We start from the raw sequence: 144179 nt of genomic DNA, 5'->3' as shown, positions 1-144179 counted from the left end.
AATGGCTGATATGTTCTACGTCATTAGCAGCTTGGAAAGAGGTCACTAACAATTAGACATTGACTTTGTATTGCTTTGCCTCACTATTTATAAAGGCAAACAACTGAATAAACTGAGACTTGAACCCACAATTCTAAAATTGTATTACGCTGACTTACCAATTGAGCCAACGATGGGTTAATGAAAAGTGATTCTGCATGATTTCTATAACCCTATCACTCACCCTAACGGTTACGTCATTCCTAATGACGTAACATATCAGCCAATCAGAAAATATTGCACCGGAAATATTAGCATTGGCAAACCTTTTTGGGGAAAAAAATAGTTGCCCGGGCGGCCACCGCCAAGGCACCGAGCGTATTTTGGGCGGCAAGTGAAAGTGAGCATGCGCCGCCCGAATTTTAACTCCGCGCTAAAATTTCAGCAGCGACCGAGCGATGCCCTAAAAACAAGCGGTGCCCAAGCGGCCGCCGCTCAAAACTCACCGCCCGGCCACCGAACAGGCTACTTTTTTGTGGTTGTGATCATAGTTTTTGTTAATCTCTATAGTCTGGATTACATGGTGTATCTCCTTTGAAACTGTACGAACATTAAAATGACATAATCCGAATAGGATATTAATGGGCAATACAATTATGGTATTGAAACTTACCTCGAGTCTTTGCGATCATTTTTTTTTGTTAACGTTTTAGCCCTCTATAGGTTATTTTATCAAACAAACAATTTTTACAATTCAATGAAATTAAGTCTTTCCTTAACTCAAACAAAACAGAATACTTTCACTTTTTTCTCCTTGTTGTTCATACAAAGAAATGTTGAGGTGACTGTCATTTTGTTAAACAATTGTTATACATACCAGATATAGAATTTTTATATATCTCGTCTTCATAATATTGAATAATTTTCTTCTTCAAAGAACTAAAACTTGGAATTTTGTTATAAAGCTTTTGAACAAATAGTTGATGCTTAATCAAAGTCACCATGTAATTTAAAGCATCGTTTCTTTTGTCTTCAAAACTAAAAATTACATTTTCTAAATTAAAAACATTCATCATTACTCACTATTTTCATCTTATACAGTTGCTTGTTGAAATACAGAATCCTATTTACTATCTTATATTGAAAATATCTTAAACCAATATCTGGAGTAAAACGAAATATCATTCTATGATATTTCTGCATTCTTAGACATTCAATAGTATAATCTGGATGTCGTTCCCATTTCAGACATATTGAGTTAACACAATTTGCTTTTCCCAGAGTTTTTTTGTAAATATATTGACAACCTTTTATGTCATGTACTAATATTTCGATATGTGACGGAATTAGAGGATATACTACCTTTTCTCACATTTTTCAATATGCCTCTGATATCGACACTTTAAAGTTTTAGTTACAGAATAATAAGATAAATAATACAAGTTTCAAGCATAATTTTTTTTTTACATTGCTCACGGGTCAGAAGATTTCCCTTATTATCAATCAAATCATTTATACATCTGATGCCTTTTTCATACCAAGATTTTAAAAATACAGATTTGTGTCCAATTCTTATTGAGCTGTTTCTCCACAACGGATAAGTTAACCAATCATCTCCCTCTATACGTATAAACATTGACAGAGCGTGAAATACATGTCTCCAAAAAGGATTAGCAACTTCATCAAACAACGCCGAAAAAGTATTCATCATCAAACCCTATTACAAATGGTTTTGTTAAAAACGACTGCATTAAATTACTAACATCATTACATGTTCCTAAAACCATTCTTCGAAGCCATGTTAACTTTAGTGACATGTTAAAAAACTCAATACCTGGTATTTTTAGTCCCCTTCTTCATATGTGTCAACAACTTGTTTCCTATAAATTTTATCTGGCTTATTCTTCCATATAAAGTTAAAGAACTTTAACTGTTATGGTTTTCATTAACTTAGTTGAAGGATCTGGGATTGCCATAAAAAGATGATAAAACTGTGGTAACAGTAATGATTTAGCAACTATAACTCTTCCAAGAACCTTAATGTTCATTTTGATACAAGAAATCATCTGGCGTTTTACTTTGTCAAAAATTCTAGCATAGTTATAATCTGGTATTTTGTCAAAAGCAACATGAAAGTCAGCATCAAGATAACGAAAAAAAATTCATTATGTACACAATTCACTTGTCTTCCTTCAAATTCTATATCTTCATTACATTTTGAGGCCCCAATCCAAATTGCGTTTGTTTTTTGGATATTGATCTTCAGCCCACTACAATTTCCGAATAAGTCCAAAATATGTAGTGCATTACAGAAACTAGCAGCTGTGCCATCAAGAAACAATATTGTATCATCTGCATACTGAAGGATCGTTAATTCCTTTAAACCCACATAATTTCCTTTCACAAAGTGTGAATTTCGAATTAACATCCCAAGAATTTCGGCGCACAACAATAACAAGTATGGATAGTTTGAATCCCCTTGACTACATCCCTTTCCTACACGAAATCTGGATGTTATTTGCCCATTAACCATAACACTAGAGTATGCATCACTATACAATATCTTTATACACTTTATAAATGAACTAATAAACTTAAAAAAAGGGAAAGTGTTTTATACAAAAAGTGGTGAGAAACAGAATCGAATGCTTTTTCAAAATCAATTAACAAAATCATTTTCTTTTTCAGTATAAGCAATTATGTCACATCAAATTCTAATATTTTCACCAACAAATCGTCCAGTAATGCGAGGTAATATCTTTTGTAGTCTCGTATCAATACAGCTTGGTACTATTTTATAAACAACATTCAACAAAGAAATTAGTCTCCAAATTTTGATAAAGTGTCTCACTTTGTCACCTTTAGGAAGTAATGTTATCAAACCAATATTTTGCGAGATACATAATTTTCCAGAAGTGTAAGCACAATTCATATTACGCATCATATAAATGCCTAATTCTTCAAAGAAAAATTCCACAGTAAATCCATCCTGGCCAGGAGCTTTATTATTTTTCATATTCTGTAATGCATATTCAATTTCACTGTAAGAAATTTCTCCCTCTAAGGAAATACACTCTTCTTCTGTGAGACCTTGAAAATGTTCTTCACTTAAATGAGAAAAAAGATCTTCTGCATCACAATTTGGATGATATTTATACAAACATTCATAATATAACCTAAACTCTCACATTAATAAGTCCAAACCACGATGTACATCAAATAATTTCTCCTTTTAAGATATAATACATTTACTAAAGTTAATTATGCCATTGTTATGCAAAAATAACACAAATACATAATCATGTCTTTATCTTTATTATGAATTGTTGTTGTCCACTCTGCATTACAAAGAGCCATTGCAATATAAACAAATACGTCTTTACTATTACAACTAGTATCATACTTGTAATTATTACTACTGCTGCTGCTACTGATACTATGTCTACTACTTATACTTCACTTACTACATTACCTTGCTATTTTATTTATTAATCATTAATGCTACTATTTTTATTATCATGATCATTATCGTTATTTCTACAACAAAATATATACAATGCTCCCATGGAGTAAAGATTAGCAGCCAGGCCTAGACCAATATCACGTAGGCCTCTTCCCCTCTTTGAAAAGTACAATACATAAACATCAAACCTTAGCAACTATTGATCATATACATACATTTTTATCTGGCAGCTGAAAGAAGAAAAACAACAATTCATAACATTAAAACATGTACTATAAATACACACTTCTGCTATGCGCCAGACCCTTACGAAAAGGGAAACTGTTAATGTGTTTTACGAATAACTGTTACCTGTTATAACGCAATCCAAACAAAGCCACATGGTGATATTTGTTGTTTGTGTTGTTTCTGTTGTAGTTATTGCTGTTGTTGCGGCTCATGTTGGTGTTATTGGTGTTGTTATTTTTAGGCGCAGCTTAAAATATGGGGGGGGGGGCAAATATTTCGGTGGGCTCACCTTTCAGGGGAAGTGGCGTAACTAGCAAAATCGTTTTTTGGGGCAGAGGAAAAAGAGGAAATAAAATCCCAATACAATTTCAAGCTCTTGTTGAAAAGGAGAAACCAGATGTTATTTTTTTTGTGCTGAAACCTGGTTAGATAAAACTGTATTCAGTAATGAAATCCTACCCCCAACCTACCAACTGTTTATGACAGATAGGAAAACGAATACCACTGGTGGCGGTGTTCTTCTAGCTATTAGAGATGACTTAATTAGTAAAGAAGAATCAAATCTCTGCTCCCAGTCTTGTGAAACGCTATTTGCAAGTATCCACATGAAAGGTAGTCAAGCTACATATTTTGGGGTTGTTTACAGACCTAATAGCAGTAACACAAATAAAGACCAGCAATGTATTGAGGAACTCTAGCAGATCCTTCACAGAATCCCCCTTAACAGTCACATTTGGTTTTCAGGAGATTTTAATTTTCCAGATGTAGATTGGGCAAAAAAACTGCTTCGTACCGGGAGGCAGGTATCCGGCAGTTAGTAAGCAAATGCTAGAATTAGCAACAGAACTAAATCTCAGACAAATGGTAAATGAACCAACAAGGAATGAAAATATTTTCGACTTAGTATTTACGAACACATAAACTTTTGTTCAGAATATAGATATGTTGCCAGGACTGGGTGATCATGATATTGTTTTGATTGATGCACTACTCACTCCACAAAGGGTCAAAGCCCCCCCCCCCCCCCCGTAGGAAATGGTACTTGTATAACAAGGGAAAATTTGAACAGATCAACAATGATATTCAGGACTTTGCAAATTCCCTTTAATGGTGATATCATTACACGCTCTAGTGTAGATGACATATGGGATAACTTCAAAAACGTTCTTCTCTCCTCAATCGAAGAGAACATTCCGAATAAATTGTCTAAAAACAGCATTCAGTTACCATGGTTAAAGGGGTCTCATGTAAGAATGATTCGTCGGAAATAACGGATGTATGATGAAGCTAAGAAGACGAATCACCAACAACACTGGAATGAATATAAATCATTTCGTCGGGCAACTGATCGTAGTATCCGTAAAGCTTGGTCAACTTTCCTTTCATCTACAACGTCGGGGAGAGTCTGGAATCTGGTGATACCAAACCCTTTTGGCGCTTCATCAAGAACTCTAGACAAAACTTTTCAGGGGTAGCACCCTTAAACACAAGGGACGGGATAGCAGCACCATTTGTAAGTGAAAAAGCAAATGCATTAAAAGATCAATTTGAATGCGTCTTCACAAGGGAGGATCGTGAAAACATACCAAGTGTACTACCAGGATCTACATGTAAAGCCATGCCGGCCATTAATGTGACGGTTCAGGGTGTAGAGAAACTTCTGCGAGGACTTGATACACGGAAGGCGTCTGTTCCAAACATTCTTAAAGAATGTACCAGTAGCATTGCACCTATCTTAACCATTATTTATCACAAATCGATATCTACTGGTGAACTTTCAAGAGACTGGTTACGAGCAAATGTCACTCCCCTGTACAAGAAAGGTAATCGTTCGGAACTAGCTAACTACCGTTCTGTGTCGTTGACCTCGATCCCATGCAAGATTTTGGAACATAGCGTAATGCCCCACCTAGAGGAAATCGATTACCTGAACGACAAACAGCATGGCTTCCGTAGGGGTCACTCATGTGAGACCCAGCTAGCCTTGACCGTCAATGATCTTGCCAAGATGTTGAATGAATAAAGCCAAGTCGACATCATTATCATGGACATTTGATATGGTCCCACATGAGAAACTCCCCCTAAAACTTCATCATGCCGGAATCCAAGGATCGTTGCACGTATGGATTAAAAACTTCCTCACAAAAAGATCTCAACAAGTTGTTCTTGATGGTGCCTCCTCATCTTCCATACACGTCACGTCAGGAGTACCGCAGGGCACTGTATTATGCCCTTCGCTGTTTCTCATGTACATAAAGGACATATCTGACGGAATAACGTCCGACTTTTTGCCGACGATTGCATCATGTATAGGCAGATAAAGAGCAACCAAGATAGTGTAGATCTACAGAGAGACACCAATCGCCTGGTTGTTTGGGAACAACGCTGGAAAATGAATTTCAACAAAACAAAATGTTATGCATTGCATGGTACTCACAAAAACAAGATAATCGAAACACAGTATCGAATGGGGGATTCCGTTTTGGAAGTCGTACTAGAGCACGCATATTTTGGGGTAGAACTTGACAGTAAACTCAGCTGGGCACATCCAAAGCGTTACATCAAGGGAAAATCGGATGCTTGGATTATTTCGGAGAAACCTCTTTAGCTGCTCTCCCAAGGTAAAAGTAGTTTCCTATAAAACTCTCGTCAGGCCACGACTTGAGTACTGTGCCTCATTTTGGGACCCTTATCAGAAGAAATACATAAAACAACTCGACAGAGTTCAACAAAATTCGTCTTGAACCGTCATGAACGCCGGAGCAGCGTCTCTAAGATGATCTCCTATCTGAAATGACCACCATTGGAGCGCAGAAGAGCAGCACAGAGGTTGACTTTCCTCTACAAATCCATCCACAACTTAATTGCCGTTGATACTGACCACTACCAAAACAGATCATCTGGAGTAGGGGTATCTACAAGAATACGCTCTTCAGTATCATTCAAGAAGTTACCCGCTGTAAAAGGACTGCTATAAACACTCTCTATATCCTAGGAAATTCCCCGAATGGAACGTTCTCCCGACCCATGTTAGAAATACCCCCACCCTTGTAGCCTTTAAATAAACTTACCAAAGCTCAACATGGGGGCAATAATTGCTAGAGCCCAATTCAGAAATGAAGAATACTATGCTCAGTCAACTGCGTCTGCATGTTACATCCCAGCTGAGGTGTTTATGCAGTAGCCCACCAGAACAGAACCAGAACAAATTGATTTCGACGTTTTTTCAAAGAATTAATAAAATAATGTTCTCGTTTTGTCAATTATGTGATTTTTGGTTTGTGAAATGTGAAACAAATAAACTCTTGAAACTTGAAACTTGAATAAAAAAGGTCATCATCATGTAAAGTAGCTGAGCGAAGGTTTCAAAAGGCTTTTAACCTTAATACTGTTGGTATCATTGCAAAGTTAAAGATAAACTTGAGTTCTGGTAAAAAAATAAAATGAATTCTCACAGAATCTAACGAAACTTACACTGAATGTTCAAGATTACAAATATATGTCATGTGCCAAACAATTTTGGAAGAAAATGTATACTGGCTGAGTAATGAGCATAGAAAGATAAGGAAATCAGGGTAGTACTAGCCCCGATACCATGTGTGTTGTCCCATATACATCTATATGTGTATTAAGTGATTGTTACTTTACCAAGACTCTGCCAAATTTATGATGATTTTGATGACTCTAGATCCTTGCATTACACACCATTACTTACATGCTATATGATCAACTTTTCTGATCCATTCCACACCTTTTCTTTCATAATGCAATCGCATTACCTGTACTCAAGTTTATCTTTAATGTTACAATCTTTCTAATGGTTTATATTCAGTTTTCAAAAATTGTTACAGATATGACTTATCTGCTTTTAAAAGTGGTGAAATTACTACCCGATTATTCCGCCCTTGATCGGCCCGCTATTGTGGCGTACGATTTGTGACGTAGGAGGTTGGGCACATGAGCGAGAGTGCGATCCTCAAGCTCTCACACAACTCTCGCCTGCATGCATTATACGTATACAAACGCCACTCGAACGCTAAATATCTGATCAAAATGTCCGAGCTCGAAGAAGAGGTTTTACTCGATTTAGAATTCGAAGTTGATGAGCACAGCTCCAAAACAGTGTTACTGGTAGTGATAGTGATGATGATGATGATGGGGATGTAGGAGAGATGGAAGAAAGAGAACAATTCGGAGAAGACGGCGTCGATGCTGGTGCAGGTCAAGTGATAGCATATCAGCGCGAGCTGGCCGAGCTGCCAGCTGCCGCTCAGCTCCCCCGACCCCGCTCAACTGGCGATTGATCTGTCATGACCTGGCGAGACATTTTCTAATTTTTCGGGATGTGTGGGGCTTTTTGGCAAATTTCACGGATAGTAAAACAAAGATGATTAGATGTGAGATTATATTTGGCGAAAATCAATTACATATATGCACCATTAATAAAGAACTGCAGCTGCAGGACATCATACAAATGCAAGAGGACGCTCGCGATCATGGTCTCCGTATATAATCAACAGCAATCACTATCACGCCATGATGACCGAACAAATACAAAAGATCTCAGCAAATTACACAGAACGGAAGGGTATTTGGACAAATAGAATTACACCCCTCGTATTATATTACATAAACTTGCTTAATATCATTTAATTACATGATTTCTAGAGATTGTTATTCCACTTTCTGGTTAGGATATGAAGCATGCAAAGATAATGGATAATGGATAATGTATACGTATAGTTATGCAAAATACCGCACGCGAGCTGTGCGAGAGGCGAGCTTGAGGCCTAGAATTGCGATCGTGCCCAACCAGGGACGTCATAATCGGCCTACTGCGCGAACAAAATGTTCAAGCCAGGAATTGAAGTTCTGAGAAGGTTCTTGGAAAAAGCTTCTTACCGCATTTCATTTATATTTACAAGACTTTAGAGCAGAATGTGTGTCTTCATATTGGTCTACGCTATCCGGACATGTATAATTTGCCCATTTTGAGTGATTATGTGAAATTTCTTCGCCAAGCTACTTTAAAGAAAAGAATGGCATATCAGCTAACTCGGCCAATGAAGTACAGTCAAAATCTCAATATAACATTGCATTTTCGGTTTGTCGCAATAAGCAAACAATTGGGCGATAGAGGCGTCCTGCATGAATACACAGTAACAACAGTTTTACATGTGGACAAGTACAGATACAAAAACACGTAAATACTGAGAGAACAGAACACTGACACCAAACAACAGAGAAGGGGTTGATACGTTTACAAAGATAAATTGAAATATTACTGGTCGAGATAACACTTACTTAAACAGTCCCTTGTTCTGGGGGGGGGGGGGGGGGGGGTTATTCTGCTTATTATTTTATTTAAAAACTGTTCCTCAGAATTGAATTTACAATTAAACATTAAGTATACTTTCTCAAATAAGGTATATGAGAATCGAATGAGCCCACAGTCAACATAAGGGTTAATTACAAGTGGGAGAAATCAAGGAAAGTTTGATATCTGTATTGCTTTACACGATGAAACTCTTCTTGTACACAAAAAATGTGTCTCCGTTACAAGCTACAAGGTTGCCAGAAGGAGTTACGAGGAATGGGTTAATGCAGTCTCGACCTGATCCCTTGTATTCCACGATCCTCCTTGCCTGGATGATGCCATCACATGACACCTGATCAACCGCGTATATATCAAGCTCTATATCCGTGTATTTGACGTAGAGTGTGTCTGTCAGTTTGTCAACTCGATACCATGACCCACACCCCTCATCACAGTGTATGACAGCCTTCTGTTCCCCTGATCGTGAAATGACAGTGAATTCATCCTGCTCTGTCTCCACAACGATATCACCTGATGACAAGGCTTGTATCCCACCCCTCACCACCTTGCCCTGCATTGTAACAGTGTTTAGTATCTTACCATCATCAGGGTTGATGACGTAGATATTAGACGCATCGTACTGAGCAGCGAGGATCATCCCATCACTGTCAACATCAACGTCCACACAAGTAATATCAGTTACATCAGAGCGGTTATTCATCGGTATGCTGATGTCTCTAATCACCTTCCATTGTCTGTCATAGAGAGTGATGCATCCATCCAAGCTGTCACCCGTGCAGTCTCGTCTCTCCTTACCACATACTATCACCTCACTGTATATGGGGGCGCATGATGTAATGCTCACCTTACTATCTCCTTCAGTGAATTTCTCTGTGTGTTCAGTGCTAATAGTTGTTACATAAGTAGCATTGTTATCTACGTCCCGCACACATATCTCATTATCACTGATCAAACCACGCACTAAAGGTGATTTAACGATCGATGGAATGTGGATTGACTTGACAAGCTCCCATTTACCGATATAGCCATCGATTCTCCCGTAGTTTTCCCTACCTACTTTACCCTCGACAAACTTCACTTTCTGAACTTCACGCTGTATTTGGTCAAGACAATCGGAATCATCTTGATGCACACTTGAACTTGTATTATCATCTAGGGATGCAAGTACTTGAGGAGCTTCATTCACCAATGTTTTGTCATCTTTTTGTATTCGCTTGATCTTGGAATCAATATTATCCAATGTGCTGATTGCATGCTGATTCTTACTTGTGAGTTCTTTAATCTGTTTAGCAACCACCTCGCTGATTGCCTTTGTCTCTGATTCGACTTTTGCCTGGCTTTCTTTGATGGTTAGTTGTTGCTGTTCTGCTTCTTCGTGACATAATTTGATCCGTCTTTCCCTCTTTTCATTAATTATTTGTATTTCTTCATCCGCCTCCTCGTCGATCGAACGAATCGATCGTTTCTCCTTGTCTTTCACAATCTTTAATTTGTCGTCGAACGCCACCTTAATATCATCGTTGACTGATTGGAAATGGTTACTTGCAGAGGTTGCAGTGGACTCTAGTTTAGAGTCGAGCGTTTTCAGTTGTTTCTTCATTTCCTCTATCTCTTGCTGCTTGTCATCCAGTTCCCTCCTCCTCTCCAAGATGACATCCTCGATGTCGTCTAGCTCACATGGTTTGTGGCAATGCTCTTTGGTAGCGCATGGATGACAAACGGGTATGTTGTCTTCTTTGCAGTAGAATTTGATTGGCTCCCCGTGTTTGTCACATGACCATGTCATGTCATGACCTCTCCTAGGGCGTAGCTTGACCTTTTCATCTCCTTCTTCTGGGAACTTGGACGCCATGATGAAAAGCAGATGTTAGCAAGTAACCTGCATTGTTAACAATAATACAAATTTAATTAGAGAAATTACTTGAGGAGACATAGAAAACATAGAAGAAATAGAAAAGCGGATCAGGAAAAACAGAGATACAAAGATAATTATGTACGAGGGGTGGAGACAAAATAAATAGGAAGGCATAAACAAAGAATACAATATCAAGCATATCATATTATCTTTTCTTTATTATTCTGCTTTCTACTCATGTTGCTCGTGAGTATATTATGACTGATATATTCATATTGAGTAAGGCGATTAAGGATTAATTTAATTTATTTCGCTTATTTCCATTTTCAACAAAATGAGATGAAATATATGGAATTGCATTGTACATAGTAAACAAATAACACTTTAAAATGTATTTGTAATTGTAATTGGTCCCCAGTGTACAGCAGGCATATAAAACAAGTTAGCCGTGGAGGGGACTGCTAAAAAGATAGGCTAGTACATTGCAGCTCCCTATAAGTTATATGTGCAAAAATAGTATATCAATTATAAGCGAGCGGACAGATACATAAACTGGATAGACAGAATAAAATGAGTGAAAGTGACAGGGAAAGAAGGAAGATAAGGAACGAGAGAGGTTAGGGCTCTTGCTACACAAAACACGGACCGAACAGAATACGGATGGTAGTACAACATAAATGATGATCTAATAGAGTATATTATTGAGTAAAATATTTTGAATGAGGGAGAGATGACAATTGATACTTACGTATAAGAGATTTTTGAATTTAAATTTAAATAATTTAAACTAGGGGCATTCCTGATGCTATCATCAAGAATAGTCCAAAGCTTCAGGCCTGCGTAAGTGAATATGGATTTGGCGAGTATAGTTCTAATAAATGGCAGATGGAATTTATCAGATTGGGGTGTGGGGTATTTGTGTAGAGTTTAATTTTGATGAATATTACATTAAAGATTAGGGGGAGCGTATTATCATGTTACTGGTACATAAACTTACCGAGGTTCTAACGATATATATCTTTTATGTTAAATAAATTATTTTCGATGAATAAAACATCAGTATGGTATCTCCAGGACTTGTTACAGATAACACGCACTGCTTTGTCTTGTAGAATAATACGTACCATATGGGTACATTACATTTGTATTGTAGCGCGTCCTTTCTAAACTCAGCACTAAAGTCAACCAATATAGGAGACAGGCATGATAACTTCGCTAACGTTCGATGCCTGTTTATATATTTTAGAGGATTTCTTTTTCTTAATCGGTGGCTAACACTCGTAAATCTGAGGGGCGTCCTAAAACACGGCCTTTTTGATAAATAATAGTATTTGGTCAAGAACATTTTTATGGAAATCTTAAACTACCATGAGTTTTGTGTCATATGAAGACAACAAAAATGATACCAGTTTCAATGGAATCGGGATTAATTAACAAAATGATATTTCGAGAATACTCCCCCCCCCCCAACAACAACACAAAAAAACGTGTTTTTCACTTAAATTTTTGACGTCAAATAATCCCAATTCCGTTTAAATTGATACCAACATGTAGATAATCTAAATATCCTTCTTAAGTCATCAAACTCAAGGTAGTTTAAGGTTTCCATGAAATTTAATTAACCAAATACTAATACTCGTCAAGGGGCGTTTATTTTAGCCCTCTGTTTAATATAATAGAGTACACCATGCTTAGTTTTGTAGTTAGTTGCCGCTACCACACAAGCTAATTAGCACACTTTGTTAATTCGAAAGATTCTTTCATAATACACAATGTTTCAGATTTATTTTTCTTTTCATTTTAGCAAACACCTTTAAATCGCAGGGGCCTCCTAAAAATAATATTTAAAACAAGAAAAAAAAGATTGATATGTTTTGAGCAAGAAAGGTGTGTGTATATTTTTCATTTTGTTTGGTGTGTAATTAAATGGAATTAATTTGAAAATTAAGAGAATTGGTGAGGGGGCTCAGGGTGCACAATTCTAATTCGACAAACAAGTATAGTTTGCAGTGTAATTGCTAATACAAATAAAGACTTTAAACTTATAACTTCTCATCTGCCCGAATACATTTCCGTATGTCGTATCGAATCTATCAGTACCACAGCATGTCCCTAACCACTACGTCATACCTTCATAGCTTACCGAGTATTACAAAATGTTTAACCGTGTGAAAGCATGACATGTCAAAGGTCAAAGGTGATGATATTCTTTTCATCTACCCAATCCGATAATCTGTTCAGACCAGCAAGTATCATTGTTCGCTTTCAGGTAGGCACGCAACGGAATGTCATATGAACGAGTTTCCACATTTAGATTCAAGGGATGCACGTTAGTGCCTAGCCCATATTTAGACAATATGAGTGCACAAGTAGAAAGGAAGACAAATGCCAATCTCATTTTATTATCATAACTACTACATGATAACACATTGTATGTGCCTCTAAAACCGTAGTTATGAACGAAAATTAAATGCAGGTGATTTGCTAATGTGAAGAGCTATGTGGTGTATAGTAGATCTCTGCGCTCTTTAATATATTTTTGCTTCCATTTTATATACTAAAAAGCATGCTGATGCACAAATAAGAAACATTGTATTTCCAAAAACAAGGTGTGTACCTATAGTAACTAGCGGATGTCTATGCAAGGTTGACTTTTAGGTTAACCTCTATCCCTCCTTCTCGATACTGTTTTTTTGTCTATTAACTCATCAAACGGTTTACCTACCCCCTTTTCCCCAGAGAGGAAAAGAGAAAGAGAGAGAGAGAAAGAGAGAGAGAGAGATAGAAAGAGAGAGAGAGAGAGAGAGAGAGAGAGAGAGAAAGAAGGGGTGGAGAGATATATATATATATATATATAAATATATAGAGAAAAATGGAGAGCAAAAGAGAGTGAGATTTGGGGTTATAGCCCAACAGATGATACGCTCTCGTCCCGCCTACTGTCTCCCTGTGTCTCACTGTGTGTGTGTGTTTCTCTCTCTCTGTCTTTCTCTTGCTCTCTCTCATTATTTTTAAATCTCTTTTCTGAAGAGACTACCCCTTCTCTCATCCTCTCTCTCTCTCTCTCTCCCTCGTTTCATCCTGGCCTCTCTCTCTCTCTTTCTCTTTCACATACCCAGTGTCTTTGTCTGCTGGTTTTGCCATGTGACTTTCTTTCTCTCACTTAAAACATAAACACGCCTCAAAAAAAAAAAAAAAGAAGATAGTTTAGATAGTTTATTGGTTTCCACAATATCTCATTTTACAAAGAGTGTAACAACATAAAATGATTATTTTATACATGTACATACAATACCGGTACACACTATTCAGAATATTGTCCATTAAGTTTAACTTAAGAGATACAGTGGCGGAGCCTATGGAAAAGCAGAGCTTGTTGTGGATAGGCTCCTTAAACTAAACATGACACAATTAACTAAAGTAAAGTTTATAAAATACAAATACACGCTAAAACAGGGAAAGGGAGATTACAGGGATACATGAACCGATACTCACAGAAACTACAAAAGACAAGGAAAAGGGAAGGGAATATATCTGCAGCTTATTGAAACAATATTACAATATAGTTTGTTCTCCATATGAGTATATTATAAACATAGTTGGTATGGTCATACCGTTTATAGGTACTCATTGTAATGAACATAATAAGTATACAGTTTGGAGACAAGAATAGTCAAGAATCAGGAATGACAATATGTATTCAAATAATAACTTTTCAATTTTCTTCTGAATACATGAACACTTACAGACCTTTTAATCACAGAATCGAGAGAATTCCAGAACTTAGGACCTGTATAAATTAAGGTATTTTGAGCAAAGCTTGTTCTCGTTCTAGGAAGGTGATAGGAAAACGCCTGTCGGGTAGAATATTCGTGGACTTGATTTCTTTTCTTAAACAAATAAGATAGTGCCTGGGGCAGTTTGATGTTATTCAGCTGAAACATGAGGCAGCCTAATTGTAAATTAAAAATATCCCGAACTCTCAGTACTTTAGTATTAAAGAAAAGAGGGCTCGAGTGAGTACGAATAGGTACATTGCAAATTGTTCGTATTGCTCTTTTTTGAACAACCAGGATTTTGTCCAGTTGAAGTTTCAATGAACTACCCCAGGCAAGAATACCATAGTTCAAGTAGGGCAACATTAAAGTGGAGTACAACATTTGCAATACATATGTTGGGAACATAGGTTTCAGTTTGTATATAACACCAGCATTTCTTGATAGTAATGAACACAAATAATTTGTATGTATTTTCCAGGACATTTTATCATCGATAAACAGGCCAAGAAACTTGGTCGATTTTACTTTCTTAATTTTAACATTGTTAAAACAAATATCTCCAGGTAAATCGGAGATTGAATTGCTAAATAATATGAAATTAGTTTTGTCCAAGTTCAGTGACAGTCTATTCGCAAAAATCCATTGTGCAATATTCTCAAGTTCCGAATTTACAGTTTCAACAAGAATTTGAGGATTCTGATGAGAATAAAATATGCTTGAGTCATCTGCGTATAGTATAAATGACAATAGTGTGGATGAAAATTTGAAGTCATTTATATATGTTATGAATAGTAGAGGCCCTAAAAGAGATCCCTGAGGAACACCGCACGTGACAGGCTTGACACTCGATGCAATCCCATTTAATGAAACGAACTGTGTACGACTACTGAGGTAACTTTTGTACCACTCCAACGCCTTACCCCTGACACCATAATGCTGAAGTTTTTTAAACAAAATGTTATGATCAATCGTGTCAAATGCCTTGGAAAAATCCAAAAATAATCCTACAGTATGACAGCGGTCGTCAAGAGCAGACGCAATTTTATTAATAAAAAGTAGTATAGCATGAGAAGTAGAATGTTTCTTTCGAAATCCAAACTGAGAGTCCGCCAAAATTCCACAACGTGTGAAAAAATTAAATGTTCGAGTGTAGATCAGTTTTTCAAGAATCTTTGATAAAGTAGTGAGGAGAGAGATCGGTCTGTAATTACTACGTTCTAGAGGATCAGTACAACTTTTGCTATCTTCATTTGTCCAGGTACTATCCCATTTAACATTGACATATTCATAATATGAGTTACAGGTACGATTATGTCTTTAATGACACTTTTCAGTAACTTATTGGTAATATCGTCATAACCTGGGGTCTTTTTAATCTTTAAATTTTTCACAATTTCAGTTAATTCTTGTTCATTGGTTGGTACCATAAATAGTGTAGTGGGGTTGGGATTATTCAAAAAGCAATCAAATGATCTTGCCGACGTTGGTATAGATCGAGCCAAATCTGGCCCAATATTGGTAAAAAAGTCATTAAATATTTCGGCAATAGTTTGTTTGTTTTCAGTTGCTGCTCCATGGCTCTTAATTTTAGAGATATTTCGTGAATTTGGTGAACTATTAAGTACATTCTTTATGGTTCTCCATGTCCCTTTAATATCTCAGTTACAGGAAGTAAACTGTTTACAATAATACTCTTTTTTAGCATTCCGAAGCAGGTTTGTCAAAGTATTTTTTATAATTTGTGTACTTCATGCGATTTTTATTTGTGGGGATACATTTGTATTTGTAGAATAGCCTATTTTTCCTGTTAATTGATTTCAAAAGAGTAGAGTTAACCCAAGGCATTCGACGAGTCTTTTTATAACTAGAGAGTTTGCGATTCTGTATCGGGAAAGCTTCATTGTACAGTTGAATAAAGATATTCCAAAATTTCTCATAAGATATATTTACGTCCTCTTCATTTAAGACCATGGTCCAATCAACATTTCCAAGTTTAGCTTTAAAATTATTCACATTTCTTGGGGTAATTTTTCGCTGGTTCTTATTATGGTGTGGACCGGATTCTTGTTTCTGTGCCAATGAACAAAGTGCAAATATAGGATAGTGGTCTGAAATATCTGAGAGAATAATGCCTGCATCTGGAAAAGGCTGCATGTTGCAAAATATATTGTCAATGATGGTTTTAGAATTTTCTGCTGCCCTTGTAGGTTTTGTTATGAGCGGTAGTAATGAGAATGAAGCCATAGTGCTCACAAAATCCATTACAAATGCATTTGAGTCATATTTTAAAAGATCAGCATTAAAGTCGCCCATCAATAATCACGACTTAGATGTGAAAATAGGATGAGACAAGATATTTTGAATTCCAATAATAAATTCCTCAGTGTGAGATGCGGTGGTCTGTATACTATGCCAACAACAATATTCTTATCACCTATAACACATATTTCAATAAATAGGGTTTCCAAGGAATCGGTCATAACTGTAAGATCATGTTGTAAACCATTCATTGAACAGAGCATCGAATAACATACTGAATGAAAAATAACTTTCGATAATTGGGGATATAGGAATCAATATATTAATTGCGCAGTACATGATTATGGCTAGTTTTATTTGGAATTTATACAGTTATTGCATAGTCAATGAAAGTTCACAACGTTGAAAAAAAACTCTATAACAATCCACAGTTTAACACAAATATTATCGATTTGTGCTCTAGTATAAAGCGTTGGTCTGTATGTTGATATACATAAAATAGCATGCAAAGGCAATCCATTCCGTTAATGTTGCAGGACGCCATTTATAACATTACTTGACTTTTATTAATCGAAATGCATTATTAAAATATTAAGTTGACTGCAAAGAACCGCGAGGGTGACAAAGACATGAACGAGGAGTTGAGAAGAATTAGTTAAGATGGCAGGAACACGAATCTAGATAGAATATCAAGCATTGCCTTTAGTGTTTACTTTGTTATTTATTCTGCTTGTTTTCGATTGCTTGTCAGTTCATTACGATGTATAGAGTAGCGGTTAAATACAATGAAACAAATGCCAGGCGAATAATAAACGCTAATCAAAACAGTCAACCTGTATAGCGCGTCTCTGTAGTCGCCATATCGTTTGACTTTGGCGATCATGCTGTTCCGCAACCCTCGGCTCCTAGCCTTCTGTATATTAGTACCTCTCCCAGTTCATTCACTCTTCTCTCTTCCAACAATTTCTGCAGACTTTCCATCCAAATTATCCTCCTTCCTCCCCTACTTCTTCTTCACACAACTTTCCCCGTCAAAGCAAGATTCTCTAGGCCTTCTTTACGTGTGATGTGACCCATGAACTTCAAATGCCTAATCAACATCTCACGTATCATTTCTTTTGCACTCCATCTCGTGTAAGAACTTCCTCATTACTAACTTTGTCAGTCCAGGGGATTTTCATCATTCTTCTTAAAAAAATACATTTCGCGACTTTCCAAACGCCTTTTAGTATTAAAATTCTTAATTTTGTGTCATAATGATTACAAATATCATAATACATGTAAGATCAGTACTTACGAGTAGTTATCAAGATTATCCCGTTGTGATGAGGACCTCTGTACTATCAGCTCACTATGTATTATCAGTGTGTTCACTTTGATTGTATGCAACTGACATGAGAGATGCAGTACGTATTGTGAAATATCGGGTATTTTCCAGCTCCGCAATATCATGGATAGATGCACAAATCAAACAATATTTCAAAAGAGAAGGACTTGAATGTATGATCGCGCCACTGGTTCAAAGTTGACAGCGTTGTGTTTAATTGTTCTTCAGTACGGTGGTTAGTATGACTCTACCGTAAAACATGAAGTTATGATCATGATGTAAGCCGAACGACTCCCATGAAAATATTCTCACATCCATGTTCTTTATATAGAATTATAATCACAATAATGAAACACAAGTTTATTTTCTCATAAACAGTGTTACAGCGTCAATATTGATATTCATCTATGTTCTTGTTTCTGTGCCAATGAACAAAGTGCAAATATAGGATAGTGGTCTGAAATATCTGAGAGAATAATGCCTGCATCTGGAAAAGGCTGCATGTTGCAAAATATATTGTCAATGATGGTTTTAGAATTTTCTGCTGCCCTTGTAGGTTTTGTTATGAGCGGTAGTAATGAGAATGAAGCCATAGTGCTCACAAAATCCATTACAAATGCATTTGAGTCATATTTTAAAAGATCAGCATTAAAGTCGCCCATCAATAATCACGACTTAGATGTGAAAATAGGATGAGACAATATCCGCAATATCATGGATAGATGCACAAATCAAACAATATTTCAAAAGAGAAGGACTTGAATGTATGATCGCGCCACTGGTTCAAAGTTGACAGCGTTGTGTTTAATTGTTCTTCAGTACGGTGGTTAGTTCAAAGTTGACAGCGTTGTGTTTAATTGTTCTTCAGTACGGTGGTTAGTATGACTCTACCGTAAAACATGAAGTTATGATCATGATGTAAGCCGAACGACTCCCATGAAAATATTCTCACATCCATGTTCTTTATATAGAATTATAATCACAATAATGAAACACAAGTTTATTTTCTCATAAACAGTGTTACAGCGTCAATATTGATATTCATCTATGTTTATTAACGAATATATATATATATATAATCAGGAGCAGAAGGGATGCATTGCCGTCAGTACAAAATAGAAACTTATACAAATGGCTTGCGGGCAGAAGAACAAAACGACATGAAAAAAAGATGCATAATTGCTGTTATGAGCATGAAATCTGTCTTTGTACATGTAGTAAAGAGATGGAATTAATAAATGTTACTTTTGCAAATAATAAAAAGGAAGAGAAGAGTTTAAAAGCTAGAGAATGAGAGAGACAGTGTGATTCTTTCTCACTTTCTTTCTTTTCTTTTCCGTGCAAAATTTGAAGTACCGTGCGAATTCGAAAAACAATCAATTTTCTGGACCTCTAGGAAGAACAGAGCCATTTTAATAATGGCTCTGAATAGAGCTTTCCAGCCGTTGTTTAATTCTTGATTTGTATTATTTGTAAATTGTATTCTTGTATGTATTGAATTTTTATACGGAAAATAAAACCAAACCAAACCAAGTGTGCAGTGTGAACGCACATCTTAGTAAAGACTTCACTTTTTAAACTTCTTATCTGTCACAACGCGTTCCGGTATAGAGTGTCAAACCTACCATAGGCAAATATACACGACGCCTTTTTCTCTACCCAGTACCACAACATATTCCCTAACCACTACGTCATACCTTCATAGCTTACCCGAGTATAACAACATACTGATAGAGTGTAAAATCAAGTCATGCATTATGATATGGAGGTCAAAGGTGATGATATTCTTTTCATGATCTCGATCTGATAATATAATATTCAGACCAGAATGGTCCTTTGTTCGGATTTAGTCTAGGCACGCAATCCCTTCTCTCTCTCTCTCTCTCTCTCTCTCTCTCTCTCTCTCTCTCATTTGGAATTATAGTTCATTAATTTTGAACATGAAATGCATTGCTTTACCGTCCGTCCGAACCTTTTTTTAGTAACCAGTGACTCTTTGCATCAATGTTCATGTTTTTGGTTTTTATGGATGTAACTATGGATGTAAAAATAGTTGGTAGTGTATGTAGCTGTGTGTTTGTTATTGGATGTGTGGGTGTGTGTGAGTGTGGGTGTGTGTCTATTGAGAGCGTATTTCAATGAAAGAATGAAGAAGAGAGAAAAAATAGAGAGATGGGGAGAGAGAGAATGAGAGAGAATGGAGGACAGACAGAAATATAGAGAGTGGAAGGAGAATGAAAGAGAGAGAGAGGGAGAGAAAGAAAGATAGAGAGAGAGAGAGAGAGAGAGAGCTGGAGAGAGAAAATTAGGGAGAGGAAGAGAGGAATGAGAATAACAATTCTAGTGGAAAAAAGTGGAAAAGCGATTGTTGCGTTAAAGCCATTATGATTTGATACAATCCCTTTAATTATAACACTATTTCAGTTGTAATGTACAGCTATATCACATATTTCAGTCTTGAGCCAAAAGCATGGCTCCATACGTATGTATGTTGAAATGACTTCAATATCATTTAGTATTCAGCAGTATTACAAAGCATGGTTAATGAACCTTGAAGGTACTTTCAGTTCTACATTTAATTTCCATGCAGCGTGCGCTGTTCCGTAAACGGTGTTGTTCAAATTCTTTTAGGGGCGTACGTCGTGGGACCACCTTTGAGTTGAGGTGGCTATGAATTTACTTCACTTGTGTAATATCAGTAAGTAAAATATAACTCCAGCTCTGTGGTAAAGGGGCTGATATCACAATCCATATTTGCTCCATTAAAGAGCATTATAAAATGATTATCAATTTCAAACTAAACCAAAATAAAGTCCTGCGATTATGTTACAAGCAGTGTGAGATCGTCTGCTCGTGAGCTACTATGTCCGAGCGTTCGAGAGTGAAGCGCTCCAACTCCAACTCACTGTTACTATGCATACATTAGTCAACCTATCTACTCGACAACATAGCAGAGCGTCATCTCTTGGCAAGACTTTGTTTAACGATTACATCATCGTTGGTATGGATCAAGGGGGAATCCCCATTTTAGGACATATTCCTATGCACTGTGTCCTTTCCTCGGTTCGGCCCTTTTATGCTGTCTTTCCTAAATAGATCGACTGCAGTAAAGTCTATTTCTTCTTCAGCATGAGGACAACATGTGTCGTTATAATATAAGGAGTATGCTAACATAACATATTAAGCATTGCTGAAGGATAGAATAATCAAAGCTTATCATTGCCCATGTTCATTTATGATTTTCTCACATGAATAGTGAATGGTTATGCATATTATACCTAGCCTTATTTGCCTCCTAAACAGCTTTTGACTCGTCAGTTTTTAATTCAGGTTTACTAAAGTTTTGTTTCTTGTAAACGCAATTAAGGCCTGTTGTTTTGAGCGACCATTCCCTGAGCTACTAATAGCACTAGACCTGTAGCTAGAGAGCACAATATACATTTTCAATCCATTCGGAAAAAGCATGGTGATCCTTCTTATGCTAAGTTAACAGTTCCTAAAAATGAAATGGAGATATGGTGTCGTGGTCCAGGGGATATGTCACCGGACTGTGGATCTAAAGGTCCGTGGTTCGAGTCCCACCGCGGCACTAATGTCCTTCGGTAAGACATTAATCTACATTTGCCACACAAGACCCAGGTGAGGTAGATGGGTAACCGGTAGGATTAATCCTTCAAATGCACTGTGCGCCGATTACGGCTGCCGAAGCTAAAGCTAGGGTAATCATTTCCAAAGCTCTTTGGAAGTGCATAGAGACTTTATATCATAATGTGTTATACAGAATGCAAGAACGGACTATTATTATTGTTATTATTATTAAGCATTTGCCGATCGAGGAGGTGACAATGATGATGGCAAATATTATGATCACCATGGTATTTGATATAACCATTGTGATTAAACACTAACATCCTCATCATCCTAATCATCACCACCATCTTCATCCTCATCAACATCACAGTGATTATCAAAACAATCAACAGGGTTATGATGAATAATCATAATAATCATGTCTCATTGATGCATTATCTTATGAACAATATTCCTGGCCCAACCCTTGTGTTTTGTAGCTAGCGCGTTTTCAGGTCTAGTTTTTGTTTTTATTCCTGTTTCTTATAATTACTGGTGTCACCCCCACTCCTTCCACGCCCTTCTCCCTCTCTCTTTCTCTCTGTCTCTCTCTTCCTCTGTCTCTCTCTCTCTCTCTCTCTTCCCCTGTCTCTCTCTCTCCCTCCCTCCCCTGTCTTTCTCTTATTCTCTTTCTACATTATCCTATTCCTCTCGCTTATATCACTTAACACTTATCCAACTACGATTCATGCTTTTATTCATGCTGTTTATTGTTTTCTTTGTAAAAAACACTTTTTTAATTAATTCATTTTAGAGGTCACACCGAAAGAATGGCACATATTAGATATTCTTGACTAAGTTTCTATTTATTTAATTGGGCTGATAAAATGAAAACTCAGATTGACATGGTTTTCTTCGCAAAGGCCACATTTAATAGAACAATAATAGATACCAGAATTAAAATGAGAAAAATATATACTTGACTACCTTATTACTTTGAACAGTAAGGAGTGTTTCGCTTAGAACTAATTTTGGACTAATGAAATATATATTTAAATAAGATTAAATAATTCCTTTCAATTGAATAGCATTACAATTAACATATTCTCAAAAAATGTATAACTAGTTTCCTCTTTGTTAGCTAGAATGTTTAGCAAATGTTTGCAAAGTGTGTTTACAAGCCCGATGTTGTTTTGCTTACATTCTAAAGCCCATTTAGCCATATGTTACACTACTTGTATGACTAGGAATGAAAACTAAGCAAAGTAAAGATAAATGAATATAGGATTACTGTAAAGAATGTAAACTATTTATATCCCACGAATTCTAATTCTATTTAACTTAAAAGGTTTTTTTTTTTTGAACAACTTATATTGTATATCTTATTGAGAAATTAAAGAGATATATATAACGAAAAATATTTCTATACAAAATGATGAGATTTATATAGGGAATGTGATATGTTCAGTTGACTGATTTGAAATAGACGTATATCCGTTTGGACATATTTTGACAGTGGTATGCAAACAAATAACCTATACAATGTATACTTAGTTGTGATTCGATATATAGATGTAAAACCTTGTTATAGGATTCACTGAATCGTCCGAACCGTTTTTCTCTTTGTATTACACACAGCAACGAATCACCAATTCACATGCATTTACATATCGTATCGCAACAAAAGAATAAGTCATTAACATAATTCAATACTATAATTCAATACAAATGAATATGACGAATTAGATGTCTCGGTTCATGAAATTCTCCACACATTTCTACATAATTAGTTTATAGTCCTCCATGTTTGAGCTGCCTATACACATAACTGACATTTCATTGCTCAAACCTAAAATTTCCCCTGTGAAATCATGCGATGACTTTTGAAAGAAAGAAATTCGCCAAATCTATCAGTAAACTATTTCTTATAGATTTAAAGCTTTTCAATTTTTTTTTAAATAAAATTGGTTCGCAGTTTAAAAATGGCTAAGCCTATTAGGACCGCGTATTGATCTAAACATATTGTGTACCATCAAAAAGAAATAACTGTATTTCTTCCTTTTTCTTTTAGAATGAGAAGTCATTTCCCAATCCATGCTATATTTTAATTTCATCCAATTTAATATTAAATTATTAATCCGTGTGAAAACTTGAATAAGCAGTTTCATTATCTCTAAATCAATCGAAAATAAGGATTACCAGCATACATAAGATATTCAGGTTCATCCGGTTTGTACCCATGAAATACTTTCCAAAACGCTTTGTTCAATTATTACATACATTTTTCTCATAACTTAATGTGATTCTAATTTTCATTATCATATTAATAACTAAAATATAATAACATTATTGAAAGGTTAAACATTATTTAATTCAATGTATGCTGGTAACAAGTTCTTAAAAGTCACCTCGAGTTCGGAGTTACATAAATTAAAGATAATCCGTTAGTAATGTTTAAAAACCAACTTCTTATTAAAAAAAGACAGATGTTATAACTTCAAATGGGTTATACATACAATCAAATAAGTCTATATTCAATTTATGCACATTGTTATGCCTGCAACATGAGTAATTCCGTCTATTTCGTGTGATGAATTACACAATAAAACACTTCTTGTACACAAAAAGCTTGTCTCCGTCACACGCTACAAGGTTACCAGAAGGAGTTACAAGGCATGGGTTATTAGTGACAAAGCGTCGGTCTGATAACTCGTATTCCACGATCCTCCTTGCCTGGATGATACAATCACATGACACCTGATCAACTGTGGAGATATTACGCTCTGCATCCATTTAGTATGCGATGTAGAGTGTGTCTGTCAGTTTGTCAACGCGACACCGTGACCGCACCACTCATACGAGTGTATGACAGCCTTCTCTTCTCCTGATCGCGAGATGACAGTGAATTCATTATCTCCTGTCTGCACAACGATATCACCTGATGACAAGGCTTGTATCTCACTCCTCACCACCTTGTCCTGCATCGCAATAGTGTTTACTATCTTACCATCAGCAGGGTTGATGACGTAGATATTAGACTGACTGTACTGAGAAGCGAGGATCATCCCATCCCCGTCAACATCAATGTACATACTATCATTAAAGGTGCTAATCCTCGGTATGCTGATGTCTCTAATCACCGTCCATTGTCTGTCATAGAGAGTGATCAATCCATTCGTGCTGTCACTCCTTCCACATACTATTACGTTGCTGTCTATGGGGGCGCATGATGTAATATACACGTTGACATCTCTTTCTATGACTTTCTCTGTGTGTTCAGTTCTGATATTTGTAACATACGTGGCATAGCTATTTCCGTCCACCACACATATTTCATCATCACTGATCAAACCACGCACCCAAGGCTTCTTAACAATCGATGGAACGTCGATTGACTTGACATGCTCCCATTTACCGATACAGCAATCAATTCTCGAGTAATGTTTCCCCTCTGCATTACCCTCAACAAACTTCACTCTCTGAACTTAAAGCAGTATTTGGTCAACACAATCGCTGACATCTCGATGAACATTTGAACTTAAGTTGTCTTCTAGGGATGCAAGTACTTGAGGAGCTTCATTCACCAGTATTTTGTCATCTTGTTTGATTCGTTTGATCTTGGCGTCAACATTTTGCTTGGCTTTCTTTGATGGTAAGTTGTTGTTGTTCTGCTTCTTCGTGACATGATTTGATCCGTCTTTCCCTCTTTTCGTTAACGAAAATAAAATGCAATAAATGTTCAATAATTTATTGCATTTTACCCCGGTTCCCAACTAAAAAAAAAAAACCTGTGTGCCCATGCCTTGAGCCATAATGCATGGCCGTCCAGAGGATTTGTTATGTTGGGGACCGGGGTTAAATGCAATAAATTATTGACAATTTATTGCATTTTTTAATTTTTTTTATTCATGGAAACTGTCCCCTACCCTAGCTCCCGCTGCGTACAGTCATGGTTCAGTGACAAAGCAATGGCCTCGTAACTGTGAGGCCATAGGGTCAAAACCATGTCGATGTGCTATATTAGTGCCCTTTTGTGAAGCATTAATCCTCATTACTGTCATTTATGACTTAAGGGCGTAGGTCCTCTAGTTGATAAGCATATTAGCATATACATGCTTTAGCAGTCACGCAAAGCACACATTGGCAAATTATTATTCAATAAAATCTGAGAATGTATACTATTATCTAGATCTATTATTTTTAATTTTTTTTTTAAATGATTCCATAAATTGGGGTAAAACACAAATATTTAAGCTTTATGAGCGACAGTGTAAAATATAATGAGTATGTGCAAAGTAGAAAGGGTAATTGTCAGAGATGAAGATGGAGCACTTCTTACACCTTAAAAGAGGCACTCATCACATATGACAAAAGGCACTTATGACAATGATAAATGGGCATTTTTTCGATGGAAAAGGACACACATTACATTTAGACAAGGGAATTTAAACTAGTTGAAAAGGGGAATTTATAAAAGGGGATGGTTCCCTTATTAAAAGGGAGAAGGGGCACGTATCATTGTTAAAAGGGAAATAAACAGAGGTGAAAAGTGGCAATTATTATCGCACATGAAATGGGAACTGACCAGGTATGAAATGGGTCACTTGTTAAAACTAAAAATGTTCGTTTGTTGAAAAAAGGGGCACTGATCACATTTTGATAAGGGTATTTATCAGAGGTGAAAAGGGGTCTTTTTTAAGGAAAAAAACGAATCTAGCGTCCGGCACAGTCTAGGTTCAAAGTTGGCTTTGATATGAGCGCTGACAGAGATAGACATGAACGGGCCAATGTACGAATGTCCTTGTTCATACTTAGCCAAACAAAGTGTGATGTGATCAATGACTGGTTAGAGGGTATGCAAGGATGTGACATATCATGCAACGCTTCAAATACCATGCGGCGATGTTTCTTTGGAACAGATGCTACTGCATGAAGATGAAGATATCCAGAGATATAGAATGAGCGCTGGCAAGATAGGCATGAACGGGCCCATGGCTACCACAGCCTGGCCGGGGTCGTCAAGGCGCCCGTACAGTGCCCCACTGGCTGTCATGTGGCGCATTGGACCCTGTGTATTCGCAGTGACCTAGGTATAAGAGAGTTTCCAGAAAAGCTCAAATTATCTCTTAAACATCTGCACGGACACCACATGGCCTTTGAGTAATAACCCATCTCCTGGAAATTGAACCATGAGACTTTAATTTTAGTGGAATTTAATCAAAATAATTATTTCCATAACTCAATCATACGTGACAAAATGCTTAAATAAAATAAATATCAAATATTATTCGCAATATAACAGGGGGACTTATTTGTAATAATACAACTTTAAATTTTGATAAGGAATTAAAGCATTCTGAAACACAAAATATATAAACATATAATAAGTTAAGTCAAATTTTAAATTAAAAAAGAACCATTAAAAGATAAAGCTTGTATTTGTGTGGGTAGCTCAAAAGAGAAGGACAAAGGAAAAAGAACAAAGACAAGAAACAAAAGAAAGAAAAGACAAGAAAATCCGAAGGAAAATAAAAAAGCAAGAAAAAAAGGATAATTTTGATAAATAATTTAAATTAAAACAAATGTGTTTTTCTTCTTGAAATTCAGAAACCGTCCTAAAAATAACTTTTTGTTTTTAATCATTCTAGCGTGGAATATGCATCACATGAGTTGCATCAAATGAAAGAGGAGGATCTAAGCTTTACAAATATGTGTCATTTATTTACTATAATTGTGATTAAGCTATGATAAAACTTCGATAAGTTTTGGTTTCGTTTTTTTCCGGGACGCACTGTATATACACCGTTGGTCATAATGGTGGAATAATTATTTTTACCCCAGTTTAGGGAAGGATTTAAAAAAGTTATTTATTTCTAATAGATCTAGATAATGGCATACATTCTCATATTTTATTGAATATTAATTTGCGAGTGTTTGTTTTGCGTGACTGCTAAATCATATGTGTGCTACTATGCTAATCAGCTAGGGAACCTACGTCCTTAAGTCATAATTGACAGTAATGAGGATTAATGCCTCACAAAAGGGCACTAATATATAGCTGATCGACACGATTTTTATCCTGGGGCTTCACAGTAACAAGGCCATTGCTTAGCCCCTGAATCATGACTGTACGCAGTGTTTGCTAGGGTACGTGGCCCCTTCCACAAATCCCCCAAAACGAAGAAAATGCAATAAATTTTCAAAAATTCATTGCATTTCCCCCGGCCCCCAACAGGAAAAATTCCTCTGTATGGCCATGCCTTGAACCATAATGCATGGCCCTACAGACGAATTTTTCCTGTTGGGGGCCGGGGGAAAAAGCAATGAACTTTTGACAATTTATTGCATTTTCTTCGTTTTGGGGGATTTGTGGAAGGGGCCACGTACCCTAGCAAACACTACGTACAGTCATGATTCAGGGGCTAAGCAATGGCCTTGTTACTGTGAAGCCTCAGGATAAAAATCGTGTCGATCAGCTATATATTAGTGCCCTTTTGTGAGGCATTAATCCTCATTACTGTCAATTATGACTTAAGGACGTAGGTCCCTTAGCTGATTAGCATAGTAGCACAGATATGATTAAGCAGTCACGCAAAACAAACATTCGCAAATTAATATTCAATAAAATCTGAGAATGTATGCCATTATCTAGATCTATTAGAAATAAATAATTTTTAAAAATCCTTCCCTAAACTGGGGTAAAAATAAATATTCCACCATTATGACCAACAGTGTATATAAACATAAATAGCCAATATGACATATACGCATAGCATATAAGTGTATTTTAACTGTTATGATTGTTGATTTTTGTGTGTGTTTAACTCACTAGCAGAGGCTTTCCGAATGCTTGTAACGTAATCACAGGGCTCCGTTTTGTTTCAATTTCCAAATGATAATAACATTAACTACTCTGGAAGCTGAGGCATCGGAACAAACCTTCTGAGTTCTCATTCCCCCGGCCATGTCGGGTAAGGGTCGTTGCTTCAAGTTTACCATCCACTTTGCAGAGGGTATGGGTAGGGGACTGTCTATGAATTTACTTTTCTTGTGTATTGTCGAGAAATAAAATATAACCACTGTTGTATGGTAAAGGGGCTTATATCAGAATTCATATTTTGCCCATTTAAGGGGCAGATAAAGTGATTATCAATTTCAAATAAAACTAAAAGGAAGCCCTGCAAATACTTTACAAGCATAGTGAGATCGTCTGATAGTGAGCTAACTTATCAGAGCGTCCGAGAGTGAAGGGCGCCATCTCGAGCTCACTATTACTATGCATACATCAGTCAACCTGTCTATTTGTTAAACGATAACACTACGTATAGTTTTAGAGTTCAGTGGGTCTATTCGATAACATTGCAGAGCGTCTTCTCTTGGCGAGACGTCGTTTTAACGATTACATCATCGTTGGTATGGGTCCAGGGGGAATCCCCATTCTCTATGATTAGACAATAGTGTATCTTTCTGGGGTCCCCTCTCCCCCCCCCCCTCTCTCTCTCTCTCTCTCTCTGTTCTCTCTCTTTCTATCTCTGTTTTCTCTTATTCTATATCTGCATTACCCCATTTTTCTCACTTATATCACTTAACCTTATATCAAGTATGTTTAATGTTTACTTATTTTTCCTTGTAACAAACACATTTTATAAATTGATACATTTCAAAGGTCACACTGAAAGAATAAACATTCTTAATTCCGATTTCTAATTTAATGGACTGGACTGATAAAATGAAACGCTAGGTTGACATTGTTTACTTTGCATAAGTCACAGGTATTACAAATCATAATGATTATCAGAATGGAAATTAACAGAATAAGCATGACTACCAAACTTCTCTTCAGATAATAATAATTTACGTACATGATAACTGAATATAACGTAGATATGAAGAAGAAAACATTCAGTATTTCGATCAAATAGTCCTCACATTAATGATAATATGATTAAGGTTCAAATATACTTTCACAGGGACTGTGCAAATAATGTGGGTAATGATATAAGACAGACAGGTTTACTCGTATACACAACTTATTTTATTGTAGAAGAGAAAAGTACAAATCGCAGAAAGAGATTTTTAAAAAATTCTACAGAACTGGGATATTCATGAAAGGCATGTAATGTTTTTATTTTGACTGATTTTAGATATAGATGGATAACGGTTTGGAAAGATTGTTGTCAGCTGTACGCAAACAAATAACATAAATTTGTACGAGGGTGCGATTTGATATAGATACAAGAGATTATAAGTTTTAGTAAATTACCTGTATTGTGTTTAGCACATACATCAAAGTTTCATGAATCCGAATGCATTCACAATAATATGACACTTAAAAGCATAAGTCAATAATAATCAATATGGAGGATTCAATGCCTCAGTTAATGAAATTGTCAATATAACTTGAAAAGAGTGGGTTTTACAGTTTACCTGAAGGCTATTCGCAATACTAGCGCCGAACAAAGTATACATTAATAATACTCAATATGATGAATTCAATGTATCGGTTCATTAATTTGTCCCCAAGACTTCCAAAGATCGGGTTATAAACCCCCACGTTCTAGCTTATTTTACACATCACTGACAGAGTATTGATAGAACCTGCTTTTGAGCCTGAAACGATTTGAGGCAGAATATTGCCCTCTAAAACCTCAATTGTAATCTCGCGATAACTTATAGAGACTAATTTCATAACAATGTCAATTTACACTTTTTGCCTCACTATTTCAAAGAGGCTAAGTCTATTTAGTCCCCCGAATGGGAATAATTGTATTATTTCTTTTTATTTCAGAATGAGTACTCACTTCCGAATCCATATGCTTAATCAGGCGCGTACACAGGGGGGGGGGGGGGTTAAACCCCCCCCCCCTTGGTAATTTTTTGTGTGTAAACCCCCCTAAATTTCCCTAAACACCCCCCCCCCCCTTTTGGATTTTTTTTTTTTTTCATTACAAAAAAAAATATATATATATATATATATTCCCATGGTCGACCTTAAAAAGCTGACCTTACCCCCCCCCCCCCAACGGAGCAAAATGTCAAATTTTCAAATTTCGAGACAAAAAAAAAAAAAAAAAAGTGTCCTCTGACACCCCCCGCCCCCCCCCCCCCCCGCTTATTCAGCGGCTGGCTGAGTCGTTGCGAAATTTTGGGCCCGATTTATAAATGTTAACCCCCCCCCCCCCCCCCTTGAGCAAATCCTGCGTACGCGCCTGTGCTTAATTATAATCCAATCCATTTGAATTTTGGTCCACGTGAATGCTTCAAAAAACTATTCCATTTAACTCTAAATCAATAATTAAAAAAATGATTTAGAGCAATCTTTCGATATTTTTCAGGGGTATCCAGTTTCTTCCAAGAAATCCTTTCCAATCGCGTTGTTCAATTATTAAAGAAGTTTATAAATTACAGTGATTATAGTTTCAATTATCATATTAACAAATGAAATACCATCTATTGAAAGTTGATTAAAAAAAGATATACCGGGAATGGGGGTAAACACTTTTAAAAATTCACCAAGATTTGGAAGTAATAGAAATTAAAATAATCCGATAGTAATACAAATATTTAAAACAAATCCTTTATTAGAAATAGAGAAGCTATTACCTTAACTGCAGGCTTTATGAATTATCGGATATTAAGCCTACATTCCGTTGAGGATGATTAAACCTGTAATATGAGGAATTCCATTCATTTCTTCAAATGACTTATACACAGAACATCTTCCTGTACACACAGAAAAAATCTCCATCAAAGTTTACAAGACTACCCGAAGGAGTTACGAAGAATGGGCTTATGGTTCCGGCTCGGTTTGAGATCTCGTATTCTGCGACCCGCTTTGCCTGGATGATACCATCACATGATACTTCATCAACTGTGTAGATACGCCCTTTATCCCAGTATGTGATGTAGAGTTTGTCCGTTCGTTTGTCAACGTGACAAAATGACCAGCGCAAATCATCATAGTGTATGACAGCCTTTTCGTCTCCTAATCGTGAGATGACAGTGAATTCACCACGATCTGTCGTCACAACGATATCACCTGATGACAAGGCTTGAATCCTACCTCTCACCTCCTTATCCTGCATCGCAATAGTGTTAACTATCTTTCCATCAGCTGGGTTGATGACGTAGATATTAGACTGACTACCCTGAGCAGCAAGAATCATCCCATCCCTGTCAACATCAATGTACGCCTGGGGACCACCAATATTATACCATGTATTTCTCGGTATGGTGATGTCTCTTATCAACTTCCATTGCCTGTCATAGAAATAGATGCGTCTATTCGTGAGGTCCCAGAGGCCATCCAATGCGCTGTCATCTTTACCACATACTATTACGTTGCTGTCTAAGGGGGCGCATGATGTAAAACACACATTACGATCTCCTTCAATGACTTTCTCTGTGTGTTCTGTGCTGATATTTGTAACATACGTGTCACAGTTTTTAACGTCCTGCACACATATATCATCATCACTGATCAAACCTGTCATGCTAATACAACGTGAACCAACAATCGATGGAATGGGGATTGATTTGACAAGCTTCCATTTACCGATATAGCCATCTATTCTCCCGTAGTGGTCCCCACCTACTTCACCCTCGACAAACTTCACTCTCTGAACTTCACGCTGCATTCGGTCAAGACAGTCGCTAACATATTGATAAACAGTCAAACTTAAATTGTCATCTAGGGACGCAAGTACTTGAGGAGCTTCATTCACCAATGTTTTGTCATCTTGTTTGATTCGTTTGATCTTGGCGTCAATACTATTTATTGTGCTGATTGCATGCTGATTCTTACTTTTAAGATCTTGTATCTTCTTAGATACCACCTCGCTTATTTCATTTGTTTCTAAAAGGATTTTTGCTTGGCTTTCTTTGATGATTATTTGTTGCTGTTCTGCTTCTTCGTTAAATGATTTGATCCGTTTTTCTCTCTTCTCATTGATCTTCCGAATTTGCTCATCCGCCTCCTCGTTTATCAAACGAAGTTTCTCCCGTTTCTTGTCTTTCACGTTCTTTATTTTATTTTCGAACGTAGCGTTAACCACATCATCGATGGACTGAAGATGGTTTCTTGCATCAGCTGAACAAGTTTGTATTTTAGAGTCAATATTCTGTAAGTGTGGTTTCGTTTCCTCTATTTCAAGCTGTTTATCATCCAGTTTCCTGGCCAGCTCCCAGATGACATATCCGATATTGTCAAGGTTACACTGTTTCTGGTGATCTTTGATAGCACATCGGTCACAGACGGGTAATCCGTGTTCTTTACAGTAAAACGCGATTGGCTCACTGTGTATGTCACATGACCATGTCAAGTTATGACCTTGTCTATTGCGAAGCTTGTCCTTTTCTTCTCTCTCTGCGTGGAACTTGGACGCCATGATGAGAAGCAGATGGTAGCAAGTAACCTGCATTGTTAACAATTATACAAATGAAATTAGAGATATGACTGACAGAGAATCGGATCCGGAAAGAAAAAAGAGACAAAGACAAACACGAAAGGCTAAGGCGAAATAAAAAGGAAATCAGAAACCGAATCTTAAATAGAATATTAAACATTTTATCTATTGTTTTCTTTATTATTTGTAGTCTATGCCTATTACTTGTAAGAACATTATCAGTGATATATTCATACTGAGTCAGGCGAATAAGGTCATGTCTTATACACGTTGATCACATTCGTATTGTAGCGCTCCTTATCAAACCCATACATACATATCTTGTTTGAAATGCAACCAACAGAGAACAGAAGCTACAGAACCATTACCTATAATACGTCATATGCCTCAATACTTGTGTTAAGATAATAAGAAGTATTTATTATTATAAATGAAAACACATAACTTACGATCAATTTGCTGTATTATTCTGTTACGCTGTGGTCTTCTCTACCATATAGGAAAACGACGTAGTGTAGCAGTTTAAAGTTTGCATGTACGCAATTTAAAAGGAGGTGCAGTGCGTATTGCGAAATATCGATCGGATATTTCCAAATTTTACAGGAAGCGCATGATCCACTCATCGGAAATATAGTTCCGTTCAATGGTTTGGCATGATTGTGTTAACCTAATGTTTTAACCTACATGTGTAACCCCCTCATGATCACGTGGACATGAATTTATGTAAGCCGAAGGCCTCTCAATTTAGATTTGCACACCATCATCTTCATAATACAGCATTCAAATGCAAACGAAATGGTGAGGTATATAATGTCAATGTTTGCTCCTCCGTCTCTTTCTTCCTCTCCCTCTTTCTATGTTCTCTCACATTATGTATACAGACTTTTTCCATGTTAGACTCAACTCATAAAACCCTATCTACACTAACAACTTCAACATATGAAGGGAATACTGTATATAAGATCAAATATATATATATATGTTCAATTTGCTACCAGAGTCTTTTACTGGAGTAATAGTGATTTCCTTACCTTCCTCGTGTTCCTGATAATTATAAGTAAAGGTGCGATTTACATAATACACAAACGCTGACCTCTTACGAGAGTTCACGATGTTTATAGCTATACAGCTGAAATGCGAAGACACGCTGTATACGTGTTAAAAACTATTAGCGATGCCAATTTGATACTGTAAACGGACCAGCCCGTTACAGGTAGTTATCTTGTAGAAAACGTAGAGGGCAGTAAGCTTTTGGGGCGTAAGGGCTCAGAGCGCGATTACGGACGCACCTTGCGTAAAACAGCTCTCAGAGCGTCTCAGATGCAATAAATAGCGGTATTGAGCAGAGATTTCGTCTCTTCGACGCTGGCTCTCGTCTTGGTCAGATAGCGAACTCTCCGCTTTGCTCCAGCTGAGCTAAAGTAAGGAAAAGGACTGGAAGCGAGAAATAGAGTTCCTACAAAAGGCAATCCCTGCCTTTACTACTTGTTGAGATTAATACAGGTAATTGGTGTCGGTGTTAACTATGATAACAATGAAGGCAATACCACAACCTGCTTCCGCATTTTAACTACGGAGATGCAGACTGTACCCGCAGGACGAGAGAGTCTTAGTACAGGAAAGACGTCGCCACTGAGACGGAGGAAGAAAAAGATGGTGAACAACTGTTCGAAGCCGCTAGAAGCCTGCGTCAAGCTGGAGGCGGATGTAAGGTGACGCAGAAAACAAGACACATCATTCCGCCAGGGATGAAGATCACGTACCAATACGAGTCACTGCACCTGCCGGATGGAACAGTTTACTCTCGTATTACCAGAGAAGAGAGGAGAAAGAACAGTGATGCCTAGAAGGACAGGAAACGAACTAACTGTAAAAACAAAGATGAACTGTTAATAAGACAACAGCTTTCAGGAGGAAACAAAAAGCATCCTTATTGTTTATATCTATACATGTATATATTTTTTTATCATTTTTATGTCGTAGTGTAAGCTATTCATTTGTTTGTAAAACACCACACCATTATCTTTTTGGAAAAGTTCAAGGATGTGTCATAATGCACACAAATTCATGAAAATAATTGGCATAGAAAGCACTCGCTGTATTGGTTATATTCAGAGTTAATGTCCATTGAATGAACGTGTTTTTATATGAGAACTTCATAGAAAGAGATTATGAAAGATATAGAGGGCATTCGTTGTTATATGCATGTCAGTAGTCTTAAAGAGTAGAGGACCTAACTCTCAGTATGGTTAATACAGCGATGCATAATTCAATATGTTTTAGTGATTATAGATATTGTTTGGAAACCCCTCGTATTAATGTGAGGGTGACAATGTGAGGACACATTCCTTGAAGAGGGGTGCTGTGTAACGGACCAGCCCGTTACAGGTAGTTATCTTGCAGAAAACGTAGAGGGCAGTAAGCTTGTGGGGCGTAAGGGCTCAGAGCGCGATTACGGACGCACCTTGCGTAAATCAGCTCTCAGATGCAATACATAGCGGTAAATTTCAAATATTTCAAATAGCGCCTAAGGCGATTCCATGGTAGCTGCGACTATGATATTCTTAGAATTGATTGATCTACATTTGCAACACTCAACCCAGGTGATGTAAATGGAAACCTTGCAGGAATGTATTCCTTGAAATGCTGGAGCGCCGTAATGGACGCCTTGCTAAAGCCAGGGTAATAATCGGGACAGCGCCAGGAGCATCACGACGTTACGGACATATATTATGTATTATTATCATTAATAGAATATGCAGTTCTGATATATAGTTTCCAAACGGGAATAGCAAATCGGTCAATTGTAGTCAAGAAACAACGTTTTTATGCTAAAAAAACATCATTCTTGAGAGGGAGCTACACAACATAAAGAGTTTATTATTTACAATTTCATAACTTTAAACTTGATTTCAACCGCGACTACGATCATTTAATTTTTTTGAATCGTATACGGTTCCAATATGTCCATTTGAACCAATTTCCTGACCCCATACCAAAACTTTGCATTGTTCTTGAAATATAATGTTTTATTGTCAAATTTTGTATTGCTTTTGTACCATTATACTACATTTCGAACCTTTGTTTACATTAACAAAATCGACGTTCACTCCGGGATACAAGCAAACATCTAATATTTCCATCGTTATGAATGGAGTATATTGCTCCGATTGTCTCATTTTCGCTCGCGTGAACATTGCCAGCACAAACCACTGACCTCTACCTCCTGAACGGATCATCGCCCATTCCCATTCACTATACGTTACGTACTAAAAGGCTGTATTGTCTGACCGTTCATGAATATTCATGTTTTTGCTGAACTCGGCAAAATGTTTGCTTTTACTAAATGGAAAAATTACGGTGGGGGGTTGGATGAAATGGACATAATGAAATAGGCAGAAGTGATCTATGATAATTCATGCGTTTTATGTTTCGTGTGCTCGACCTATAATCTTCAAATCGCTTGGTAAACTGATTCCAAAGTTAGACTTGTTTCACATGTGTATTATAGGCAATGACGAGCTTGCAACCTATTTTGAAAAATGACGGTGGGTGAACTTTCAAAAGTCAATGAGACATGAGGGCTCAAATGAAAGAGCTAGTGATAACGTACGTTGGGGTGGATGTGCTTTTCGTTTAAACAAAAAATGAATTTTTAACGATTTAAAAAAAAAACGTCCATAGGCTAACATGTTAGGCTGCTGACGCTGACCATGCTCTGACGATAGGGGCGTCGTGAAATGAGACTAAACGGAGCCATATGTACCACAATGCATTTTCTTAGGTCCTTTACTGTTTTTATTTTTGTGAATGATATTCTTAATGCATCACGACCCCTAACTTACGTTTTGTTTGCAAATGATACGAACTTATTTCATTCACATACACTTTCTATAAATAAAACTCATATTTATTTAAAAACATATAATCTAGTTCATTATGATATTTTTTTTATAGATGACACGATCATAATTGCAAAACAAGTTATACAGTTCTAAGGTGTAATAATTGATTCGAATCACACACGGAATAGTCATATTAATATCATTGAGCGTTAGTCTCGAGAGGCATAGGTATTGTATATTAATTATAATGTGATCTGTCAAAAAAAAACTCATTATTTATGCTTATGCTTAACGATTCTTTTATTTTATCATATAGGGGGGTGTTTCATGAAGCTGTTCGTAAAGTTGCGCATTACTTTACGAACGACTTGTATATGAAAAGCCAAATGAGATGCTCAATCATTATTAAATACATCAACTAAAGTTGAACTGTGCAGATGTAGATTAACATTCTTATGATAACAAACATTTGTTATGCAAAGCATATTTTTTGCCATAATTTAACTGAGGTTATTGAAAATATCAGAACAAACTTTGGGCATCCTATCTGGCACTTCATATACAAGTCGTTCGTAAAGTCATGCGTAACTTTAGAAAACAGCTTTATGAAACACCCCCTGATCTTATTGTAAAATAGTATGGGGTAATAGTAATAACGGATGAAAATTATGCTAATATATTGTCTCAAAAAGAAAGCACTATCACACTATATAGCCCTTTGTTTCATGAACTATAAGCATTTACAATCGCTGACATTCACATTTTTCAAACTGCAATAAATATTTTATGTATAAAACGTGGATAAATACTATACTATTAGCACTTTGAAATAGTTTGTGTAGAATAGCAATGCACATTCTTATCCTACACAACAATGAACCGTCTGCAATTTATTAACTAACTCCTAAATATTATGACGCGTACTGATTATGTATTCTTAATTACGTTTCCATTTTAATGGATTGGGCTGATGAAATGAAAATTTAATATAACATTGTTGACAAAAAAAACTAATACTCATTAAAAAAACCTAAACAACCCCAAAAAAAACTTTTCTTCAGATAATTGGAGTTTACATACATGATATGTTACATGGCACACTATATATAGAATTGAAGAAAATATTAGGTACTTCGAGCCAATAGTCCTCATATTAATGGTAATATGATTTTGGTTCTAACATAATTTAACAGGCCTGGGATTGTGAAAATAATGCGGGTAATGATATTAACAAAAACAAGATTACTGGTAAATAAGATTACTCATTGAGGGAATAATGTAGGAGAGAAAAGTACAAATCTAATAACGGATGATGATGATAATAATATCAATAATAATAATTGTGATTTATATATCGCATGATAAACATCGCTGACAATCCTCTACGCGCTTAGCATCATTACATTAAATTATTACATTCATACAACTTACATAAGTCTACAGAAATGATGAGGTTCATCGGAGGCATGCGATTTTGGTTTCAGTGTGACTGATTTGAGATGGATGTATTCATGTTTGGAAAAATTCTTGTCAGCTATATGCAAAAAAATGACATAACGAATTTTCACGAGGGTCTGATTTGATATCTATATTTCATTTCATTTCATTTCATTCCATTTCAATTATTTATTTAAACACGAGAAAACTCTCAGCCTAGAACGTTTATCAAAAAGTCCGTGAGAACTGAATTAAAACATTAAAAATATTAATGCAAACTAAGGCAGTAACAACAGATAACAACACATAATCAATTGCAAACTAAACGAATCAAATAAACACAAAGAAAAACATAATTGGAATGGGTAACTATGGAGAATAAGGAACGTATGTACTGAATTGCCTGTAAATCTGTGTTTGTAGCACGTACACCAAATGTGTCATGAATATCGCAATACAAAATACAAAATATAAATTTATTATAATCAATATGATTAATTCAATGTATCGATTCATGAAATTGTCTACACAACTTCGAAAGATTGGGTTTTTACAATTCATGTTCTAGCTACCTTTACACATCCCTGACATCATAATTGATAAAAAAAAAAACCGGCTTTGAACCTGAAGCGATTAGGTTAAGAAATAACCTGCATCGTTAACAATATTTGGAAATTGAATTAGAGATATGACTTTATGGGAAAACATTGATATATAGAAAAGCGGACCAGAACAAAAAGCGAGACAAAGACATGAACGAGGGTTGGACGTTAACAAAATTGAGAAGCCGAAGAACATTGATCAAACATTCCCTTTATTATTTCTTCTTCTATTCTGATTACTCTTCAGTTCAAAACGACTTTTATAGTAACGGTCAAATAGATGAATAATAAACGCTGGTCATTGCGGTCTAACTGTATAGCGTGTCTCTGAATTATAGCCAAACGAGAAGACAACTATTTTCTTACAGAAGTTGCTTATTTTGTGTTATAATGGTTAAAAGTAAAACTTTTTATGTAAAAACCGTACATGCAAGTAATGCCGTTGCGAGGACCCTTTTTTTTTTATCAGCTAAAGATGTAGTATATCCAGGCGCGTACGCGGGGGGGGGGGGGGGGGGGTTACCCCCCTCCTTGAGTTTTTTATGTGTATGTTTTGTGTGTCATATCAATTCCTTTCATAGCAAAAGCGCTCCTCACAATTTCTGTAAATTTGGCAGTTTAACGCTACGCGTACCGCCTTGACCGGACTGTGCGGTACCTGTGCAGTTCTGTGTGTAGAGAGGTCGGGCTGTATTCATTATTTCTTGGGGGTGCATAAATTGCTCTAATTATACGTACGCGTGTAATGCGCAAGTTTATTGTGACGGCACTAAACCCATCCCACTCATTGTTACCCTATTTTCATAATGGTACTGACCCAATGAAATGTAGTGCAGTGCGCTCGTACGCGCTGCGCTGCTTGTGTACATGTACTGTACTTATGCATGTTCAGTTATATGTGTATGCATAAGCATTACGTACATGCATACGGCTAGCTGGCACAAAACCCTGGGTCGGGCTTCTAAAATGGAACATGAAGCATGATTTGACATGAAAAATGACGGAGCTAAAAATGAATCAATCAAAATGAAATTTATATGTATGAAAAGCTTACGTATCATATGTCATTGTCTGTGATTGAGGATTTACAAATTTGACGCAAAACGCGTTGCTGCAAAGTTAAAGATTGGTTTATTGAAAGGCAATCGAGCACAGTACGACCGATCCATTGACATTGTGTATGAGAGAGTAATTTTTTTTAAATGGATTGTAAAGTTCAACGTCAAAGTGACGGAGGTTTTTTTTCAAGTAAGGGCATGGTTTTACATGGAATGTAAAGGAAATGTTTCCTTCTTCTCATATCTCGATTGAGGATATTATTCTCAATTTCGATTTTTAATGGTAAAGAAAAGTGTAAAAAGATGTCGAGAATTTTACCATATGTCATGTAATATAAAATGCGCGCGGGTCGGTTGATCTCCCAAAAGGAGCGCGAAGGAATTGATATGATTAAAAAAAAAAAAAGTCTCCTCCTACCCCCCCCCCCCCCCCCCGCTTATTCAGCGGCTGGCTGAGTCGTTGCGAAATTGTTGGCCCGATTTTAACCCCCCTTAAAACAATCATGCGTACGCCACTGACTATATCAGTGTACAGTTTGATTGTATGCAACTGACAACTGACGTGCAGGTACTTCCAGTTCCGTCAAACACATAGATCGATGCACAAATAAACAATGGTTCAAAAGAGGAGGAATTAAATGAATCATCACGTCACTGGTTCATTATTCAAAGATACCAGAACCAATAATGATACCTCCATATAGCTTACCCGAATATAACAACAAATTGACAGAGTGTGAAACATGTCATGGTTTATGATATGGAAGTCACAAGTGGTGATATTCATTTCATCTACTCAATCTGATAATATATTCAGTCCAGAATTTACCATTGTTCCGCTTTAGTCTAGGCACACAATGGAATGACGTTATGATATGAACGGGATTTCTCCTCCACATTCAAGCGATGTATGCTACCGCCCACTTAGAAAATATGAGGGCACAAATAGAAAGGAAGAGAAATACAAATCAGATATGTCATCTTGACTACTACACAGGAACAGCTTTTATCTGTGCCTCTGAAGCTATTTACAGAGCAGTTGACGTAAAATCAAATGTAAGTGATATCTTTTTGCTTACATCATACTAAAAAATAATGTTATGCATATCTGAGAAACACATAACTACCCTTTTCTGGCATCTTTCTCTCTCTCTCTCTCTCTCTCTCTCTCTTTCTCCCCCTCTTTTTCACTGCCTCTCTCTGTCTCTGTCATCCAATCTCCCAACCTCTTAAATCAGTGTCGCTTAATCTAAATCTAATTCTGTTTTACCACTCAACTCTATGGCCTATTATAGCTCAACACATAATTAGTATTCCCCCCTCCCTTCTCCTCCCCTCTCTCTCTCTCTCTCTCTCTATCTCTATTTATCTAGCTCTTTTTTTTCTCAAAACCCCTCTCTTTCTCTTTCTGTGATCCTCTTTCTCTCCCCTCTTGTTTCACCTCCTCTCTCTGTCTCTGTCACCCCGTCTATCGACATCTCGGTTATGCCAAACAACCCTCTTCCTCTAAGTTAAGACATAAATACACTGAAGAGGACAAATATTGAAGAAAACTTACACTATCTTTTAATTTTGACTAGCCGAGCTTATAGCTAATAATCATATAAACAATCATTTATTCAATTAGCCAGGATAAAATACCCCGAATATATATTTACATCGATACAAAACTAAACTTAAGTATTTCATTATAACAATGTTTGTCTGAAATACTTAGATATTATTCCTTGCATATTCGGTCCATACCAACAATTAAAGAAAACGACATTTTATAAATGACATTTAAAACTCAATAAACCGGTTTCAACTTCAGTAAATTACACGTAATTACATTATTTACAGGCACAATGTTATTTTTTGTTAAACACATTAAGTAAACTATTTCACATAATACCAATTTCAATGACTATCATGACTAGCACAGAATTAAGAAAGCAGAAAGAACAAAATGAGTTTATAAGCCTACGTGAATGTATTGTATATGATACAATGTCATTGCGTATGTGAGCAAATATAAATGAGTAAAACGAATCTACTCTCTGATTTCAGTAAACCATCCTCCAAACTTATAAACATTCAAAGAGTTAAACTGAGTGATAAACAATATAAAGTCACAACTAGTTTCACACGTCACGCGATATTCATGGAGCCTGTCCCGACCCTAAGAAGTTTTGGATGTTCGACCCGCTTGCCCTAGTTAAAAATGTATAGCTAAAATGTGTATAATCACTGTATTTAAACATATGATGATTTTGTATCGATCTAGAAATATAGTGTAGCACCGAAAGGAATTAAATATATATCATATTATAATGAGTTGTCATTTCCCAATCAATAGTTAATTATATTCCCATTTATTTGAACATTAGTCCATATGAAAGCTGTAAACAAAATATTCAAAACAAATTACTAATCAATCGTACATAAAGATTATTCAGGTTCATTCGGTTTATTTCAGAAATTATGTACAGCAGAAATACTCTCCAACACGCGTTGTTCAATTATACATGAATTTATACGATACTGTGATTCTAATTTCCATTATTATATTAAGAAATTAAATATCACATAATGGTTGAAAGGTGAAATTGTTTATTTTATTCTGGGTATGGTCGTAACAACTGATAAAAATTCGTATAATTTTCGGAGTAACAATATTCAGTATGTAATATGTTAAAACAAGTTTCTTCGTGAAGAATGCATTTGCTATAACTTCATCTTGGTTATATGAACAATCGGAAAAGCCAATATTCCGCTAATCCTAATTAGGCCTCCATTATGAGATATTTCATCTATTTCTTTTGATGATTCATACAATAAAGCTCTTCTTGTACACAAAAAGCTTTTCTCCGGAACAAGCTACAAAATTCCCAGAAGGAGTTACGAGGCATGGGCTAGGGACAGAAAATCGGACTGATAGCTCGAATTTCACGACCCTCCTTGCCTGGATGATACCATCACATGACACCTGATCAACTGCGTAGATATTACGCTCGTTATCCCAGTATGTGATGTAGAGTGTGTCTGTCAGTTTGTCAACGCGACACCAAGGACAAAACCACTCATCAGAGTGTATGGCAGCCTTCTCTTTTCCTGATCGTTGGATGAGAGTGAATTCATATTCATCTGTCTCCACAACGATATCACCTGATGACAAGGCTTGTATCTTACCAAGCACCTTCTTGCCCTGCATCGTAATAGTGTTTACTATCTTACCATCATCAGGGTTGACGACGTAGATATTAGACTGATTGTACTGAGCAGCGAGGATCATACCATCCCAGTCAACATCAACGTACACTGTATTAGAGCTGCTATTCTTCGGTATGCTGATGTCTCTGACCACCTTCCATTGCCTGTCATAGAGAGTGATGCATCCATCCAATCCGTCACCCGTGCAGTCCTTGCTACGTTTACTGCAAACTATAACGTTACCGTCTATAGAGGCGCAGGATGTAATGTACGTGCTACCATCTCCTTCGATGACTTTCTGTGTGTGTTCAGTGCTGATATTTGTAACATACGTGGCATTGTTCTGTACGTCCCACACACATATCTCACCATCGCTGATAAAACCACATACCCGTGGGGCATTAACAATCGATGGAATGTGAATTGACTTGACAAGCTCCCATTTACCGATATAGCCATCAATTCTCCCGCAGTGTTCCTCACCTACTTCTCCCTCGACAAACTTCACTTTCTGAACTTCACGCTGTATTCGATCAAGACAGTCGCTAACATCTTTCAAATTCAAAATTTCATCTCGGAATGCAAGCACTTGAGGAGCTTCATTCACCAATGTTTTGTCATCTTGTTTGATTCGTTTGATCTGGGCGTCAACATTATCCATAGTGCTGATTGCATGCTGATTCTTGCTTGTGAGAACTTTTATTTTTTTAGCAACCACCTCGCTGATTGCCTTTGTCTCTGATTCGAATTTTGCTTGGCTTTCTTTGATAGGTAGTTGTTGTTGTTCTGCTTCTTCCTGACATGATTTGATCCGCCTTTCCCTCTTTTCGTTAATTATTTGTATTTCTTTATCCGCCTCCTCGTTGATCGAATTAATCGATCGTTTTTCCTTGTCTCTCACGCTCTTTAATTTGTATTCGAACGCCACCTTAATACCATCGTTGACTGATTGAAAATGGTTACTTGCAGAGGTTACAGTGGAATCAAGTTTAAAGTCGAGCGTTTTCAGTTGTTTCTTCATTTCCTCTATCTCGTGCTGCTTGTCATCCAGTTTCCTCCTCCTCTCCAAGATGACATCCTCGATGTCGTCTAGCTCACACGGTTTGTGGCAATGCTCTTTGGTAGCGCATGGATGACAAACGGGGATTTTGTGTTCTTTGCAGTAAAATTTGATTGGCTCCCCGTGTTTGTCACATGACCATGTCATGTCATGACCTTTTCTAGGGCGTAGCTTGACCTGTTCATCTCTTTCTCCTGGGAACTTGGACGCCATGATGAGAAGCAGATGTTTAATAGCAAGTAACCTGCAATGTTAACAATAATACAAATTAGAGAAATACTGAATCAGGCGAATATTAATTAATTTCATTTAATTTCGCTTATTTCCATTTCCAACCTAATGAAATGAAATACATGGAATGTTGTTTTTATATATTTAAACAACGAAACTTAACAATGAAATTGTAATTGTAATTGGTCCACAGTGTACAACACGCATATACAGCTGCATGTTGGTCATGGAGGGGACCCCTGGCAAGCTGAGCCTGTAGATTGCAGCGCTCAATAACTTATAGTTGCAAAAATACTATATCAATAATAACGGAACGCACGAATACATAAACCGGATAGGCAGAACAAATAACGAGTGAAAAGGGAGGGGAAAGAAGGGACATAAGGAACGAAACAGGGCTATGGCTCTCACCTATAAACACAAACAACAAAACACGGACCGAACAGAATACGAATGGCAATACAACATAAATGAGAATATAATAGAGTATATTATTTAGTGAAATAAATTGAATGAGAGAGAGCTGAGATTTAAGTATTGGTCAGGGGGCTCACGGCATACAGTGAAGAGAGCTTAAAATATTGTCGTTTTTTATTCTTTCTTTCTTTTTCTTTTCCGTGGAAATCGAAAAACAATTATAATTTTCATTGTGAATGTGAATACTAATAAAGACTGTAAACGTATAACTTCTTATCTGCCATGATACTCAAACTTATCAGTACCACAACATACCCCCTAACCACTACGTCATACCTTCATAGCAATACCGATTATTACAACATGTTTACTGACAGAGTGTGAAAGCATGTCATGCTTTATGATATTGAGGTCAAAGGTGATGATATTCTGTTCATCTACTCAATCCGATAATCTATTCAGGCCAGGTCCCTGTATTACAAAGAGTTGATATCAATCGCAACTTATTTGTGATTGATATCAATCACAATCATGTACATAAGAGATAGGAGACTGCAAACTTGTGATTGATTTAGGGACTTGATATTGATTGGGATCAATATCAACTCTTTGTAAGACAGGGCCCAGAATGTCTCATTGTTCGCTTTCAGGTTAGCCTTTTGACAATGCTTCGTGACTCTGGCTATTTTCCACCCCAGTCAGCGGCTGAGATGAGTCTAGAGACCCGGGGTGAAGGCGGGATCGAGTGGCTTTAGCCGCGAGGCCTTTTGGACTCTGGCTGTACTGCTCTACATTAATTATTCGTAATTCTGGAATCATTGACCTATTAGAATGGCCATCTTTCGGTTGATTTTGCTCGCGATTCTTTCATTATCAAAACATGTAAAAAAAATATTTGAAAAAGGTAAAAGTCTTTAACTAGTTTTGCTTATGAGATGAAAATATAAATGATTAATACAAAATATCATATCCAAATCTATTTATCATGCAAAATTACAATAGAATATGAAGCATTTGATGACTTGAGCTACCAATTGTAAGTGGGATAAGTGGACTTTCCCTGTATATAAAATGAACCGGTCCAACTCGTTTCGTTCGATGTTATAGGTATTCGTACTACGTAGAGTTTACTGTGAACGTGATGGATAATATATACCGACGTCACGCGATGATACGTTCGGTGATTGGAAGCTACCATTTCGGTAGAGAATTCGAGTCGTAAACGAGGGTTATCATAAGAAATACAAACCAGATTACTAAAGGCTACTTGGCTGGGCCACTCGCTCTGGCGTTTACTTGGGTTTCCGAGTTTAGTCTCATTTTAGTCGCTCGACGTCTGTCAGACATGAGGCCTTGACAGAACATCAATCATTCTTTCTTACTTTTCTTTCTTACTTTAATACTTATATTCTGCCACTCCGATTGCTCGTCAGTTCATCACGATGTATACAGTAACGGTTAAGTAAAATAAAATAAATGCTAGGCGAATAATACACGCTAATCATTGCAGTCAAACTATGGCGCGTCTCTGAAGTCGTCACAACTAGGCCTAGAAATAAGACAACCATTACTTATCTAACTTCTTAATTGTGTGTCATAATGATTACAAGTATCAAAATTCATGTAAGATCCGTACTTACCAGTAGTATCCATGATTATCCCGTTGTGATGAGGACCTCTCTGCTATCAGCTAACGATGTAGCATCACAGTGTACACTTTGATTGTATGCAACTTACAAGAGAGATGCAGTGCGTATTGTGATATATCGGGTATTTTGTTAGCTCTGCAATACCATGGATCGGTGCACACATTGAACAAAGCTTCAAAAGAAAACGAATCATATAAATGTTTACGTCACTGGTTCTAAGATCAAAGTGCTGTGTTTTTAGGTGTTCTTCAGTTCGGTGGTTAGTGTGTTAAACCTAGCTTCAAGCCAACAATATAACATGAAGTGATATTTATGATGTAAGTTATACGACACTCATGTTAAATCACTCAATTCATCCTCTTTATATAACATTATGATAAAAATACTGAAATACAGGTTTATCGTCATGAACAGTGTTACATCACCAATGTTAATATTAACGTTATCTAAAGAGAGAATGTTCAGAATGAATGCATGGCAGTCTGTACACAAAAATACTTAAACGAGTTGTTGGTGGGCAAGAGAACATACATTTCAATTGGAAAAGCTTGTATCTTAAAGACATTAGAATCATGATGATACAAAATAAGCCACTGCCCCCTTCAAGAAACGGGTTATTATTGTTAATGAGAGTTTTAAACGAACTTGTCAGTACTTCGAGTGGATACAATGGAATCATTGAAATTCCGAACAGAGGTTAGTCCCATCACTCGAATGTTTTAAAGCAGCTTATGCATAACTGTTGTTGTACTATCCGGAGACATTACCGGTTAAGGAATTAATCTATATTATTAATACGCAAAATCGCCGCGGGGGGTCCAAACGGGTACAAAACGGTTCCTCAAAAACGTCTTTCCCCGACCGTGCTTGCCTCCGCCGTGGCGCGGGGACGGCGGCACAATTCCACGAGGCCTGTCTCCCGTAACCCGCGTGCCACGTCGACCCCGCGATCGACGTCCACGCCGTTAAACGCGGTTTCGGGGTGCCGGGGAGGACGGGCGGGCGAGAGCACGGCGGGCGTCGTGGATTGCGAGGAGGCGACGAACCCTCGAGAGCGAGTAGGCAAGGCGTGCACCCGCCCTCTGTCTAATTATCAAAGAGAGACGAAGAGACACACGATGGACGGGAATCCACTCGCATCAACGGGTGTAGCAAGTCTCATTCTAAAGGCTGCGGCATATCCCGAGTAAGACCTCTTGCTATAGGATTCGCTTTGTAGCGTGTAAGAGAAATACACATCAACAGACGACTCACCCGGGTGATGGGATGTAGCCAATATGTACGCTCTCACGGGTTGAGCTTACCCGTGTTATGCGTCTTTCTATAGGATATGCTTTGTAGGCCAGGCGCCCATAGTGTACGTGTATTACACGCTCTCAGGTCACACACATGCACACACCACAGTCGATTCGAGTCGAGGCGATTGCGACAACTGGCGCAAACCATGGACCTATTTTCACGTAAAATCTTTACTCTGAAAATAATTATACAAATTTTGTGATCTATGCCAACATAATCATAGTCCAAGCTTCTGTTTTATTGGTCTTTTCATGAAAACTACATCGAAATCACAACAAGAATAGCGCAAATAGATCTGTGATAGTACGCCTTCACGTGACAGTTCAGTTGCAAACTGCCTTGAGTCTACAGTGTATTGCCACCTCAGCTGAGCGCTGCTGTCGGGGGTGCTGTCGGAGCTGAGTGTGTGATCATGGAGTAGCGGTGACCGGAGTAGCCAGGTCTGTCCGTGGTGTGAGGAGAGTCTAAACAACACTTTGAAATTGCTATTATTGCCCCGATTTCAATATAGTTTCGTGAATAGATGTATGAAACCTGGGCTTGGATTGTGATTATTCTGGCCATGTATAGTTGTATACTGAATTTCGATAATCATTTTTCAAAGTAAAGTTTTCACAAGAAAATCAGACGGTCGTCATGGTCGTTTAAAAACATGATAATACTTTTAGTATGATACAGTTCTTGCATCAAATCAATTTTTAAAGTATGGGGGGGGGGTCATCAGGTAACTCAAAGCGATTTAAGTGCAGGCGTGGTGTCCACGGGTACAAAGGGCTGAACCCCCGAAAGCTCAGGGGTTTTAGGCATTAAATTACGTTCAGATGAGCATATTTTTAATGTCTTATTTGTGACACTGGCAGGTCGATCACTAATTGGCGTGGGGTCCATAGTAGAGTTGCGTACCAACTACGCTGAGCTGAGAGTACGCTGGCCTACGTTACTATACCCTGAGGGACGCAAAAAAGTACGCAAGATGGACGCAAACAATTTAATATGTTTAACAAAATTCGCGTACTTTCGGCGTAGAAACTTGACGCAGAAAGTACGCCTTTTTTACGTAACACTACGCTACTAAACTAAACAAACTGCATCTTTAAATGAATTAATGAAAAATTAGCCCAAGAAAAATGAGCCCCCGAAAGATAAAAAAAAAGTAGCCCCCCAAAATTTTCCCAAAATTTGATATAGAGCGAGTCCCCGAAAAAAAAAAAATCTTTCACTGGATTCTACGCTCACAGTCCCACACACAGTCGAGTCAATTTGTGCACAAACCGTCCAATTTTTCGCGTAAAATCTTTACTTTGAAAATAATTATACACATTTTGTGAACAATGCCAACATAATCATAATCCAAGCCTCTGCATATGTAGTCTTTTCATGAAACTACATTGAAATCACAACAATAATAATGCAAATAAATAGTAATTATCGAGATCCTATCTGACATAGTTTGTTTTACGATGCGCCATTCATGGTCGAACAGCATATATTATAAAAATTCTGTATATAAAGATAATCTAATTTTTTTTTGGATAGCACATAGGCCTCTATCTATCTATTTGGCCCCCTCCCCTAGAATCCCGTGGATTTTCCACGGGTCCTGCTAGTCTATATTATTAATACGCAAAATCGCCGCGGGGGGTCCAACACGGGCCAAAGCGGTTCCTCAAAAACGTCTTTCCCCGACCGCGCTTACCTCCGCCGTGGCGCGGGGACGGCGGCACAATTCCACGAGGCATGTCTCCCGTAACCCGCGTGCCACGTCGACCCCGCGATCGACGTCCATGTCGTTAAACGCGGTTTCGGGGTGCCGGGGAGGACGGGCGAACGAAAGCACGGCGGGCGTGGTGGATTGCAAGGAGGCGACGAACCCGCGAGAGCGAGTCGGCAAGGCGTGCATCCGCCCTCTGTGCAATCAACAAAGAGACACACGGCGGACGAGAATCCACTTCTGTCAATGGGTGTAGCACATCACGTAGTAACGGGTGTGGCTTACCCTGAGTTTAGGCCTCTTGCTATAGGATACGCTTTGTAGCATGTCAGAGAAATACACATTAACAGATGACTCACCCGGGAGATGGGATGTAGAAAATGCACGCTCTCACGGGTTGGGCTTACCCGTGTTATGCGTCTTTCTATATGGTATGCTTTGTAGGCCAGCCGGACCTGCTGCGTGTACGAACGTACGTGTATAATGTATGCGATGATTCTACGCTCACCATCACACGCACAGCTCAGTCGCTTCGTCTTTGATTCTATGATGATTGCCGTGATTTATATATAGTTTACGTGAATAGAGGTATGCAAGCAGGGTTACTTTGGTATTATCCTGTTCATGTTTACTGAATTTTGAAAATCATTCTTCAAAGTAAAGTTTTCACAAAAATTCATCGTAACTGACGGTTCAGTTGCAGTTGCAAGGTAGCCGTAGTGAGGCACGGGCAGTGCAGTGCGCCACTGCTGCCGAGCACTGTCGGAACTGTGACTGTGTGTGAGGTGAGGTGAGCTGAGCTGAGCTATTATAGAGTAGACTCGACAACACTTTGAAATTGCTCTTATTGACCCTATTTCAATATAGTTTCGTGACTATAGAAGTATGAAACCTGAGCTTAGATTGTGATTATTCTGTCTATGTATAGTTGTATGCTGAATTTCGATAACCATTTTTCAAAGTAAAGTTTTCACAAGAAAATCAGACGGTCGTTTAAAAACATAGCCATTGGCATTGTCTATAGCTGGATAGAATAATTTTACTATGATACAGTTCCTTCATCAAATCAATGCATTAAAACGAGTATTACGGTGCGCCATTCATGGTCAAACAGCGTTATAAAAATCGTCTAGATTCTAGGCCTAGACATTATATAAAAATAATCAAATTTTATTTTCGATAGCACATAGGGTCTAGGCCTCTTTCTATTTACCCCCCCCCCCCCTCCCCTGCCCTCCCCCTAGAATCCCGTGGATTTTCCACGGGTCCTGCTAGTATATATATATTCCTGTACAGGTAAACAAGTTTTATCTCTCTCTCTAACTCCTTATCTCTCTCTCTCTCTCTCTCTCTCGCTCTCTCTCTTTCACTCTCCCTCTCTCTCCCTCTCTCACGCACAGACACAGACCCATACACACACAATCCCATCCCCCTTCTCTTTATCTGCGTTGTTTATATTATAACTGAAGAGGCAACCCTGCCGAAATAAAACTGTAAATAAATGATGAAGAAACATACATTTGGAAAACGAAGAGAAGGAACAGGATTGACAGTATAGATAGTTTAAAAGACAGAGAATAATATTAAATGCGATATGGTCTTTTCTCTTCTTTCTATCTTTCTTTCCTTCTTCATTTTTTTTTTTTTTTTTTTTTGTTGTTGGTAAGTGCAAATGATTGCTTTGTAATTGTTGTGAAGTACTTGCTTTGAGCAATATGCGAATTCAAAGTATAGTGTGCCTCGTAACTGCACAAATCTTAGTAAATAATTCAAGTTGTTCTCTGCGACAAGAGTATCAAACATACTACAGATACACCATGCCTTTCTAACTATACCCATATCCTCTAACCACTACGTCATATCTTTATAGCTTACCCGACTATACCAACATACTGACAGAGTGTCAAATCATGAATGCTTTATGATATGGAGGTCAACGGTGGTGAAATTCTTTTCATCTACTCAATATGACAATATATTCAGACCCACATTTCCTATTGTTCACTTTTAGTGTAGGCTCGCAAAGGAAAGATATATTTGAACGGGATTCCCACCTTCACATTTCAAGCGATGCATGCTACCACCCATTAATAAAATATTAGTGCACAAATAGAAAGGAAGACAAATACAAATCAGATATGTTATCATAACTACTACACGTGATCAGCTTTTGTACGTGCCTCTGAAACTGTTTACAGAGTAATATGCACGTTGAATCAAGTGTAGACGATTTGCTAATGCGAAGAATTGTGCGATGTATATTAGATCTCTGCGTTCTTTGATATCGTTTTGCTTGCATCATACTAAAATAACAATCTGATACATATGAGGAACACATGTATTCCCAACACACAATTTAGGTGCGTACTTATAGGCACTATATTATGCCATAGAAGAGAGAGTGAGGGAGAGAGAGAGAGAGAAAGATTGAGCTAGGACAGAGCGGATTGAATTATAGATGATTATTGCTCAACGGATAATTACTATCGCCCCTTCCATTGTTTTCGTTTCTTATTGAGGGGGTCATAACGCTACAATATCACAAATAGATTCCCACATCACGCAATGTTAATGGAGCCTGTTATGACCCTTAGAAGTTTTGGAGGTTCGATCCGTTCACCACCTCTTTTAATATCAAGCCAAAAAATAAATTTAGATTCCCCCCCCCCCCTAAATTAAAAAAAAAAAAAATGCTCCCCTCTCCTTCACGTGAAGTTAGATAGGAACTCTCAACACCGATCTCCATGCTTGTGTTATGTGGGGTGTATCTCAGTTGAGGAGGGGAAAGGGAATTATAGGACTGTGGTTAGAGAGGAAGGAGACAGGAAAGTCCTGTATACAAAAAAGTGACAAAAAATATGTATTCATAAATACCTTTACAGCCAATTGTTTAGTTAATTTCACAATAGAAATATACAATTTCTTCAATAATAATACTATTTCAGTTATAATGTTCAGCTTTATCACATGTTTCAGTCTTTAGCAAAAGGCATAGCTCCGTAAGTATGACTGTTTAGATGAGTACAATTTCATGTATTAACCAGTAGCCTTACGAAACATGGTCGATGATCTTTGGCGGTACCTTTCAGTTGATTTGATTTGATTTGATTTGATTTATTTATTTTTGTTAGATTTTTTTTCTCTTGCATTTTTACAAGTATATAACAAACAAACATTGCAAATATACACATGCCAAAATAATGCATGTAGAATAAAGTAAGGCTGGCTGTAACTAATCGAAAACATCAAACAGGAGGGTTGACAAAGTAAGCAAAGCTTGATAGTATGACTACCCTCAAAGGATACATAATTATAATACATTTCATTTCCCTGCAGCGTGCGCTGTTGTGTAGACGGTGTTGTTAGGGGTGTGCGTCGTGGGTATCTTGTATGAGTAGAAGTGTCTATGAATACTTTACTTGTGTAATTTCAATATACCTACGTGTGTGTGGTGAAGGCCTTGATATCACAATCCATATTTGCCCCACTAAAGATCATATAGACTGATTATCAATTACGAATTACAAGCAAGTTACTACGTTTCAAGCATTGGGATATCGTCTGTTAGTGAGCTACTTTGCCCGAGCGTTCAAGAGTGAAGCGCGCCATCTCCAACTCACTATTTCTATGCATACATTAGTCAACCTATCTATTCGACAACATATCATAGCGTCATCTCTTGGCGAGACCTTTTGAAACCATTACACCATGGTTGGTATGGGCCGAAAGGGAAATCCCCATTTTCGGGACCTATTCCTATGCATGTGTCCTTACCTCAGTTCGGCCCTGTTATGCTGCCTTTCCTGTACAGATCGACTGCAGTAATAAACATTTCGACACACCGAAAGAATGGCACATACTGGCATTTTTGATTAAGTGTTGTCTTTTTTAATTGGGCTGATAAAATGAAGACCTAGATTAACATGTTTTTTTTTCAAAGGTAACCGTTAATAGAATAATAAAAGATACCAGAATGAAAATGAAAAAATATATATACATGACTACCAAACTACTTTGTACAGTAAGGAATGTTTCGTCAAAGTTGATAGGAACTTCTCTTTGCACTTTGGACAAGATCTATTTTGGACTAAATAAAGATATATTTTAATAAGATGAAACAATTCGCTTCATTACAATTGACATATTTTTTAAATTATATTTTCATAACTAGTTGCCTCTTTGTTAGCTAGAATGTTTAACAAATGATTGCAAACTGTATTTACAAGCCCGATATTTGTTTTTGTACATACATTCTAAAGCCCGTTTAGCCTCATATGTTACTTTACTATATGACTAGGAATAAAACCTAAACAAAGTGGAGATAAATGAATATAGGATTACTGTAAAGAAGGTAAAATATTTATATCCTACGCATTGTAATTTTATTTAACTTAAAATGGTATATATTTGTACAACTTAAATTGTATAAGAGATAAAGAATAATATTTGTACAAACATGATGATAATTCTATAGGGAATGTAATATTTTCAGATGACAGATTTGAGAAAGACGTAAATCAGTTTGGAAAGACCTTTGACAGCGGTATGCAAACAAATAACATTTATACTTAGTTGCGAGTCGATATAACACCTTGTTATAGGATTCACTGAATCGTCTGGACCCTTTTTCAGTTTTTATTACATACAGCAACGAATCAAAAATTCACATGCATTTACATTTGATATCGCAACAAAAATAATAAGTTATTAACATAAATCAATACTATAATTCAATACAAATAAATATGATGAAGTAGGTGTCTCGATTCGTAAAATTCTCCACTCAACTCCACATAATTGGGTCATTACCCTCCATGTTCTATCTACTTATACACACCTCTGACATCTTATTGCTCAAACCTCAAACGATTTGGCCTAAAATATCCCTCTTGAAATCTCGCGATGACTTTGGAAAGAAAGAAATTAGCCAAATCTATCAGTAACCCATTTCTTATAGATTTAAAGTTTTTTTGTTTGTTTTTAAACAAAATGGCTAAGCCTATGAGGATCTCGTATTGATCTAAACATATTGTCTACCACTAAACAGGAATAACTGTATTTCTTCCTTTTTCTTTTAGAATGAGAAGTCATTTCCCAGTCCATGCTATCTTTTAATTTCATCCAATTTAATATTAAATTATTAATCCGTGTGAAAACTTGAAAAAGCAGTTTCATTATCTCTAAATAAATCAAAAATAAGGATTACCAGCATACATAAGATATTCAGGTTCATCTGGTTTGTACCCATGAAATACTTTCCAAAACGCTTTGTTCAATTATTACAGACATTTTTCTCATAACTTAATGTGATTCTAATTTTCATTATCATATTGTTAAGACATAAAATATAATAACATTATTAAAAGGTTAAACATTATTTAATTCAATGTATGGTAGTAACACGTTCTTTAAAGTCACCTCGAGTTCGGAGTTATATAAATTAAAGATAATCCGTTAGTAATGTTTGAAAATCAACTCCTTATTTAACAAGACATATGTTATAACTTCAAATGGGTTATACGAACAATCGAATAAGTCTATATTCGATTTATGCTCATTTTTAGGCCTGCAACATGAGGAATTTCGTATATTTCGTGTGATAATTACACAATAAAACACTTCTTGTCCACAAAAAGCTTGTCTCCGTCACAAGCTACAAGGTTACCAGAAGGAGTTACGATGCATGGGCTAATGTAGTCGCTCCGGTCTGATTTATCGTATTCCACGATCCTCCTTGCCTCGATTATACCATCACATGACACCTGATCAACTGCGTAGACAGTACGCTTTCTATCCCAGTATGTGATGTAGAGTGTGTCTGTCAGTTCGTCAACGTGACACTGTGAAATAAACCACTCATCAGAGTGTATGGCAGCCTTCTCTTCTCCTGATCGTGAGATTACAATAAATCCATTATCATTTGTCTTCACAACGATATCACCTGATGACAAGGCTTGTATCTTACCCTTCACCATCTTGCCCATCATCGTAATAGTGTTTACTATCTTACCATTATCAGGGTTGATAACATAGATCTTAAACTGACCGTACTGAGCAGCGAGGATCATCCCATCCCTGTCAACATCAACGAACACATTAGCAGAAAGGCTGTTATTCCTCGGTATGCTGATGTCTCTAATCGCCTTCCATTGTCTGTCATAGAGAGTGATGCATCCATCCAAGCTGCCACCCGTGAAGCCTCGTCCCCCCTTACCACATACTATTACGCTGCTGTCTATTGGGGCGCATGATCTAATATACATGCTTTGATATCCTTCAATGACTTTCTGTGTGTGTTCTGTGCTGATATTTGTAACATATATGTCCTCGTTCATTACGTCCCGCACACATATCTCATCATCACTGATCAAACCACGCACCCATGGGCTATTAACAATCGATGGAATGTGAATTGACTTGACAAGCTCCCATTTACCGACATAGCCATCAATTCTGCCGTAGTGTTCCCCGCCTACTTTACCCTCGACAAACCTAACTCTCTGAACTTCAAGCTGTATTCGGTCAAGACAGTCGCTAACATCTTGTTGAACAATCAAATTCTCCGCCAGGGATGCAAGTACTTGAGGAGCTTCATTCACTAATGTTTTGTGATCTTGTTTGATTTGTTTGATCTTAGATTCAATATTATTCACTGTGCTGATTGCATGCTGATTCTTACTTGTGAGATCTTTCATCTTTTTGGAAACCAACTCGCTAATTGCTTTTATCTTTGTCTCGTATTTTGCCTGATTTTCATTGACGATTAGTTGATGATTCTCTATCTCAGTAATGCATTGTTTGACCCGTCTGTCCCTATCCTTATTAATAATACGAATTTCCTCATCCGCTTTATTGTTGATGAGTCGAATCTTCGTCTCCTCTTTGTCCTTCACATTCTTTGATTTTTCGTTGTGTGCGGACTTAACTTGATTGTTGACTGTCTGAAAATGGTTTCTTGTAGAAGTTGCACTAGACTCTAATTTAGAGCCAAGCGTTTTCAATTGTTTCTTCGTTTCCTCTATTTCGTCCTGTTTATCATCCAGTCTTCTCCCCCTATCCAAGATGACATCCTCGATGTCGTCTAGCTCACACGGTTTCCGGCCGTGATCTTTGGTGGCACATGGATGACAAATAGCAATGTTGTGTTCTTTGCAGTAAAATTTGATTGGCTCCCCGTGTATGTCACATGACCACTTCATATCATGACCTTTTCTTGGTTTCAGTTGAACCTGGTTTTCTGGAGGAAACCTTGACGCCATGGCGTGTAGTGTGTAGATGAAAGCTGTAGCTGTAGCTGCAATAGATGAATATAAATGGATGCATAATACACCATAATATAAGCAACGAGTTTTTGAAACTCCGGGAAAAAGTCTTAGTCATGTTTGTACAATTAGCTTACTCAAAACACCAGGGGTTGTATTCCAAATAAATGAGAGGTGGTGGGGAAACACACATGAAAGAAGAAATATAATCTTGAAGTGACTCGGTAACATTCAGATTCTTAAACACAATCCTTAATTTAGCTCATGCTAAAATTATAATTATATAAACCTTTAGGTCAATCAGGAATCTCATGACTTGTACAGGCCGATTGCCAATATCAAGATATTCATGATCGGAAATCGAAATCAAAATTGTGCGTATTCCCAACTGTTTTTATAACACTACCGTCTACTAGGGAGAATGAGTACGGTATACTAAAACCGGTCACTAAAATATTTTTTTCTACTTTTTAGAGGCGTTTCATGATTATTTTGAAGCGCAATTTATTTAGGGCTTTAATATAACACCATAACACATACACTGATAACACGTAGGACCTTGCTTCTCAGATTTAACATTGTTAAACGATGCCTTAAAATTGAATATTAAGCATTTCATCTAATCTCTCCTGTATCATTTTGTCTTCTATTCATGTTGCTCGTTACTACATTATGACTAAAATATTTTTACTTAGTCCGGCGAATATGAATAATGCCATGTCTTAAACACATTCGTAATGTAGTGCGTTTTTGTTTACACTCATCACTGTCTTGTTTGAAATGCAATTAACAGCGAAGAAAAACTTTTCTTATTACAAATGAAAAATATAACTTACGAACTATTGCTGTAATATCCTATTGCGATGTGGACTTTTCCATCACGAGACTACGATGTAGTATTAGAGTATACAGTGTGATTAAATGCAACTGTCAAGAGAGGTGCACTGCTAGTGCGTATTGTGAAATATGGGGTATTTCGCTGCAACCACATAATACACATGATCCATTCATTGAAACTAGATGTATAGTTCGTTGCCATGGTTGTGTTAATGCGTTGCTACAGTACGTACAACGCCCTCCCGCATGGGCATGAATTGCTTTTAGCCGAACTCTTGAACTTGAAATCTTTGTCCGAGTTATGTATCTGATTATGGTAATTTTGAGAAGTAGTTGTCTTTCTACTTGTGCTCTCGTAGTTTTTAATAATTTCTTGTTACGATCACGTAAATATTTGTTTGGGTTCGTTTCGGCACGCATTACACTACAGCTAAATGAAGTTCACTGCGCATTAATTTCGTGAGTAGTCTGAACTTTCCTTGCAACACCTATCAGTATCGAAACTTGTTGTGATTACCAAGTAATTGTCAGCTTTTAAAAGAAGCATGCGGTGTTTAAAGAGAAAAGTATTTATTTTATCTCTAAAAAATTATTCGATCGTTATGTTGTAAAGAAGAATTTTTGTGAAAGCCTTCTTATTATTCTCACATTAATGTTTTTTAAGCTAATTTATTCATCCTGCATGAATCAAAATGGTGGCTCGAATGTTGTTTTTCTGTTTTTGCCCCAGTTTTGTTTAATTTTAGAGGCATGATAATGACACTATAAAACATCGCCAATTATGGATAAAAAATAATGTAAAATGGGAGAACATACCGATCTGAGCCAAGGTACGCATGTGTTGATTTATTTGATTGGTAAAACAGTCTGTTCCATAGGGATGGAATTCATCTCTCAGATGTGGGCTCGGACATGCTCATCGATAAATTTGAATCTGCAGCCAAGGACACTGGCCTTCTCTGAACAGATTCAGCCTAATGTCAATAGTATTCTATGAAAACCTAAAGTGAGCGACAAAAGTCAATTAGTTGAATTGAGTTATATTTGGGTTATTCCATGAGGTTGGGTTTGAAAATATAAGATGATATCCAGGTAACGGGAGGCATGAGAAATACTATTACACACTGAAAAGTAATTCAGTCGTGGAAGATTCTGATACATTGAATATATAACTCTGTACTGTCAAGTCATGCTTGTTTCAATAAGTAATCTATAAAAGATATATACTGTGACACAAATTTGTTTACCTCTGGGGATAAGGCAGTCAGTGCGCATGTAAAAGGGTGATGTATGATTCGTCAATGTAAATGTATTTTGGCTTTGTTTATATTATGAGGTGGAAATGTTTTGATTCTGAATCTGGAAAATCTGAAGTCACATGGCATTACATTATAATTGTCTAGTGATAAGGGAGCCTGAGTCTGCTGGCAAGGACTGGAGTCAGTAAGACTAAATGTTTCAGGAACCAGTGGGCCATAGGGGAATTTTCCCGACTACGAAATGTAGCTAGCTCGACGGATCTTTAAGTCCGATCACAATAGCCGGTTTTGCCCCTATCTTTCCTCGCGCAGCAGGAGTAGCTCCAAACAGTTTAGAATGCAAATGCATTAACACCTCAACATGAAATGTATAGTTACCCAACTTTAATGCATGACACAAGTGTAGAAGTGAACGGCAATGAGCATAGTTCATATGATGACATCATAGGTGTATGGTTAAATAGGTCAGGATGAATACCTACAGCAACCGGGGGAGAAAGTAGGAGATCTCAAGAGATCTGTATAGAAGCTGAATCTAGTTTAAAAAAAAAAAAATAATAATAATAATAAATTAATTAATTAATCACAAAAAAAAAAAAAAAAGGTATTGGGTGGAGGTTTGAATTTTATATAATTTAATTTGAACACGCGGGACTGCCAATATCTTTGGCCAAGCAGGCCGGGATACGCGTCCGCGTTTAGGAGTGATGAGGGGGACAGGAACCCCAAGAAGAGGGGGATATCAGCGGGAGTTACTATCCTGCTGGTGGATCACGTTCAGAGCCCCATGAATTGGGGGGCTACCGGGAGGAGCTACTATCCTTTCTGGTGATCACGTGACCAGAGATCCTCAGGATTATTCTGAAAAATTAATTCTCACAGTTTGATATTGCAGATAGGATTATATTACATGTATTTTGGTTTTGAGTTTTCATGTTCGTACATAGCAATTTGCATCATGTATGTGTATTGGTATTACAGGCAGATATTGCCTATTTTAAATGTTAACGCCTTGAAGCGGAAATAAATGTCGAGCAATTGCAATTCATGTTCGTACAGTTGCTTTCTTCACAAAAATAGATGTAGCATATTTTTAGTCAATGACAGATGGAATTCGTCAGATAGGCGTGTGGGGATATTTGTGTAAAGTTTTATTTTAGATGCATATTAAATTAACGGTTCGGGGTAGCGTATTATTATTCAACTGGTACATAACCTGACTGAGGTTCTAACGATATAAATCATTTTTCTTCAAGATATTATAATCGATAACAAAAAACATCAGTATGGGATCTCGAGGAAGTGTTACAGATAACACCCATAACTTTTTTGTAGAATAATACGTGCATTATGGGATCATTACATTCGTATTGTAGCGCGTTCTAAACTCATCACTAAAATCAACCAATAGATTAGACGACTATGATTAATTGGCTAATGGTATATGCCTGTTAATATATTTTAGAGGAGTGTTGTTCTAAATTTGTGGCTAACACTCGTAAATCGGAGGGGCATCCTTAAAATTTGACGAATAATAGTATTTGGTCAATAATATTCTATGGGAATCTTAAACTACAATGAGTTGTGTGTGTGTCATATGAAAAATAAATATATTTACATTTTGATACCAGTTTCAATTGAATCGGAATTAATTAACAAAACAATATTTCTTTAAAAAAAAAATAATAATAATGTGCTTTTTACTAATACCAATCACTACAAATTCCGTTTGAATGGATTTCAAAATGTAGATAATCTAAGTAATGAGCATTTTTTTAAATTGTGTTGGTCCTCGAAAATTTAAACATTTGCAACCCCCCGAAAAGGTAAAATTCACGTGAATTACATGATTTTTTTCTCAAGGGGGGGGGGGGGGCTCGGCCCCCCGGCCCCCCCCCCCTCCCACCTGGATCCGCCACTGAGTATTACAACATGTTTACTGACATGTAAAGTGTAAAAGCATGTCATGCTTTATGATATGGAGGTCAAATGTGATGATATTCTTTTCATTTACTCAATCTGATAATCTACTCAGACCAGAATGTCTCATTGTTTGCTTTTAGTCTAGGCACGCAACGGAATGTCATATGCACGGGTTTTTCACCTTCAAATTCAAGGGATGAATGCTAATGCTTAGCCCATATTTAGACAATATGAGTGCACAAATAGAAAGGAAGACAAATGCAAATCTCATTTTTTATCATAACTACTACATGATAACACATTTTCTGTGCCTCTAAAACCGTTTACAGAGTTGTGAACGTGAAATTAAGTGCAGGTGATTTGCTAATGTGAATAGTTAAGTGATGTATAGCAGATCTCTGCGCTCTTTAATATATATTTTGCTTTCATTATACTAAAAGGCATTTTTTAAAGGAACAAATGTATTCCAAACAAACAGCGTGTGTACTTGATAGACACTGTTTACCTTTATCCCTCCTTATCGTCACTGTTTCTTTTGTCTATTAACTCACCGAAAGGTTTACCAACCCCCTTTTCGCCAGAGGAACAGAAAGACAGAGAGAGAAAGAGAGAGAGAGAGAGAAAGAAAGAGAGAGAGAAAGAGAGAGAGAGAGAGAGAAAAAAAAAGGCTGATGGAGAGATAGATAGATAAATATATATATAGAAAAATGGAGAGCAAAAGAGAGTGAGATTTGGGGTTATAGCCCAACAAATACGCTCTCGTCCCGCCTACTGTCTACCTGTGTCTCTCTGTCTCACTCTCTCTATGCCTCTGTCTCTCTCTTGCTCTCTCAACTTAGTTCCACTCCCAGTTCATTCACTCTTCTCTCTTCCAACAATTTCTGCAGACTGTCCATCCAAAGTATCCTCCTTCCTTCCCTACTCCTTCTTCCCACAATTTTCCCAGTCAAAGCAAGATTCTCTAGGCCTTCTTTACGTGTGATGTGACACATGAACTTCAAATGCCTAATCAACATCTCACGTATCATTTCCTTTGCACTCCATCTCGTGTAAGAACTTCCTTATTACTTACTTTGTCAGTCCAGGGGATTTTCATCTTTCTTCTTAAAAACCACATTTCGCAACTTTCCAAACACCTTTTAGTAAATTCTTAATTTTGTGTCATAATGATTACAAATATCATAATTCATGTAAGATCCGTACTTACGAGTAGTTATCAGGATTATCCCGTTGTGATGAAGACCTCTCTGCTATCAGCTAACGATGTAGTATAGCAGTGTACACTTTGATTGTATGCAACTGACAAGAGAGGTGCAGTGCGTATTGTGAAATATCGGGTTTTTTCCAGCTCCGCAATACCATGGATCGGTGCACAAATTGAACAAAGTTTCAAAAGAAAACGAATCATACAAATGTTTACGTCACTAAGGTCAAAGTGCTGTGTTTTTAGGTGTTCTCAGTTCGGTGGATAGTGTGTTAAACCTAGCTTCAAGCCAACAATAGAACATGAAGTGATATGATGTAAGTTTAATGACACTATGTTACCTCTCTCAATCCATTCTCTTTATATAACATTATGATACAAATACTGAAATACAGGTTTATCGTCATGAACAGTGTTACATCGCCAATTTCAACATTAACGTTATCTAAGAGAGAATATTCAGGAGCAGAATGAATGCATGGTAGTCTGTACAATAAAATACTTATACGAGTTGTTTGCGGCCAAAAAAAAAAACTTTTCAAATGTAAAACTTGCATCTTAAATACATTAGAATGATACAAAATAAGCCACTGCCTCCATTCAAGAAACGGGTTATTATTGTTAATGAGAGTTGTAAACAAACTTGTCAGTACTTAGAGTCGAAGCAATGGAATCAATGAAATTTCGAACAGAGGTTTTCCCCATCACTTGAATGTTTTAAAGCAGCTTTTTGTATAACTGATTTTTTGCTATCCGGAGACATTACCGCGTAAAGAATTAATATATATATATATGTTCATGTACAGGTTAAATATTTTCTCCTTCTCTATCTCCCCATCTCTCTCTCTCTCTCTCTCTCTCTCATTCTCTCTCTCATACACATACACATACACAAACACAATCCCATCCTCCTTCTCTATATCTGCGTTAATTATATTCTAACTGAAGAGGTAACCTGCTGAAATAAAACTGTAAATAAATAAATGAATGATGAAGAAACATATATTTGAAAAACAAAGAGAAGGGACAGGATGGATCAGTGTAGATAGTTAATGAGACTGATAATAATAGCGACGTTGTCTTTTTCTTCTTTTCAGCTTTCTTTCCTAGTAGAAAAAAAATGTAGAAGGAAAGAAAGCTGAAAAGAAGAAAAAAGACAACGTCGCTATTATTATCAGTCTCATTAGCTATCTACACTGATCCATCCTGTCCCTTCTCTTTTTTTTTCAAATGTATGTTTCTTCATCATTCATTTATTTATTTACTTAATATTTATTTAATATTATTAGTAAAGAATTCAACTACTTGTCTGCCACAAGAGTATCAAACATAACCACTACCGATACACAATGCCTTTTAACTATACCCGTATCCCCTAACCACTACCGATACACCATGCCTTTTTAACTATACCCATATCCCCAAACCATTACCGATACACCATGCCTTTTTAACTATACCCATATCCCCTAACCACTACCGATACACCATGCCTTTTTAACTATACCCATATCCCCAAACCACTACCGACACACCATGCCTTTTTAACTATACCCATATCCCCAAACCACTACCGATACACCATGCCTTTTTAACTATACCCATATCCCCTAACCACTACCGATACACCATGCCTTGCTAACTATACCCATATCCCCTAACCACTACGTCATATCTTCATAGCTTACCCGAGTATACCAACATACTGACAGAGTGTGAAATCATGTCATGCTTTATGACTTGGAGGTCAAAGATAATGATATTCTTTTCATCTACTCGATCTGATAATATATTCAGTCCAGAATTTACCATTGTTCCGCTTTAGTCTAGGCACACAATGGAATGACGTTATGATATGAACGGGATTTCTCCTCCACATTCAAGCGATGTACGCTACCACCCACTCAGAAAATATGAGTGCACAAATAGAAAGGAAAAGAAATACAAATTAGATATGTAATCATAACTTCTACACAGGAACAGCATTTATCTGTGCCTCTGATGCTATTTACAGAGCAGTTGACGTATAATCAAATGTATCCGATTTGCTGATGTGAAGAGTTGTGTGATTAATATTCGATCTCTACGCTCTTCGATATTTTTTTGCTTACATCATACTTACAAATAATGTGATGCATAATATGAGAAACACATGTGTTCCCAACATATAATTTAGGTTCGTACTTAATTTAAATCTACTTCTGTGTTATAACCCAAAACTTTAGCCGATTTAAGCTCAACAGATAATAACTCTCTCTCTCTCTATATATATATATATATATATATATATATATATATATATATCTAACTCTCTCTATCTCTCTCTCTCTCTCTCTCTCACTCTCTCTCTCTCTATATATATATCTCCTTTCCTCCAAACCTTTCTCTTTCTCTGTTCTACAACTACCCTGTTCTGTCATCCTCTCATTCTCCCCCTCTTTTGCCACCGCCTCTCTCTGTCTCTGTCACCCAATCTCCCAACATCTCGGTTATGCCATTACAACTCTCTTCCTCCAAGTTAAGACATAACTACACTGAAAAGGACAACTATTGAAGAAAACATCTTTTAATTTTGACTAGCAGAGATTATAGTTAATAGTCATATAAACAATCGTTTATTCAATTTGCCAGGATAAAATACCCCGAATATATATTTACATCGATACAAAACTAAACTTTAGTATTTCATTATAACAATGTTTGTCTGAAATACTTAGATATTATTCCTTGCAAATTCGGTCCATACCAACAATTAAAGAAAACGACATTTTATAAAAGACATTTAAAACTCAATAAACCGGTTTCGATTTCAGTAAATTACACGTAATTACATTATTTACAGGCACAATGTTATTTTTTGTTAAACACATTAAGTAAAATATTTCACATAATATCAATTTCAATGACTATCATGACTAGCACAGAATTAAGAAAGCAGAAAGAAAAAAATGAGTTTATAAGCCTACGTGGATGTCTTGTATATGATACAATGTCATTGCGTATGTGAGCAAATATAAATGAGTTAAACGAATTTACTCTCTGATTTCAGTACACCATCCTCCAAACTTATAAACATTCCCAGTGTTAAAATTCCCTTGTTTTCCGTTCTTATTAACTGAGTCATAACAATACAGTGTCACAACTAGTTTCACACGTCACGTGATATTCATGGAGCCTGTCTCGAACCTAAGAAGTTTTGGATGTTCGATCCGCTTGCCCTAGTTAAAAATGTATAGCTCAAATTTGTATAATCACTGTATTAAACATATGATGATTTCGTATCGGTCTAAAAATATAGTGTAGTACCGAAAGAATTTAATATATATTATATTAGAATGAGTTGTCATTTCCCAATCAATACTTAATTATATTCCCATTTATTTGAAAATTAGTCTATATGAAAGCTGTAAAAAAAAATATTCAAAACAAATTACTAATTAATCGTACATAAAGATTATTCGGGTTCATTCGGTTTATTTCAGAAATTATGTACAGCAGAAATAATCTCTAACACGCGTTGTTCAATTATACATTAATTTATACGATACTGTGATTCTAATTTCCATTATTATATAAAGAAATTAAATATCATGTAATGGTTGAAAGGTGAAATTGTTTATTTTATTCTGAGTATGGTGGTAACAACTGATAAAAATTCATATAATTTTCGAAGTAACAATATTCAGTATTCAATATGTTAAAACAAGTTTCTCCGTGAAAAATGTATTTGCTATAACTTCAACTTAGTTATATGAACAATCGGGAAAGCCAATATTCCGCTAATCCTAATTAGGCCTCCATTATGAGATATTTCATCTATTTCTTTTGATGATTCATACAATAAAGCTCTTCTTGTACACAAAAAGCTTTTCTCCGGAACAAGCTACAAAATTCCCAGAAGGAGTTACGAGGCATGGGCTAGGGACAGAAAATGGGACTGATAGCTCGAATTTCACGACCCTCCTTGCCTGGATGATACCATCACATGACACCTGATCAACTGCGTAGATATTACGCTCGTTATCCCAGTATGTGATGTAGAGTGTGTCTGTCAGTTTGTCAACGCGACACCAAGGACAAAACCACTCATCAGAGTGTATGGCAGCCTCCTCTTTTCCTGATCGTTGGATGAGAGTGAATTCATATTCATCTGTCTCCACAACGATATCACCTGATGACAAGGCTTGTATCTTACCAAGCACCTTCTTGCCCTGCATCGTAATAGTGTTGACTATCTTACCATCAGCAGGGTTGATGACGTAGATATTAGACTGATTGTACTGAGCAGCGAGGATCATCCCATCCCTGTCAACATCAACGTACACTGTATTAGAGCTGCTATTGCTCGGTATGCTGATGTCTCTGACCACCTTCCATTGCCTGTCATAGAGAGTGATGCATCCATCCAATCCGTCACCCGTGCAGTCCTTGCTACGTTTACTGCAAACTATAACGTTACCGTCTATAGAGGCGCAGGATGTAATGTACGTGCTACCATCTCCTTCGATGACTTTCTGTGTGTGTTCAGTGCTGATATTTGTAACATACGTGGCATTGTTCTGTACGTCCCACACACATATCTCACCATCGCTGATAAAACCACATACCCGTGGGGCATTAACAATCGATGGAATGTGAATTGACTTGACAAGCTCCCATTTACCGATATAGCCATCAATTCTCCCGCAGTGTTCCTCAACTACTTCTAACTCGACAAACTTCACTTTCTGAACTTCACGCTGTATTCGATCAAGACAGTCGCTAACATCTTTCAAATTCAAAATTTCATCTCGGAATGCAAGCACTTGAGGAGCTTCATTCACCAATGTTTTGTCATCTTGTTTGATTCGTTTGATCTTGGCGTCAACATTATCCATATTGCTGATTGCATGCTGATTCTTGCTTGTGAGAACTTTTATTTTTTTAGCAACCACCTCGCTGATTGCCTTTGTCTCTGATTCGAATTTTGCTTGGCTTTCTTTGATAGGTAGTTGTTGTTGTTCTGCTTCTTCCTGACATGATTTGATCCGCCTTTCCCTCTTTTCGTTAATTATTTGTATTTCTTTATCCGCCTCCTCGTTGATCGAATTAATCGATCGTTTTTCCTTGTCTCTCACGCTCTTTAATTTGTATTCGAACGCCACCTTAATACCATCGTTGACTGATTGAAAATGGTTACTTGCAGAGGTTACAGTGGAATCAAGTTTAAAGTCGAGCGTTTTCAGTTTTTTCTTCATTTCCTCTATCTCGTGCTGCTTGTCATCCAGTTTCCTCCTCCTCTCCAAGATGACATCCTCGATGTCGTCTAGCTCACACGGTTTGTGGCAATGCTCTTTGGTAGCGCATGGATGACAAACGGGGATTTTGTGTTCTTTGCAGTAAAATTTGATTGGCTCCCCGTGTTTGTCACATGACCATGTCATGTCATGACCTTTTCTAGGGCGTAGCTTGACCTGTTCATCTCTTTCTCCTGGGAACTTGGACGCCATGATGAGAAGCAGATGTTTAATAGCAAGTAACCTGCAATGTTAACAATAATACAAATTAGAGAAATACTGAATCAGGCGAATATTAATTAATTTCATTTAATTTCGCTTATTTCCATTTCCAACCTAATGAAATGAAATACATGGAATGTTGTTTTTATATATTTAAACAATGAAACTTAACAATGAAATTGTAATTGTAATTGGTCCACAGTGTACAACATGCATATACAGCTGCAGGTTGGTCATGGAGGGGACCCCTGGCAAGCTGAGCCTGTACATTGCAGCCCTCAATAACTTATAGTTGCAAAAATACTATATCAATAATAACGGAACGCACGAATACATAAACCGGATAGGCAGAACAAATAACGAGTGAAAAGGGAGGGGAAAGAAGGGACATAAGGAACGAAACAGGGCTATGGCTCTCACCTATAAACACAAACAACAAAACACGGACCGAACAGAATACGGATGGCAATACAACATAAATGAGAATATAATAGAGTATATTATTTAGTGAAATAAATTGAATGAGAGAGAGCTGAGATTTAAGTATTGGTCAGGGGGCTCACGACATACAGTGAAGAGAGCTTAAAATATTGTCGTTTTGTCATTCTTTCTTTCTTTTTCTTTTCCGTGGAAATCGAAAAACAATTATAATTTTCATTGTGAATGTGAATACTAATAAAGACTGTAAACGTATAACTTCTTATCTGCCATGATACTCAAACTTATCAGTACCACAACATACCCCCTAACCACTACGTCATACCTTCATAGCAATACCGAGTATTACAACATGTTTACTGACAGAGTGTAAAAGCATGTCATGCTTTATGATATTGAGGTCAAAGGTGATGATATTCTGTTTATCTACTCAATCTGATAATCTATTCAGACCAGGACCCTGTATTACAAAGAGTTGATATCAATCGCAACTTATTTGTGATTGATATCAATCACAATCATGTACATAAGAGATAGGAGACTGCAAACTTGTGATTGATTTAGGGACTTGATATTGATTGGGATCAATATCAACTCTTTGTAAGACAGGGCCCAGAATGTCTCATTGTTCGCTTTCAAGTTAGCCTTTTGACAAGGCTTCGTGACTCTGGCTATTTTCCACCCCAGTCAGCGGCTGAGATGAGTCTAGAGACCCGGGGTGAAGGCGGGATCGAGTGGCTTTAGCCGCGAGGCCTTTTGGACTCTGGCTGTACTGCTCTGCATTAATTATTCGTAATTCTGGAATCATTGACCTATTAGAATGGCCATCTTTCGGTTGATTTTGCTCGCGATTCTTTCATTATCAAAACATGTAAAACAAATATTTGAAAAAGGTAAAAGTCTTTAACTAGTTTTGCTTATGAGATGAAAATATAAATGATTAATACAAAATATCATATCCAAATCTATTTATCATGCAAAATTACAATAGAATATGAAGTATTTGATGACTTGAGCTACCAATTGTAAGTGGGATAAGTGGACTTTCCCTGTATATAAAATGAACCGGTCCAACTCGTTTCGTTTGATGTTATAGGTATTCGTACTACGTAGAGTTTACTGTGAACGTGATGGATAATATATACCGACGTCACGCGATGATACGTTCGGTGATTGGAAGCTACCATTTCGGTAGAGAATTCGAGTCGTAAACGAGGGTTATCATAAGAAATGCAAACCAGATTACTAAAGGCTACTTGGCTGGGCCACTCGCTCTGGCGTTTACTTGGGTTTCCGAGTTTAGTCTCATTTTAGTCGCTCGACGTCTATCAGACATGAGGCCTTGACAGAACATCAATCATTCCTTCTTACTTTTCTTTCTTACTTTAATACTTATATTGTGCCACTCCGATTGCTCGTCAGTTCATCACGATGTATACAGTAACGGTTAAGTAAAATAAAATAAATGCTAGGCGAATAATACACGCTAATCATTGCAGTCAAACTATGGCGCGTCTCTGAAGTCGTCACAACTAGGCCTAGAAATAAGACAACCATTACTTATCTAACTTCTTAATTGTGTGTCATAATGATTACAAGTATCAAAATTCATGTAAGATCCGTACTTACCAGTAGTATCCAGGATTATCCCGTTGTGATGAGGACCTCTCTGCTATCAGCTAACGATGTAGCATCGCAGTGTACACTTTGATTGTATGCAACTTACAAGAGAGATGCAGTGCGTATTGTGATATATCGGGTATTTTGTTAGCTCTGCAATACCATGAATCAGTGCACACATTGAACAAAGCTTCAAAAGAAAACGAATCATACAAATGTTTACGTCACTGGTTCTAAGATCAAAGTGCTGTGTTTTTAGGTGTTCTTCAGTTCGGTGGTTAGTGTGTTAAACCTAGCTTCAAGCCAACAATATAACATGAAGTGATATTCATGATGTAAGTTATACGACACTCATGTTAAATCTCTCAATCCATTCTCTTTATATAACATTATGATCAAAATACTGAAATACAGGTTTATCGTCATGAACAGTGTTACATCGCCAATTTTAATATTTAACGTTATCTAAAGAGAGAATATTCAGGAGCAGCATGAATGCATGGTAGTCTGTACAATAAAATACTTATACGAGTTGTTTGCGGCCAAGAGAACAAACATTTCAATTGGAAAAGCTTGTATCTTAAAGACATTAGAATCATGATGATACAAAATAAGCCACTGCCACCTTCAAGAAACGGGTTATTATTGTTAATGAGAGTTTTAAACGAACTTGTCAGTACTTCGAGTGGATACAATGGAATCATTGAAATTCCGAACAGAGGTTAGTCCCATCACTCGAATGTTTTAAAGCAGCTTATGCATAACTGTTGTTGTACTATCCGGAGACATTACCGTTTAAGGAATTAATATATATATATTCCTGTACAGGTAAACAAGTTTTATCTCTCTCTCTAACTCCTTATCTCTCTCTCTCTCTCTCTCTCTCGCTCTCTCTCTTTCTCTCTCCCTCTCTCTCCCTCTCTCACGCACAGACACAGACACATACACACAAAATCCCATCCCCCTTCTCTTTATCTGCGTTGTTTATATTATAACTGAAGAGGCAACCCTGCCGAAATAAAACTGTAAATAAATGATGAAGAAACATACATTTGGAAAACGAAGAGAAGGAACAGGATTGACAGTATAGATAGTTTAAAAGACAGAGAATAATAATAAATGCGATATTGTCTTTTCTCTTCTTTCTTTCTTTCTTTCTTTCTTTCCTTCCACATTAAAAAAATTAAAAATTATTTTGGTAAGTGCAAATCTTTGAGCAACATGCGAATTCGAAAAACAAGTATAGTGTTCCTTTTGACTGCACTGTGACAGAGTAGAGATTTCAAGAGATAGAGGATCAGAGCGATATTTTTTTATTTTTTTTATATATATCTTTCTTTCTTCTTTTTTTCCCCTTTTTTTTCTTGCAAAACTTGGAGCAACGTGCGAACAACTCGAAACGATTCGAAAAAAAAGTAAAGTGTGCCTAGTGACTGCAAATGTTATTAAAGTATTAGATTCCTGTCTGTCACAAGAGTATCAAACCTAACCACTACCAATACGCCATGCCTTTAGAACTATACCCATATCCCCCTAATTACTACGTCATACCTTCATAGCTTACCCGAGTATTACAACATACTGACATAGTGTAAAATCATGTCATGCTTTATGATATGGAGGTCAAAGGTGGTGATATTCTTTTCACCTACTCAATATTGTAATCTATTCAGACCAACATTTCCTATTGTTCACTTTAAGCGTAGGCACGCAAAGGAAATACATATATAAGCAGGATTCCCACCTTCACAGTTCAAGAGATGTATGCTACCACCCATTTAGAAAATATGAGTGCACACATAGAACGGAAGACAAATACAAATCAGATATGTTATCATACTACACGGGAACAGCTTTTGTCTGTGCCTCTGAAACTGTTTACAGAGTAATGCACGTGAAGTCAAGTGTAGACGATTTGCTAATGTGAAGAGTTGTGCGATGTATATTACATCTCTGCACTCTTTGATATATTGTTGCTTGAATCATACTAATATAAACAATCTGATGCATATATATATATGAGGAGATTCCATGACATTTGCTCCGGCGACAATTGCTCCGCTGTAAATTTCATACACTAATCGAATGGCTAACTTCAACCCTGGATTCAACACTATACCCTACCCTAAACCTAACCCTAAACCTAACATAAAACCCTATTGAAACCCTAACCCTAACCCTACATCTTAGACGAAATAAAGCCCGGAGCAATTGTCGCAGGAGCAAATGTCGTGTCACCATATGAGGAACACATGTATTCCCCAAAACCAGTTAGATGTGTACGTATAGGCACTATATGATGTCATAGAAAAAGAGAGAGAGAGAGAGAGAGAGAGAGAAATCTTGAGCTTGGATACTCCGGGATAGATTCCCTCCAAGTATTAACTATGACAATACGTTTATATTTTGTGTATAGATATTTATTTACTTGTTATAGTGTTGATCAACCTCAACCATGTAGCGAGGGATGAACCGGGTGATAATTGACTTATATTTCTTATTCTTGTCCCTTTTGTATTTCATCAATCCACTTTATAGGTCAAAACATAATTATAATTTTTCAAATCGCTCATTCCCACCTTTTTCTGTTTTGTTTTTCTTTATCCCCCCCCTCTCTCTCTCTCTTTCTCTCTTTTTCTTTGTTCCCTCCTCTTTCTGCCTCTTAAATCACTATCGCTTAATGTAAATCTACTTTTGTTTTATAACTCTAATCTATGGCCGATTTAAGCTCAAAAGATAATTACTATTGCCCTCTTCCCCCACCCCCTCTCTCTCTATCTCTCTTTCTCTCTTTCTATCTTTCTCCCTTTTTCCTCCAAACCTCTCTCTTTCTCTGTTCTACAACTACCCTGTTCTGTCATTCTCTCTCTCTCCCTCTTTTTTTCACCGCCTCTCCCTGTCTCTGTCACCCAGTCTCCCAACATCTCGGTTATGCCATACAACTCTCTTCCTTTATTAGTTAAGACATACATAGACTGAAAAGGACAAATATTGAAGAAAACATGCCTTATCTTTTAATTCTGACTAGCCGAGCTTATAATTAATAATCATAATTGTAAACAATCTTTTATTTATTTTGCCAGGATAAAATACCCCGAATAAATATTTACATTGATACAAAACTAAACTTAAGTATTTCATTATGACAATGTTTGTCTTAAATATGTAAATATTAATCCCCTTGTATATTCGATCCATACCAACATTTCTAGAAAACGACACTTGATAACTTACATTTATAACTTAATAAACCGGTTTCAACTGCAGTAAATTACACGTAATTACATTATTTACAGGCACAATGTTTTTTGTTGTTAAAGGTAAAGACCAGTTATGGCCAATGACCATAACTGGTCGCATGCAATCGCATGACATGCGATTGCATTGTGAAAGAAACGTTGTGGAATCAATCAGAAAAGGTTGATCATCTAGCATCTAGCATCTGCAAGGTTCTGGAATCATCAAAATGATAAGAAATTTGGCCCATTCTTCGTAAAGTTACAAGCACTATACACAGAAAGATGTATATGGGACTACCCTATATCTCTCAAAGACCATGAGAGAAACAAATTTACCAAATATATGAATTATTAGGCGGTTTCCTGGCAATTTTGTTATCATCATGTATTAGTTAAAACATATTCTTTCACATGATTGGTAATGAGAGCTTCTATTTCATTTTTTTTTAAATTGGGGCGTTTCCAATACTGGTCTTTACCTTTAAACACATTAAGTAAAGTATTTCACATAATACAAATTTCAATGACTATCATGACTAGCACAAAATTAAGAAAGCAGAAAGAAAAAAAATGAGTTTATAAGCCTACGTGAATGTATTGTATATGCTACAATGTCATTGCGTATATGAGCAAATATAAATGAGTAAAGCGAATCTACTCTCTGATTTCAGTAAACCATCCTCCAAACTTATAAACATTCAAAGAGTTAAAATTCCCTTGTTTTCCGTTCTTATTAACTGAGTGCTAAACAATAGAAAGTCACAACTAGTTTCACACATCACGCGATATTCATGGAGCCTGTCTCGACCCTAAGAAGTTTTGGATGTTCGATCCGCTTGCGCTAGTTTAAAATTTATAGCTAAAATGTGTATAATCACTGTATTTAAACATATGATGATTTTGTATCGATCTAAAAACATAGTGTTTCACCGAAAGGAATTAAATATATATTGTTTTAGAATGAGTTGTCATTTCGCAATCAATACTTAATTATATTCCCTTTAGTCCATATGAAAGCTTTAAAAAAAATTAACTCTTAATTAATCGTACATAAAGATTATTCAGGTTCATTCGGTTTATTTCAGAAATTATGTACAACAGAAATACTCTCTAAATCGCTCTTGTTCAATTATACATGAATTTATAAAATACTGTGATTCTAATTTCCATTATTACATTAAGAAATTAAATATCACGTAATGGTTGAAAGGCGAAATTGTTTATTTTATTCCAGGTATGGTGGTAAAAACTGATAAAAAGTCATATACATTTCAAAGTAATAACCATATTCGGAACTAAATATGTTTCTTTGTTAAAAATGTATTTGCTATTACTTCATCTTGGTTATATGAACAATCGGAAAAAACAAATATTCCGCTAATGCTAATTAGGCCTATATTATGATAAATTATATCTATTTCTTCTGATGACTTATATAATAAATATCTTCTTGTACACACAAAACGTGTCTCCGTTACAAGCTACAAGGTTACCAGTAGGAGTCACGAGGCATGGGCTAGTGAAAGAGCTTCGGGATGATTTCTCGTATTCCATGATCCTCCTTGCCTGGATGATACCATCACATGACACCTGATCAACTGCGAAGATAGTACGCTCTCTATCCCAGTATGTGATGTAGAGTGTGTCTGTCAGTTTGTCAACGCGACACCGTGGCCGGATCCACTCATCACAGTGTATGACAGCCTTCTCTTCTCCTGATTGTGAGATGACAGTGTATTCATTATTAACTGTCTCCACAACGATATCACCTGATGACAAGGCTTGTATCCCACCCCTCACCACCTTGCCCTGCATCGTAATAGTGTGTACTATCTTACCATCAGCAGGATTGATGATGTAGATATACGACTGAATGCACTGAGCAGCGAGAATCATCCCATCCCTGTCAACATCAACGTACACACGAGCAGAATAGCGTGCATTCATCGGTATGCTGATGTCTCTAATCACCTTCCATTGTCTGTCATAGAGAGGGATGCATTCATCCAAGCTGTCACCCGTGCAGCCTGCCGGTCTCCACTTACCACATACTATTACGTTGCTGTCTATGGGGGCGCATGATGTAATACACATGGCACCATATTCTCCTTCGATGACTATCTGTGTGTGTTCAGTGTTGATATTTGTAGCATACGTGTCATTGTTCTGTCCGTCCCGCACACATATCTCATCATCACTGATCGAACCATACACCCGTGGGTCATTAACAATCGGTGGAATGTGGATTGACTTGACATGCTCCCATTTACCGATATAGCCATCAATTCTCGAGTAATGTTCCCCATCTACATTACCCTCGACAAACTTCACTCTCTGAACTTCAAGCTGTATTTGGTCAACACAATCGCTGACATGTCGATGAACATTCGAACTTAAATTGTCTTCTAGGGATGCAAGTACTTGAGGAGCTTCATTCACCAATATTTTGTCATCTTGTTTGATTCGTTTGATCTTGGCGTCAACATTATCCATATTGCTGATTGCATGCTTATTCTTATTTGTGAGATCTTTTATCTTTTTAGCAACCACCTCGCTGATTGCCTTTGACTCTGATTCTAATTTTGCTTGGCTTTCTTTGATGGTTAGTTTTTGTTGTTCTGCTTCTTCGTGACATGATTTGATCCGTCTTTCCCTCTTTTCGTTAATTATTTGAATTTCTTTATCCGCCTCCTCGTCGATCGAACGAATCGATCGTTTCTCTTTGTCTTTCACAATCTGCAATTTGTCTTCGAATGCCACCTTAATTTCATCGTTGACTGATTGAAAATGGTTACTTGCAGAGGTTTCATTGGACTCTAGTTTAGAGTCAAGCGCTTTCAATTGTTTCTTCATTTCCTCTATCTCTTGCTGTCTGTCATCCAGTTTCCTCCTCCTCTCCAAGATGACATCCTCGATGTCGCCTAGCTCACATGGCTTATGATCTTTTGTAGCGCATGGATGACAAACGGGAATTTTGTGTTCTTTACAGTAAAATTTGATTGGCTCCCCATGTTTGTCACACGACCATGTCATGTCATGACCTTTTCTAGGGCGTAGCTTGACCTTCTCATCTCTCCCTGCTGGGAACTTGGACGCCATGATAAGGAGCAAATGGCAGCAATTAACCTACATAGTTAACAAAAATTAAAAAATGAAATTAGAGATTAACCCTTACTGTACTGGGGGGGGGGGCCTGGAGCCCCCCTCGACATTTTCAAAAATTGCACCGCAGCCGCTTGGAATTTTAAATTGTCGTTTCATGACCTTTTTACCTCAAGTCTTCCGCACATTTTGATACCATTTTCGTCGAAATCAGATATACCTGCGAGGTGTTACATAACAATTAGTATGTGCATGTCATCAAAAATATGGTATAATTGCTTATATTCATGTACACGCAGAAATGTGAATACAGGTTTAGATGTATTTGGGAGATATGAATTAATAACAAATTGCTTGTATATGTTTCTCAAAGTAACTTGATATATTCCAGAACAAAAGAATACTTTAGAAATAAAACAATAGATATAATAAGAAATGAAAATCAATAAAATACAAAGGAAAATAAATATTTGAAAATCGCATCAAATTTGCATAAATTATCATTAATTACATCAAAATAACTATTTTGTGTTAGAAAAGAAGTTTCATATGAACAATGAGTTTCACTTAACATTCCAAAAGTGGAGTCTGAAAATTTGTGTAAGGATTCTAGTTCCCTTTATATTTCCAGATTTGATATTCATGAATGCGTATTCATAATTTATGCAAAATTGCAGATTAACCTATGCATTTTCAAAATCATAAAAATAATGTAACCTCATGAATTTGAGATGAAGGAAACATTTATTCAATTCATTTTCAACATTCTTCACAATTCTACAGACAAATATGTAGAGTTTTCTGTAAAATGCATAAAATTAGCATTTTGCATGATTAATTAGGCTATAACGACAAAAATGTGGATATAAGGAACAAACTAATTATACCATCTTGTTCCTTACGTAAATATCTACAAACATGCACATTTTCGTGTTTTTCGGACTTTCGACGGCCGAGATCATAGGGGGGGGGGGGGGCCTCCCCCCAGTCACGAGGTGCTCATAATAGCCCAGTACAGTAAGGGTTAAGCGAAGACACGATAGAGAAGCGGATCAGGAAAGAAAGAGAGACACAGACATAAACGAATGGGTAAGGCAAAATAAAAGGAAAGCAGATACCGAACCTTAGATAGAATATGAAGCATTTTATCTATTCTTTTCTTCATTATTTTGTCTTCTATTCCTATTACTTGTAAGAACATTATGACTGATATATTCATACTGAGTCAGGCGAATAAAGTCATGTCTTATACACGTTGATCATGAAATTCATTAATGTCTTCTTTGAAATGCAACCAACATAGAAGACAAACATTACCTACCTAACGTTCTATGCCTCAAATATTGTGTTAATATGATTTGAAGTATTTATTATTATATTACAAAAAATATTACTTACGAACAATTTGCTGTATTCTCCCGTTACGATGAGGACTTCTCTACCATACAGGAAAACGATGTAGTATAGCAGTTTACAGTGTGCATGTACGCAATTTAAAAGGAGGTGCAGTGCGTATTGCGAAATATCGGTCGGATATTTCCAATTTTTGCAGGAAACGCATAAATCACTCAACGGAAATATAGTTCCGTTCAATGGTTTGGCATGATTGTGTTAACCTAATGTTTTAACCTACATGTTTAACCCCCCCCCCCCCCCTTATGATCACGTGGACATGAATTCATGTAAGCCGAAGGCCTCTTAAATTAAATGTGCAAACCATCATCTTTATAATTATACAGCATTTAAATAAAAACGAAATGGTGAGGTATATAATTTCAATGTTTGCTCCTCCGTCTGTCTCTTCCTCTCCCTCTTTCTATGTTCTCTCACATTATGTATCCAGACTTTTTCCATGTTAGACTCAACTCATGAAACCATATCCACACTAACAACTTAAAGATATGAAGAGAATATTGTATATAAGATCAAAAATATATATATGTTCAATTTGCTACCGCAGTCTTTTACTGGAGTAATAGTGATTTCCTTACCTTCCTCGTTTTCCTGATAATTATAAGTAAAGGTGCGATTTACATTACAAAAACGCTGACCTCTTACTAGAGTTCACGGCTATATCCGGTTGAAATACGAAGACACTGTTGGTGATGCCAATTTGATACTTACTTTACGGTAATAGCAATTAGAGTAAAAAGATGCGCGCGCAGGGACTTTCTATATTAGGTGGTATGATTACATTTTTTACAGGGACTTCAGATCGTCAGTACATGGGATGAGGCATTTCTTACTTTGGCTCAAAAGAAACATATGAAGAGTTTCATTCCAAAGGAGCTAAATCCACTTTGGATACTTGTACTGAGTAAATCGCCTTTTTTTTATTTCTCCACTTTCCCTTTAGCCATGTACCTTCATGTTGTTATATATGTTAAAGTTGTCACTCTGGACCAAAGAAGTACCCAAGGAGGATTTAGCTCCTTTTGGAATGAAACCGATTTGGATTTAGCTCCTTTTGGAATGAAACCGATTTGGATTTAGCTCCTTTTGGAATGAAACATGATACTGTACTAAATTGTTTTCATACTTCCTGGTGAAATTTTAGAATGTGATATAGTGCATTTTGTCCCCATGTAGGAATTCATTATTACTATAAAAAAAAAGATACCCACATTAATGGTTCCCCTTTTCAGTTGATTATTTTAGGGGATTTTGTTTTCGCAGTTCTTTGTTTTTGTTTGGTAAATCACTAAATGGCATTTTCTCAAACAGGATATACAGTATTCACATTTAGGAAAAACAGCTTTCTATCTCGACGTCCCTATCGAAAATGGAATGGAAGAACCACTGTAATTTATCAGATTATTGTTTTGATAATGGAATTGATATATCTTTTTTGTTGTAATTTTTGAACGGAATTAGAAATAAAATCAAGAGGAGCGTATATTGACATGGCTTAAAGATAACGAGAAAAAATAGCGGATAATTTTTTTTTTACAAGAGACTTATAGCACTAATGATATAGAGGATAAAAAGGGGGTTGTCAAGGGAAAATAAGTTATGAGACATATTGCAGTAAAAGTGTTACGGTTTTTATTGATTCAAAATCAGACATTGAGATTCTTATCGTAAACATTAATAAAAGGGGAAGTATATTACAACGGAATGTAATATACAGGAGTTGTAGTTCATCAAAGCTAGGGGAAAACATCTGACTTTGCTAGAGCCCTAAAAGAAAAAAACATCAAAGATAATCCATTTATTATAGTAGGTGATTTTAAAATGAATCGAAATATTGATTTAGACTATATGGGAAAAATAATAGTCAGGTTCAGTCTTTTCTTCCAATGCACTTTGACAAATGTATAGACAATTCAAACTTGAATTTCGATGTGATGTAGTGCCAGAAACGTTCCTATTTGTTCCAACACACACACTTAATTAATACAATAACATCACAAAAGTATGTATGACTCGGGAGGGCTGTTTCTCTTTAGAGGAACTATAGTAGTATATATTATTCACTGGGTGTTTTTATAGTGTCTAAAGGGATTTGGCACGTTGGAGAAAAACAGATATTAATGATATTTATGTACACGATAAACGGGAAGGTTGTCCATGAATGCTTCGCAATCAACTGCATGAGCAAATTGCCAATTGTAGGTTCGCATAGTTATAGGGATATCTAGTTTGGAACATTCATAACTCTCATATAATTGGTCCAATTTGTCGCAACTTTCACCATCCTGTTGTTCTTGTAATTTTTTTTTTGGTTTAAACTTGTTATATAAATTACCTTATTTGAAGGTAGGATCGCCCTTTAACGAACATCACTTTAATTAAGGGCAAACATAATTATCAGCATTAACGGTTCGGTCTGCCTCATGGAGACTACCATTATCACAATTCTCGCGAATCGCATAGAATACGTATAAATTTGGAACCCGTTTCCCTAGTTTCAATTTCACGATATCAGTTTGATTAGTAGCTCAGTGTCTATTTTATTTGATGAATGTTTAAAGATGACGTATAAAACAGATAGGTGTCTAATAAGAAACTGGGAAGGGGTTCATTGGTGGTCCGTCGTGCAGTGTATCATCGCCTACCAAGCCGATCTACTCTGATTATTTTTATTTGTAAACATCTCGATAAGATTAGGTTCAATAGTACTGCTTGACAGCATTGGAAAGCACAATTATTATAGTCTTCATCACTACCAAACACAAAATATTATTACTAATGTATACATAGTTGCAGATGGCGAGCTTCACTCTCTAGCAAAGTAGCAGGCGATCTCCCAATGCAAGAAACGTAATCGCAAGGCTCCGTTTTAGTCCAATTTTTAGCTGGTAATCACATTACGTACTCTTTATATGGGCATTCTGATAATGGCTACTACAATGCCTTTAAATGGTTACCAAATTTTACTGTAAAAACGAGTACAAAAAAAAAACGGGTGCTTTGCCTTTGGTAAGTACCTTCTGAGCTCTGACTCCCCCGGCCATGTCGGGTAAGGGTCGTTTATCCTATGTACCATCCACTCTGCATAGGGTATGAGTAGGGGTGTCTATGAATGTACTTGACTTGTGTACTATCGAGTAGTAAAATATAACCACGGTTGTGTGGTAGAGGGGCTTATATCAGATCCCATATTTGCCTATTTAAAGGGCGGATAAAGTTGTTATCCAAAACGAATTAAACCAAAACGAAGCCCTGCACTACTACCTTAAAATCATTGGGATATCGTCTACTAGTAAGCTACTTTGCCCGAGCGTTCAAGAGTGAAGCGCGCCATCTCCAACGCACTGCTACTATGCATACATTAGTCAACCTATCTTTTCGACACCATAGCAGAGCGTCATCTCTTGGCGACATAATTTTGAACCATTTTGAACCAACCATGCGATCAACGGAGACGGTCGCTTTCTCTAAAAGCTCCTAATTGGCGTGTATTATATAGAATTTTGGCGGGAATTTCGAACCAGCCGCACCCCTCTGAACTCGACGGCAGCTGAGTCAATCCTGTACCGTGTCCAGCCCATCGGACTATACGAGCTTTCGCCGTAGCAATCTCGTTGTTGGATCACATCTTCACGTTTTAACTCGTTCGTCACTGTAGTCAAGGCAAAGGTCTAGGAGGTGACCCTAAGTGGCAATCCTGTGGTGATTTATTGCACTCATTTTCATCCCTCCATTCACGTAAGATTAACAACTTAAATAACACAGCCTTGAAAGGTAAGAATTTTCACTTATCCTACTAATCTTAATTATGCGCGTTTGAAAATTGAATGGCGTCGATTTCTCTCTCCTCTTTATCTTCGGGGGAAGAGAATTATATGACGGCCGTTGCTGAGAAATACCGGGACGATGTACATGATTTAGGTGAAGGTATATCTTCTGACGGTACTACGGTCCCGGAAGATAGTGACATTGCAGATTGTTCATGGAAAACGGCAGTACGCAAAAAATCGAAAAAGTACGAGAAAGAAAGGGACAGGAAGAAAGGGACAGGGCAATACCCAGATCTCATTCCCAGATCCCAATTCCAGTACGAAAAACAAAGAAGGAAACTGCAACCCAAACTCCAGTAAATATGACATCTATTGATTTGATTATGTTTATTCTGTTTGTGGTACGACAGTTGCCTCAGTCCAGTAATGATGATAATTTCTTGGAAGCGGTAGTTAGAGCAGGCAAAGAAATTTTGAAGGTAGACATTACCATGGAAATGGTAAAAAGTCGCCTCATATGACTAATAAGTCCATATCAGACCTATTGATTGTACAATGGAACGCACAAGGCTTGACGGCGCATGGCGCAAACTTTTTATCTTCCCTTATTGATAACAATTTGTTAGGTATTCACCCAGATATAATGTGCATCCAAGAAACTTGGTTTAACGATTTTAATGTTTTGTCTATACCCAATTACGTTTGTGTTTGTAAAAACAGGCCGGACGGCAGAAGAGGTGGTTTGGTGATGTATTTAAAAAACGACATCACTTTTCAGGCGATGGATACACCCAGGAACGCCGAATACCAAAAAGTTGATATTTTTTGTAAAAACGGAGTTATCTCAATCTTCAACTATTATAATCCGTGTAAAAAGATTGAACTGATAGATCTAAATAACATGATAAGAAATGTGCCGGGGAAGTATTTGATTCTAGGCGACTTTAATAGTCACAATCCTCTATGGGGGAGCAACAAATTAGACACAAACGGTAGAACTGTGGAGTCTTTTATAGAAAATAATGATTTGGTTTTATTAAATGATGGATCTCCTACAAGGTTAGACCCATATTATGGTACATACTCAAATCTGGATTTGTCCTTAGTATCGAAAGAATTAGCACGTAATACAGAGTGGAAAGTACTATCCAATAATTTTGGCAGTGATCATAATCTGGTTTGCTTAAATTTTAAACATGTGTACAATAGACCAGGGGGTGAGAATATGGGACAGAGATGGTCTTTTAGAAAGGTTAATTGGGAAGAGTATAGAGAAGAAATTGAAGAGGCATTGAGAAAAGAAGGATATGAAAATCTTGGTGCAGAACTAAACATTCAAGGCAGATACAATGTGATTGTTAAGGTGATCAAGGAAACGTCGAACAAGTGCATTCCGCGTGTGCAGATTGCCAAGAGAAGAAAAGTAAATCCCTGGTGGAACAATGCCTGCAAGAAGGCGGTGCAAGAGAGAAATCGTCTTAAAAACAGGTTAAGAAGGTATTATGATCTAAATGATGTTAAGAAATACTTAAAGAAGAAAGCTGTCGCTCAGAAGGTAATCAGGAGAGCTCAATATGATTATTGGTTAGAGTACTGCCGTAGAATGAATAGATTTACAGACATTGGGAAAGTCTGGGAACAGGTTAAAAGAATGCGGGACAGTACAATGAACAAGCACATCTTTCACAATCTATTTGTAGACGGAAATATCTTGAAAGAATCTGAGGAAAAAGCAAATGCAATGGCAACCTATTTTAAATCGGTTGATGAATCACTTTCCGTAACTAAAAATGAAAACGAAAATATCTTGTACAATAATTCTTCAACAAATGATGATGATTGTATCAATGATGACTTTAACATGAGTGAAATGGGGAATGTTTTAAAGGAGATGAAAAACTCCTCATCCGGTAAGGATGATATTTATTTAATTATGATTAAGAATTTGCCGAACAAGGCACTCGTGTATTTATTAAACTTGTATAATGACATTTGGAAAATCTCACTTTTTCCACATCAGTGGTATGAGGTTATTCAAATACCAATCTTGAAATCCGGAAAAGATCCGACTCAAGTGACCTCTTATAGGCCGATTTCGTTGATATCAACATTCTCTAAAATTATGGAAAAAATGATAAAAAATCGCCTGACGTGGTTTCTAGAAAAAAACAGACTATTAAATCCTATTCAATCTGGCTTCCGCAAATATAGGAATGTCAAAGATCACTTAGTGAGATTGGAGACGGACATACATATATCCTTGAAAAGTAAAAAATATACCGTAGCGGTCTTTCTTGATTTAGAAAAAGCATATGATTCGCTATGGAAAACAGGTCTACTAAGAAAATTATCTATCTTAGGCATTGGTGGAAAAATGTTACTTTTTATAAAAGCATTTCTATTGAGTAGGATTTCTACTGTGAGGATATATAACTATATGTCTCGCCACTACACGTTAGAAAATGGAATCCCGCAAGGAAGTTCATTAAGTCCTTTATTATTTACTTTAATGTTAAATGATCTCAAGATAAATGTAAGTGATGTTAAATTATCTTGCTATGCTGATGACATTGCAATCTGGTGTTCAAATAAGGATTTAGAGCTGGCCCGCAGGAAATTACAAGGGGCCCTGTATGAGCTTGAGATATGGTGTTGGACGTGGAAGTTAAACGTTTCCCCTACCAAAGCTGCAGTATTAGTCTTTACCAACAAACAAAAGAAAGATATTCTTCTACAAATAAAAGGACATAATCTGCCTATATGCGAGCAGTATAAGTTCCTTGGTGTGAGGTTTGACTCCAATTTAACTTGGTCTGTCCATATAGATTCTATCATTGATAAATGTAAGAAAAGAATAAACTTGCTACGTTGTGTCTCCGGCACCCCCTGGGGAAGTAAGTATGAGATTTTGATGATGATTTATAAAGGACTTATCCTATCCATTTTGGACTATGGGAGTGAAATGTATGATTCTGCTCGTATATCTTTAACAAAAAAACTTGACTCTATCCAATACAGAGCCTTAAAAATTATTACAGGCACAATACACAATGTGTCCTTGGAGGCTTTACAAGTTTTGACCGGGGAGCTGCCTCTGAGATATCGTAGAAGGTTGTTAAATGATAACTTTCGAGTTTATTTACTGTCTAGTACTTTAAACCACCCAACAAAAGAAGTATTGGGTGATGACTATGATTTAAATAACTTAGAATGGAAGATAGGAGAAGGACCTTTTAAACTGCGATCCTTTAGAGACGAAGTAGTGGTGGAAGGGCAAACCAACTTATTGCCGAAAATCCCAGAATGGCGGTTAGCACGACCACAAGTGTCTTTCGAACACCATGGCAAAGTGCAAAAAAAGGAAATGCCTCCATTTGAAATAAAATCGATTGTTCTAGATAGCATTGGAAATTCATGGAATGGGTTTTTACATATATATACAGATGGTTCTAAACTCGAGGATGGGAAGACAGGAGCCGCATTTTATGTGTCTCATTATAATGTGGTGAAATTTTTTAGATTATCCCATGTCTGTATTATGAGAGCAGAACTAGTGGCCATACTAATGGCACTAGAGTGGATTAATACATTTATTGAATCCTCTTCGGTGGTAATTTTTAGCGACGCTTTGTCAGCTTTACAAATGATCGATTCATACTTTATTAGATGTGCTATTGTAAATGAAATTTTATCCATAATTAATATTTTGCAGTTTAAGGATGTTTGTGTTGCTTTTGAATGGATTCCGTCACATTGCGATATTAGGGGCAATGAGATCGTAGATCGGGCTGCCAAAAAAGGAGCCATGAAAAGGTGTATAGACATAGTTATACCAAATACAAGAAGTGAATTGGCAGCCTCTCGTTTGATCCATTATAACAAATTATGGCAAGCAGAATGGGACAATGCAGAACACGGTAGATTTTTATATGCTTTGCATAGCGACGTTTCAAAGCCCATACATAGACAAGGCCTATCTCGCAGAGAAGAATGCTTGATACAACAACTAAGAGTAGGTAACTGTAGTTTAAATTATTACCTTTTTCAAATTAACCAACACGATACTGGTCTTTGTGAAGTTTGTCAAGAAGATGAAACAATTAAACATTTTATTTTCTATTGTACAAAATACGACAAAGATAGACGTCTCTTAAAAGAAAGGATTAAATTGAACAACCCCAATCTGAAACAATTATTGATGTCTAACCCAATTTTTACTCGTGAATTATTGGGTTACATATACGATACTAATCGTTTTAGATAGCTTTTAAAGCTATCAGGGATCCCCTTAACTTATGTCGATCCTGTAATAATATATAAAATTAAGTATTTGCGGTTTTTCCATGAACAATTGCAACTAACTCCCATCTCGCCTTTTATGTGCATTTTATGCAATTTTAATATTGCAGCTTTTTTTTTTTTTTTTTATTTTTTATAAAACCATATCACTATTAATTTCATTTCACCAAGGAAAGTCGCTCGTGGGCTTGATTTCCGAAGCCCACGCCAAAGCTATACACGAAATTGACTGGCGCAAATAATCTTTGAGATTGAAGAGCGCCATTTAAACGAAGAACCAACCAACCAACCTTACATCATGGTTGGTATAAGGTAAGGGTCGAAGGGTAATCCCCATTTTCGGGTCCTATTCTTATGCACTGTGTCCTTACCTCAGTTCGGCCCTTTTATGCTGTCTTTCCTGTACAGATCGACTGTATAATGACCATCTCGTCTTCAGCATGAGGAAAATATGTTTTGTTACAATATGAGGAGTTTGCCAACATGCCATAGTCATTACAGAAGAAAAGAAAGGGGTTAAATAATACTTAACAGCATCGAAAAGGCAAATAATTACGTTATTACCATCCAACTTTCATTTGTACTAGATCAAATTTGAAAAAATGAACATTTTTGAAAATTGATTTTAGCAAGAAGCTAGAAACATGGTCTTGTAGGAGTAATCAAAATGTCTAACTGGAGAATCGAAAAATTAATATCAACTTTAATTTCAATTTGCAAATCATGGCTTTCGTTCTGTTTCTGTTTTACTCCTTTGACATACAACTTTTGCATTAATTCTTCCATTGACATGAACATTTTGAGGTATCGTTATCCAAGCTTATTATAACTGATGTCCTCTATGATTCTCAGACATGGATAATGAATGATTATGCATATTATAACAAGCATCCTCTGCCTCATCTGCATGGTATCAACAGTAACCATGGTGATTATACACGAACATCATCGTCATCATCGTCACCACCATCATCATTATCATCATCACAATCACCATCAGTCTCATAACAATCAACATGGATATAGCAATGCAGCCAGTTGTGAATCCCTTGTGACGGTCAAACGCTTAGCAGTAGGACGGCAGGTCTACCTCCCTCTGGTGGTCAAAATGAGGATGATAAATAATCATGATACTCTTCGATGTTTCATTGAAGCATGATCTAATATATTAACCATATTTCAGCGATAACGCTAGTGTATCTTAGGTACAATCAAAGGTGTGTTTTGTCTTGTTTCTTACTGGTGTCTTTCCTTGTTCCCTCTCTTATTCGCTATCTACATTATCCCATTTCTCTCGCCTGTATTACTGAATATTATTTCAACTACACAGTATACCTGTTAAGTTTCTATTTTTAGTTTTCTATTTATAACAAACATTATTTTGAATAAATTTATTTTCAACGTCACACTAAAAGAATGACACATATTGCTTAAGTATTTTGTTGTTGTTGAATTAATTGGGCGGTTGAAATGAAAACACAGGTTGACATGCTTTTCTTTGCAAAGGTCACTGGTAATAAAATAATAATAGATACCAGAATGAAAATGAACAAAATAAACATGACTTACAATCTACTCTTCATAGTAAGAAGTGTTTCATCAACGCTTAGGAACTACTCTTTACACTTTTGACAAGTGATATTTTTTACTATAAAGATGTATTTGAATAAGAGGAAACAATTCTTTTAAATGAAAAGGCGTTACTATTGACATAGTCTTAAAAGCCTATTTCCACATCAACTTTCCTTCCTTTTTCTGCTAGACTGTTTAGCAAAGTTTTGCAAAGTGCATTTACAAGCCCGATTTTTCTTGTTGTACATTTTAAAGCCCGTCTTTATATGTTACACTACTTACATGACTAGGATTTTAACCTAAAACAAAGTGAATATACATGGATATCGGCTTATGGTAAAAAGAAATGTAAAAAATTTATATCCCACAAAATATACTTCTATATAACTTAGTATGTTATTTATTTCAACAAAATCATAAGTTTTAGATGACATGTAATGTTGAATCGTGCGTAATTTTCAATCATAAGAAAATAACGAGCAACATATTAAAGTTATACATTAACAAGAATAATTTTCATCATTTAATAACAAGTTCAATGGCATACCATACGAAGAAAGACAACTAATCAATATTTTTAAACGAATAGTCTTCACATTAATAATAATACGATTTGGCTAAAATACACTTTAAAAGGGACAGTGCCAATATTGCGGGAAATAATATAAGCAAAGTAAGGTTTACTGTTTATTGATATATTAATGTAGAGTACAAACCGAACAAGAGGTTCAGAACGGATGAGATTCATCAAGGGCATGTGATATTTTCAGTTTGAAGGACTTGAGATAGATGTCAGTTTGGAAAGATGCTGGACAGCGGTATGAAAAGGAATAACCTAACAAAGTCATACTTTGCGAATCGATATAGATGCAAAAGATTATAGGGTTTACTGAAAATGACAATGTCGCTCTGATTCTCTATCTCTCAAGCACATTTTCACTGACTATCTTCAGAAAATGAAGAAAGCAGAAAGAAAATGAGTATATAAACTCACGTAAATATACGTATGTGAGCAAATATAAATGAGTAAAACGAATATATCCTCTGGTACCAGTAAACCATCTTCCAAACTTATAAAGATTCCATTGGTTAACATTTCCTTGTTTTACCTTCTAATTAACTGAGTCATAATAATAGAATACAATGTCACAACTAGTTTCACACATCACGCGATATTCATGGAGCCTGTCTCGTACCTAGGAAGTTTTGGAGGTTCGATCCACTTGCCCCATTGCCCCACGGCTGGTACCCTGATATTATTAAACATTATACTTTATATAGGCCTATTTAGCCCAATGCAGCCCCATCCTGTCTCTTGTCTTCTATTTTTAGCACAAATGCACGTTTTCTTTCTGAAAGGTGAATTTTTGCTAATTAAGTAACCACCCTGATATATTGTTAAAAGGTCTGCATTTTACGATTATGATACATACACCCATTTACCTCCATGTACAGATACACCAGATAGATGATACACCCATATACCCCCAGACCGTCATTAGCCGGTCGCACGGGGATTATCAGTTCTATATATTCATCATCTCAAACCTAGTCTGTAAACACAGACTCAACTTTACTCTTGAATAAAACCACACGAAATAATCAGGAGAATCAGATTCTGCTTGATATGTTTTGTTTCTTTTCCAGTATTTCACTGTGTCAGAAGCAGCTACATGATATAACTCAGTACTTTCATGTTTGAAATTTAGACATTGTTTTTACTCATAATGGCTGTCAAGGGGCTGTGCTGCAGACTAGCCACAACTAAACCCATAGAGAGAACAATAGCCGCGCCCAGCCATGCGTCCATTGTTTGTAAACAGGTCGAGCTCTGTCTGATCTAGCCGCCTAAAGTATATACAAAGTCCGGGCAAGGACAACAACAACAAGCATATATGGTACATGCGCCAGCGCCAGATTTCAGATTACTCTTCGATTCGACCTCGTCACTCGCGGTTGTTGTCCATAATCTGTTACGTTTTCCTTTTATAACGCGTTTTGAATTTGCTTTCATTGACTTCGTAACCTGCCAGAGTTAGTTTCGCCTTCGTCGAGATGGCTACGACGAATAGTCCGGCAGCCACTGAGCTACACCTCGTTTTGTTGAAATAAGTTTTTTTCTTGATGGATTCTGTTTCTTTAGGCATTGCAGATGACCTAACAGAAAACTGGAGCTTTGTCGGTGTAGCAATTTAAGATATGGCAAAAAACAAAATGGCCGCCAAAATAGCCTATTTTCAGTAAAATTTGAATTATTTCATAATACATTACGAAAAATTGGCAGAATGGTGTTCTTATAATTCACGAAGATCATTGTCAACACATTCCTGATAATCATACATGAACATAGATGACCATAGATGACATAATTAGCATATTTTCCATTGCAATTGTTGCTAATTTGCATATTCAAAATGGCGAATAAATGCCAGCTGTTAAGCTTAGAATCACAGTAAAAAGTATTATACTCATTTTTTTAAATCTTATGTTTTTAATTCCTAGAATACCTCTGTTTAACTGCTGTGATTTGCTCATGGCTGTAATTATTGTGTCTGGATGTGCTGGTGGCATATCAATCAATGATAGATACACTGCTTTAGTTTTGGGTTGTGTGGCTTTTCCTTGATTGCGACACAAATGCGTATTATATCCATTGAATTCAGGACAGTTATCACGCTGCACAACATCTGTCAAGAACCTGAGGTCACACTCATTAGGTCTCTATCGAGAAACCATATGAGCAAGAACACTAAGTGGTGGAACTTGGTTCTTGACATATCTGGTTTCATTGGACCATTGTATCTCATGATGTCAAGCTTGTAGTCAATATCTCTAGACATCTCAGCCTTCTTCAGTTGTGAAATCTCTTGCTGATCATCATGGTGCATGATTGTATCTGGCTTGGTCATGAGAACTGCAAGGGAATGTGTTGACAATTTACCGTTCTGAGATGAAACATCTGCATTAAAGTTGTCAACTACGATCTGAACAAGACCATCTTTAGCACTTGATAATGATGTCAGTTCAGTGTTTTCCCCTGCCTCTACAGCTGCAGACTTCTTGAATCGTAGCAGTTCATCATAGATGTGTGTATGTTCAACAGGGTAACTCTACAAATACATTTGCTTTGAGATGATAGGCTACATCAATTAGCTTTAATTAAAATACAGCGTATGTGTGTATACATGGATTGCTTGTTATCGAAGTAGAAATGTACATTTTTTTTATGAATCACCCTGTATAAATGTATAAATTGCTCTGCCATCTCAAACCACGTTTAGAATTATCAAAATATATCATCATATCTGATTTTAAAAAAATCGGAAAAGGGTTCTTAATGCAGCAATAAACCATGACAAAGTATACATTTTCACATATTCTTAGAACAGAAAACGCCATTTGGTGGCCATTTTGTTTTTCCTTATAATCACAAATTGTTAAAGGCGATATGATGATAGGCTACATCAATTAGCTTCAATTAAAATACAGCTTATATACATCACAAAATATGTTGCCAGAGTGTGTATACATCGATTGCTTGTTATCGAAGTAGACATCGCAAACAGCCATTCTCTTTTTTATGAATCACCCTGTATAAATAATGTATAAGTTGCTCTGCCATCTAAAATAATATTTAAAATTATCAGAATATGTATCATATATATCATATCTGGTTTAAATATCAGAAAAGGGTTCTAAATGCAGCAATAAAACATGACAAAGTATACATTTTCACATATTTTTAGAGCAGAAAACGCCATTTTGGCGGCCATTTTGTTTTTGCTTATATCTCAATTTGCTCAAGGCTGACAGAGCTCCATTTTTTTTGCTTGTTAACAGTGGATACCTAGACAATCAGAATCCTTATAAAAAAAAACTTATTTCACCAAAACAAGGTTGGCCCCAAATCCGGGTTTGGCTGCCGGACTAGAAGAAGAAGAAGAAGACGAGTTCACTGTGGGCGCTTTCGCTTTCCGGTATCTTCGTTAACACAGTTTAATGAGGATAAATTTATCTTCATTTAACAGCTAAATGAGGATAAATTTATCTTTATTTAACAGCTAAATGAGGATAAATTTATCTTCATTTAACAGAATGGAGAGCGTGTGTAGAACAGAGATCTATAAGTCAGATATGTGGGTAGTGTGTGGAGATGTGAAAGAAAAATCAAGGAATCAGTTTGATGAAATTTTGAGGAAAAGTGAACAAAAATTCGTTTATTTTGAAAAGATATACTGTTCAAATCTTAAAGCGACCTATTTTTTATTTATGTCAAACTTGTCTGTATTTTTTTAAAGCATAACATTATCTCACTGTTTAAAAGTGGCTAAATCTTTTGAGACTTTGTATCAATCTAAGAACGTTGTGTACCACCGGAAAGGCATAACTGTAGGTATGACTCTTTTTTCGTTTTTTGTTTAAGTATTCATTCTCCAATCCATGCTTACTTTTAATCCCATCAATTTGATTATTGGTCAACATGATAGCTTGAAAAGAATCATTAAAATCAAGAATAATCGTTTATAAGGGTAATATACATAAATAGAAATTAAGGTTCACCCAGTGTACTTAAACAATTTTGTACCCTATTTAGAAATTACTGCGATTCTAATCTTCGTTATCATATTCAGAAGAAGGTGAACATTATTGTATTACGGGTGTGGACTTTCCAATAAATTTTTAATAATTGAGTTATTCGAACAATTGGATCATTCAATATACCATTGAGGCAAATTGGGCCTGCAATATGAGGAATTAAGAATTTCATATATTTATTCTAATGAATTATACAATAAATCTCTTCTTGTACACAAAAAACCTGTCTCCGCAACAAGCTACAAGGTTACCAGAAGGAGTTACGAGGCATGGGTTAGTAACGTCGCATCGGTCTGATTGCTCATGTTGCATGATCCTCCTCGCCTGTACGATACCACCAAATGACACCTGATCAACTGCGTAGATAGAACGATAAACATCCCAGTATGTGATGTAGAGTGTGTCTGTCAGTTTGTCAACGCGACACCGTGGCACGCGCCACTCATCAGAGTGTATGGCAGCTTTCTCATCTCCTGATCGTGAGATAACAGTGTATAGATTATTACCTGTCACCACAACGATATCACCTGATGACAAGGCTTGTATCTCACCCTTCACCAACCTTCCCTGTATCGTAATAGTTTTTACTATCTTACCATCAGCAGGGTTGATGACGCAGATATTAGACTGATCGCTCTGAGCAGCGAGGATCATCCCATCCCTGTCAACATCAACGAACACATTAGCAGAATAGCTGTTATTCCTCGGTATGCTGATGTCTCTAATTACCTTCCATTGTCCGTCATAGAGAGTGATGCATCCATCCAAACTGTCACCCATGCAATATACAGGTAGTCTCCTCTTACCACATACTATTACGTTGCTGTCTATGGGGGCGCATGATGTAATACACACGTTTCCATCTCCTGCAATGACTTTATGTGCGTGTTCAGTGTTGATATTTGTAATGTACATGACATCGTTCTGTACGTTCCGCACACATATCTCATCATCACTGATCAAACCACACATCCGAGGGTAATTAACAATCGATGGAATGTGAATTGACTTGACAAGCTCCCATTTACCGATATAGCCATCAAGTCTCCAGTAGTGTTCCCCACCTACTTCACCCTCGACAAACTTCGCTTTCTGAATTTCACGCTGTATTCGGTCAAGACAGTCGTTGACATCTTGTTGAATATTCAAATTTAAATTTTCATCAATCGATGCAAATACTTGAGGAGCTTCATTCACTAATGTTTTATCATCTTGTTTGATTCGTTTGATTTTTGCGTCAATATTGTCCATAGTGCTGATTGCATGGTGAGTGTTACTTGTGAGATCGTTTATCTTTTTGGAAACCACTTTGCTGATTGCCTTTATCTCTGTGATAAGTTTTGTTTGGCTTTCTCTAATGATTTGTTGCTGCTTTTCTATCTCAGCATTGCACGCTTTGATCCGTCTGTCCCTCGTTTCGTTGATAATACGAATTTTCTTATCCGCCTCCTCGTTGATGAGACGGATCTTCTTTCCCTCATCATTATTCACACTCTTTGATTTGTCTTTGTGTGTGGACTTAACTTCATCATTGACAGTCTGAAAATAGTTACTTGAGAAAGTAGCGATGGATTCTATTTTGTAGTCAAGAGTTTTCAGTTGTTTCTTTGTCTTCTCAATCGCGTGCTGTTTATCATCCAGCTTTCTCCTCCTCTCCAAGATGACATCCTCGATGTCGTCTAGCTCACATGGTTTGTGACAATGCTCTTTGGTAGCACAAGGATGACAAACGGGGATTTTGTGTTGTTTGCAGTAAAATTTGATTGGCTCCCCGTGTTTGTCACATGACCATGTCATGTCATGACCTTTTCTAGAGTGAAGCTTGACCTTTTCATCTTTCTCTGCTGGGAACTTGGACGCCATGATTAGGAACAGATGGTAGCAAGTAACCTACATGGTTAACAATGATATAAATTAAATAAGAGATATGACTTATCACTTAGGCGTACTACTGAACATTTATAATTTAATTCGAATTTTAATTAATATAATGGAAAGAGAATAATTTTTAAAAGAAAAGATCCTCCTGACTCATACACTTTGATAAATATGCGTGTCGTGGGTGTAACTTGAAAGAAGAAAAGATGCCCATAATATAGTTTTCAGAATACCGATTTGGAGATATGTAAAGTGTATATGTTAACTTTGGGACTTAAAAGAGTAGTTAACATAGAAGTAAACATAGTTTTCGGAATGCCGTATCTGCAACTGCAATAAAGGCAGAATTTGTTTGGTTTATATCCCTCTTTAATCAAAGCCTAAATATACTGATCACCTGATGATCATCAGCACAGTAATGATGACACCATCACACAACGGCATTTACGGCAATACATACATGTAGTAGGTTTCCTTCTTCCTCTACCTCCCTCTCTCCCCCCCCCCCCCCCCCCCCCCCCCCCCCACAAAAAAAAGTCTGCCAAACGCTTGGAACGATAACATTATCACGTTTTTCTCAACTAATATAATTAATAATTTGGATTAATCTTCTGGCATTGCAAACTTCTTCTTCCTATCCGCACAACAGTTAGTACAACAAAGGCAACTGACATAATGATTTTTAAAACAGAAAAGAAAACTTTACAATTTTTGAATTTGTTTTATTTAAAAACAAAAGAAGCAATATACAGTCCTAATCGACGTTAAATCCGTAATACACATAAATGCACTTATTTCAGATGACTGTAAAAACGCAACAAACGAACCAGCAACTTCTTGGAGTGAAAATGAAAGATGTTATACACATTGCATGAGAAGTATAAGAAGCCAGTAATAATATTGCTCCTGCTGTTTGCTTCAGAGAGATTATCATTACTTACATATCCAAATATGATATATTGCTGTATGAATAAATAGTCTTATATTACTGTTCATTTATTACATTTTTTTTCTCGTAACAATAGTGAAAGTTTGGACACGTAGATGATAAGAATGAATTAACCTAAATCAAGCTTTGCATGTTTGTCTCTTGCATGGTACATAACATCTAAACTCTCTTTGTTTGCTATCGAAGAATTTTAGAAGAGACAGTCACAGAGATAGAGGGAGAGAAACATACAAATAGCGAAAGAGAGAGAGAGAGAGAGAGAGGGAGAGAAACAGACAAATATCGAAAGAGAGAGAGAGAGAGAGAGAGAGAGAGAAAGTGAGGGACAGACAGAGAGATAGTAAACAAGATAACATATAATTATTAATAAAAAAGAAAACTTACCTATTAATTTATTTTGAAGACAAGCAAAATAGTGTACAGTCTTTATCGAAGTTAAATTAGTATTAGACAAAAATTCACTGAATTCAGATCACTGTAAATGCCCACAGAACGAACCAGCGACTTCTTGGATTGAAAATGAAAGATGATTTACTTACCGTCTAACATGAGAAGTATACGAAGCTGGTTAATGCTCACCATGTTTGATTTAGAAAGGTCATCAATATTTACATATCGAAGTATGAGATATTGCTTGATGAATAAATAGTCGTCCATCATTTTATTATTTATTTTCTGTTGGATTTTTAACAATAGTGATACTTTGGACCCATCAATGAATCATCATGAATCAAGAAAGATGAAGTTTAGGAAAGAAAGACAGAACAAAAGAGAGAGAGAGAGAGAGAGAGAGGGGGGAGGAGAGGAAAAGACAACAAAAATAGATTAAACAAGATCAATAATAATCATGTGACATCGCATGAAGGCGAAGCGATTAACAAAAAATACTGGGTGACTTTTATAGGCAAGGTGCGTTATTGATTCATTTAAAAGAGCCCTTTCCTATGGATTCGAAAGAACTTATTTTGCTATGGAAACCACCAAGCTGAACAACATCAAGCAAATGCCTCTTCAATACATGTGAATTTTGAAAGTATCACGATATTCGGGCAGAGAGGTTTCGGATTCGTTATAAGTGCTTGTTTCTAGTATACTTCTTTCACTTTAATAACCCGGTGTGACCGCCCCGTTTGTCCTACCAGTTTCGTTTGTCCGTCGGACATAAATAATATTTGTGCAAATACAAATGTAATGTGGGTGTCACTCAGGCGCGGATATACGGGGGGGCGACGGACCCCCCCCCCCTCTTTGAAAAAAAAGGAAAGGAAAGAAAAAGAAAGGAAAGGAAAAAAAAGAAAGAAAGAAGGGCTAAAAACACGAGTTAGAAGTGGCACTCACTTATCCGTATCAAGGAAAAAATACACGGGGGTTCGGGGTGAATTAGTCCCCGAAATGCCAAAAGAGCCCCCGAAAGTCATAAAAGTAGCCCCCGAAATGTTTTAAGTATTTTTTTCCCCGATCCGTATATAGGACAAGGCCCTGGGGCAGCTGGCCATACTCCGATATTTGGGTTGTTTTCCGGTCAGAACTAGCCCTATCTATCATTCCAGGATTTTGTTTCAGAACCTGAGACAAAGTTACCCAATCCCTTTAAGTTTCAATGGGTAGACTTCATTGACCTGTAGATATGCTTAAGAACCGGGGGGGGGGGGAGGCAAAAAAAAACCTGGGGGGGGGGCTCAGATATCATTGAGCTCCCCCCCCCCCCCTCCATATTTTTGGCGGGGCTCATAGATATCATCGAGCTCCAAATTTGTTGGTGGGGCTCAGATATCATCAGTCCCTCCCCCCCCCCTCAATTGTTTTTGGTGGGACTCTGATAACATCACGGAGCCCCCCGATATTTGTGAGGGGCTCGGATATCATTGAGCCTCCCCCCCCCCCTCCCCAACAACAACAAATTAAATAAATACAAATATTTTGGCCGGGCTTGGTTATCATTATCATTTATAGATTGGTGTACATCATTATGCTTGATCATCCTCTCCTATCTATTTATTTTCATTCCTCTGTTAGTCATCCTTTATTTGCTACCTATGATATTTGAATATTTATTATTTCCTTTTATGATATAAATGAACATGTAAATACCTATATATGCAAAATAAACCCTGGAGGTTTAAAGTTGTAAAGCCCAGGGCAGTTCAACACACGCAATTATGAAATAAGGATGTCTTCATCGAAGTGTCTCTGTAAGTTTAGAACCACGCCCTGTGCCTACCCGCTCCGGCCACTCTTCATTAAGGGGCGTCGTTAAATGGGGGGGGGGGGGGGTGGGGTTGAAGTCTGTCGGATTTTTTTATGTCGGTCGGCCAGCAATTTGTTCCCCTTCGAACTGTGACGTTTTATCGGACAAAGAAACATTTTTGAAAATTCAGACAATGATTTAGAGTCGGTACATGAATCGTCTTCTTTTTCTAATAATTTAATAAAACGTCGAAGCTCCGGCGCTTCGCACGAGAGGGGGAAAACTGAATTCAGACAATTAGGGTTAAGAGTAGAACGGTATACAACAAATCGTCTTCTTTCTATAATAATTTAATGAAACGTCTAAGCTTCCGCGCTTCGTGTGGGATGGGGAAACTGAATTCAGACAAGGATTAACCCTAAAAAGGCCGGGCTATATGAGGTCTTAGTACGGCCGGGGGGGGGGGGGGGGCATTATGGCTCCCCCTTAAGATCTCGGCCGCAAAGCGGCCGATCGACACAAAAATTTGCACGCTTGTTAAGTGAAGTGTATAGAATAATATGACTATTTCAATTTTTTTGAAAAATTTACTCATTTGCATATTTATGGTAATTAATGCAAATGAATTCATAAAAATCACATTTTTACCCATAAATCATATATTATTCATATTTAAGCATTCTCTTTCACTACATATATTCATTAGACCATTCTGAATAATAATACGACAAAAAAATTGGAAGAGCCAGCTTAATCCTCATGTTATCCCTTGTTTTGATAATTTCTTATGTATTTCATTGTTTTTTTAACTGATGTATCTCATTGTTTTTGTTGTTTTATTTCATTTCTTACTACAATTCAACTATTTTGACTCCCAAAACAGCCCCCTAAACTTTAACAAGACCCAATAACCCATGTACTGTTTTTAGGAAAAATGACTTTTCCTTATGTTTTGTACACAAATCACGAAAATGAGCGATTTTCGGGCTGACATGCGAAGACAAAAGATCACGCGACCTTGTAACAGTAGGTCTGATTTTCAAAAAAATTCTTTTAAAAGTTGCGCAAGACTTGAAAGAAAAAAAATCAGCTAGCGGCGCATAGTGGGCCAGGGAGGAACCAAAGTGCGCCACAACTAAGTTTGGGTGATTTTTTTTTCCAATTTTGTTCTTGCCCAGTTGAAAGGTAATACATAGAGGAATACCTCAGTGAAATATTTAATTCCGTTATGCACAATAAGGGTATAAATTTACTACTTCAAACAGCAAAATCCTACATATTCACAGTTTTAGTGCAAAAGTGACTTATTTTATAAATCTTTCTATTCAACATGAAGTTTTTAAGTTATTGATATGAAATTGCTCTCACATATTCCTGATAGTTCATTTCGTTGAATGAATGGGTTAAAATTAATAGAAACACAATCTTAATGATATATTATAGGGTAATTCACTAAAAAATGGACTAATTATCCATGTTTTTTATAAATCCAGAAGAAATGTTTAGATCTCCGCAGTGTACCGCTTAAATACCACCATTTTCTCTGATGTCTAAGCTTTAAGTTGATACCAAATTTGGCTGCCCGATCTTGCCCATTGTTATGTTAGAGCCGATTTTCCTTGCCACATTGCCCCGAAAAATGTGGGTTTTGGGGGTCCGCGGCTGAATCATGAATTCGTGATCATAAATCACGGCGCGAGGGGGCGCGTGACACTTATTCTGACACCGCGGACCGAAATAAACACATTTTCGGGGCAATGTTGCAAGGAAAACGGCTCTAACATAATAACGGGCAGAATCGGGCAGCCAAATCTGGTATCAACTTAAAGCTTAGACATCGAAAATCCCTGGAAATCCAAATATTTCCTCTGGATTTATAAAAAATAAATCCCCAAACATGAGTTTTGGCGCACTTTGGTTCCTCCCTGGCCCACTGTGCGGCGGGGCGCCATCCATATGCGTTTCCGAGCAATCGGAAAAATTGCGGACGGCCTTATTAGGGTTAAGAGTCGAGACCGTTACAACAAATCGTCTTTTTGTCATAATAATTTAATGAAACGTCTAAGCTACCGCGCTTCGCGCGGGAGGCCTTTTACCCATCCCCTCCCTAAAATAAGATCCTAGCTACGCGCCTGCATTAAAATATATAGCTATGATGCTTCCTAAGTTGACGAAATAATTTGTATATTTATGTCGTCGACAAAAATGACCATTTGCGCATTAAATTTGTAGATATTGGGACATTTAATTTTGTCGGTAATTGGTGGCTTGTTTTGTCGGTAATCGTTGGCCTCTTTACCCCCCCCCCCCCCCACACACACTCTCCCCAATCTGAAAATGGTCTAGCGACGCTCCTGACGACACATCAGGCCTATACTTGCGCTTTGTGAGAGGCTCAAGTATCCAAGCCAGCTATCTAGTTGAGTAAGTTTTGAAGAAAAACAAAACGAGTACTCGCTCTCCAATCGTATAGGATTTTGGGGAATTTCAAATATCATCAAATATGTTTTTTTCCTTTTAACACAATAATTTGTTTGCCACTTAATTCAGGCCTGACTACATATAAACTTTTTCGTCAGACAACAGACAAGTAGTTTAGACATATACTTGATTAACATTTGAAGATTTCCTACACTAATGCCTGGCCGTGCGTGTCCCATATTTGAGCACTAAGTTGCACCTGAAATTGCAACATGTGCATTATAAGCTCTAAACGCTTTCTTTCCTACAAATTTAATACACCCAAAGAAAATCCCCAAAGCTTGAATGCATACTAATGATACACTTACATCGACATGCAAATGCATGATCATTTTTTTGCTTCTTGCTGCCAGCAAGATAGTTTCCAATTACATTTAATTGTGTTGCTGTTATGAGTTTATATTCATATTTTTGTTTTATTAATGAATGTAAATTTAAGCGATATATTGACTCTAAATACCGATTGAAGTTGAACGAAAAGGTGGATGTTAAACATATTGGCCCGAATTCACAAAGGAGGTTTGTCGACAAACCGAGGTTTATGTACGTCATATGACGCGTTTTGACGCGTTTTTTTTACAAACCTGGTTTGTCAAAACGAAAACCAAAATTTGTCGACAACCCTCCTTTGTGAATTCGGGCCAATAAGACGACGCCCCTTTTCATTTTGCTCTTTGATATGTAGCGATATTTCATTGCACTTTATCACTAGATATAATTATACTGCTCCAACAGGCAAATACAAATACATATATCTTTAATCATAAACACAAATAATTACCCCTTTTAGATAGCGATGTCTACAGAAATATCATAGATCGGCAGAATTAAACTAATAGTAATAGTGTGTATTTGCGAAACAATCAAACATCTATGTGTGTGTAAGGGAGAGAGAGAGAGAGAGAGCTATGTGAGAAGGGAGAGAGGTGGAGAGGGTAAATGAGAGAGAGGGAAGACAGAGGGAGAGGGGAGAGAAAGAGAAGACAGACGGAATAAAGAGGGAGTTGGATGGGAGTGGATGGGGATGCAAAGGAGAGACGGGAGGGAACGGGACGGGTTGAATTTCCACAATCATATTCCAGTTAAATTCCAAGGAGTAAATTTCCAACCTTTTTTGTTCAACTGTCGTAAATTTGTTTATAGTTTTAATTAACCATACAGCGAGGGAAGAGCCTGGTAATTGTCAGTTTATATTTCCTATTGTACTTCCCTTTGCATTGTATTATTCTGCTTTATTTTCTGAAGATAATTACAATCGTCAAGTTCTTCATTCCCACCTTTTTTCTCTGTCTATTTCATTACATGCCTAGTCTCTTCCTCCCCTCTTTCTCCCTCTCTCTCTTTCTCCTTTGACTACATTCTCCTCCATCCTCTTTCGTCAATAATAACGACAAGGAAATGATAACGACAAGCATTTACTTTGAATTTAGCTGCTATAGTTGACAGGGAAGCATGCATGGTAGACTATTACGCATGACCTGCATTCAAACCCAAGCAATGATCCAACGCCTATATCGAGTTGTCTGATATTGTGCATTAAAAATCGTGGACAAGGATAAGTAGGCGTTTATAGCCATCAATGTATGCTAATGGAAGCTTTATTTATTTACATATCGAGATATGATACATTTTGAAGGATAAATGCACTTATTGAAAAGTTTAACCATAACAAACACAGTATCTGAACACAAGTGATACTTTAAACACACCTGGGACTTAACAATTATGGAAAACCGTTAGCATCTTTGAAAACATTTTTTCATAATTATTTTAAAAGCATAACATGTTAATTCTAATCATTCATATTTTCTATTATCAATGAGACTTCATTTTCTTGATGTGAATTCCATGAAAAGTCTAAAATACTTGCATTTTGCTTGTAAATATATTATATTTTTAGGCTAAAAATAGCTCTCCATAATGTTATAGTTCAACTTAGGATCTTTGTGAAACATATAAAATATGCCTGTGTATGCTTAAAGTGGACATGTGTACTCTTAGAATAGATTAACGTGAACAAAGAGCGATTTGCACTGTCTACGGCTGACTCCAAAGTAAATGAAAGCAAAAATAGATGTTGGGATATCTTTTTCAAAATACACTCCCATTTCTTTCTCTCTATGTACAATTGAGTCAATTTGTATTGCAATATGGACCCAATCAATTAGATTTATATTTACAATGTTTATTCAGACTTTACATATTAAAGGAGATATGGTTTTTAAGATTTGATTTGTTGCTTTGAGACATTGAACTATGAACCTGGGGCCATTTTTATAAAACTTTTTCATATTTAACAATTGCTAAATTTCTATGACTTCAGTAGCTTATAACAGTAGCTTGTAACTTGTTATTGATATCACGTTTTATGAAACAATGCCCTGGTCCCTGTTTCATACAATTAGTTATCAATAACAATTTACGACAACTAATATAAGCTACTAAAAAAATACTTTCTTCTCCTTCTTTATTTTCAAATCTTTCTTCTATTTCCACTTCGTACTTTTACACCCATTCCTTTTACCCATTCATTTTTGTGTATTTATCCCCTTATCTTACTTTCCTTCTTTCATAATGACCTACATCTTACTTCTATATGTCTTTATCACTCATGATATATTTCCTCATTCTTACTTCTCTAAATATTTCTCAACAATACGAGACGATGGATTGGTTTAATAACATATTCAGATGTATGGATGTTTCTTTCCTGGCGACTCACAAACATAATTACCAGAATTACCATCCAACTTATCATTGTACCAGCTAAATGTTGAAAAATGTAAACATTTTGAAAAGTGATTTTGCAAGAACCTAGAAACATAGTCTTGTAGGATTAACAAATCAAATTTTCAAGTGGACAATCAAAAATAAATCTTAACTTTGATTTCATTTTCACATAAAGGACATAGTTTTTGGGGTTATAATTTACTCCTATGAAATGCAATTTTTGCCTTAAAGATAAAGTTGAGTTCTGGTCATGCGATTGAATTGTGAAAGAAACGATATGGAATCGATCAGAAAAAGTTGATCAGGTAGCATACTGCAAGGTTCTGGAGGCATCAACATGATAAGAAATTTGACTCAGTATTGGTAAAGAAACATGCACTGTACACATACATATGTATAAGGGACTACACAAACATATGTATACAAATCGGGCCTCAATAAAGCTGTTACCAGTCATATTTAGAATATGTAAGTATTTGAAGAGTCATGCTTTTGTATTTGATGTTGTTCAACACTTGCATAATAACAATGATAACGCTCGTGTATCTTATGCCTTGGTCACAAATACCCTTACGGGCTGTTACGAACGCCGTACGGACGATTTTCAGACCATTTCGTAAGATCTTCTTAAGAAGGCCGTACGAAACCAGCGTTCGTAGACCGTTCGTAGACCGTTCGTAAGATCACAAATTGGTCGATGGTCTGGTCCAAGATTTTTGTTAGCATCGTACGAAACCCTCTCTTCGTAAGGCGGCCGTAATGACGCCGTAATTACATCGTAAGAACCACGCAAGATCTTCGTACATTTCGTAGGGTCGAGGGACAATTCTAGAAGCTTCAAATTATTACGATGAACGTAAGAACGCCTCATGTTGTTCATAGAGGGCTCTTATGGCGTTCGTAAGAACTCCTTACGAGCGGAGATTCTTATGGTCTTCGTACGAACGACTCCTGGCGTTCGTAAGGCGTTCGTAAGGTGCTCGTAAGGTGTACGTACACAATTTATGCTAATTTTGATTTTTAGCGGTTATAAAGCCAAGCGCGTGAAGTTCAAATCCTCACTATGTTCATAATCATAGAGCCCCGCCCCCCGGCCAACCAAAAAAAGTGGTGGGGGGGGGGGGGGCAAACCTGGTAAAACCTGAATTATATCACGCATAACATTCCATTCAAAGAAAAGGAAAGTTAACAGGAATTAAATTTCTTAAACATTCCGCATGCAACCTTTATTTATCAATGGAGGTTTTTATAATAGCGATACGGGCATATCGTCGAATTATTGTGAGAGGATGGGAAAGCATTTGTGTTTTTTGGTATTGGGGTGAGAAGACATGAGCCCCTGAACGCTGGCGTACTGATTTTATTGTTATTTCTTATTCGATACCATGCAGTGATTTACAAATGTTACTGAAAAGATATGATTTCCGGTATTTTTTCTCAATTTGTTTGTAAGTCATACCTTTTGATGCGTTTGTTGGAAAACTAGAAATTCCCAAATTTGCAGTCGGCCGAAAAATATGCTTATTTAAAGCCTTCATGTCAGGGCCTGCAGAACAGCTGGGCTCGGGGGCTCGAGCCCCCTCACTTTTTGAAAAAGTATGTTACAGAGAAAAAGAAAGAAAGAGAGAAAAAATAAGTGACCTGCCAATGTCACAAATAAGGTATCAAAATATACTGATCTGACCGTAATTAAATGCCTAATTAAAACCCAAGAGCTTACAGGGGCTCCGCCCTCGGACCCCACTAAGGGCCCTGAGGCGGTCCCCTGGATGCTCATCTGACCGTAGTTAAATATCTAAAAATCTCTGAGCTTCCGGGGGCTCAGCCCCTCGAGCCCACGCGAATTTACGTGTAAGAGTAGTGGTGATGCAAATTTTTCTTCTGCTCCCCCCTTCCAAACGTTTTTGCTCATTACGCCATTGCCCCTGGAAGGTGAGCCCCTGAAATGTTTGCCCCCCCCCCCCACCCCCCAATCCTAAACTGCTTCCGGTGCGCCTGTTCATAGTGTCGTCGAGGGTGCCCCCCCTGTCGAAGAAATATGGGACCAAAGGGGAACTCCGTTGGAGGAAAGAGAGGAAAGGGAAACAAACGTAATGAAAGAGATGAGGAGGAAGGAGAAAGAGGAGGAGAGCAGCAACAATAATATCAAGCAATAATATCAAGCCATCGAAAGCGACCGGAAGGAGGCGATGGAAGATGAAGACGATGACGACGAGGAGGGAGAACCATCAAGACGGCAGTTTGATAGCGATGAAGATGAGGCAACGGGGAAACTAAGAAAGGAGAAGTATGACTTTGATGCCACCACAGAGCAAAAACTTGTTGACTTCCTCGGTGAACATGGCTGCTTTTATAATAAAGGAAGTAAAAGATATCCTACAGGAAACAATTTTTTTCGGGAACTGGCAGGTAAAACAAAGAACCTTTTTTGGAAAGAAATGTTCATGACTTACAGTACGCTCTTGTGATAACATTTCTTGCCAACCCTTATGGAACAATAATAACATTAAAATAGGTAATAGCTCAATATATAATATAAAATTGTGTCAGAAGGGAGTTCGCTTTGTCAATGATATTTTAGAGACAAATGGTGTTTTTTTTTTCTCTCTGAAACATTTCCAAGAAAGTATAATATTCAAATAAATTTTCTTTTTTATCGTGGATTATGCGATGCAATTAGACAAGGGTTTAACAATTGTACTATTTTTTAACATGGTGCCACAACCTCTTTTCCCAGATACAATGACATTTGTTATGAAATGTATTAAAGGATGTTTACATATCTATGCAACTTTTTTAAAGAGAAGAAAAGGACTATGTAAACGTGTATTTCGACCTGAATGATAAGAGTTGGGAAACATATTGTTCTATTGGATTTAATTTTATCATTGATGTGGGTTTACGATGGTTTCAGTTTGAAGTTTTGCAACGCATATTATATACGAACGATCTACTGTTTAAAATGAATTTAGTCCCAAGAAAAGAATGTACGTTTTGTATTGAACAGATTGAAACAGTTATACATCTGCTATGTGATTGTACTAAACCAATTGTATTAATGTTATAAATGTAAATTACCTTGAATATATATTTGTTAATTTGTTTCAAATGAAAATCAATAAAATCCCTGCATATGGAAACGTTGTATCATCCGCTCAATCTGACTTGCGTGCATAGAACAAATAAGCATTTTTCCATGGAAAAGCGAAGTTTTCCCAAATGTGCTTTTTTTCCAGCATTGGGGCGCCCGGAAGTCACTCGGGTAACATTTCATAAAGTATAATATAAAAAGACCATATGCAAATTTTCTGTACTTTTGTCGGAAAAAATATATTTATCCAGCACAATGTCGTCTCTTTTTGCGTTGGAGAAGAGCAAAAAGCGAGTTTCAATCACACTTTGGCCGCTCTCGCAAGCTCTCACTCGTTTCACTGTGGTCAAGAGACTTTGGGGCAAGCGGTTAATGAAAATAATAATCGTTAGCTTTCTTCTGGTATCAAACTTGTTTTGATTGATTGTATAATTTTGTCGGAATAAAGGAAACAAAAAGGCTCGACCAATAACTTATCAGCGTCTGAATTGACCTTTTAACCTTAAATTCCCTGATGCAAGCGCACTAATGACGTCATCTTCGCTAAATCGGTGTCTTTTATTGTAAAATGCGACACTTTCACAATGTTTATACATCTATTTTTAATTATTTGTAAAATATAACATATTTTTTCTGATACCACTGAAATTGTGGGTTTTATTTAATGAGTAATTTCAAAATAAGAGCCATTAAACTGTTTTAATTTACTGGATCGTAACATTAATGTCACAGGGTAGAAAGATGCATTTTCCAACTGCGCCGAATTTAATTTACGTTCCGACATTATGTTAAATGGGTTCGTGTTGTTAAGAATCTACTGCTTTCTGCTCCAACAAACGTCCACATGCGGAGTCGTTTATCAACTAAATTATTCAAATTTATGGATGCTTCCTAGCTTCCCAGGTGTTTGTGTTGCTGTTGAAGCATTTCATTCACCTGCTATCATTCTTTGTACTCCAATTGCCAGAACGCAAATTTCATTTTGGTTTTATAGTTTCATGCAATAAGTAAGTCAATAAAAAAGTATGTTCTGCACAATAAAAACAATGTGTGTCCCTATTGTATAATGTAATGTGTCCCCTCATTTTGTAATAGTTAATTTACCCATTCACATAATGGAACTACCTGCCCGATGAAGCCAGTGGCCTGTGACCCCTGAGCACTCAACACCGTGTGGGAGTCAGTTCGTGGTAAAATTCTTTTATGAGACAAATACAAGTAAACGTTTCCATATGTGGAGGGAAAAATATGGAGAACAAAAAACAGTAAGTTCAAGAATCACTTGATAGAGTTGCAGTTGCAGTTGAAGTCTTCTTGGCAATACTGCCATCGTGAAATATCAAACTTTCAACACTCAAATTTTCGACCGTATACAGCAGCGCTTTTTTTGCAACCCGACCAAATATTTAAAAAAAATCGTAAGATCTTCTTACGAATGACTTGTGAATGCCGTGAGTTACACGTACGACCACCTTGCGAGATCAAAACTCGTAAGATGGCCGTAAGTCTGACGTAAGAAGAACTCAAGGCGTTCTTACGAAAAACGTACGAACTCTAGGGCCATTGTATAACCGAAAATCACTTCGTTTCTCAAGAAGGCCTTAAGTTCGTCTTGCGAATTAAACGGCGTTAGTACGAACTCCGTAAGAAACTATGTACCGTCTACGAATCTCTACGAATTCTGAAATTCGTAAAACAGGGAGATTCGTACGAACGAATCGTTCGTACGAACATTTGTGACCGTAGCATTTGGCACAACCAATGGTCTAGTTCTTTGTTTGATTTCATTTTTCTTTTCTTTTTTACTTCTGCCTCCCCACTCCCTCTACCCCCTCTATCTTCCTCTCTCTCTCACGCTATGTCTACTTTTCCCCCTTTCGCTTGCCTATATCACTTAAAACTATTTTACCTACGCTTAATGATTGTAATGTTTTCTGTGTGTAACAAATAATTGTATGTTTTAGTTCTCCGATTTTAAAAGTCATGCTAAAATGACGACAAAAACTGTTTTAATTATGTTACTAGTTTAATTCCTTGAGCTGATAAAATGAAGAGCCAGCTTGACATTGCGTACTTTGCAAATGTGACAGGTAACAGAATAAACATTACTACCAAAACTACTCTTCATAGTAAGGAGTGTTTCGTCAATGCTAATAAACTACACTTTACAGCTTTGACAAGTAATATATATATATATTTTTTTTTTTACTAAAGACAATTATATTTATATATAAACAGCTCATTCGTCTGACAAAGCATTATAATGAAGATAAACGTAAAAGGCATATTTCCATCACTAGTTTCCTCTTTATTAGATATGTTTAACAAATGCTTGCAAACTGCTTTTAACAAAACAATGTTTTTGTTTTTGTTGCTTTAGTTTACATTATAAAGCCAGTGTAAACACAGTTGATTCAATCGCCTGCTCATTTATTTGTGTTTAGTGCATACACCAATGTATCATGGATTCACATACATTTATAATAATAAGCAATAATCAATAATAAATCAATTTTGTGAATTCAATTCCTCAGTTCCTAAACTTATCGACATAACTTCAAAAGATCGGGACATGACCATCCCTGTGTCAGCTACCCATCATTGGCATTATATTGATAACATCTGCTTTGAACCTGAAATCCCTCTTGAAATCTCGCGATGATTTTGAAATGGAAGAAATTTGCCAAAGCCATTTCTTATCTATGTCAAGCTTTTCTGTATTTTTTTAAACATAACAATTCCTCACCCTTCCAAAACGGCTAAACCTATTGAGACTTTGGATTAATCAAAAAACGGTGTGTACCACCAAAATGTAATATCTGTAGTTTTTACTCTTGTTTTTTTTTTTTTTTTTTTTGCAGTAGTCATTTTCCGATCCATGCTTAATTTGAATATTAGCCCACATGATGGCTTTGACAAAAATCATTAAAATCAAGAATAATCTTTTATAAAGATTCTTTACATACATATAAATACAGGTTCACTCGGCTTACTTCAACAATTATGTACCCTATTTATAAATAACTGTGATTCTAATCTTCGTTATCATATTCAGAAATAAAAATATTAATAATAAAGGTAAACATTATTGTATTCCAGGTGTGGACTTTTAAACTATTTCTAAAAAGTCACCAAAATCTCGAAGTAATTAGCATCGATTAAAAATTATATGTTATTATTTAATATTTAAAACAAATTAATTTGCGAGAAATAAAGACGCTTTAATTTCAACTTGGTTTTTCGAACAATTGGATCATTCAATATTCCGTTAAGGCAAATTGGGCTTGTAATATGAGGAATTTCATCTATTTCTTCTACTTTTATACAATAAATCTCTTCTTGTACACAAAAACCTTGTCTCCATTACAAGCTACAAGGTTACCAGAATAAGTAACGAGGCATGGGTTAGTGACGTCGCATCGGTCTGATTCCTCGTATTCCACGATCCTCCTTGCCTGTATGATACCATCACATGAAACCTGATCAACTGCGTCGATAGTACGCTCGTCATCCCAGTATGTGATGTAGAGTGTGTCTGTTAGTTTGTCAACGCGACACCGTGGCTCGCACCACTCATCACAGTGTACGACAGCCTTCTCTTCTCCTGATCGTGAGATGACACTGAATCCCGTATCACCTGTCTTCACAACGATATCACCTGATGACATTGCCGTTATCTCGCTAATCACCATCTTGCCCTGCATCGTAATGGTGTTTACTATCTTACCATCAGCAGGGTTGATGACGTAGATAGTAGACTGATTGAACTGAGCAGCGAGGATCATCCCATCCCTGTCAACATCAACGTGCACCCATGCAGTATAGAGGTTATTCCTCGGTATGCTGATGTCTCTAATCACCTTCCATTGTCTGTCAAAGAGAGTGATGTATCCATCCAAGCTGTCACCCGCGCGGCCTCGTCTCCACTTACCACATACTATTACGTTGCTGTCTATGGGGGCGCATGATGTAATGTACATGCTACGATCTCCTTCAATGACTTTATGTGTGTGTTCAGTGCTGATATTTGTAACATACATGTCCTTGTTGTTTTCGTCCCGCACACATATTCCATCGTCACTGATCAAACCACGCACCCGTGGGTAATCAACAATCGATGGAATGTGGATTGACTTGACAAGCTCCCATTTACCGATGTAGCCATCAATTCTCCCGTAGTGTTCCCCACCTACACCACCCTCTACAAACTTCAATCTCTGAACTTCACGCTGTATTCGGTCTATACAGTCGCTAACATCTTGATGAACATTTGAACTTATACTGTCATCTAGAGATGCAAGTACTTGAGGAGCTTCATTCACTAATGCTTTGTCCTCTTGTTTGATTCGTTTGATCTTGGAATCAATATTATCCATTGTGCTGATTGCGTGCTGATTCTTATTTTTGAGATAGTTTATCCTTTTAGTAACCACCTCGCTGATTGCGTTGGTCACTGACTCGACTTTTGCTTGGCTTTCTTGAAGAAAAAATTGTTGCTTTTCTGCTTCTTCGTGCCATAATTTGATCCGTCTTTCCCTTTTTTCGTTAATGATTTGTATTTCCTCATCCGCCTCCTCGTTGATCGAACGTATCGATGGTATTTCATTATCTTTCACACTCTTTAATTTGTATCCGAATGCCAATGTAATGTCATCGTTTACTAATTGAAAAGTGTTACTTGCATACGTTGCAGTCGAATCTAGTTTAGATTCAAGAGTTTTCAGTTGTTTCTTCATTTCCTCTATCTCTTGCTGCTTGTCATCCAGTTTCTTCCTCCTCTCCAAGATGACATCCTCGATGTCGTCTAGCTCACATGGTTTCTGACAATGTGTTTTTGTAGCGCATGGATGACAAACGGGCTTTTCGTGTTCTTTGCAGTAAAATCTGATTGGCTCCCCGTGTATGTCACATGACCATGTCATGTCATGACCTTTTCTAGGGCATAGCTTGACCTCTTCATCTCTCTCTGCTGGGAACTCGGACGCCATGATGAGAAGCAAATGATAGCAACTAACCTGCATCGTTAACAAAAATACAAATTATATACGAGAAATTACTTAAGGAGAAGCAACAGAGAAGCGGATCAGGAAAAAACGAGAGACAAATACATGTACGAGGGGTGGAGGAAAAAACAGAAATCATAAACATAGATATAATATTTGTTGTACTATTGCAGGGCCCCCGAGTATAACAGTGTTTACTCACTAATGGGGGTAACCCTGTGTAAATAAAACAAACGGAACAAATATTTTATAAATAAATATCAAGCATTTCATCTAATATCTTCTTTATTGTTGTGTCCTCTACTCACTTTACTCGTCAATATATCAAGACTGATATATACATTCCGAGTCAAGAGAATATGAATAATACGCTCACTATAGGATCATTACATTCGTATTGTAGCGCGTTGACTATACTCAGCACTTATATCAACCAATAGAGAAGACAACCATTACTTATCTAATGTCCTGAGTCTGATTGTTGTTGGTGGTTAAAATAATGAAAAGTATTTAATATTATAAATATCTAATAATACTTACGGCGAACTACTGCTGTATTATTCCATACGATGAGGACTTCACCACCGTGAGACAACGATGTAGTATTACAGTGTACAATTTGATTGAATGCAACTGACAAGAGAGGTGCAGTGCCTAGTGCGTATTGTGAAAAATGGGGTATTTCGCAGCTACATAATACACATGATCCGCTCAATGGAATTAGATGTATAGTTCGTTGCCATGGTTGCGTTGATGCGTTCCTACGTATATAACCCTCACACACGGGCATGCATTCTTTTTAGCCGAACGACTCTCATATTAAATTTCCCAATTACATCATCTTTATATAAAGCATTTTAATTTTAAACAAGCGGGTATTATGTCACTGTTTGCTCCTCCGTCAAGGCTCGCAGTGGAATGTCATATAAACGGGTTTCCCACCTTCACATTCAAGGGATTTGCACACACATACAGACAACCTATCAAAGGGATAATACATTGTTTATCTTTGTCTTTATTTTCAGAGATTACTGTTCGCTGTTCAAACATAATAGTGTATGACGGCGGGGGTCCATAGGCTAGACGCAATTAGTTCTAAAGTCATATAATGAAGTATTTAGGACAATTTGTGTTTGATTATTTTTGTTCGGTATTTTCTGGAGTTTAGTTTTAAAAGAAAAACATAAAACAATGAGGGTATTGCGTCAAATTCAAAATCATTTTTCTTATGAGTGTGACAAAATGAAAGGCCCCATGAAGCTTTATGCATACACGTGTACCAGGGTATCCAAGTGTATGTAATTAGGTCAACTTCAGCAAAATTATACCACTTCTAAATCAACATAAAAATCAGTCTAAAAAGTTCATAGAATGAGGTGCTTTGGGCGTTAGCCCATTGGCCCCGACCATTTAACCTGTTTGTGTCTTTTTTTAAATCTTTACCTATCCTTCCTACAGCGCTGCATCTCAAAAGAAACCTTTACGTACGTCATGCGCTAGTCGTAAATATTTTCAATACGCACGCCAACCGAATCAGATGGGATCATTTGTACTATAATGAGATTTTATACCAAAAATTACAAGTGCAACAGTATGTTTCAGGGGCGTAAATCCGTACCGAGGAGTGGGGGGATGATCAGCGATAGCCATCACATACTAGTACGAGCACACGCCCACACTAATTTACGCAAGCGCGCGCGATCGCGCACGCACAAACACACAACACACACACACACACGCACACGCATACGCACACGCACACAAACGAACAAACAACACACACACACACCCAAACACATGTACATACATTTATACATGCATACATACATGCACGCACATGCCAAATTTGACAACCATAAAGTAAAAGAATTGGACATATTTCGAAATACTCAAAGCTGCAAACTGTAGTGTTTTATTATATTGAACTCCGAAATAAGACGACACACTTTCAAGTAGTAACATAAAGATTGAGTATTTCGTCAGGAAGATGCGAACACTTTATTTTGAGCCCCATCACTTAGAAAATGATGTATAATGGTCAGGGGCGTCGCTAGACATTTTTTAGTGGGGGTGGGGGTGTAGAGGCCAACGATTACCGACAAAACTAGCCCCCAATTACCGACAAAATTAAATGTCCCAATATTTACACATTTAACCCTATATACCCGGGCCGAAGGCTAAATTGTGTATCCTACGGTCTATCTATAGTACTTGCGTATGCGCAAATGGTCATTTTCCTCGACGGCATAAATATACAATTTTTTTCGTCAACTAAAGCTATGGTCACAAATCAAAGCAGCGACCGACCGATCAGTAGCCTGCTCGGCCGCTGCTGGAATTAGACATCGCCCAGCGATTAGGTCGGTGCCCGGGCGGCGACCGCCAAGGCACCGAGCGTATTTTGGGCGGCGAGCGAAAAGTGAGCAGGCGCCGCCCAAATTTTAACTCCGCGCTAAAACTTCAGCGGCGACCGAGCGATGCCCTAAATACGAGCGGTGCCTGGGCGGCTGCCGCTCGGTGGCCGGGCAGCCGCCGGGCAGAATTGGTTAAAAACTCGCCGCTCGGCCGCCGAGCAGGCTACACTTGGGTAATGTGACCATAGCATTAGTCAGCATCATAGCTATATATTTTAATGCAGGCGCGGAGCGGTAGTGAGCAGGCGAATCACTCAAAGAGCGCGCAAGGCGCGCTCATTAGGGGGGTGTGGGTGAAGCACGGAAGCTTAGACGTTTCCTTAAATTATTATAAAAAGAAGACGATTTGCTGTACCGTTCTCGACTGTTAATTCTTGTCTGAATTCAGTCCCCCCCCCCCCCCGGTCACATATTGCTCCGATTGTCTCATTTTCGTTCGCGTGAACATTGCCAGCAGGACCTCTACCTCCTCTACGGATCATCGCCCATTCCCATTCATTATACGTTACGTACTAAAAGGCTGTATTGTCTGACCGTTCATGAATATTCATGTTTTTGCTTACCTCGGCTAAATGTTTGCTTTTACTAAATTGAAAAATTACGGTGGGGGGTTGGATGAAATGGACATAATGAAATAGGCAGAAATGATATATGATAATTCATGCTCTTTATGTTTCGTGTGCTCGACCTATAATCTTCAAATCGCTTGGGAAACTGAGTCCAAAGTTAGACTTGTTTCACATGTGTATTATAGGCAATGACGAGCTTGCAACCTATTTTGAAAAATTACGGTGGGTGAACTTTCAAAAGTCAATGAGACATGAGGGCTCCAATGAAAGAGCTAGTGATAACGTACGTCGGGGTGGATGTGCTTTTCGTTTAAACAAAAAATGAATTGTTAACGATTTTAAAAAAAAAACGTCCATAGGCTAACATGTTAGGCTGCTGACTCAGACCAAGCTCTGACGATAGGGGGCGTTGTGAAATGAGACTAAACGGAGCCATATGTACCTCCCGCGCGGAAGTTTTGGCGTATCAAATTTGGCGTAGACAATTCGTTGAACCGTGCTCGACTCTTTAAAATCCTTGTATGAATTCAGTTTCTCCCTCTCTCTCCCGCGCGAAGCGCAGAAGCTTTGGCATTTCATTTAATTATTAGAGAAAACAGACGATTCGTTGCACCGTTTTCGACTCTTATTAAGCCCTATTTATCTGAATTCAGTTTCCCCCTCTCGCACGAAGCGCGGAAACTTTGACGTTTCCTTAAATTATTAGAGAAAGCAGACGAATCGGTGTAACGTTTTCGACTCTTAATAAGCCCTATTGATCTGAATTCAGCTTCCCCCTCTCGCGCGAAGCGCGGAAGCCTTGATGTTTCCTTAAATTTTTAGAGAAAGCAGACGATTGGGTGTACTGTTCTCGACTCTTAATCCTTGTCTGAATTCAGTTTCCCCCTTCCCGCGCGAAGCGCGACAAGCTTAGACGTTTGATTTCATTATTATAGAAAAAAGACGATTCGTTGCACCGTTTTCGACTCCTATTAAGCCCTATTTATCTGAATTCGATTCAGTTTATTCAATATAAAAAACAAATTAATTCATTCATAGACCTACACAAACATCACATGCAGTGCAGCCCTTAAATATCATCCCCTCGTCCCTTAAGTTTTAGGTGTGAACAAATGACAACCACCGAGTAGGACTTGGGCAATGCAACAGTTATCGTATTATTTATCACTTTCAATCAGATGCGTTCACAGTTTTCACACCTCTTAACAAATGTTTCTGGAATTTATATAATGATACATATACTGTGTTTATTAATAATTAAATCTAATGAATTCTTTAATTTCCTCAGCCAAATCCTTTCTCAAATATAAAAATAATAGGAATGTGTACAGGCTTACCTTGAAATAACTGGAGAGACAAACGGCCACTGTAAGTCTTGAACACGCCAGGTCTGGAACTTCAGTCTTCATCTACCCCCCCCCCCCCCCCCCCCCCTCGGAGGGACCGCGTGCGCGTTCCTAAAATCTCCAAGAAAGGGGTACTTTTTCGCGCGACAAAATCCGGCCCGAGAATTGTAAAAAAGGGGGTGTATTTGACTTTTCACCCGGAGATTTCTTTAAAAAGGGTGTGTTTTTTTTTTCTCTCTCTCTTTGGACTCCTGAGAAATGTAAAAAGGGGTTATATAATATCATGAATATCATAGAAAAATTGATCAAATCCAGGGATCAAATTCCTGAAATTCCTGCTAGCTTTGAAAGCTCATTCAGGATTATTTCATTTTGAAAAGTAAAAACTTGGCCCCCAGTCCCCCTCGATCGACTAAAGCTCACCTGAAATGGGGGGGGGGGGGGGGGGGGGGGGGGGGGGGGGGGGGGGGGGGTCTCCAAGGCAGGAAAAGCCAGCGAAAAGCCGGCGAAAGGGGGATTCAGAAATGTTGGCAGTCCTGAGATGGGGGGGGGGGTGCTTTCAAAGAGAGTGAACGAGCATACGCGTACCCTAAATAACACTGAGTGTGGGGAGGGGGGGGGGGGAACCGGGCATCTACTGTACATGATTGCACATTTTAAGCTGGCGCACTTTACGTCTGGGCTATAATAATACCTTGCAAAATAACGAAAAACTATTCTGAAGTTTATGAAGTGCCTGTTCCCGCACGTCGCGCAACTACTCTTAATGATCGTGACATACTGTACACATGTAGGCTATACGGTTATACATACATAACAAAATAACTCATTTCTCATGCATTATGCTGAAATTGCAACAATCACTTTTTTTTTCTTCTTCTTCTTCTTCCTTTTTTTCTCTCTTTTTTTGTAATCTCAGGGGGGATATTAGTACAGGCCACCCCCTCCTTCAGGCGAGGGGGATGCATCCCCCCACCCCCCCCCCCCCGGGATTTTACGCCCCTGGTATGTTTACTTAAGATAAATGACATCGCGAGAAAATCGGGAGGCTTACCGTAAACGAATGACCACCCAGGTAGACACTTGTTATTAATCTTTGCGACATACCGGTATAGTCCAGAGTCTTGCCGATTTAATTTGATCTCCACCACACCGTATCAAATCAAATATTCAAATATTCAAATGCGCTAGGATGGCTGGGTTAGGTTTTAAAAAGTCGCTCCCCGTTCACGCTAAGCGTATTTGGCTCCGCCCCTTTTGGGTCATTTTGTCGCTCCCGAAGCCCCCGATCACAAAAATATCGGGACAAATAATATCAAGCTTTAATTGGACTGTGCCTCATAGATATTAAACTTATCAAACAGCATATATCAAACATACTGCCTCGATAATGTATTGATCAACATAGAGTTTTTTCGTCACTTCCGCTGAAATACAGAGTTAATGTATGACGTCACGCACACAGAATCACCGAGTTGAAGGACCGCAATGGCTCCTCGCTGCAAGCAATAAAGAATTATTGATTTGAAAGTGTTCTGGTGAGTACAGCTGTAATTACGCTTACATGAAGTAATTGAATCATATTTTTAGTGAGATTGCACGTTTAGTTACCCACATTAATGGTTCTCCTTTTTTGTTGATTATTTTAGGGGATTTTGTTTTCGCAGTTCTTTGTTTTTGTTTGGTAAATGGCACCTTCTCAAACAGGATATTCAGTCTTCACATTTAGGAAAAACAGCTTTCTATCTCGACGTCCCTATCGAAAAAGAAAAGGAAGAACCATTGTAATTTCTCAGATTATTGTTTTGATAATGGAATTGATGTATCTTTTTTGTTTGTAATTTTTAAATAGAATTAGAAATAAAATCAAGGGGAGCGTATATTTGCATTGCTTAAAGATAACGAGAAAAAATAGCGGATAATGTATTTTTACAAGAGACTTATAGCACTAATGATATAGAGAATGAAAGGAGGTTGTCAAGGGAAAATAAGTCATGAGACATATTGCAGTAAAGGTGTTACGGTTTTCATTGATTCAAAATCAGACATTGAGATTCTTATCGTAAACATTGATATTAAGGGGAAGTATATTATAACGCATTGGACAGCTACTGTTCACTCCGTGCCTGGGCCGATTTCAACACCAAAACAAAAATTACATGGTGAAAATATCGACTAATAGCACATCGTTGGCATGTATATGTCATAATTTGTAAAAGGGGAATTGATATTAATACTATGAAGTACTAGGGGAAGGTAAAGAATTGTACATAGAATTATGATTTATTAGACTTTTCAGCCTTTGAAACAAAAATATGCAGAAAATCGTATCACTCTGCACATGTTTGCTATGGAACATCCGGGTACGTGAATATACTCTTTCCCGGACGTGAGGTCATAAATAGTAGACCAGCGCCGTGACTGATTTTCTATGCAAAGAGAGGCGGATATTTTCGACATTTCAATTGAGGATTTCGAGTAGACAGAATTTTTTTTTGATATACTAAGTAATTGAAAAACTTAAAAATAACATATACTTGCCGTAGATAACAAATTAAGGGACATTTATTTGCTTAGAGTATCAACTTTAAACGTGGGCCAACTTAGGATGAAGATAACTTTTCAATTAAAAGCTGAAATGTTTACTGACAAAGAATAAATAGCTATGAGATAGCAAACTGTTAAATGTTGCATGTCTTTTCCTATACAAGATTTTAACTTGATCAGCGGACTGAGTCGGCGGAGATCTCTCGGCGCTCTAAATTATTGATTGAGTCACACTATACGTGTTATACAGGCCGTGCATCTGTAAGGTTTTATAATTTTAGGACTTCGTCCATGTAAACAATGGGCCTAACATTTGTTCAAATCCCGAAAGCATGGCTTGTGCAGCCACATCATCATATCAGCTGAAATAAATGTGATAGATTGTAATTTAGAAAGACCAAAAGTAAATAGGTAAATATGGCAATAAATAATTACCTGAGATGTACAACTGCGTGACAATATTCAACATTCATGAGAAAAAACTAATTAAAGCCTAACAAAGAGAGAATCGGTGTGAATATACAGGAGGTACATATAATTCCAATGTCAAAAGGTGACTAACGTCCCTACGCTTTCCAACAACAAAAAAACGGCATTGTAAACCGTTGGTCTTAAGACCCATAGATTGCAGTTGAGGAAGATGTCGAAAAAAATTACAGCATTTATAGGCAGTGGTTTCCCTTTCCTCTTCATCATTTTGGGGCAATTTTGTGGGTGCATGTTTTTTTTACAGCTCCTACTTGTATTTTTCTTTATTTGTGAGGGAGGGGGGGGGGGTTAAATTAAGCTTTTCAAACAGTATTTCTACAGATCAATTAATCGAACTTATTTACTGGGTGTAAGCCACAAATAAGTTTAAATAATTGAATTTTTCCCAGGAAGCATTACGTTGTCTCGACGCCCTTAACAAAAACGGAAAGGATGACAAATTTGTATTTCATTTATCATTGTTTTGACAATAGAATTAATACACCTTTTGTTTTATATTTCTGAATGTTAACTGACTCAACGATTATATCAAGAGGGGAGGTATACTCAAAAAGCTGAAGTATTAAAAAGCAGATATCGTATATTTCTACAAGAGACGTATAGCAATAATGATATAGAGGATGACTGAAGGTTAAGACTAGAAGAAAATATATGCTTTAGTCAGACTCAGGGGACATATCACAATAGAGGGGTTACGTTTGTAGTTTATTTAAAATGAAATGTTCATATTCTTAACATAAACATTGATAATGAGGGGATGTATATTATAAAGGAATGTAATATAAAGGGATTGAAATACACTATATATCTAATTTGTACTTTTCTGTTTAAACAGGTGAAAACGTCGAAACAATTTGTTTTTGTCTGACTTTGATAGAGCCCTAAATGAAATAAACATCAAAGATAATCCATTTATTATAGTAGGGGATTTTAATATGAATCGAAATATTGATTTATACTATATAGGAACAAATAATAGACAGGTTCAGTCTTTTCTTCTAACGCACTTTGAAAAATGTATATACATTTCAGACTTCAATGTTGGTGTGATGTAGAGCCGGAAACGTTCCATTTGGTCCAGCACACACAATTAATTAATACAATGTCATCACACAAGTAGCTATGACTCGGGTAGTCTGTTTCTCTTTAGAGGACCTATAGTATTATATATAATTCAATATGTGTTTTTATAGTGTCCAAAGGGATTTGGCACATGATGGAGAAAAGCAGATATTAATGATATATTGTACACGACAAACGGGAGAGTTTTCCATGAATGATTCACAATCCACTGACCAAATTGCCAATTTTAGGTTCGCATAGTAATAGGGATATCTAGTTGTGAACATTCATAACTCTCATATAATTGGTTCGATTTGTCGCAACTTTCAATTTACCTTATGTTTTTCTTTAATTAAAGTGATGTTCATTACAGGGTGATCTGCATTAATGGTTCGGTCTGCTTCATGGAGACTACCATTATCAAAATTATCGCGAATCGCATAGAATACGTACAAACTTGGAACCCGTTTCCCTAGTTTCAATTTCACGATATTAGTTTTATTAGTAGCTCAGTGTCTATTTTTATTTGATGAATGTTTAAAGATGACGTATATAACATCTCGCTCTCACAATATTATCGATAGGTGCATGTCAAATAAGAAACTGGGAAGGGGTATCATCGCCTACGAAGCCGATCTACTCTGATTATTTGTATTTGTTAACATCTCGATAAGACTAGGTTCAATTATACTGCTTGACAGCATCGGAAAGCAAAATTATTATAGTCTTCATTACTACCGAACACAAAATATATTACTAATGTATACATAGTTGCAGATGGCGAGCTTCACTCTCTAGCAAAGTAGCAGACGATCTCCCAATGCTTGAGACGTAATCGCGAGACTCCGTCTTAGTCCAGTGATAATCACATGATGTACTCTTTATATGGACAAAATAATACGGAATCTGATAATAGCCACTACAATAATGTTTAAAAAATTACAAAATCTTACTTTAAATTAACGAGTACAAACTGTAAAACATCTCATAAACGAAAAAAATGAGTGCTTTGCCTTTAGTACGAACTAAGCTGGTACGTAACGTTGCTCTGAAGAGTAGGGGTGGCCAGACTTTAATTTACGTGTATATTATCGACAAATAAAATATAACCACTGTTGTGTGGTAAAGTTGCTTATACCAGAATCCTTATCGGCCCATTAAAAGAGAAGATAACAAGATAATCAATTTCATATTAAACTATTGCCTGAGCGTTCGAGAGTGAAGCGCGCCACCTCCAACTCACTGTTACTGTGCGTAAATCAGTCAACCAGTCTATTCGACAACAAAGCCGAGCGTCATCTGTTGGCGATGCTTTTGTTGCCATTGCGTAATTTGTAAGGGTCGAGGGGGGAATCCCCATTTTCGAAACCTATTCTTAGGCATTGTGTCCTTACATCAGCTCGGCTCTTTTATGCTGTCTTTCCTGTATAGATCGACTGCAATAATGACCATCTCGTCTTCAGCATGAGGAAACGATGTGGTAATTGTTACGATATGAGGAGTTTGCTAACATGCACAGGCATACCAGAGGTATAGGGGGTTAAATGATGGGGAATTTTTTGTACATAAGTGTGTCTTAAATGACGTAAAAAGCTCGTAAAAAGCTTTTGACTTGTCAGTTTTTAATGAAGATTCACTGAAATTATTTACCTTGTGAACGAGAAATGCCCTGGTGTTTTGACCTATCCCTGAGCTGCTAGAAACATTAAACCTGAAGCTAACTGAGCACAATTGAAACATTAAACCTGAAGCTAGAGAGTACAATAGAAACTTCCAATCAATCAAAAGCATGGTGATCATTCTGATGACATGCTAACGGTTCCTGAAAATGAAATTGTGATATTATGACGATCGAGGAGGTGATGATGACGATGCCATAGAGGAAGATGTATCACCACCATGGTATATTAAGCAAAAAACTACCGTTGGTGAAGGTGATGGGACAAACTATCACTTCCGAGGCGATTTGGATGTGGCTATCTTTCCGAAGCGAAGCTGAAGAAAGATAGCGTATACATTCTGATCGACGAGGAAGTGATAGTTTGCCATCGCTTGAAACCAAAAGGTGATTATTTGCTTTATATTCCACATCTAAAACAATTTAACTACAAAAAGAAAGGACGTGTATGCATCTACATAAAAGACACCAGGCCCAAATTCACACCAAAAAAAGTTAAAAGTTTAACCCAACCCCTTGAGGGCACGGTGCGCGCATAATGTTTGCTTTAATTGCGCTCAGTGGTAATGCGCGCTTCATTACGCCTGTTTTAGTGCGCTTTTGGATAATATTCAGTGAAAGTGCGTTGCCCTTTGTAAATAGTACCTCTATCTTCAGTAAAAGTGCGTTGCCCTTTGTAAATAGTAGTCCTATCTACAAAGGGCAACGAACTTTTTGCTTCTCCCATCAATGATGGGCGAAGTATCTTTGGTCACGTGATTTACTTATGACCAGTCGTAGAACAAGATTCTTAGTATGTGGAATATAAAATACACTATTGCCCATGAAGTAGGAATAATTTATTCTTACTTCTTGTCATGAGGTTATTGAGAGAAAATGACTTATTCTTGATAGATAAAGTTTCAATCTTCTTATGACTTCATCGATCAATATAAAGAATCATAGAGATTGGTAAATCAAACTCTGAGAATAAATAAACATAATAATATATCAATAATGAACCATATTTTTAAAATCATTTCGTGAAAAGAGGTGGAAATAAGTTATCCAACTTAATGGGGAACTATGTATACTAAACCGTGGTGATTATACATGAACGTCTTCCTCATCTTCGATCATCACCATCATCCTCATCCTCATCATTATCAACATGGTTATAGCGATCCAGCCAATTGTGAAGTACTAGTGCCGATCAATCGCATGGTTGTAAGAGGGCAGGTTTACCTCTTTCTGGTCAAAATGAAGATGTTCACTAATCTTGATACTCTTCGATGTCTCATTGATACTTGATCTTATAACAATAATTATGCGATAACGCTCGTGTATTTTAGACACAATCTCAGGTGTTTCTTTCTTATTAGAGTCGCCCCATTGTCTCCACCCCGTCTCTTTTTTTCAATTTCTTAATTTCTATCTCTCACTGTTTCTCTCATTCTTATTCTCTCTCACACTCCCTTCCTCTTTTTTGTTTTCGTTCTGTCTCTCTCATACGTATTCCCTTTCACACATCCTTCGCTCTTCTCTCTCTCTCTCTTTATTTCTTTCGTTCTCTCTCTCTCTCTCTCTCTCTCTCATCTGCCTCTTTCATTTTCATACGTTCTCATATTGCCTATTCCCCCCTCTCTCTCTCTCTCTCTCTCTCTCTCTCTTTCTCCTTCTCTCGTTGTAACGAATACTTTCATAATCAATTGATCTTCAAAGTTATACTGAAATATTGACAAATACCAATAGACTGTTATCAATTATGTTTTTATTCTAATTGATTGAACTGGTGAATTGAAAAGACGCGTTGAAAAGTTTAGTGCGCATCTAAACGCAAATGTTACATTTTTTTTCAAATGACTAGGACTGAAAGGGGGAACAAAGTGAAAATACGTGTATTTAGGCTTAATTTAACGAATGTCATATATTTATTGTTTCATTAAAGAAACAAACCGTTGCATCATAATGTTGTATAATGTTGCAAAATTTGGGGGGGGGGGGGAACCGGGCATCTACTGTACATGATTGCACATTTTAAGCTGGCGCACTTTACGTCTGGGCTATAATAATACCTTGCAAAATAACGAAAAACTATTCTGAAGTTTATGAAGTGCCTGTTCCCGCACGTCGCGCAACTACTCTTAATGATCGTGACATACTGTACACATGTAGGCTATACGGTTATACATACATAACAAAATAACTCATTTCTCATGCATTATGCTGAAATTGCAACAATCACTTTTTTTTTCTTCTTCTTCTTCTTCCTTTTTTTCTCTCTTTTTTTGTAATCTCAGGGGGGATATTAGTACAGGCCACCCCCTCCTTCAGGCGAGGGGGATGCATCCCCCCACCCCCCCCCCCGGGATTTTACGCCCCTGGTATGTTTACTTAAGATAAATGACATCGCGAGAAAATCGGGAGGCTTACCGTAAACGAATGACCACCCAGGTAGACACTTGTTATTAATCTTTGCGACATACCGGTATAGTCCAGAGTCTTGCCGATTTAATTTGATCTCCACCACACCGTATCAAATCAAATATTCAAATATTCAAATGCGCTAGGATGGCTGGGTTAGGTTTTAAAAAGTCGCTCCCCGTTCACGCTAAGCGTATTTGGCTCCGCCCCTTTTGGGTCATTTTGTCGCTCCCGAAGCCCCCGATCACAAAAATATCGGGACAAATAATATCAAGCTTTAATTGGACTGTGCCTCATAGATATTAAACTTATCAAACAGCATATATCAAACATACTGCCTCGATAATGTATTGATCAACATAGAGTTTTTTCGTCACTTCCGCTGAAATACAGAGTTAATGTATGACGTCACGCACACAGAATCACCGAGTTGAAGGACCGCAATGGCTCCTCGCTGCAAGCAATAAAGAATTATTGATTTGAAAGTGTTCTGGTGAGTACAGCTGTAATTACGCTTACATGAAGTAATTGAATCATATTTTTAGTGAGATTGCACGTTTAGTTACCCACATTAATGGTTCTCCTTTTTTGTTGATTATTTTAGGGGATTTTGTTTTCGCAGTTCTTTGTTTTTGTTTGGTAAATGGCACCTTCTCAAACAGGATATTCAGTCTTCACATTTAGGAAAAACAGCTTTCTATCTCGACGTCCCTATCGAAAAAGAAAAGGAAGAACCATTGTAATTTCTCAGATTATTGTTTTGATAATGGAATTGATGTATCTTTTTTGTTTGTAATTTTTAAATAGAATTAGAAATAAAATCAAGGGGAGCGTATATTTGCATTGCTTAAAGATAACGAGAAAAAATAGCGGATAATGTATTTTTACAAGAGACTTATAGCACTAATGATATAGAGAATGAAAGGAGGTTGTCAAGGGAAAATAAGTCATGAGACATATTGCAGTAAAGGTGTTACGGTTTTCATTGATTCAAAATCAGACATTGAGATTCTTATCGTAAACATTGATATTAAGGGGAAGTATATTATAACGCATTGGACAGCTACTGTTCACTCCGTGCCTGGGCCGATTTCAACACCAAAACAAAAATTACATGGTGAAAATATCGACTAATAGCACATCGTTGGCATGTATATGTCATAATTTGTAAAAGGGAATTGATATTAATACTATGAAGTACTAGGGGAAGGTAAAGAATTGTACATAGAATTATGATTTATTAGACTTTTCAGCCTTTGAAACAAAAATATGCAGAAAATCGTATCACTCTGCACATGTTTGCTATGGAACATCCGGGTACGTGAATATACTCTTTCCCGGACGTGAGGTCATAAATAGTAGACCAGCGCCGTGACTGATTTTCTATGCAAAGAGAGGCGGATATTTTCGACATTTCAATTGAGGATTTCGAGTAGACAGAATTTTTTTTGATATACTAAGTAATTGAAAAACTTAAAAATAACATATACTTGCCGTAGATAACAAATTAAGGGACATTTATTTGCTTAGAGTATCAACTTTAAACGTGGGCCAACTTAGGATGAAGATAACTTTTCAATTAAAAGCTGAAATGTTTACTGACAAAGAATAAATAGCTATGAGATAGCAAACTGTTAAATGTTGCATGTCTTTTCCTATACAAGATTTTAACTTGATCAGCGGACTGAGTCGGCGGAGATCTCTCGGCGCTCTAAATTATTGATTGAGTCACACTATACGTGTTATACAGGCCGTGCATCTGTAAGGTTTTATAATTTTAGGACTTCGTCCATGTAAACAATGGGCCTAACATTTGTTCAAATCCCGAAAGCATGGCTTGTGCAGCCACATCATCATATCAGCTGAAATAAATGTGATAGATTGTAATTTAGAAAGACCAAAAGTAAATAGGTAAATATGGCAATAAATAATTACCTGAGATGTACAACTGCGTGACAATATTCAACATTCATGAGAAAAAACTAATTAAAGCCTAACAAAGAGAGAATCGGTGTGAATATACAGGAGGTACATATAATTCCAATGTCAAAAGGTGACTAACGTCCCTACGCTTTCCAACAACAAAAAAACGGCATTGTAAACCGTTGGTCTTAAGACCCATAGATTGCAGTTGAGGAAGATGTCGAAAAAAATTACAGCATTTATAGGCAGTGGTTTCCCTTTCCTCTTCATCATTTTGGGGCAATTTTGTGGGTGCATGTTTTTTTTACAGCTCCTACTTGTATTTTTCTTTATTTGTGAGGGAGGGGGGGGGGGGGTTAAATTAAGCTTTTCAAACAGTATTTCTACAGATCAATTAATCGAACTTATTTACTGGGTGTAAGCCACAAATAAGTTTAAATAATTGAATTTTTCCCAGGAAGCATTACGTTGTCTCGACGCCCTTAACAAAAACGGAAAGGATGACAAATTTGTATTTCATTTATCATTGTTTTGACAATAGAATTAATACACCTTTTGTTTTATATTTCTGAATGTTAACTGACTCAACGATTATATCAAGAGGGGAGGTATACTCAAAAAGCTGAAGTATTAAAAAGCAGATATCGTATATTTCTACAAGAGACGTATAGCAATAATGATATAGAGGATGACTGAAGGTTAAGACTAGAAGAAAATATATGCTTTAGTCAGACTCAGGGGACATATCACAATAGAGGGGTTACGTTTGTAGTTTATTTAAAATGAAATGTTCATATTCTTAACATAAACATTGATAATGAGGGGATGTATATTATAAAGGAATGTAATATAAAGGGATTGAAATACACTATATATCTAATTTGTACTTTTCTGTTTAAACAGGTGAAAACGTCGAAACAATTTGTTTTTGTCTGACTTTGATAGAGCCCTAAATGAAATAAACATCAAAGATAATCCATTTATTATAGTAGGGGATTTTAATATGAATCGAAATATTGATTTATACTATATAGGAACAAATAATAGACAGGTTCAGTCTTTTCTTCTAACGCACTTTGAAAAATGTATATACATTTCAGACTTCAATGTTGGTGTGATGTAGAGCCGGAAACGTTCCATTTGGTCCAGCACACACAATTAATTAATACAATGTCATCACACAAGTAGCTATGACTCGGGTAGTCTGTTTCTCTTTAGAGGACCTATAGTATTATATATAATTCAATATGTGTTTTTATAGTGTCCAAAGGGATTTGGCACATGATGGAGAAAAGCAGATATTAATGATATATTGTACACGACAAACGGGAGAGTTTTCCATGAATGATTCACAATCCACTGACCAAATTGCCAATTTTAGGTTCGCATAGTAATAGGGATATCTAGTTGTGAACATTCATAACTCTCATATAATTGGTTCGATTTGTCGCAACTTTCAATTTACCTTATGTTTTTCTTTAATTAAAGTGATGTTCATTACAGGGTGATCTGCATTAATGGTTCGGTCTGCTTCATGGAGACTACCATTATCAAAATTATCGCGAATCGCATAGAATACGTACAAACTTGGAACCCGTTTCCCTAGTTTCAATTTCACGATATTAGTTTTATTAGTAGCTCAGTGTCTATTTTTATTTGATGAATGTTTAAAGATGACGTATATAACATCTCGCTCTCACAATATTATCGATAGGTGCATGTCAAATAAGAAACTGGGAAGGGGTATCATCGCCTACGAAGCCGATCTACTCTGATTATTTGTATTTGTTAACATCTCGATAAGACTAGGTTCAATTATACTGCTTGACAGCATCGGAAAGCAAAATTATTATAGTCTTCATTACTACCGAACACAAAATATATTACTAATGTATACATAGTTGCAGATGGCGAGCTTCACTCTCTAGCAAAGTAGCAGACGATCTCCCAATGCTTGAGACGTAATCGCGAGACTCCGTCTTAGTCCAGTGATAATCACATGATGTACTCTTTATATGGACAAAATAATACGGAATCTGATAATAGCCACTACAATAATGTTTAAAAAATTACAAAATCTTACTTTAAATTAACGAGTACAAACTGTAAAACATCTCATAAACGAAAAAAATGAGTGCTTTGCCTTTAGTACGAACTAAGCTGGTACGTAACGTTGCTCTGAAGAGTAGGGGTGGCCAGACTTTAATTTACGTGTATATTATCGACAAATAAAATATAACCACTGTTGTGTGGTAAAGTTGCTTATACCAGAATCCTTATCGGCCCATTAAAAGAGAAGATAACAAGATAATCAATTTCATATTAAACTATTGCCTGAGCGTTCGAGAGTGAAGCGCGCCACCTCCAACTCACTGTTACTGTGCGTAAATCAGTCAACCAGTCTATTCGACAACAAAGCCGAGCGTCATCTGTTGGCGATGCTTTTGTTGCCATTGCGTAATTTGTAAGGGTCGAGGGGGGAATCCCCATTTTCGAAACCTATTCTTAGGCATTGTGTCCTTACATCAGCTCGGCTCTTTTATGCTGTCTTTCCTGTATAGATCGACTGCAATAATGACCATCTCGTCTTCAGCATGAGGAAACGATGTGGTAATTGTTACGATATGAGGAGTTTGCTAACATGCACAGGCATACCAGAGGTATAGGGGGTTAAATGATGGGGAATTTTTTGTACATAAGTGTGTCTTAAATGACGTAAAAAGCTCGTAAAAAGCTTTTGACTTGTCAGTTTTTAATGAAGATTCACTGAAATTATTTACCTTGTGAACGAGAAATGCCCTGGTGTTTTGACCTATCCCTGAGCTGCTAGAAACATTAAACCTGAAGCTAACTGAGCACAATTGAAACATTAAACCTGAAGCTAGAGAGTACAATAGAAACTTCCAATCAATCAAAAGCATGGTGATCATTCTGATGACATGCTAACGGTTCCTGAAAATGAAATTGTGATATTATGACGATCGAGGAGGTGATGATGACGATGCCATAGAGGAAGATGTATCACCACCATGGTATATTAAGCAAAAAACTACCGTTGGTGAAGGTGATGGGACAAACTATCACTTCCGAGGCGATTTGGATGTGGCTATCTTTCCGAAGCGAAGCTGAAGAAAGATAGCGTATACATTCTGATCGACGAGGAAGTGATAGTTTGCCATCGCTTGAAACCAAAAGGTGATTATTTGCTTTATATTCCACATCTAAAACAATTTAACTACAAAAAGAAAGGACGTGTATGCATCTACATAAAAGACACCAGGCCCAAATTCACACCAAAAAAAGTTAAAAGTTTAACCCAACCCCTTGAGGGCACGGTGCGCGCATAATGTTTGCTTTAATTGCGCTCAGTGGTAATGCGCGCTTCATTACGCCTGTTTTAGTGCGCTTTTGGATAATATTCAGTGAAAGTGCGTTGCCCTTTGTAAATAGTACCTCTATCTTCAGTAAAAGTGCGTTGCCCTTTGTAAATAGTAGTCCTATCTACAAAGGGCAACGAACTTTTTGCTTCTCCCATCAATGATGGGCGAAGTATCTTTGGTCACGTGATTTACTTATGACCAGTCGTAGAACAAGATTCTTAGTATGTGGAATATAAAATACACTATTGCCCATGAAGTAGGAATAATTTATTCTTACTTCTTGTCATGAGGTTATTGAGAGAAAATGACTTATTCTTGATAGATAAAGTTTCAATCTTCTTATGACTTCATCGATCAATATAAAGAATCATAGAGATTGGTAAATCAAACTCTGAGAATAAATAAACATAATAATATATCAATAATGAACCATATTTTTAAAATCATTTCGTGAAAAGAGGTGGAAATAAGTTATCCAACTTAATGGGGAACTATGTATACTAAACCGTGGTGATTATACATGAACGTCTTCCTCATCTTCGATCATCACCATCATCCTCATCCTCATCATTATCAACATGGTTATAGCGATCCAGCCAATTGTGAAGTACTAGTGCCGATCAATCGCATGGTTGTAAGAGGGCAGGTTTACCTCTTTCTGGTCAAAATGAAGATGTTCACTAATCTTGATACTCTTCGATGTCTCATTGATACTTGATCTTATAACAATAATTATGCGATAACGCTCGTGTATTTTAGACACAATCTCAGGTGTTTCTTTCTTATTAGAGTCGCCCCATTGTCTCCACCCCGTCTCTTTTTTCAATTTCTTAATTTCTATCTCTCACTGTTTCTCTCATTCTTATTCTCTCTCACACTCCCTTCCTCTTTTTTGTTTTCGTTCTGTCTCTCTCATACGTATTCCCTTTCACACATCCTTCGCTCTTCTCTCTCTCTCTCTTTATTTCTTTCGTTCTCTCTCTCTCTCTCTCTCTCTCATCTGCCTCTTTCATTTTCATACGTTCTCATATTGCCTATTCCCCCCTCTCTCTCTCTCTCTCTCTCTCTCTTTCTCCTTCTCTCGTTGTAACGAATACTTTCATAATCAATTGATCTTCAAAGTTATACTGAAATATTGACAAATACCAATAGACTGTTATCAATTATGTTTTTATTCTAATTGATTGAACTGGTGAATTGAAAAGACGCGTTGAAAAGTTTAGTGCGCATCTAAACGCAAATGTTACATTTTTTTTCAAATGACTAGGACTGAAAGGGGGAACAAAGTGAAAATACGTGTATTTAGGCTTAATTTAACGAATGTCATATATTTATTGTTTCATTAAAGAAACAAACCGTTGCATCATAATGTTGTATAATGTTGCAAAATTTGCAATCATAACGAACTTATTTCTTATCAATGTCAAGCTTTTATTTTTGAAAACAATAATTGCCTCACTGTTTCAAAGTGGCTAAGCCTATTGAGACTTCGTATCTATCTCAAAATAGTGTGCTCTGTAGCCCCTATTACAATGAATAACTGTCTCCTTTTATTTTTCTTTCAGAGTGATTTGTGGTTTCTTAATCCGATTGAATCATAATCCAATCCATTTTAATATTGGTCAATGTAAAAGATTAACAACACAATTTCAAATAACTCCAGATCAATCGAAAATAGGGATTACCAGCATAAATAAGACATTCAGGTTTATCCTGTTTCTTTTACACATTCTGAACCCCAGAAATGTATAAATGACCGTGATTATATGTTCCATTATAATAATTATAACGGATATAATATAATAAAATAATTGAATGATGATTTTTTATTTTTATTCCAGGGAGGTCGGTTGTAACTTCTAAAAAATCATAGAGATTTGGAAATATTATAGAGTAAAATCTTAAAAATCGTAAAATTAGATAGAAATATCTAACAAAATAATCCTTCGTGAGAAATTGAGATGTTATAATTTCCTGGATTATGCGAACGATCAGTTAAGCCCTGATTCCGATGGGGCTTTTTATTATGCCTACATAATGAGCAAATCCATCTATTTCTTCTGATAACTTACACAACAAATTTCTTCTCGTACACAAAAAGCATGTCCCCGTCACAAGCTACAAGGTTACCAGAAGGAGTAACGAAACATGGGCTAAAGCCGTACCATCCGTTTGATTTCTTGTATTGCACGATCCTCCTTGCCTGTATTCTGCCATCACATGACACCTGATCAACTGCGTAGATAGTACGCTCTCTATCCCAGTATGTGATGTAGAGTGTGTCTGTCAGTTTGTCAACGCAACACCATGACGTGCACCACTCATCACAGTGTATGACAGCCTTCTCTTCTCCTGATTGTGAGATGAGAGTGAATTCATTATCACCTGTCTTCGCAACGATATCACCTGATGACAAGGCTTGTATCACACTCAACACCACCTTGCCCTGCATCATAATAGTGTTAACTATCTTACCATCAGCAGGGTTGATGACGTATATATTATACTTACTACCCTGAGCAGCAAGAATCATCCCATCCCTGTCAACATCAACGTACGCCTGGGGACCACCAGTATTTTTTTTTTTTTTCGGTATGGTGATGTCTCTTATCAACTTCCATTGTCTGTCATAGATATTGATGCGTCTATTCATGTCGTCCCAGAGGGGTCTATTCGCTATTCATAAGGACAGCTATTCATAAGGTCCGCTATTCATAAGGACCGCTATTCATAACGTGTAAATTCCCGTACTTCCTGGTCCGCTATTCATAATGGTAAAAGAGGGTCGCTATTCATAAAGAAATAAGATTCGTTAATCATAAGGACCGCTATTCAAAACGCGAGATGAGGGTCGCTATTCATAATTCATATTAAGGGTCATTAATCATAAGGGTCGCTATTCATAATACGAAATGAGGTTCATTACTTATAAGGGTCGCTATTCATAACACGGGAAGAGGGTCGCTATTCATAATACGAAATGAGGGTCGCTATTCATAATAGGAGAGGAGGGTCGCTATTCATAATACGAAATGAGGGTCGCTATTCATAATAGGAGAAGAGGGTCGCTATTCATAATAGGAGAAGAGGGTCGCTGTTCATAATAGGAGTAGGGGGTCGCTATTCATAATAGGAGAAGAGGGTCGCTATTTATAATAGGAGAAGAGGGTCGCTATTTATAATAGGAGAAAAGGGTCGCTATTCATAATAGGATTAGGGATCGCTATTCATAATAGGAGAAGAGGGTCGCTATTCATAATACGACGTGAGGGTCGCTATTCATAATAGTAGAAGAGAGTCGCTATTCATAACACGAAATGAGGGTCGCTATTCATAATAGGAGAAGAGGGTCGCCATTCATAATAGCAGAAGAGGGTCGCTATTCATAATACGAAAGGAGGGTCGCTATTCATAATAAGAAATGAGGGTCGCTATTCATAATAGGAGTAGGGGGTCGCTATTCATACTACGAAATGAGAGTCGCTATTGATAATAGGAGAAGAGGGTTGCTATTCATAATAGGAGTAGGGGATCGCTATTCATAATAGGAGTAGGGGGTCGCTATTCATAAAAGGAGAAGAGGGTCGCTATTCATAATACGAAATGAGGGTCGCTATTCATAATAGGAGTAGGGGGTCGCTATTCATAAAACGAAGTGAGGGTCGCTATTCATAATAGGAGTAGGGGGTCGCTATTCATAAAACGAAGTGAGGGTCGCTATTCATAATAGGAGTAGGGGGTCGCTATTCATAAAACGAAGTGAGGGTCGCTATTCATAATAGGAGTAGGGGGTCGCTATTCATAAAACGAAATGAGGTTCGCTATTCATAATAGGAGTAGGGGGTCGCTATTCATAAAACGAAGTGAGGGTCGCTATTCATAATAGGAGTAGGGGGTCGCTATTCATAAAACGAAATGAGGTTCGCTATTCATAATAGGAGTAGGGGGTCGCTATTCATACTACGAAATGAGAGTCGCTATTGATAATAGGAGAAGAGGGTTGCTATTCATAATAGGAGTAGGGGATCGCTATTCATAATAGGAGTAGGGGGTCGCTATTCATAAAAGGAGGAGAGGGTCGCTATTCATAATACGAAATGAGGGTCGCTATTCATAATAGGAGTAGGGGGTCGCTATTCATAAAACGAAGTGAGGGTCGCTATTCATAATAGGAGTAGGGGGTCGCTATTCATAAAACGAAGTGAGGGTCGCTATTCATAATAGGAGTAGGGGGTCGCTATTCATAAAACGAAGTGAGGGTCGCTATTCATAAAACGAAATGAGGTTCGCTATTCATAATAGGAGTAGGGGGTCGCTATTCATAAAACGAAGTGAGGGTCGCTATTCATAATAGGAGTAGGGGGTCGCTATTCATAAAACGAAATGAGGTTCGCTATTCATAATAGGAGTAGGGGGTCGCTATTCCTAAAACGAAGTGAGGGTCGCTATTCACAATAGGAGTAGGGGGTCGCTATTCATAAAACGAAGTGAGGGTCGCTATTCATAATAGGAGTAGGGGGTCGCTATTCATAAAACGAAATGAGGTTCGCTATTCATAATAGGAGTAGGGGGTCGCTATTCATAAAATGAAGTGAGGGTCGCTATTCATAATAGGAGTAGGGGGTCGCTATTCATAAAACGAAGTGAGGGTCGCTATTCATAATAAGGGTAGGGGGTCGCTATTCATAAAACGAAGTGAGGGTCGCTATTCATAATAGGAGTAGGGGGTCGCTATTCATAAAACGAAGTGAGGGTCGCTATTCATAATAGGAGTAGGGGGTCGCTATTCATAAAACGAAGTGAGGGTCGCTATTCGTAATAGGAGTAGGGGGTCGCTATTCATAAAACGAAATGAGGTTCGCTATTCATAATAAGGGTAGGGGGTCGCTATTTATAAAACGAAGTGAGGGTCGCTATTCATAATAGGAGTAGGGGGTCGCTATTCATAAAACGAAGTGAGGGTCGCTATTCATAATAAGGGTAGGGGGTCGCTATTCATAAAACGAAGTGAGGGTCGCTATTCATAATAGGAGTAGGGGGTCGCTATTCATAAACGAAGTGAGGGTCGCTATTCATAAGAAGAGAAGAGGGTCGCTATCTATAGCGCGACTAGAGGGTCGCTATTCATAATACCGAAAAAGTCAAAATGACATAAGCAATAAACTAAATGTTAATAAGAAAGCGGCATACTGGATAGAGGACACCCCATGGCCGGGGGGGGGGGTGGGTAGGCCACATGGTCCCAAACATTTAAAGAAAATATTTATTGAAAACTCACATTTCACAAGAAAGAAAGGCGTGCCCCAATAATGAACGTGTCCCATCATTCCGGTCACCAGCCCCCCCCCCCCCCCCCCCAACTTCAAAGCTTCCTACTCCTATATCTACAATGTCTATTTTATCAGGAACCTATAATCTACAAGCATCGCTTTTCAATAGGTTCCTCACATTTTACTTAATCTAACATGTGAATTGAGTATCATTGTAACGTGCTTATATACCATTAACATAATATATGATTTATATTTATGATGTCTGTCTCTATTTAGTGTAAAATGTGGATGGAAGAAAAAGAAACGTGAAAACTTGAAATGCAGGGAAACCCAGGGTTTGTTAAACCTAGGATATCAAAATTCACTTCGTTGGATGGAATAACCCCCTCCAACTCATTAGGTAGGCTACCATTACCCAGGGGCGTCGCTAGACCTTTTTCAGTGGGGAGGGGGAGGTGAGGGCCGGGGGTGTAGAGGCCACCGATTACCGACAAAACTAGCCACCAATTACCGACAAATATTAATGCCAATATCCCAATGTCTCCAAATTTAACCCGATTCTTTGTACCGTTCCCGACTCTTCATTCTTGTTTCGCCCCCTCCCGCGCGAAGCGCAGATGCTATGACGTTTCATTTTATTATTAGAGAAAGAAGACGATTTGCTGAACCGTTCTCGTTTTTTTTAATCCTTGTCTGAATAGAGTTCCCCCCCCCCCCTCCTCCCACGCGAAGCGTGGTAGCTTTGACGTTTCACTAAATTATAAGAGAGAAAAAAAGAGGGATTCGTTGTACGGCCGTTCTCACCTCTGAATCCTTGTATGAATTCAGTTTGCTCCCTTCATGTTTCATTTAAATATTAGAGAAAGAAGACGATTCGTTGTACTGTTATCACCTCTTAATCTTTGTCTAAATTCAGTCCCCCCCCCCCCTCCCGCTCGAAGCGCGGAAGCTTTGACGTTTCATTAAATTAATTCTCCTAATCCTTGTCTGAATTCAGTTTTTCCCCTTCAGCGCTTTGACGTTTCAATAAACTATTAGAGAAACAAGACGATTTGTTATACCGTTCTCTATAATCCTTGTCTGCATTCAGTTTCCCCCTCCCGCGCGAAGCGCGGACGTTTTGACGTTTTAATCAAATTATTAGAGAAAGAAGAGAATTCGTTGTACCGACTCTTAATCATTGTCCGAATTTTCAAAAATGTTTCTTTGTCCGATAAAAAGTCACAGTTCGTAGGGAAAAAAGATTTGCCGGCCGACCGACATACTACTTCAAACTTATGCATTGATAAAGTACACGAGGATCGAGCAAGAATACCGAAACAGTGGACCCGACACCGCAACATAATTATCTATGCGTATTTTTCTTGCTCCCTCGACGTGGCGACTCCACCCACCATACCCCCTCTCTCTCTCTCTCTCTCTCTCTCTCTCTCTATCTCTCTCTTACTCCCACCTTCTTCTCTCAGGCTTTTTTCCCCTCTCTCTCTCTCTCCTCCCTTTCATCCCCCTTTTCTTTTCTTTCCTTTTCCTCTTTCTGTCCTTTTCTCCTTTTCTTTATTTTCCTTTCTTTCCTCTCCTTCCTCGTTTTCTTTTTTTCTCTTTCTCGGATTCTCCGTTCTGTTCTCTTTCCTTTCTTCCCTATCTTTTCCTTTTCTTGTTTTCTCTCTTTTCCTTTCCCTCTCATTTCCCCCTCCCCCTTTTCTCATTTTTCCCCGACAGCAGCGCAATTTTACCGACAATATCTCGACAGGTGGGGGGGGGGGGGGGGTGTCGCACCCCACACCCTCCCCCTTTAGCGACGCCCCTGCCTATACCGGTCATTTTCGTACCGTTTAGCGTCCGTACATCCAGGCGCGGATCCAGGGAGGCAAGGTGGTAAATGCCCCCCCCCCCCCCCCCCCCCCCCAAAAAAAAAGAGAGAGAAAGAGAGAGAATGAAAAGAAGGGAAAGGTAAAGAGGAGAGAAAGGAAAGAAAGAAAGAAGAGGAAGAAGAAAAGAAATGGAGGAAAGGAAGGAAATCGGGGGGGGGGGGGCTTGCCTCCACCCCCTCCCCCATAAAAAGAGGAGAAAAGGGGGAAGAAAAAAAGAGGAAGAAGAAAAGTAAATAAAAGGGATGTCAGTTGCGATTTTCCCGCCAACAAGGTTTGGATCGAAAGGCCCTTGCCTCCCCACTCCCCTCAGCAAAAAAGAGAAAGGGAAAGAAAATAAAGAGGAAGAAGAAAAAACAAAGGGAAAAAGATACGTTTTTGCGCCCCTCCCCCCCCCCCCCCCCCCGAAACGAGAACAAGCGCCAGATACGCCACTGGACACCACAGGCATACTCATTGGCGGATCCAGGGGGGCCGAAGCGGCCGCGGCCCCCCCCCCCCCTATTGGCGGCGCAAAAAAGGGAAAGAAAAAAAGAGGGAAAAAAGAAGAGAAAAGAAACAGAGAGAGTGGGGAGAAGAAAAGCCCCCCCCCCCCCCCTCCCTCCCACCCCGGGGTCGGAGGGACCGAATTCGTGTTCCCAAAATCAAAGTTAAACGTTAAAACAGCCCCTGCGCTGCAAAGTCAATTTTTGTAATTAACGGTAGGGGGGCCGCTTCACAACTCTTATTTTGCCCTTCATTTGGCTTCAGCTCATATAAACTCGCTTGAGCTTGTATTTGAGCTCATGTTGGTAGTAATCATGGACAGGGGCGGCAATCCTGGGCCCGATAGGAGGACACGTCCCCCAGGAAATTTAGAAATATAGCTAGAAAGAAATATAGCGGAAAGAACGTACATATTGGGCTTAGGGATTCCTAGAGTGCATAATGTCAGCATTCAACATTGCAAAGTCTCGCTTGGTCGCTACGCCCCTCGCCCAATAACACAAAACTATGTATGATATGACACTCGGCCCACGCTCCCGGCCGTGATTTATCCATGGTTGTTGCAATAATTGTTGTTCTTTACTATTTCTACTAACATTATTGTGTGCTATCACAATCATGATTGTTTTCATTTTCCCTTTAAAGCAGGCGCGTAGCCAGAGTCGAGAATGGAACAACGAATCGTCTTCTTTCTCTAATAATTTCATTAACTTATGAAAGGTCAAAACTTACCCGCTTTGCGCAAGAGGGGATGGGGGTGGGAATTGAATTCAAACAAGGATTAATAATCAAGAATGGTACAACAAATCCTCTTCTTTCTCTAATAATTTAATGAAAGGTCAAAGCTTACGCGCTTTGCGCAAGAGGGGGGAATAGAATTCAGACAAGTATTAAGAGTCGAGAATGGTACAACAAATCGTAATTTTTCTCTAATAATTAATGAAAGTCAAAGCGAGGGGGAAAACTGAATTCAGACAAGGATTAAGAGTCGAGAATGGTACAATAAATCGTCTTCTTTTTCTAATAATTAATGAAAGTTCAAAGCTTTCGCGCGTAATGGGTGGGGGGGGGGGGGACAGCGAGCTGCCCGAATATGAATTTTTGATATCTTTTCTCGTTTATCTTGATGATAAATAACACTTTCACAAAATACATATTATGCTCAAATTTTTGCTCGCTCGTTTCGCTCACTAGCCGAATTGTGAACTAGAAAATTACCTTTTCGGACAAGAGGCTTTAGCCCCCCCCCCCCCCCAGATGAAAATGTCAAAAAAATGTATATCTTAAAAATGGGGAATGTTGATATCGGACAAGAGACGTGAAGTGAGCTTGCCCCGGTACCGGTATCGTGCTTCTAATATGACCTTGTCAGTATTAGTATGTTGAGTTAAAAAAACGGTCTGCGCATTTTTCTAATTTCCGTCCCCCCCCCCCCTATTGGAAAATTCTGGATCCGCGCCGGGCGCACTGATGGGGGGGGGGGGGGGGGGGGGGGGGGGGGGGGGGGGGGGCTCGATACTAGGCTTATGGTCAGGTCCAATCCCGCTCAATAATTTGTAGGTCCATAAGTCCTAATAAAAATCACTTTCTACAAAAACATTATTGTCGTATAAACATTTACTAGCTAAAATGGATAATGGGCCTGCTTGGCGTACTTAATATCTCAGTGGGGTAGCCTAGATAAGATCAGTCGGGGGCAGGGTGGTGGGGCAAGATTATCAAAGATAACAGATAAAATATAACTACTTTAAAAGGAGACAACTATTCAGGGCTATATGTCGCCCCTATAGGACCAGGAACGTAGCCACGGGGGGGGGGGCGCGTATTATGAATAGCGACCCTATACTTCTATTATGAATAGCGAACCTCATTTCGTATTATGAATAGCGACCCTCTTCTCCTATTATGAAGAGCGACCCTCATTTCTTATCATGAATAGCGACCCTCATTTCGTATTATGAATAGCAACCCTCTTCTCATTTTATGAATAGCGACCCTCTTCTCCTATTATGAATAGCGAACCTCATTTCGTATTATGAATAGCGACCCTCTTCCCCTATTATGAATAGCGACCCTCTTCTCCTATTATGAATAGCAACCCTCTTCTCATATTATGAATAGCGACCCTCTTCTCCTATTATGAATAGCAAACCTCTTCTCCTATTATGAATAGCGATCCTCATTTCGTATTATGAATAGCGACCCTCTTCCCCTATTATGAATAGCGACCCTCTTCTCCTATTATGAATAGCGAACCTCATTTTGTATTATAAATAGCAACCCTCTTCTCATATTATGATAGCGACCCTCTTCTCCTATTATGAATAGCAAACCTCATTTCGTATTATGAATAGCGACCCTCTTCTCCTATTATAAATAGCGACCCTCTTCTCCTATTATGAATAGCGAACCTCATTTCGTATTATGAATAGCGACCCTCTTCCCGTGTTATGAATAGCGACCCTTATAAGTAATGAACCTTATTTCGTATTATGAATAGCGACCCTCTCGTCGTATTATGAATAGCGACCCTGATTTCATATTATGAATAGCGGTCCTTATGATTAATGACCCTTAATATGAATTATGAATAGCGACCCTCATGTCACGTTATGAATAGCGGTCCTTATGATTAACGAACCTTATTTCTTTATGAATAGTGAACCTCTTTTACCATTATGAATAGCGGACCAGGAAGTACGGGAATTTACACGTTATGAATAGCGGTCCTTATGAATAGCGGACCTTATGAATAGCGGTCCTTATGAATAGCGAATAGACCCCGATTTGACTGTACCTTATAGATATTAAACTTATCAAACATACTGCGTCGATAATGTATTGATCAACTGAACATTGAGTTTTTTCGTCACTTCCGCTGAAATACAGAGTTCATGTATGACGTCACGCACACAGAGTAAGAGTTTTTATTTGAAAGTTTGCTGGTGAGTACAGCTGCAATTATGGTTACATGTAGTAAATTGAATAATATTGTTAGTAAGGTCGCGCGTTAAGATACCCACATTAATGGTTCTCCTTTTTTGTTGATTATTTTAGGGGATTTTGTTTTCGCTGTTCTTTGTTTTTTGTTTGGTATATGACAGCTTCTCAAACAGGATATTCAGTCTTCACATTTAGGAACAAACAGATTTTTATCTCGACGTCCCTATCGAAAAAGGAATGGAAGAACCATTGTAATTTCTAATATTTTTGTTCTGAAAATGGAATTGATACATCTTTCATTTGTAATTTTTAAATGGAATTAGAAATAAAATCAAGAGGAGCGTATATTTACATGGTTTAAAGATAACGGAAAAAAAGCGGATAACGTATTTTTACAAGATATAGAGGATGAAAGGAGGTTGTCAAGGTAAAATAAGTCATGATACATATTGCAGTAAAGGTGTTACGGTTTTCATTGATTCAAAATCAGACATTGAGATTCTTATCGTAAACATTGATAATAAGGGGAAGTACATTACAACGGAATGTAATACGCAGGAGTTGAAGTTCACCAGAGCTAATGTAATCTGACTTTGATAGAGCCCTAAATGAAATAAACATCACAGATAATCTATTTATTATAGTAGGGTTTTTTAATATGAATCGAAATATTGATTTAGACTATATGGGAAAAAGTAATAAACAGGTTCAGTCTTTTCTCCCATGCACTTTGAAAAATGTATAGATATTTCAGACTTGAATGTTGGTGTGATGTAGAGCCGGAAACGTTCCTATTTTATCCAGCACACACACTTAATTAATAAAATAACATCACACAAGTATGTATGACTCGCGAGGGCTGTTTCTCTTTAGAGGACCTATAGTATTTAATATTATTCATTGTGAGTTTTTTAATAGTGTTCAAAGGGATTTGGCACGTTGGAAAAAAGCAGATATTAATGACATTTTTGTACACGACAAACGGGAGAGTTTTTCATGAATGTTTCACAGTCAACTGCATGAGCAAATTGCCAATTTTAGGTTCGCATAGTTATAGGGATATCTAGTTTTGAACATTCATAACTCTCATATAATTGGTCCGATTTGTCTCAACTTTCACTTTACCTTATTTAAAGGTAAGATCGCCCTTTAATGAACATCACTGTAATTGAGGGCAAACGTAATTATCTGCATTTACAGCTTGGTCTGCCTCATGGAGACTACCATTCCCAAAATTCTCGCGAAGTGCATAGAATACGTACAAACTTGGAATCCCATTCCCTAGTCTCGTATTCCCAATACCAGTTTAAGTAGTAGCTCAGTGTCTATTTATATTTGATGAATGTTAAAAGATGACTCTTAACCGGAAAGGGGGGGGGGGGGTGACCATTGGAGATCCATCGTCCAGTCGATCGCAGCCTTCCAAGCCGATCTTTTCTCAGTATTTATATTTATAACATCACGATAAGATTAGATTCAATTATAAGGCTTTACATCATTGAAAAGCAAAATTGTTATAGTCTTTATTACTACCAAACAGTCGTTTTCTGGCACAACAAATTAGTTTACTAATGTATGCATAGTTGCAGATGGCGAGCTTCACTCTCTAGAAAAGTCTATTCATTCATCCCCCCCCCCCCCCTGAACAATAGGTATTACGTAAGGATTTACGCCCATGATTGAATGCAATATAAATATATCAGACAAATAAGAAGATTGTATAATGTGAAATCATGTCAGAAAATATCATAGAGAAAAAGAATAAACAAATGAACATGAACAAGTGAATTTCCGAATAAACATCGAGCCCCATACAATAATTATGAGGTCTAGTTTTAATTTGAATGACCAGATTGAGAAAGACGTTGCCCATAGACGAAAATGAAACCGCAATTCGCCAAAAAATTGTCCTCCCACTCAACTTTGGCGAAATTGAATGACGCTAAAACGCTTTTCAAATTGACTGAACCAAACGTTAATTTGAATGTGCTTGTTTCGAAAATTCGGTGACTCGAAAGTGAATGCAAAAAGTTTAAAAATGAAACAGGGGAGCAACGAGCGGAGGAAATTTGCTCGAACATGAATGCACGTTAGTGAAATTGATCGCTGCTTTGACAAAAATGGCCGGGAAAACCTATAATAATAATAATAATAATAATCCGTTTTTTTATATAGCGCTCAATACACCGATGTGCCTAAGCGCTTTATAGATGTCATCAAATTGAATATCGCCCTCTAGTGACTAGTCATTTCAACAAGCTTTAACTTCCTAATTCCTTGCCCGATTCTGTTCAAATTTTGGTTCCCTTTCAATATAGGCTTACTGTAAAGAATAAAACAGATTTATATCCCACATAATATACTTCTATCTAACTTTAAATTTTATTTATTACAACACAATCATGAGTTTAAGCATACATGTAATGTTGGATCGTGCGTAATTTACAACCATAAGAACATAACAAGCAATATATTACAGTTATACATTAACAAGAATAATTTACAAAATTGAATATAACTTTTAAATGGCATACCATACGAATAAATGAAGAGAGACAACAAATCAATATTTTTAAACAAATAGTCCTCACATTAGCTATAATACTATTTGGTTAAAATAAACTTTAACAGGGACAGTGCCAATATTGCGGGTAATATTATAAGCAAAGAAAGGTTTACTGGAATGTACACTTTATTGATAGATTGATGTAGAATGCAGACGTACAAACCGAAGAAGAGATACAGAACTAGTGATGAGATATTTGGAGTTTGAGATTAATGTCAGTTTGGAAAGATGTTGGATAACGGTATGCAAAGAAATAACATAAGAAAGTCATACTTTGCGATTCGATATAGATGCAAGATATTACAAGATTTTGTGAATCGCCTAATCCTTTATCTGTTTTTATAACATACATCATTGTATATACGTATATACATCATATATTTACATGCGTTTATAATGATATCGCAATAATTGAATACATGGATGATAGCATTTATTAATAAATCGATATTATGAATTAAATGTCTCTTTTATGTACTTATTGATACACGTTCAAAAGATCGGGTAATAACCCTCCGTGTTCTAGCTACCTGTACACAGCATTGACACAACCTGCTTAAACATGAAACGAATTTTAGGGGGAAATATGCCCTTCCAAAATCCCCAAATCTTATAGCGACACACCTCTTATCGATGTCAAGCGTGTCTGTGTTTTTTTAAAACATGACATGTTCGCACTGTTTCAAAGCGGCTAAGCAATTTGAAACTTCTTATCGATCTAAAGATACTGAGCACCACCTAAAGGGAATACAAGTATTGTGTTCTTTTTATTTATATAGAATGTGTACTTATTTCTCAATCAATGTCTCATTTCGATCCCATACATGGAATATTGGTCCGCAATTATTCCTGCAGTATGAGGAATTACATCGATTTCTTCTGATGACTCATACAACGAATCTCTTCTGGTACACAAAAACCTTGTCTCCGTTACAGGCTACAGGGTTACCAGTAGGAGTAACAAGGCATGTGCTAGTGTACAGGCAGCTGTTCCGGTCTGAATTCTCGTATTCCACGATCCTTCTTGCCTGGATGATACCATCACGTGACACCTGATCAACTGCGAAGATAGTAAGCCCGTCATCCCAGTTTGTGATGTAGACTGTGTTTGTTACTTTGTCAACGCGACACCGTGACGCGCACCACTCATCTGCTTGTATGACAGCCATCTCTTCTCCTGATCGTGAGATGACAGTGTATTGATTACTACCTGTCTTCACAACGATATCACCTGATGACAAGGCATGTATCTCACCCAACACCTTCTTGCCGTGCATCGTAATGGTGTTTACTATCTTACCATCAGCAGGGTCGATGACGTAGATATTAGACTGACCGAGCTGAGCAGCGAGGATCATCCCATCCCTGTCAACATCCACGTACACCAGGGCAACATAGAGGCTGTTCACACCGGCAGAGATAGCGCGCGCTAGACCGCGCTATCTCTGCGGTTTGGAAGGTACAACGTCGTTTTGGTCCGCCCAACAGCGAGCCACGGCGAGCCAAAACGGCGTGCCACTGGAGCACCTCTTGGGGGTGGTCCACGAGAGAGAGAGCGCGGTCTAGCGCGCGCTAGAAAAAAGGGGTGCTACGATAGACCGCGCTATCTCTTTGCGGTGTGAACAGCCTCTAAGTCGGTATTCCTCGGTATGCTGATGTCTCTAATCACCTTCCATTAATTGTCTGTCATAGAGAGTGATGCATCCATCCAAGCTGTTACCCGTGTATCCCCCTTTACCACATACTATTACGTGGCTGTCTACGGAGGCGAGTGATGCAATATACATGTTACTTCCTGCTTCAATAACTTTCTCTGTGTGTTCAGTTCTGATATTTGTAACATACGTGGCATAGCTATTTCCGTCCACCATGCATATCTCATCATCACTGATCAAACCACACACCCGTGGGTAATTAACAATCGATGGAATGTGGATTGACTTGACAAGCTCCCATTTACCGATAAAGCCATCAATTCTCCCGTAGTATACCCCACCTACTTCACCCTCGACAAACTTCACTCTCTGAACTTCAAGCTGAATTTGGTCAACACTATCGCTAACATCTTGATGAACATTTGAACTTAAAATGTCATCTAGGGATGCAAGTACTTGAGGAGCTTCATTCACCACTGTTTTGTCATCTTGTTTGATTCGCTTGATTTTGGTGCCAATATTATCCATAGTGTTGATTGCATGCTGATTCTTACTTGTGAAATCTTTCATCTTTTTGGAAACCACTTCGCTGATTGCCTTTGTTCTCTGAGATAAGTTTTGCTTGACTTTCTTCGATGAATAGCTGCTGTTTTTCTATTTCAGCATTGCATGCTTTGATCCGCCCGTCCCTCTTTTCGTTGATAATACGAATTTCCTCATCCGCCTCCTCGTTGATGAGACGGATCTTCTTTTCCTCATCATCTTTCACACCCTTTGATTTGTCTTTGTGTGTGGACTTAACTTCAACGTTGACTGTCTGAAAATGGTTACTTGAGAAAGTAGCAACAGATTCTATTTTGTAGCCAAGAGTTTTCAGTCGTTTCTTTTTCTTCTCAATTTCGTGCTGTTTATCATCCAGCTTTCTCCTCGTCTCCAAGATGACATCCTCGATGTCGTCTAGCTCACATGGTTTTTGACAGTGCTCTTTTATAGCACATCGGTCACAGACGGGTAATCTGTGTTTTTTACAGTAAAACGCGATTGGCTCAGCGTGCTTGTCACATGACCACTTCATGTCATGACCTTTTCTTGCTCTCAGTTGAGTCCGGTTTTTTGGAGGAAACCTTGACGCCATGACGTGTAGTGTGTAGATGAAAGCTGTAGCTGCAATAAGATGTATACAAATGGATGCATAATACATCATGAGACAAACAACGAGCAATACAAAAAAAGCAGCAAAAAATGGATGGATTTTTGTTTTGTTAGTCATATAAATAAGTACAGTTATAGCTTAAAATACATCCCTGTAGCTGTATTATGAAAAGTATGACATTTTTCTTGTTAATTTAACACTAAATGTCATAACCAACTTAAACTGCGCGGAACTAGCACTTACCATTGGTGATTGCGCTTGCGCAGGTTCCCTTTTAACTTTTACGCGATCGCAGACGCACACATTGAGTGATTTCAAGTTGGGTGTTAGTGTTAGTGTTAAGAGCAGTCAAGGGCTCTTAAATCGAG

The 144179-nt window shown here is 37.3% G+C and overlaps 1 protein-coding gene across 1 annotated transcript; it reads right to left on the bottom strand.

The window, feature by feature from the left end:
- Positions 1–9183: 9183 nt before the first annotated feature.
- On the bottom strand, positions 9184–10860 carry LOC105446460. Its single transcript, XM_011683354.1, has one exon. It carries the CDS (start codon positions 10858–10860, stop codon positions 9184–9186), a length of 1677 nt encoding a protein of 558 aa, XP_011681656.1.
- Between the last annotated feature and the right edge of the window lie 133319 nt (positions 10861–144179).

The sequence above is a fragment of the Strongylocentrotus purpuratus genome, unplaced genomic scaffold (genome assembly GCF_000002235.5).
Source record: "Strongylocentrotus purpuratus isolate Spur 01 unplaced genomic scaffold, Spur_5.0 spur5_scaffold_20, whole genome shotgun sequence".
NCBI classification, from domain to species: Eukaryota; Metazoa; Echinodermata; class Echinoidea; order Camarodonta; family Strongylocentrotidae; genus Strongylocentrotus; species Strongylocentrotus purpuratus.
This window is presented reverse-complemented; position numbering and strand designations above follow the sequence as displayed.

Bases quoted from the DNA above. Each gene is read 5' to 3' on its own strand.
- LOC105446460 (XM_011683354.1), bottom strand. From the start codon at position 10,860: ATGGCGTCCAAGTTCCCAGAAGAAGGAGATGAAAAGGTCAAGCTACGC.